General features: G+C 43.3%; 2 protein-coding genes and 2 long non-coding RNA genes across 4 annotated transcripts; 3 read left to right on the top strand and 1 right to left on the bottom strand.

Moving 5' to 3' along the window:
- Nucleotides 1-30,501: 30,501 nt before the first annotated feature.
- Nucleotides 30,502-33,503, top strand: LOC138769872 (uncharacterized). The gene is made up of 2 exons (XR_011359339.1): nucleotides 30,502-30,626; nucleotides 32,824-33,503. It is a non-coding gene; the product is annotated as an uncharacterized lncRNA (long non-coding RNA).
- Nucleotides 33,504-59,000: 25,497 nt separating this feature from the next.
- Nucleotides 59,001-69,872, bottom strand: LOC138769950 (phospholipase A2 inhibitor gamma subunit B-like). Its single transcript, XM_069948722.1, has 4 exons — nucleotides 69,806-69,872; nucleotides 67,500-67,643; nucleotides 66,936-67,061; nucleotides 59,001-59,631 (listed from the first exon to the last, which is right to left on the bottom strand). Exons 1-4 carry the CDS (start codon nucleotides 69,828-69,830, stop codon nucleotides 59,429-59,431), a joined length of 498 nt encoding a protein of 165 aa, XP_069804823.1. The 5' UTR covers nucleotides 69,831-69,872; the 3' UTR covers nucleotides 59,001-59,428.
- An 11,189-nt stretch (nucleotides 69,873-81,061) lies between these two features.
- LOC138769695 (uncharacterized) lies at nucleotides 81,062-87,080 on the top strand. The gene is made up of 3 exons (XR_011359296.1): nucleotides 81,062-81,186; nucleotides 85,382-85,504; nucleotides 86,978-87,080. It is a non-coding gene; the product is annotated as an uncharacterized lncRNA (long non-coding RNA).
- Nucleotides 87,081-92,331: 5,251 nt separating this feature from the next.
- Nucleotides 92,332-104,088, top strand: LOC138768766 (phospholipase A2 inhibitor and Ly6/PLAUR domain-containing protein-like). The gene is made up of 8 exons (XM_069946722.1): nucleotides 92,332-92,401; nucleotides 93,116-93,241; nucleotides 95,361-95,516; nucleotides 96,930-97,037; nucleotides 99,366-99,512; nucleotides 101,694-101,837; nucleotides 103,577-103,687; nucleotides 104,069-104,088. Exons 2-8 carry the CDS (start codon nucleotides 93,136-93,138, stop codon nucleotides 104,086-104,088), a joined length of 792 nt encoding a protein of 263 aa, XP_069802823.1. The 5' UTR covers nucleotides 92,332-92,401; nucleotides 93,116-93,135.
- Nucleotides 104,089-144,179: the final 40,091 nt, after the last annotated feature.

Below are 144,179 nucleotides of genomic sequence, written 5' to 3' on the forward strand. Positions count from 1 at the left end.
TTGGAAGCCTCACTTGCTTCCTCACTCGCTTTTAATGGTTCTGTGTCCTCACATTCATGCTGTGCCTGGTTTAATTTTTTGGGAGGCTCACTGGCTACCGCTTCTACCTTGGTCACACTTTCCTCATCGCCATGCTGTGTCAGGCTAAATTTTCGGGTGGTTCATATGCTACCTCTGTTTAAATGGTTCTGAGTTCTCATCGCAATGCTGTGTCAGGCTAAATTTTAGGGTGGTTCATATGCTACCTCTGTTTTAATGTTTCCCTGTGATCTCACCGCAATGCTGTGTCAGGCTGAATTTTTGGGTGGTTCATATGCCTACCTCTGTTTTAACCAGGTTGTTGACAAGAATTAGGCATAATCGTGCCATTAGGCAGCCTAAGAGGCATCCATACATGCTGCCTCTGCTGTTTCCTGTCCATTTTCGTTGAGTTTCCATCATTTTCTGAGGTTGACAGGTTTTCACACGACCTTCCCTCTACCGAACTTGGGTCCCCTGCAATAATGCTCGAGTTTCCCGTTGACTTCAATGGGGTTCGTTACTCGAAATAAGCACTCGAGTATCGGGAGATATTTGTCTCGAGTAACGAGCACCCGAGCATTTTAGTACTCGCTCATCACTAATAAATATGTTACCAAATGCGCTCTATGTCTGGTAACATGCGCACTGAATAGGTCCCAATACCAAACCATAACCTAAGTGTAAGGTCATGCGCACACCTCATGACACAACACCACATGGCACAACACCTCCTTAGATGCGCTTCTATCTCGAAATTAAGACCTAACTTCAATGTCATGCGCAAACGTATCCTGCTAAATGCGCTAAATCCGAAAACATGCTCACGGAGCAAGTCCGGGCCCTCAATCAGATTCTAAGTGCAATGACATGCAATTCCCAAGTCATGCACACTGACATTTAGAGAACATACATTCTAAGTCTGCTGTCATGCGCATTATCCGAATGGAAGTAGAAAAACACTCTAAGGGGGACATTTATCAAACTAATTGCGCCTGTTTTTAGTCTAATACATATAGTTTGCGCTCAAAATAAATCTAATATGAATTTACGAAGTTTTTAGACTTTTTGAATTAGATTTTTTTGTTGTTAATTAGATCGAAAGTGCGCCAGAATTCTTTTTTAGCTAAATTTATAAACTGCGCAATTTTTTTAAAAAAGTCATATATAATGGCGCATCGCTAGGTCTGCTCCGAACCAGGTGAATTTATTAGACTAATTAAAAGACCATTATTTTTAAGACACATTTACTATGCTATTAGACAATTTACATAAATTTGACTAAACACATTAGATTGGAAATTATGCCAAAACATCTTTGACAAAATCATGTTTTTAGATTTGTTAGTAAATATCCCCCTAAGTCTCTAAGGAAGTGACGTCTAAGTATCAGTCAGCAACCTCCGGAACTGATAAACCAATTAGAAAAACAAACGTGACGTAGACAAAATTCTTTTTCTTTTCCCCTCCTTCTTATCCTCGTTTTAGTTACGTGACTTCCTTAAAAGGAGCCAAATTAACCCCTCCATACTTTTAAATCACAAATGCACACTTCTTTGATTTTTGTTTGAGCACGATTCAAATTTTAATTGTGTGTAGTAAAAATTAAACTGTCTTGAAATTTTTTTTTGCAGAAATCAATAGTCCAGGCGATTTTAAGAATCTTTGTAATTGGTTTATTAGCCAAAAAACTAATTTTTATCATGAAAAAGCAGTTTGAAGCTCTCCCCCTGTATTCATTGTTCTCCTATACAGAGCGGAAAAAGAGACACCAAAACAGGACAACAAAGAGTTAGTTAAAAGCTACATTACCCTCTCTCCTCTGATGTCATCACTGACCTATCTGGCCTCTAAATAGCACTCTGAATAGCTCCCCTGCTGAGTAATCCATTGTTCTCTGCTGCCGACATTTCTCCTGTCTCTTTTCCCCCCTCTCCTCTTCATAGAACAGACAGGATGATTGAGATTTTCTGATTCTGAGCAGTGGATGACAGAAAGGAGAGGAGGGGAGGGCTGGGAAAAGGCTTTTTAAATGCAGATAATGGCATATTTGCCTAATAAACCCAATTACAAAGTTTCTTAAAATCGCTTGGACTATTGATTACTGCAAAAAAAAAAAAAAAAAATCACAACTCTAAGTTTTAGCCTCCAGGGCATCAATATGCATTCAAGGGGATTTTTCCCCACCAGTTCAACACACTCCAATACATGGCACAACATAGGAAAGGTATCGGAAGGCTGCAAAAAGGAAAACCTTTAAAACTATTGTAGTACGCAAGGTACATCGACGACCTCCTTCTAATATGGCATTGCCCCCAGAAACATAGTTTGGATTTTGTTAACTATTTAAATTCCAACAATTTGAATTTAAGTTTTCAGGTCAGAAAGTATTTCTTTTTTGGATTTATCATTGTCTTTCTGTGATGGGAGGGTTTCTTCCTCCCTCTACAGAAAACCAAGTGCCAGAAATGGCATTTTACATGCTTGAAGTAATCATCCGTAACACACTTAGAAACCTACCTATCGGTGAGTTTATCTGGGCCTAAAGCGGCTGTTCAGACCTTGCCTCTTATGAACATTGCTAACAGCGAGATTACATAACAGAGGCTATTTCTTCAACCACATAGAGCCCCCGTACTATTGCTGATAACAAAAGTTGTGATTTCTATCTTACCGATCGCACTATATCCAGAGGCATACAAACAGATAATTCATCATATCGGTTATCCCCTTTAACTTTTTCCACTCCAAAAGGTTCTCAATTCAACAAAATTCAGGATATCATTAAGAAGTATATTCCTATATTGTACCAGGATAATATCTGTGAGCAAATTCTGGCGGGTGGAGTCAGGTGTGGTGCCCGAAACGGAGCTACCCTTTGCAACATCCTTTCTCACAGTGTCTTGAGGGATACAGGGAAACAAAAGTCTGACACCTGGTTACATGTGAAGGATTTTTACAAATGTGCCCAATCACATTGTTTAGTTTGCAAATATGTACCTCCCAAAAAGTCTACTTTTTGCTCACCAAAAGGCAACACATATCATATAAAATCTTTTTTGAATTGCAATACCACACGTCATTTATGTGGCTGAGTGTCAGATTTGTTTCTTACAGTATGTAAGATCGACCAAATGCAAGTTAAAAACTAGAATTTCTGAGCACCTTGCCAATGTTAGTTAGGTATCCACTCGTTCACAGGAATGCTATGTCCGTTTTTTCCCGTCATTCAAGGGAATTTGTCCTGTCTTAATATATATATATGCTATAGAAAAAGTAATTTGTCCACCTAAAGGAGGGGATCATGTTCAGTTATTAAGACAAAGGGAGGCTTTTTGGATCTTGCATTTGGGAACTCGGTTCCCGGAAGGTTTAAATTACAGAAGTGATTTGTTATTTATTAAAAAAATGTACAAACAATTTATATTATTATGATTTATATGTAATGCTATGCCTTTAGGACTGTTCCATGCTCAGGTGTAATTTGAGAAATTTGTCTCCACCTGTGATGGAGGTGGTACCTAAATTTATTGGATGTCTTACTTGTCTTTGATATATAAGGAATCATTCTGAATGTTAATTCTGCCATGATTAAGGGAGTATATCCTGAAACGCGTCGGCATGTTTTTTAACCTTTGTTATGTGTTTTATGGACAAGAAATACATTTTTGGACTTTACATTTGGGGCTGTGGATTCTCCTCTTCATTTGTTTTAAATCCCAACTTACAAAAAGATTTGTCGCACCTCTCGCAATTCCTGCATACTGGTTCTCTAGATTTCACAGCTCTGCACTAAAATATCGCTCTAAACGTAACCATTTTTCAGTGGATGGTATGATGCATACAACAGCTTTAGAGTACAACCACAATATTCAAAGTCAGCAAGCCAGAGTAAAAAAAAAAAAAAGGACAAAAAAAACCCAAAAACATTTCTATGTCCTGGAGAAACACTTGATTTGTTTAAGAGAACTTTAAAAGTCTACCTGTATGTTATATAGATATCGTATTTTACAAAAAAAATATTGTTTTACATGCATGTTATACAGTATACAAATTAATGAAAGATTGTAAAAGAATTCAACTGGTAAGTTTATTATGCTAGTTTTCCAATAGGAGTATAGGAATCGATGTATGGGAAAACTCAGAAAACTCCTTATTTCTCACATCTATATCACATCTAATAGCACAGCGATGTCCGAAAGGGAATCAAAAATTACCTATTGCCACAAGCTAAAATTCATAAAATAATGCTTGGGAGACTGATCGTATTCAATCCAATATGGTCTTACATTAACGAGAAAGTAGAATGGGAAAGTTTACTCACATATCTTCCGTTATTGGGTAGTCAGCCAATGGTGCATAGGAAACAATATCTATTCACCAAACCTCTGTATAAAAAGGAACCTAAGGACAGGATAGGTGAGTCTCTTCTGGGGGCCACACTGATGCCCTGGTGCTGGTGCCCAGAGCCTTGACTCTTTTGCTGTAGGATTTTTCAGAAGAACCCACATTGGGCACCAGACTCCTTTTTTGGCAAACTAAGTGTCATGAATGTGCCTGTGCCAAACTCCGTGCGCCCCTTGGCTCGTGCTGCGCACCTGAGATGGCGCTGATATTCAGTGTTTTTGTATGTTTGTGCAGTGTCCTGAACCTTGTCTGAACACTGCTCTATTTCCTTCTGTGTTTGTTCAGCCACACCCGCTTTGACTGAGATACTCCTGGCCATTCCGGAGTTAACTCTGATAGACTGTTCTCTCTGCCAGTCAGGTTGCTCTTGCCCCAGGTGTTCTGAGGAGATCAGGGGTCTGGTCCAATCAGCTCCTGCACTGGACCTCTGGTCTCCTATATAGTGTCTGCCAGCCTGCCTCTCACTGCCGGATATTGAGCTTGTCTCTGCCTGGTTGTTTCTCTTGCTCTGTTTATTCTGACCCCTTTGCCTGTGTTTCTGACCATTCCTGCTAGCTGCCTGCCCCTGACCATATTGCCTGTTTATTGACCTTGCTTTTGGATTGTGATTCTGTACCGTGTTGCTCGATTGTTGTGACCCGGACTGTGGACTATTCTTTATTGTGTCTTGTCTTTGTGTCCCACCTAGGCAGTGCAGGGACCGCCGCCCAGTTGCTCGCCGCCATCTTAGGGCGGATTGTGGCAAATAGGTAGAGGTCAGTGGGCGGGGCTAAGCTTAGGGCTCAATGTCTTGTATTGTCCTGCTGTCCGGTTCCTGACACTAAGCTGAAGGAAATGTGGACCATAACAGCTAAGTAACAATTTACAGACAGAGCAGTTATTAGAAAGTGACTAGGGTAAGGATAAGAGGATGACGAGTTTTTTTAGTAATAGGATTGGGGACTTTTACAATAAATTTTAAGAGTTTTCACCAGTCTATGTTTCTGGTGTAAAACCACAGGAAGCCAACCATGGTTATCACCGTGAGGCACACTCTAGCGTAGATTTTATATGGTAACCTCAATTGTGGGGACTTAACGTTCTTCTCACAAGAGGGTGATGTTTATCTTCTGTCTGCATTTATTTGACCAGGGCCAGTGCTTTACTGAGTAGCTGTTGACTGTTAAAGGGGTTGTCCGGCGATAAAAAATTATTCACAGAATAACACACATTACAAAGTTATACAACTTTGTAATGTATGTTATGTCTGTGAATGGCCCCCTTCCCCGTGTCCCACCACCTCCACCCGTGTACCCGGAAGTGTGGTTCGCTATACTCACTTGTCACGTGCCGACCACGGTCTCCGATCCTCAGCAGTGACTTCTTCTTCGGGCGGGCGGCGGATCTTCCCGACTGCCGGCTGCCCTCTGCAGCGTCATCCGAAGCTCAGCCGCGATTGGCTGAGCATAACTGTGCTCAGCCAATCGCAGCTGAGCAGCTAATGACGTGGCCGCGTCATCAGCCGCGATTGGCTGAGCACAGTTATGCTCAGCCAATCGCGGCTGAGCTTCGGATGACGCTGCAGAGGGCGGCCGGCACTCGGGAAGATCCGCCGCCCGTCCGAAGAAGACGTCACTGCTGAGGATCGGAGACCGTGGTCGGCACGTGACAAGTGAGTATAGCGCACCACACTTCCGGGTACACGGGTCCGGGGGTGGTGGGACACGGGGAAGGGGGCCATTCACAGACATAACATACATTACAAAGTTGTATAACTTTGTAATGTGTGTTATTCTGTGAATAATTTTTTATCGCCGGACAACCCCTTTAAATACTTATTACATATTGGAAAATTTTCAAAAAGAAAAAAAAAATGTTGGGGAATCATCCGTTAATGGGTATTTTTTTTGTTTAACAGTTACTCAAATGTGGTAAAAAGGGTTATTTGGCCACGGATGTGAAGGGCTCTTTTTTCCTCCCATCACTTTAATTGAGATCAAGAATTCTAACCTAAAACATGAGAGGGATGGGGGATAGGATGAAGAGACGGGCCATCTTCTATTTAATTGGTAAACATCTACCAGCAATTAACTGCCTACTTTAAACCCATCTATTCTCCGATACCATAAATAGACCTAAGTTAACATGGACATTCAATGAATTTCATGCGTATTTCTCAGGGTACTCGGCAGGAGTATCAGTTCTTGTACATAATAAGATTTAATTCTAACTAATTGAAAAACTGATGATCGACCAGAGAAAGGTTTGTCTTTCTGTTCTGTAACATAGATGGTAATGACATGGTTCTTGCATTTGTTTATATCTCACCAACCTTCTTCCTGGAAGTACTGCTCAAATATATTGAATTTATAAAGGATAAATAGGGGTCACAACCAGTGGCGTAGCTATAGCGATCGCAGCAGTCGCAACCTGCCCCAGCAGCTATGTGGCTCCGGCCAGGCCCCCCTTGCCACTTCACTGTGTTCCCTACTTTATTAGTGCAGCCGTTTGCATTCATGGGTCACAAAGACCCTCGGAAGGCAGGCTGCTTCTAAAGGGTAAGTGCCTAGTGCGGGCAATATTACTAAAGTAGAGAGCACAGATGGGCATAATAAAGGGTGCACAGATGGGCATTACTACTATAGGGGGAGCACAGATGAGCATTATTTCTATAGGGAGGGTGTTCAAGAGCATTATTAGTATTGGGAGAGCACAGAAGGGCATTCATACTGAAAGGAGGCATTATTAGAACACTGGTATAGAGTATTTTCACTCTATGTTTGTTCTGTGGAAACTAACAGCACCGATATGCAGATATGCATATTAAGGGGGAAACACAGATGGGCATTATCACTATAGGGTGTCACAGATGGGCATTAATACTATGGGGGGAAATCAAATAAGCATTATTACAATAGGGGGCACATATAATAATTATAACTAGAGGGGGCCATGGATGAGCATTAATATAGAGGGCAAAGATGGGCATTATCATTATTAGAGGTGCACAGATGGGCATTATCATTATTAGAGGTGCACAGATGGAAATTATTACAATTGGAGGTGCAAAGATGGACATTACTATAGGGGAGATCCTTAACCCTTTAAGGACATGGCCCATTTTCGTTTTTAAGTTTTCGGTTTTTCCTCCTTGTGTTTAAAAGGTCATAGCACTTGCATTTTTCCACCTAGAAACCCACATGACCCCTTATTTTTTGCGTCACTAATTGTACTTTGCAATTACAGGCTGAATTTTTGCATAAAGTGCACTGCGAAACCAGAAAAAAATTCAAAGTGTGGTGAAATTGAAAAAAAAAACGCATTTCTTTTATTTGGGGGAAATGTGTTTTTACGCCATTCGCCCTGGGGTAAAACTGACTTGTTATGCATGTTCCTCAAGTCGTTACGATTAAAACGATATATAACATGTATAACTTATATTGTATCTGATGGCCTGTAAAAAATTCAAACCGTTATTAACCAATATACGTTCCTTAAAATCGCTCCATTCCCAGGCTTATAGCACTTTTATCCTTTGGTCTATGGGGCTGTGCGAGGTGTAATTTTTTGCGCCATGATGTGATCTTTCTATCAGTACCTTGATTGCCCATATACGTCTTTTTTATCGCTTTTTATTACATTTTTTCTGGATTTGATGCGACCAAAAATGCGCAATTTTGCACTTTGGGATTTTTTTGCGCTGACGCCGTTTACCGTACGAGATCAGGAATGTGATTAATTAATAGTTCGGGCGATTACGCACGCGGCGATACCAAACATGTTTATTTATTTATTTGTTTACTTTTATTTAAAACCTGGGAAAAGGGGGGTGATTCAGACTTTTATTAGGGGAGGGGGCTTTTTACTATTAACAACACTTTATTATTTTTTTTTACACATATACTAGAAGCCCCCCTGGGGGACTTCTAGTATATACACTGTGATCTCTCATTGAGATCTCTGCAGCATAGATATGCTGCAGAGATCTATGAGATCGGCACTCGTTTGCTTTCGGCTGCTGCAGCCGAAAACGAACGAGTGCCGAGCCGAGGACGGCGCCATCTTGGACGCGTCCCCGGCCGGCATCAGTAACGGAGATCGCTCCTCCGGGACAAGGCCCCGGAGGAGCGATCTCCCCCACTAGACACCAGGGAAACGTTGCCTCCGGTAATCGGAGGCAGCTGTCAACTTTGACAGCTGCCTCCGATTAGCTAATTAGCGGGCACGGCGATCAGACCGTGCCCGCTAATAGCAGCGGTCCCGGGCTACTCGCGGCACCCGGGATCGCGGCACTTCAAAGCGGGTCCGCCGCGCGGCCCCGCTTTGAAGTGCAAGTGCGGACATATGACGTACCGGTACGTCATATGTCCTTAAGAGGTTAATAGTATTGGGGGAGGTCACAGATGGGCATTATAATAGGGGGCATAGATAGACATTATTACTACAGTGGTGAACACAGATGGGAATTATTACTATAGGGGAGCACATATTGGCATTATTACTATAATGGGGAGCACAGATGGGCATTATTACTATAGGGGGCACAGATGGACATTTTTACTATAGGGGGCATAGATGGGCATTATTACTTCAGTGGGGAGCACAGATGGGCATTATTACTATAGGGGAGCACATATGGGCATTATTACTATAGCGGGCACAGATGGGCATTTTTACTATTCACGGGTCCCCCGACGCCCTTCAGCGATGGCTCCAGATCCCACGATCACTGACAGCCCATTAAGCCAATCACTGGGTGCAGTGGGACAGCGCACTGAAGCTGGCACCGGAGGGCATGGCTGTTTAATTGTTTTTTAATATAGCTGCAGCATAGCATCTTAGGATTTACAAGACTATGGACTCATTTTCATGAAATGAAAATCCACTGCGATAATGGAATGCCTGAGACTTTAATGGCAATCAGTATCGCAGCGGATTTCACTGAGAAACTTGCAGCATGAAAACACCCTAAAAACATTTCTTAACAATCATCTTTTTTATTGGGAACAAATGGTACAGAAAAATGTTTATTTGCACAGGGAACCTTCTACATACAAGGAGAACTGAAACAACAAATTCACTGATTGCTCTAAAAGGTTTTCAAATATATCATAATTTATTAATTCAAAATTTATTCTTTAGATGCTTCTAATTATTGATTTTATGCTAAATTCTATTTCAGGTACCCCATCTTGTTTAGCTATAATGTCAAGCTGCTTAATGAACCAGTGTTCATATAAAATTGGCTGCGAAGGTCAAAATAAAGATATAAAAATTACATTATTTTCCAAAAGACTGTGCTAGAATTATCTTGTGGCTGAAAAGCACCGGTCAATCATTTAACAATATAGAGTCCATGATACCAAATGTTGAGAAGCAGTAAGGGAACAAATCATGAACATGAATCCTGCTATATTACTGATGCTAGAGCATGGACCTTCAAAGCGTACGTAATTCCTTCGATTTTTCCATTAGTTTCTGAAGTTGAGTTAAAGACAGAGATAGGTCACGAAAAAGGTCTTTTCTACCATGCACTATAGTATCGCTTCTACCATTTCTATTAAAAGCATTGAAGAAACATTACCGTCTTCATTTTCTTCCGAAAAAGTGTTGTGCACGGTGGGTACACAAGCTGAATTAACCAACAAAACACAGTAATCACTGAACTCAAGGAGAACAGTGAAAAATAGCTCCAATGAAGTACGCAAGAGTTTCCACTGATGCCCCCAAAAATGTAAATATGCAAACCAAGAGTCCATGGGAGTCTCGATTGCGAGTCTCAAAACACGGGATAGCCAGACATCTACACAAGCTGAATTGACCTTATTATGGGGTCTGTTAAAAAAATAATTACCAAATAAACAAGGAATCATGTATATCTGTGTAGTAACTTAGTCCAGAATCCCCGCTCTCTGACCCCTAAATTGCCTGTTCTGATCAGCTGTTCTCTCCTCAGTTCCTGTCTGAGCTCCCAGCGTCCTCTTCCTTGTTTCAGTTACTCTGTCACGCCTACTGTATACTCCCTTCTCCTTCTTGTCCAGCCCACTCAGTTAAGCGTTCCTCTTTGTCCCTCCCACCCCCTGAATGTTACCACCACCTTGTGTCACACCTCATTTTTTTTTGCTTAGCCTGTATCCCAGCCTCCTGCATCTTCTGTAGCACCACTGATACAGGGTGCACACCTTACGGGACCTGCTGCTGACCTCTGGAAACTTTTTCTATATAATATTTAGTTGGTATATAAGTTTACTCAAGACATGTTATGTGAGTGCTGTAGGTTATTTGTGTACTGTATATATATTTACATGCTTATTTTACCAGGATCCTGCTGCACTGCTGCCCCCACAAAGCTCCTGTCTCACACACTGACCTCTGGGACAGGGCGGGCTGCACACTGTACTGCAGGCTTATTGGTCTTGTGTTAAAAGAGTAAGGGACCAGCAAGAAGGGAAGACGCCCTGGGAGCATACCAAGTAAGTGTCCTGGTAGTTCCTCTGCAAGGCTGTGGTGCAATGTCTGAGCAGTGTAAGCACACATTTAAACTTTGTGCAGGCCCCGATAAACGAACCCGGATCCCTGTACACATTGCCACCGGCATCCCCACCCTTAACGCCCTGCCACCGCACCCCGCGCGATTATCAAGGAGTCCTTCACTTTAGATTAAGGTCGGCATCACTCACAGTGACAGGCAGGGAGGCGTGAGCCTTACATAGGCTGGCATTAGAGGCTGAGAGGCATGACAAGAGGACGAGAGGGAGTGGCTGGCCGGTAGAGGGAACGCTTCAGAATGCCTAGGATCGTGACATGTCAGCTCCACGTCACAACCCAAGATGGCGCCCAGGTAAGGCACCTTGTTGTGACGTCACCAGAAAAAACACAAATAGCCCACTTCCGGTGGCAAGAGTAATCCGAAAAAGTTTTTAAAAAATTCAAATCATTCTTTGAGTGATGAAAGCTATATTCCTAATATTAGCAGTGTCAAAGACGGCTGAATGTTCTGGTGTTTTTTGCCCGATTCTCAAACCCTACCGAGTGCCATGGTAGATGGGCAGACATATAAAGAGATTGTATCCCGACAAAAATTGAAAGCTGTCTTTATCATTTAATTTCAAATTTCAAATGTCTGGACAACATCAACTGCAGATTTCTGGTGAATTCCTTCAAGGGTCAGTGTTATTATGCAGGGTATAAATTTCATATTTTAATACCAACCCAAGATACAAAAATTACAAGGTAGCAAACTTGCATCATCTATATTGTTTAGTGGTCAAACTTTTATTATAATCAATTCATGAGTTCATGAACATCCCAGGTTTGATACCGGTATATGCGAAAAAACATAATATCGATACCAAAGTTTATTTCTCTTTTAGCTTGGCCGTCTCAAAAAAATCATGTCAAACAGCAACTGAAGGACAAAGCACAGTGTGTGTCTGGGGATTGTTCGTGCCACACTGCACACAGCACAAACTATTACATGTATACCATAATGGATAATATAATATCCGAAAAAAATTATCAACTCCATAATAGAGTACAAAAAGTACAAAACTGTCATCAGTGGCAAGGGAAAAATATACCTTCTATCTAGTTATCAACCAATTGTTTGAAAATGGATCTAACATTTACATTTTTGCTTCAAACAGACATGTTTCCATCAGGAAATTAATACGTATTGACTACCCCCAGATCCATCATCAATTCAACATCTGGCATTATGCTAAATCCCTGAAAAACAAAATGTCAAGTTCATCTTGAAGTTCGATGTTCCTTTAGAATCAGGGATGCCGCTCTGACTGCTAATGCTGGTTTATCTCATGAGAAAATCAAAAAGATAGGCTGATAGAAGTCTGATAGATACAAGATCTATGTGCGTTCTCATTTGTTTTTAATTTCCTTTTTAGGTCAACCCGCCCTGGTCGTATGGCTGATAAGGAATTCCTTCATTTACAGGGGCTTTAGAAAGGGTTAAGGGGTTTAAAGTGGCACCAACTGTTGGACCTGATAGAAGAGTACAGCCAGTTGTTGGCCTCCCTGGATGTGCTGATTATCCATGCTGGTAGGTATGAAGTAGGCAAACATAGAACAGACAAGTTATTTCATAATATTATATTGACTTATGCTGTCTTGTTAAACCTTTTCCCAGTGTTAATTTTGTTTCTTTGAGATGTAAGTTCATCTGCTTACGGCTACACATACCTGGCTGTAATTAGACGGAGGTTAAACAAATGGATGGCTAAGTTTATTCATGCATTGGGAGAGGCGTCTTATAGACATGACAGTGTCCACCTCTCTGATATTGGGATTGACATTTTTAACATGGGGCTTCAGACACTGATTGAGTCAGCCACAGTCGCTTTGGGAGCATGCTCTGCAATTGCTAGCATTTGTGGGATGTCACAATGAGTTACCTAAAACCCTGTGGCCTTATGTTTCAAAAATAGTCTTGTCTTTTTCTCATGTTATTTGTATTGGCTTGAGGTGGTAGGGAGGGTTTAATTCCTGCCTACACTCCCTTATGTGGCCTTATGTTTAATGTTATTTGTATTGGCTTGAGGTGGTAGGGAGGGTTTAATTCCTGACTACACTCCCATGTGGTTTTTGGTGCTTTACAACATAACTAATGAACATAAACGGCATCATGGCCATCTGTACTCTGCATGCAGACTTGTTGACCTAAATGAATCGGATCGACAGATTATTTTGGTTGAACAAAGTGACACCAGCCTATATGAATACTTAGAAAATAGTTAAGAGTAATCTGATACCAAAAGACCTACTGCATTTAGCCTATAAAATTGAGAATTTTCATAGTCTGGGATTAAAACACAGAACAAAGCACATTCATTTCCGTATGAATACAATTTTAGCTAGGACAAAGTTTGTTGCCTTAACCCACAAATCATAATGTGAGTAGGGAACAAGAAAGCTGTGCAGGTACAATGTGCAAACCTGGTATCCTTAATGGCAAAAAGAACGGGTAATTCGTAAAGGTTCAAAAAGAAGGACCATGAGAAATATTTATGAACCAATGCATATTGATTACTTGGAGGATATAGGCTGTAATGTACTGAAGCTACAGCATTGGATGGAGAGCCAGGCGAGTGGAGGTTCTCCATCTGATAGACACACCTCTGTGAAGATGCCAGATCACAAAGTATGCATTGCTTGTGTGATTGGCAATGGGAAACTGGCAACATGGATGACCAACAAACAACCAGTGAAAATGCCCCTCTGTGTACCCCCGGTGATAAGGCCTGTGTGTCCCTATAGTAATAATGCCCATCTGTGCTCCCCCTATAGTAATAATGCCCATCTGAGCTCCCCCTATAGTAATAATGCCCATCTATGCTCCCCCTATAGTAATAATGGCTGTCTGTGCTCCCTATAGTAATAATGGCCATCTGTGCTCCCCCATATTAATGCCCAATTGTGCACACCCCTATAGTAATAATGCTCATCAGTGCACCCCTGTAGTGATAATGCCCATCTTTGCGCCCCTTATATAATAGTGCCCATCTGTGCTCCCTGCCTATCTGTACCCCACCTAGTAAAGCTAATCTGTACCCTCTATAGTAATAATGCCTATCATTGCACCCCAAGTGACAATGCCCATCTGTGTGCACCTCAAGTGATAATGCCCATCTGTGTGCCCCCTATGGTAAGGAAGCCCATCAGTGCCCTCCTATAATAATAATGCCCATCAGTTTGCACCTATGGTAATAATGCCCACGTGAGCCCCCTTATGTAATACTGCCCATGTGTGCTCAATAGTGATAATGCCCATCTGTGCACCCCTTATGTAATAATGCTCCTCTGTGCTCCCCAATAGTGATAATGCCTATTAATTCACCCCCAATATGATATTGCCTATGTGTGATACCCCCCTTTGGTTATGTTGCATATGACAGAAAATACACATATTAGATAAGTGACCACACAAACAACACACAAAGGGATGAACAAACGGTTTTATTTCTTACCTTTTTGACTGCAAGTTCAGATTTTCCCTTCATGGGAAGTATCACCCACATTTAAAGATACTTATGAAGTAGGTTTGGGACAATGTTCTCAGATTATTGTGAACATGATACCAGTTTTATTGAGTGAAAATAAAAATAAACTGAAGGCCTTAGAACTGCAGTTGGTGACATCTGACAAAGAGAGAATGGTGAAGCCAGTTCCAGATAAGCTTAAGCAGACAAGTGACCAATGTGATAAGGAGACTATGGATGGGAAGAAGTGAAAATTCAAAATAGATCGTCAGAAAAAAAACAGATTGTATATAAATGTAAACAGGGGACTCAGAGACCTGTATATAGGAGGGTACCCTCTAGAAGCGATCAGGATAATAGTTGATTATACTAGTACAAGTAATTTTTTTAACCAGCTACACCGATGCAGAAAAAGAAGGGGAGGCCTTAAAAAAATCCCAAGAATATAGTCCTAAAAGATTAGGCCATGTCCTAGCGGACCTCTTAAAATTACTTTAAAGAAAATGATATGGATCGACAACAAGATTATATGAATGAACAACAATCGATTTCCGAGCAGGATAAAGTTAAAAACATACCCCCCTTTTACTTTATTTGCCATGGGGCAGATTTTATTCAATATGGTCAAAAAGAGAATTGAAACTTTACTCTCAAACTTTATGTCAAGAGTAGAATGTGGGCCATGAGGAACTACAAGCATTGGGAAATCTTTAATGGAATGATGTCTTCTTAATCAAGGAGGCAGATTAAGACTGAAATGTCATAATGTGACCATATGATTTATCATGAGAGTTTTGCCCTTATGTTTGGCAAGACTGGAGTTAGGGATGTTGGTTTAACCCCTTAACGACATCGGGCGTAAATTTACGCCCTGATGCCGGTAAGGGAGTTCAGAGCGGGGCCGCGGGGCCGCGCGGCGACCCCGCTCTGAACCGTGGCGGTCCCGGGTGCCGCGTGTAGCCCGGGACCGTAGGTATTAGCGGGCACGGTCCGATCGCCGTGCCCGCTAATACAGTAATCAGATGCAGCTGTCAAACATGACAGCTGCATCCGATTACCGGATTCAGCCGTTCCCTGGTGTCTAGTGGAGGAGATCGCTCCTCCGGGATGTTATCCCGGAGGAGCGATCTCCGTTTCTGAAGCCGGCCGGGGACCGCTCCAAGATGGCGCCGTCCCCGACTCGGCACTCGTTTACTTCCGGCTGCAGCAGCCGAAAGGAAACGAGTGCCTATCTCATGGATCTCTGCAGCATATCTATGCTGCAGAGATCCATGAGAGATCAAAGCACTTATACTAGAAGTCCCCCAGGGGGAATAACCCTAACCCCAGGGGGGCTTCTAGAATAAGTGTTAAAGTAAAAAAAAAAAGTGTTGTTAATAGTAAAAAGCCCCCTCCCCTAATAAAAGTCTGAATCACCCCCCTTTTCCCAGGTTATAAATAAAAGTAAATAAATAAATAAACAAACAAACATGTTTGCTATCGCCGCGTGCGTAATCGCCCAAACTATTAATTAATCACATTCCTGATCTCGCACGGTAAACGGCGTCAGCGCAAAAAAATCCCAAAGTGCAAAATTGCGCATTTTTGGTCGCATCAAATCCAGAAAAATTGTAATAAAAAGCGATCAAAAAGTCGTATATGCGCAATCAAGGTACCGATAGAAAGATCACATCATGGCGCAAAAAATGACACCTCACACAGCCCCATAGACCAAAGGATAAAAGCGCTATAACCCTGGGAATGGAGCGATTTTAAGTGACGTATATTTGTTGACAATGGTTTAAATTTTTTACAGGCCATCAGATACAATATAATTTATACATGTTACATATCGTTTTAATCGTAACGACTTGAGGAACATATATAACAAGTCAGTTTCACCCCAGGGCGAATGGCGTAAAAACACATTTCCCCCAAATAAACAAAATACTTTTTTTTTTCAATTTCACCACACTTTGAATTTTTTTCTGGTTTCGCAGTGTACTTTATGCAAAAATTCAGCCTGTCATTGCAAAGTACAATTAGTGACGCAAAAAATAAGGGCTCATGTGGGTTTCTAGGTGGAAAAATGCAAGTGCTATGGCCTTTTAAGCACAAGGAGGAAAAAACTAAAACGCAAAAATCGAAATTGGCTCTGTCCTTAAAGCGTTAAGCTCTATGTTCAGCCTAATTTAGCTGTTCAATAACTTTTTATTGTAAGGCAATAGAAAGCTATACTGCTGGATCATCGAACACTTTTATTCATTGGGCTAATGAGGGAGCTGCTTGCCGGGTGTACACAGATAACTTACTTTTAGACCTTTTTGAGGTACAAGTGGTTTGGGATCCACGGTTTGCGTTGGAGTTGTACCCTATGTTGCAGAAACTAGCTGTATCGTTGCCCCCTCGATATCAGTGAAGTAAAAATCTTAGACCCTATCTGGAAAATAAAATGCGTGTTTTTTCCAAAATAATTCTCAGGCTGGAGTGGAACGTGAGTCAGGTCCTGCATCTTGAAAGGATACGAAAAGCGGGTGAATCGGAGCCTTGACAGATTTACGGAGATGTGGGCGATTTTCATTATGTCTCTGAACTGGAGAGTTTTTTACAAGGTCTACACAGGGGCGATCTTAGCCACTGTAGATCTCAATATGTTTAATAACAATTTACAGGAGACATTGGAGCAAGCGGCTACAGTGTTGTGGGAGAGATCTGGGCTCAAGAGCCTAGGCCTTGTTGGAGTAAACGCCCAGCCTTCTGGGCAGATTGTGTCTCTGCAGTTAATTAAATTCTGCTTTTGTTAGTTTTAATATATATACTGTGTGTATATATATATATATATATATATATATATATATATATATGGGGTTACAGAGTCCCGATGAACATGCTGCTAGGGCCCGTATACCCGTGCTATGACGCACTTCAGTAGACACTACAGAACATTGGGACCGTGAGACATTGAGATTGTAGCAGAGCTTCATAGCCTATGGGTTCATAACTTTTTAAAGAGCCCCAAATGCTATTAATTGCAGCACTTAGGGAGTTAAGTGGCCAGCATTGACTGTGAGTACCTATACTCTATGAAGCCTATGTTCATCTTAAATCCTAATTTAATTCCTTTTAACTCTTATACTGTTAGCCTTTGGCAACCTACTGGATAAATCTTTAAGTACAGTTAGATACTATCAACACTTTCCCTTAGTTACACCCTAACGTATTGAACCAAAACGTTAACAAGTTACGGATCATGTTGAAAGTGGCTACATCTATCTAGCTACTTTCTATGTTGTGCATATTATAACATCTTATTACACATTGTAGCACATGGACCCTGCAGAACTGTATTTTTAAATATATATATATATATATATATATATATATATATATAAAACATAAAAGCATTTCGAGGACCAAGACCATATTCTATTCTTAATTCTACAAAACCAACAAGAAAAAAAAAGCATTAAAAAGTATCTGTTCATTATCATTTCTATTTCACTGTACTCCATGCAATTTAATTAAAAGGACCTTGGTAGAAAAAAAAGGCTGCAATTGTTTTTTTCCCTTACGTCCCATTGGCATCACAACATATGGGGTAAATTCGCCCCTGCGAGCCCCTGGGACGAAGGAATATTTAATGAAAAAATAACAATTAAATTTTAATCCCCTCCTCCATGAGGTATAAATAGGCTCCACCTCCCCCTAGACCTCAGTCTTTTTTTACTTCGTTGCTGTTAGCCCTAGGGGACTTTGTCCCTCCTCCGTTTTTATGCTTTGTTAACCTGTTGCATTCAGGTTTTCTCTCCAGGTAATGATTGCTGGGATGCCGCTGGAGCCGGTGTCCAGGTAGTATCCTAATATCCTGATATTTGCTTCTGCAGGTCTTAGCTTTTAAGTTTTTCTTACCTAGTGCGTCTTGGAACGCACTCTGCGTGTCACCCGAGCCGCTGGCTTTTCTTCCAGTCGCGTTCGACTGTGGAACGCATCGGAGCTGCGTGCGTCTCAGCACTGCGGCATCAGCGTCATGTCACTTCCGGGGGCCGGCAGCGGCGCCCGCTCTCTGCATGCCGTATTAGCTGTGTGTTCAAGGCATCAGGTAAGCTGTTGCTACCTCTAGGTCTGGCTGTCTTCCTCTGGAAGGATTTTCTGTGGCTCATTTGGATCTAATAGAAAACATCTGAGTGCAAAGTGCTGTGATCTCTCTTCTATATACTTAAAAGTAAGAGTTGCTGCCACACAGTGTCTCTTTCCGATATCACTCTAGCCAGGCTAGTGGTTTATATGTATTGTAATACATTGATTATTTGCAGATGTCTGAAATGGAGACCAGTCCTGCTGCTGGCAAAAGACCTTCTAAGGAAGCACTTCATGTGCCGAGTGTGAGACTCCACTACCTGACGGCTATGGATACCGTAGGAGGATCATTTTTTCCAGATAAGATTCATCCTTTCTTTCATAAAAATATTTATGAATGCCTAAAAATATTTATAATGCCTAAGTACGCTGTCCTTCATGCAGACCTAAACCTATGAGGAGCCTGATGTTCAGGATGTAGTTGTATGGGTCAAGGACTATGTGCAAAAGACTTTAGCGGCTAATGAGAATCGCCGCCCGTGTCCTAAGTTAAAGACCAAATGGAGTATTTCTCTCTCTACTCCCAGCCTGTGAGTATATTACTTTATGGCTGTAGGATTATGGTCATTTTCAGTTTTACTGTGATTGATGAAGTTAAGTCATCATCTTCTTCTGAAACCTCTTCTACTTCTGAAGATGAGAAAGAATTATTCAGGGGGTATTTCACAGCTGATAGAATTCGCAAGCTCTGCTAAGCTGTGCAAGCTGAAATACACCCTGAGGAAATAGAAGAGGATAGGATTGGTCCTCCTCAAAAAAGCCTAGGGTTTTTTCTGTGGGTAAGACTTCATTGTCTATGTTACAGGCGGAATGGAAGGAACCGGAAAAGGCTCCGGGTTTGAGCAAGAGGTTTAAGACCTTATATGTTCTCAAGGAAGAACAATGTAAGGACTAAATTGAGCCTCCAAAGGTGGACCCGGCCATAGCCAAACTGTCAAAATGTACTGTGCTGCCTGCGGAGGACGGATCCAATCTTAAGGATCCGATGGACAGAAGGGTGGAGGTAGCCCTCAAGAGATCATATACGGCAGCGGCAGCCCAAGGGGCAGTCTCCATTTCTTCTTTGAGGTTTCTAGAAGCCTAAGAAGATGGCTGGCCAAGGTCCAGGAAAATTTGGAAGGTGGAGCGAGCAGGGACAAGGTCCTTCGCTCCTTAAAAAAAGGTCATTATGGCCATTGACTTCCTCTGCGATGATCATCTCAGGGAACCAGGTTAGCGTAAAAAAACTAGTACGCTCTCGACCGCTGCCGAAGGGCGCTATGGTTAAAACCCTGGGTTGGAGATGCTAACTCCAAAATTCAGCTCTGTAATATGGAGTTCCAGCCAGGTAGGCTGTTTGGCTCTGAGCTGGATAAATTAATGGAAGAATTGTCTGACAAGGAGGGGAAGTCCCTACCATTGTCCTATAAGAGCGGTGATTCCTTTCGCAGAGCAAAATCTCCTCAGCGAGGCAAAGGGAGATACCAGTACAGAGGTTGAGGAAGAAACTATTCCAGAAGAGGTTCCGGGAAGCAGCAGAATAAGGACACCAACTAGAAACCAGACTTCTGACGCAGAAGCTGTCCAGTGGGAACACGTCTGAGTTTGTTTCTCCCTGCCTGGGAAGAATTAAGAAAAGATCACTGGGTGTTAAATATTATTCAAAATGGTTATGTCCTTCATTTATCATCTCTTCCTCCTCCAAGATTTCTTCTGTCAAGAAATCTTAAGCCAGAAAGACACTTAGTCCTAGAGACAGAAATTCTTTACCTCCTTTCCATTGAGGCTCTAGAGGATGTTCCTCTATCAGAGATCGGTCAGGGAGTTTACTCCCCAGTGTTACTAGTGCTGAAGCCATCCGGAAATTGGAGGCTTATTATAGATTTGCGATATCTCAACAGGTGCATCATAAAGAAGACGTTCCACATGGAGAACATAAGATCGGTAAAATCTATCCTCCAGGAGGGAGATTTTATGGTCACCATAGATCTACCGGATGCATATCTTCATGTACCGATTCTGAAGGCTCACAGGAGAGCCTTCGCCATCCAAATCCAGGGGAAGGTAAGACACTTACAATTCAAAGTCCTTCCATCCGGAATACCTCCGCACCCTTTGTTTTCACAAAGTTAGTGTCACCATGATGGTTCGCTTCCGTCTACAGGGGATAAAGTTATCCCTTACCTGGACGATTGGTTGATTATGACTCAGACTCAGGATCTTCTGAGAGTTCAGTTGAACTATGTCCAGGACATACTTCAACAATTAGGTTGGCTCATCAACATAGAGAAATCAGACTTAATTCCTAATTCCTCCTCGTCAGGTATCCATAAAAACATAAATGCGCTTTCTAGGGCTCCTTGCCTCAGCTGCAGACGCGGTGCCATGGGCGTTATGGCACATGAGATTTCTTCAGAGAGAAGCACTAACAGTATGGAACCGAGGACTGAAGGACTTGGATGCGATGCATGTTCTATCGACTCAAACAAGACATTCTGTAATGTAGTGGAGACAAGTCAAACATGGAGTTTTATTTTCAGAACCACACTGGATAACCATCACGACAGATGCTTCAGGAACAGGTTGGGGAGCTCATCTGACAGTCATCACGACTGCAGGATCTTGGAGTCAACAGGAATCCGCTCTGCCCTCCAACGTGAGGGAGCTCAGATTTACCTAGCTCTTCTTCATTTTTCTCCTCCTATTTTACAGAGAGCAGTCAGAATCCGGATGAACGACAGGACCTGTGTGGCGTACCTAAACAGGGAGGTACCAGATCCCCTTCTCTCCTCAGGGAAGTAGAGAAGATTTTTCTGTTGGGCAGAAACCAGAATAACCAGACTCTGCGGTTCATATCAGGGGTGTCGACAATATATTGGCGGATTGACTGAGTTGAGGCCTGACATTACCGGGGGAATGGTCTCTCTCAAGGAGAGTGTTCATTCAGTTAACCCAGAGGTGGGGGCTTCCTCAGAGAGACCTCATGGCATCAGCAAGCAATGCCAAACTGAGGAATTTCTGTTCCCTTTACAGGGCAGACAATCCCACGGTAGTGGACTCAATGACAATACCATGGACATACCAGCTGGCGTATATCTTTCCTCCCATAGCCATGATTCCCAGAGTTTGACGAAGATCAGTCTAGATCAGTCGTCAGTAATAATAATAACTCCCTTCTGGCCGAAGAGGTCATGGTTCACCCTGCCCATGAATATGAGCAGAGGGGAATTTTGGAGATTACCTCTGCATCCGGATCTAATATTCCAGGGTCAACATCTGTGCAGGAATCTTTCCAGCCTCAGCTTGACAGCTTGGAGACTGAGAGGACCGTATTAGACTCTAGTTTTTCTGAGAAGGTATAGTATACCCTTTCTTACGCTCGTAGTAGCACTACAAATAAATCTTATGCACGTATTTGGAGATTTTCAAGATTGGTGTGCGAGCAGGAGTATTGATGGACTTAAACCTTCTACTCCACAGTCATTGGAGTTTTTACAGGAAGGCTTCTATAAAGGATTAAAACCTAGTTCCATCAAGGTGCAGATAGCAGCCCTCTCTGCACACCTAAACTCACGTTTCTTTCAGATCTTGGAGGTAAAGAATTTTGTTAAGGCTAGACTATGCCTAACCTGGTAAAGCAGGTAGACCCATGGGACTTATCCTTTGTGTTGAGACGCCTGTGTCTTCCTCCCTTTAAGCCTTGGGAGGAAGTAGACTTCAAGTTAACATTGAAAGTTTCTCTTTAACTAGCCATTACCTCTGCTAAGAGAGTTGGAGAACTTCAAGCCCTTGGCTCCGCACCTCCATACGTGATTTTTTTCCCAAGACAAGGTTATCCTTGGGTTCCTTCCAGGATTCCTGCCTATGGTGGCTTCATTTGCCAACATCAACCAGCCAATAGTATTGCCTGTATTTTTTCCTACTGGATCATCTAAAGAAGACTTGGATCTTTCTTTATTGGACGTATCCAGAGCTATCAAGATCTATCTACATAGAGTAGGTGATTTTCGTAAAGACGAGAATTTCTTTATCCCTTTCGCAGGAAAGAACAAGGGGAGAAAGGCTTCAAAACCTTCAATATTCAGATGGATCTGTGACTCCATTGCCTTATGTTACTCCTCTGCTGATCTGGATCCACCAGAATTTACCAGGGCTCACTCTACTAGAGCTGTGGCCTCCACTTGGGCAGAGCGTGCCGCTGTGCCACTTGAGGACATATGCCAGGCAGCTACCTGGTCGTCTTTGACTACCTTTGTGAGATATTTCAGGCTGGATACTTCTTTCTTGTCAAGAACAACCTTTGCAAGATCTGTTCTTAATGTGGACGTAATAAATAACCCGCCCATTGGGGATAATGCTTGCTAATTCCCCATATGTTGTGATGCCAATGGGACGTAAGGGAAGCTAAAATTATTATGTTAATTTGTTTTCCCTAAGACCCATTGGCATCACAAGACTCCCTCCCTGTGTTTTATGTTTCTTTATAATTAGACTGAGGTCTAGGGGGAGGTGGAGCCTATTTATACCTCATGGAGGAGGGGATTAAAATTTAATTGTTATTTTTTCATTAAATATTCCTTCGTCCCAGGGGCTCGCAGGGGCGAATTTACCCCATATGTTGTGATGCCAATGGGTCTTAGGGAAAACAAATTAACATAATAATTTTAGCTTTTTGGCCACTGAAAGTAAACACTGATAACATCAGGCATCACTCATATGTGGAGTATTAATAGCGTCAGGAACAGGGTTGGGGATTACATGTCTCTATTTGTATTATATCCCAAGGGCTGTTGAAAGCATGTTGTGATATGAGATATATTGATAACCTCTTCTTTCTGCGGAGTGAGAATACACTAGAAATAATATCTACTTCTTGTAAGATAGTCGATTCCAACCTCTGACAGTGGTCATTATAAAAAGTGGCAGGTGAATATTCCATATAGACCATAAAAACACATTAGGAAGGACTATACAAAGAATTGTAGAGGATCCCCAAATCCAGGTGCAAAAAACTTGTTGCATTATTCCCGAGAAGACTCAAGGCTGTGCTAGCTCAAAAGGGAGGGAGGGGGCTTCTACTCAATACTGAGCAAAAGGTCTGAATACTTATGACTGTGTGATATTTCCATTTTTCTTGTTTAATAAATTTGCAAAAATATCTACATTTGTTTTTTTTCTGTCGAGATGGGGTGCAGAGTATACATTAATGAGCAAAAAAAAAGATTTTTTTTTTAACTTACCAAATGGCTGCAATGAAACAAAGAGTAAAAAGTTTAAAGGGGTCTGAATACTTTCCCTACCCACTGTAGATTAGCAGAGCACCACCAATTCAAAAGCATTAAGGGTTTTTATTATGTTGATTCTTTAAGGATTGCAAAAGCTAGAAAAACAACATACCATAGCTGAGACACAAGTATTATGATCCAATGACATGTATTTCAGATATGTCCCAAGATACAAAAACACATGTTATCAGGAAAATGCAGCAAAGTCCATATCTTTAGTTCAAATGGAAGAATTCACTGACGTTGCCAAATCGGCACAACTGGTACGTTATGTTGGTTATTTTAGTGAAGATATGCTTCATGTGGACATAAATTACTTTTTTGAAAAAATGTCACGAGTCACGGCAAAACAAAAGGGTCCGTTTCAAGTTGTTCATGACTTTTTAAAAAATTGACAGCTGAACTGGAACAAATGTCTGGGGCTCTGTACAGATACAGCGGCATCAATGACAGGGAAAAGATCTTGACTGGTGAAAAGAATCAAGGAAGAAGCACCAAATCATCTTGAGGCATTGGCAACTAAGGCTAAACTCATACGTCAGTATTTTTCATCCGTTTTCCCGGACCAGGAAATATGGAATCCATTACAACCCATCTTTTTCAATGGTGCTATTTATACATCCAGTTTTGTTGCGGATCCACAATCCGTGACAAAAAAAAACCCCAGACATGTAATACGGTCCGTAATGACGGAACCATTTAAAATTGTGATACCAGGCAGCAGGCCAGTACCTGCCGCCTAGCATAGCCCCATGCACCACACAGTGTTTTGGATGTTCTGGGTGAAAAAAATGTCTTTATTTTTACAAAACTTCAGATAATCTGGAATCTAAACCAGATAGAATGCAGGAGGGAGATTTTGACTCCAATGTTTCTAGTCTGCCACAAACACCGAAACCAGAGACCAGCAGAGAGGACACACCAGATGTGACTCCATTACGCCATAAAAGACAAAAAGTGACACCAAGCCCAGATATGGGAGACAAGATAGAAGGATAAGCTGAAAAAGGGGTTTTAATATCTTGTGTTTGCAAAGTTGAGGAAATACACTAATTTTTACATTCAACCAAGAGATATTGGATGTCCTGCAAAGACATCAGTGGCTCCAGAGGAATTGTTTTCCCGAACATTCCTGAACGCCATGCAAAATATTCCTCCAGCATAAATTGTTAAATGCCAAAACATGTCTGCTGAATGTGGTGGATGCATTTATTATTACACAGCCAGACACTAATCCATTGGTTCGGTTTATAGACCAGTTCCGCTTAGGTGAGATTTCCATTACAAGGAAGCCAACACATCCCTACCCATCATTGGCCACCACTTATCAACCACCAGCTCACAACATCTACCAAACACCACCCATTCCATACACCCCCCCCCCCACACACACACACACACACACACACAAACATCCACCATCAGCCACCAACAACTTACTATCACCCCTCCCACCTACTAACATCCCCATCCAAACCTCCACCTCCACCCCTCCAAACACCCAACACCATTCTAAGGAAAAAAATGCTGCAAAGACTTTTGAGCTTCACGAAGAAGAGGATTTTATGATGGAAGAAAAGACTGATAAATTCTGTCACTACAAAACCTTTCATAAGTTTCACCCATACACCACATGGGATGCCTAAGGAATGTCAAGGTGCCCCCTATAGTGTATGAGAAGGGACCTCATGGACAAATGCAGACCCCAGGTTAGAGTGAGGTGTATGTGGTTTATTTTGGTATGTTCCATCCCCAGATTGGTACTAATCGTTCTCAAAGCTTCCTTTCCAAGTGCTGTCTCCGGGCAGTTTGGTAGGCCTCACTGATTGGCTGTCGGGCCTTCAGCGGGAATTTTTAATAGCTATTTAAAACAGAGCGGAACGGGTTCTTACACAAATCTTCGTGGCAAGCCAAAACTCCGATCTGCAGGCTCAAGCTGAGGAGTGAAGAAGTCCCCCCCCCCCCCCCCGCCCCCCATCCTGCTCCTATTGTAGAATGTTTAGTCTTGTTGCAGTGTTTTGTTTGGTGGATGATCACCCAGCTAAGTTTATTCTGATATTGATGATTATGGTTTTAAAATGTATTATATATTTATGAATTATTGATGTTACCATAAGTAAAACACTATTTTTAGCAAACTGTTGTTGTATTTTAGCTATCACTGTTAATTGACCCGCAATGTCCATGGGAAAAAGCATTCACTATGATTAATAGCCATCTTCACTGTAGCTCCCATGTACAGGCTGCATTGAAGACAACATTGAGATAGTTCAATATATCAGTGCAATTAGCAAAAATATTCCCAGATGCCTCTGACCGGTGTTGGAGGCAATGTGGTGACAGGGGCTCATGAATCCATATCCTATGGTTGTGACCATTATTCAGTCTTATTGGTGGACCTTCACAACTGATAAATGAAGTTCTACCGTGCCAAATAAACTAGGCACCACAATTGGTTCTCCTGTTTATAAGGTTTGAGCACATTCCACTGGCGTGCTGAACTATTCATCTTGGGAGAGTTAGTATCAACAACGTGTATTAACTTCATTAAGGAAATCCGCAATTTCTGAAACGCGTTGGAGTTTGGTAATGGGTGGCCTCCATACCACTTGTGATGTCACAAAGAACTTTGGATGAAAGAAAGTGGTGCACGTTGCCAGCCGGAGCGTGCCCACACGCCCACAATGGAGGTCACAGGTGGCATAACCGTTTTACAGGCAACAGAATATTCTAGATCAGTCCACTCCTCCCTCCCTTCTAGCTTCCCATAATATTTTCATTTTTGTATTATTGGCCTGTTGCCCCCTCCCTGCAGCCACTGTTTTTAACCCCCTCACAGTAATTTTTTATAAATCTTGATCCCCTTTAGTGCTCCCTAAGTTGGGATCTAAAAAACTAACCCACTTAACCTCTCCCCAAAAAATAAATAAATACATTTCCATATATAATAAGGTTATACTTATGTGCACTCACAATTCTATTGTTTATTATTAGTTTATGGGTCTTTTAAAGTGTTCAGTACATCCTTCCAATATCCCACCAAAATCAACCCATAGTCCATATTAAAACTGTTTATTTAATCCATGATTAAAAATTGATTGTCTTATAAATACACCTAAGAAACAATACATATTAAGGGTAATTGCACATTACGGAACACGCGCACGCGGATTCCACCAGTTGTCCCGACATGCTCCCGCTTCACTCTCGACCCGTCCGATAGACTCCATTCTATGGTCAGGCGGAGTTCGCCACCCGATCAAAGAATTGACATGTCAATTCTTTGGGTGGACGGTGACTACCTAGGAACATAGATAACATGTCATCATAGGGTAAACAGTGTGAACACAAATAAAAAAAAAAATGCATTTTATTTTCAATTTCACCGTGCATAATTTCTTTCTGGTTTCGCAGCATATTGTATGCAAAAATTAGGTCTGCCATTGCAAAGTACAATTAATGGCAAGAAAAAAAGCTCATATGGGTCTGTAGGTGAAAAAGGCAAGCACTATGGCCTATTAAACACAAGAAGGAAAAAACTAAAGCCCAAAAGCAAATATTGGCTCGGTCTCTAACGGGATAAACAAGCAAAAAATTCTCTACAATCCCACCTAGTGTTAATTTTTACCAACCTCTTGAGGTGTAAAAAAGCTAAGGAAATGTTTTACGCCAGTTTTACTCTAATTTCGCCACCAAAAGGCGACCTCAAAGTATTCAGATGAATAGGGAAGTTTAAAAATGAGGAATCACGTCTGGGGCAGAGGGGTATTACACAGACTTCTCAATGTTATGTAATTACAGTAAAACTACCATAGTGAGAAAAAAAATGGGGTGCCTACTCTCCTATGTGCCCTCCAAAAAGTGCTGAGCTGAAATTATTAAAAAATTTTCATTTAACGAAGTTTTCATAATTTCCACTAAATATCTGTGGAGCCAGAGACTTACAACTCTCTAAGATATATCCCGAAGGGGTGCAGTTTTCAAAAAATGTTTTTTTAGGTCAATGTCTCATATTCTGGCACCAAAACATTTCAAACTCATTATGGTGTCCAAAAATAACCTAACAAAAATAGAACCCAGCAGAGCAGTAGGGCCACATGTTGGATGCCTTTAAAATTGCAGAATAAATATACTACTATAGTGTAAAAATAGTTAAAATGCTGTTTAAAATGTACAGTAATTGTCAAGTTTTCTGCTAAAAAGTAAGAAAAATAACATTGCATTGCCCTATTCTATTATAACTGTTCTACTTCTCCATCATTTTATCTGTGACAACATTCAAGTGAACTTGTTGGACTAGTTGTAAGTTTTAACCCCTTAGCGATTAAGGGCCAAGCCATAAAGTGTCGTTTTTTTTTTTTTCCAGAAATCAATAGTCCAGGCGATTTTAAGAAACTTTGTAATTGGGTTTATTAGGCAAATATGCCATTATCTGCATTCAAAAAGACTTTTTTGGATCTGCAGCTCCATCCTGTATCTACAAACTGCTGCTGTGTTATCAGGGTTATGCAGTTACTATACATTATACTCCGCATGCTGATTGCTATACTGTACAGTAACTTAGAATATCATATATTCAGCTTCCTAAATGTTTGTTTCATGTTTTACATGTTATTCTGAATAAAAATGGTAAAATTTGCTTTGGTTTAAGAGTGGATTTGGATTAGAAGCAAAGTTCTGGAACAAATCATTCTCGTAATCAAAGGCACCGCTGTATATTCCAGTCTCCATCAGTACAGAGCGCTGTATATAGGTAGATGAATCTGGATAAAGATAGAAATATGCGCACAGCTCTACACTTGACTATATATATAATATTCCTGTCAGTCTCTTCCATCACTACGAAGAGCCATGTGTATAGACAGATATTGCTATATTCACACAGCTCTCTCTCTCTTTCTATATATATAAATGTCAGTAATCACTGTGCTCCTTAGTCTCATGTCTTCTTCTGTATACTGTCTATATCTCAGCTCCCTGGCCTCTCTTCTTATGTATACTGTCTATAGCTGAGCTCCCTGGCCTCTCTTCTTCTGTATACTGTCTATATCTCAGCTCCCTGGCCTCTCCTTCTGTATACTGTCTCTATCTCAGCTCCCTGGCCTCTTCTTCTGTATACTGTCTATATCTCAGCTCCCTGGCCTCTCTTCTTCTGTATACTGTCTATATCTCAGCTCCCTGGCCTCTCTTCTTCTGTATATGGTCTCTATCTCAGCTCCCTGGCCTCTCCTTCTGTATACTGTCTATACCTCAGCTCCCTGGCCTCTCTTCTTCTGTATACTGTCTATATCTCAGCTCCCTGGCCTCTCTTCTTCTGTATACTGTCTATATCTCAGCTCCCTGGCCTCTCTTCTTCTGTATACTGTCTATATCTCAGCTCCCTGGCCTCGCTTCTTCTGTATACTGTCTATATCTCAGCTCCCTGGCCTCGCTTCTTCTGTATACTGTCTATATCTCAGCTCCCTAGCCTCTCTTCTCTTTACTGTCTATATCTCAGCTCCCTGGCCTCCCTTCTTCTGTATACTGTCTATATCTCAGCTCCCTGGCCTCTCTTCTTCTGTATACTGTCTATATCTCAGCTCCCTGGCCTCTCTTCTTCTGTATACTGTCTATATCTCAGCTCCCTGGCCTCTCTTCTTCTGTATACTGTCTATATTTTAGCTCCCTAGCCTCTCTTCTTCTGTATACTGTCTATAGCTCAGCTCCCTGGCCTCGCTTCTTCTGTATACTGTCTATATCTCAGCTCCCTGGCCTCTCTTCTTCTGTATACTATCTATATCTCAGCTCCCTGGCCTCTCTTCTTATGTATACTGTCTATATCTCAGCTCCCTGGCCTCTCTTCTTCTGTATACTGTCTATATCTCAGCTCCCTGGCCTCTCTTCTTCTGTATACTGTCTATATCTCAGCTCCCTGGCCTCTCTTCTTCTGTATACTGTCTATATCTCAGCTCCCTGGCCTCTCTTCTTATGTATACTGTCTATATCTCAGCTCCCTGGCCTCTCTTCTTCTGTATACTGTCTATATCTCAGCTCCCTGGCCTCTCTTCTTCTGTATACTGTCTATATCTCAGCTCCCTGGCCTCTCTTCTTCTGTATACTGTCTATATCTCAGCTCCCTGGCCTCTCTTCTTCTGTATACTGTCTATATCTCAGCTCCCTGGCCTCTCTTCTTCTGTATACTGTCTATATCTCAGCTCCCTGGCCTCTCTTCTTATGTATACTGTCTATAGCTGAGCTCCCTAGCCTCTCTTCTTATGTATACTGTCTATAGCTGAGCTCCCTAGCCTCTCTTCTTATGTATACTGTCTATATCTCAGCTCCCTGGCCTCTCTTCTTCTGTATACTGTCTCTATCTCAGCTCCCTGGCCTCTATTCTTCTAGTAGCTGCTTCTCTCTATGCTAAACATTCCCTCCTGTCTGTATTCTCTTCTAAACTATTAATAATCTTCATTCATGGCGACTTTTCCTGTCACTTTCTATGGAGCTCTCTCATACTCGTCCTTCCCTGGCTGTTGTGGCAATAAAATGGCCGGTGAGCCCGCCCCCTCCTCCTTCCCACAATGCACTCTGCCCTCATGCAGGAGGAGCACTGGGAGGGAACACAAGATGGCTGCTGTGGGCAGGTACCATGAGGGTGTACTGGGCGGGGTGGTGTGGGAGCAGTGGGCGGGGTCTGGAGGCAACGCTGTAATGTCATGTGACAGTCTCAGGTCATGTGACAGGGCAGTGTGACTGGTACTTGCTATTTCTTGCTATTGCTATTACTTGCCATTGTGACCAGCCTCTGTGGGCGGAGCTATGCTCAGCCTGCCATGCTTTCTGTGAGGTGTAATATGATCAACAGGAGGTAAGTATACTTTGGGTGTGATGTTATGCAAAGATCTTCAGGGTTATGCAATGATCTGCGGAACATGGTCTGTGGCTGTACTGCTATGCAATGCTCTGCAGGAACAGGGTCTGTGAATGTACTGCTATGCAAAGCTCTGCAGGGACTGGGTCTGTGGCTGTTCTGTTATACAATAGTCTGCAGGGACAGGGTCTGTGACTGTACTGCTATGCGATGATCTGCAAGGACAGGGTCTGTGGCCCTTCTGTTGTACAATAGTCTGCAGGGATAGGGTCTGTGACTGTACTGCTATGCAATGCTCTGCAGGGACAGGGTCTGTGACTGTACTGTTGTGCAATGCTCTGCAGAGACAGGGTCTGAATGTACTGCAATGCTCTGCAGGGACAGGGTCTGTGGCTGTTCTGTTATACAATAGTCTATTATGCAATAGTACAGTGCTTGGCTACCTCCAGTTGTCTTACGGACTAGTAGTATACAACAGTACAGTGCTTGGCTACCTCCAGTAGTCTCACAGACTAGTAGTATACAACAGTACAGTGCTTGGCTACCTCCAGTAGTCTCACAGACTAGTAGTATACAACAGTACAGTGCTTGGCTACCTCCAGTAGTCTCACAGACTAGTAGTATACAACAGTACAGTGCTTGGCTACCTCCAGTTGTCTTACGGACTAGTAGTATACAACAGTACAGTGCTTGGCTACCTCCAGTTGTCTTACGGACTAGTAGTATACAACAGTACAGTGCTTGGCTACCTCCAGTAGTCTCACGGACTAGTAGTATACAACAGTACAGTGCTTGGCTACCTCCAGTAGTCTCACAGACTAGTAGTATACAACAGTACAGTGCTTGGCTACCTCCAGTAGTCTCACGGACTAGTAGTATACAACAGTACAGTGCTTGGCTACCTCCAGTAGTCTCACGGACTAGTAGTATACAACAGTACAGTGCTTGGCTACCTCCAGTAGTCTCACAGACTAGTAGTATACAACAGTACAGTGCTTGGCTACCTCCAGTAGTCTCACAGACTAGTAGTATACAACAGTACAGTGCTTGGCTACCTCCAGTAGTCTCACAGACTAGTAGTATACAACAGTACAGTGCTTGGCTACCTCCAGTAGTCTCACAGACTAGTAGTATACAACAGTACAGTGCTTGGCTACCTCCAGTAGTCTCACAGACTAGTAGTATACAACAGTACAGTGCTTGGCTACCTCCAGTTGTCTTACGGACTAGTAGTATACAACAGTCCAGTGCTTGGCTACCTCCAGTTGTCTTACGGACTAGTAGTATACAACAGTACAGTGCTTGGCTACCTCCAGTAGTCTCACGGACTAGTAGTATACAACAGTACAGTGCTTGGCTACCTCCAGTTGTCTCACGGACTAGTAGTATACAACAGTACAGTGCTTGGCTACCTCCAGTTGTCTCACAGACTAGTAGTATACAACAGTCCAGTGCTTGGCTACCTCCAGTTGTCTTACGGACTAGTAGTATACAACAGTCCAGTGCTTGGCTACCTCCAGTTGTCTTACGGACTAGTAGTATACAACAGTACAGTGCTTGGCTACCTCCAGTTGTCTTACAGACTAGTAGTATACAACAGTACAGTGCTTGACTACCTCCAGCTATCTTCCGCAACTCCATAGAGAATGAATACAGCAGCATGCTCCTTTAGCCACTCCATTAAACTGTGAGAGTCAAATCCCTATTCAAGAAATCACAGGCGGTCCCAGCAGTCAGAGCCCACATGATCAGATATCTAAAGTTGGGTGCTGGGGAAGGGGGCTGCTTTACAGCAAACCCGCTGTTTAGGCCATTGCATAATCAATGGGCAGAAGTCTCTCCAGTGGTGACAAACTCACTGCCACCCCAGCGGTTGCAAAACTCCCATTTTTCTCATGCCTGGACAGCCAAAACTGTAGCTGCCCAGGCATGATGGGAATTGTGGTTTTACAACAGTTGGAGGGCCGCTGCTTGTTCCCCCTGCTCTATGGTGTTCATTGTGTAGTGGAGACACTGGGTTACTGCAGCACGTCTCTCATTCCCTCCAGCTGCATTGCCCTGATGCCACCACTACACAATGAGCGGCTCAGAGGATGCTGACTGATACAGGGTTTCCTGGGCAGAAGCAGAAAGGATGGCAAATATGTGTGGTTTTTATTTAGTTTTCATTTTTGTTTACTATTGTTTTTTACAGGGAGATCAGCCAGGACTACTTTGGATCAAGACCCAACTATAAAGGAACAAACAAACAAAATGTTTCTATTAAAAGGTTTAGTAGTGAAAGGAGTGTAATGGTGTGCACTACTAAGCTGGGGCTTAATGTGGGACTGGCTAGGAGAGGTCTTGTGTTATTAGGCTGGAAAGGGCCAATGGAATGGCTCATCCCAATCTGGTAATGCCAGGCTGCTGCTGTTTGGTTTTGTATTTGGCTTGTTATAAAAAAAATAGGGGGTCCCTCTGCCATACTGTTATTGCCCAGTCCCATATGTTTGGGCTCTGGGCTTGACAGTACCCGAAAGTAAATGTAGTGCTAGGTGCATTGTTTTTTTTTTGTACATGAACCTATTGGTGCCGATGCCGTGGTGCATTCCTGCGCACGGCACCAGTCTATATAGTCCAGAGCACCATCCCAACATAAAGCAGTGGGGGCAGGCCTGCTGGCCCTCAGTGTGATGCTCTCCCCTCTGTAAAGCGGCTCCATTGCTTCTAGTGGAGCTGTATCACAGAGTTGAGGGTGTTTTGTCACGCTAGGGGCCACTGGGCATCAGGTTAGATGTTTCTAACATGCTGATCCATGATGGGTGATTTGTTAAGGATATCATTGTCAATTTGATTTTTCATTGTAATAAATCATAATAACCATATTATAGATTATTCCGGTGTCATTTTTTTTTATTATTCTTGTTAAATATTGTTACATTATTACATAATATTTTACACCTAATTCCCTCTATACTCTGGTTATACTCCATACACATTGCTGAAACTGAGTAGGAAGACAAGAGTATAATGTATGAATGTAACATGCATGTGTTTATATATGCGTATGGTGTGTGTGTGTATGTATTGTATATGTACAGTATACAAGTGGTGTATGTGTGTGTACGTCAAGTATACATTGGATGATCATTTGTTTGCCATGTTTCAAATGTATTAATGCAGTGGGTGTGTGAGTAGCATGAATATAATGTGTCCATTATGTGAGCAGCACATGTGGTATGTAGTAAGTATGTTAGTGTCACATACAGTATATAATAGGTAGGTTAGTGTCATGCAGTATGTAGTGGGTATGTTATGCCTGGGCTGAATTTCAGTCTCAGTCTGGCCTTGAGAAGGGCTGTCACACACTACTGACTATAAAATAACATATTTTCTCCTTATCATAATGCACAGACAATATATAATTATGGAGCATTGTAAAATAGTTTTACAGGAATTATAGATATAGATAAAATCAAGACTAAAACATTGTTGTGGATGAAGTTCCTCGTTCCTGTGCATGTGATGTTCACTTCTACATTCTCGTTGGCACTCCCTGCAAAGCTCCATCCATAGGTGCAAGCATCACTGGTCCCACATCCAATTATAACCTCTGTTTGTTTGATTTGCCCTGGAAAAAAATACACAATGTTACACACAAGAAGCAGCTAGAAAAAAAGTGTCACACTCTGGAGGACTCAACGTGTCCATTTCAATATGAATTGTGTAATGCCTATTTTTACCTCTGGGGGTGCTGCAGTGAAATCCTACGCTTGCTGATGGTTACAGCTCTCATTAGTTTAATGCTAGGGACTCTTAAAAAAAACCTAGACAAACAGCTTACCGATTTTCAAAGTTTGTGTGTACGTGACGCAGCGATCCATAATTCCTGTACAGGACATAGTTCCGTGACTATTACAGTCTGAGGATTGTGCAGAATAGCAGGATTTGCAGGTCATACCGTTCTCCACCCCAGGCTCCCAGGATACTGATAAGAAAAGTAGAGATGATACAACACCGTAAGAGATGGATATGATAAGGTGAACAACACAAAAAGAGTGGAAAGATTAAAAAAAAAAAAAAATCAAAGCAACATAACCTCAAAAACTACAGACTAGAGATGAGCGAACCTGGAGCATGCTTGAGTCGATCCGAACCCGAACTTTCGGCATTTGATTAGCGGTGGCTGCTGAAGTTGGAGCCCTAAGGCTATGTGGAAAACATGGATATAGTCGTTGGCTGTATCCATGTTTTCCAGACAACCTTAGAGGTTTATCTAAGTCCAGCAGCCCCCGCTAATCAAATGCCGAACGTTCGGGTTTGGATCGACCAGAACCCAGTTCGCTCATCTCTACTACAGACCAATATTTACATACAATACTGTAAGAGCGTGCGAGTTACTAGACAAATGCAAATACTAAAATATACAAAAAAATAATATAGATATTTTAACCTCTTAAGGACATAGGACGTATGCGTACGTCATATGTCCTCACTTGCACTTCAAAGTGGGGCCGCCGCCGCTTTGAAGTGCCGCGATCCCGGGTGGCGCGAGTAGCCCGGGACCGCTGCTATTAGCGGGCACGGTCTGATCGCCGTGCCCGCTAATTAGCTAATCGGAGGCAGCTGTCAAAGTTGACAGCTGCCTCCGATTACCGGAGGCAACGTTTCCCTGGTGTCTAGTGGGGGAGATCGCTCCTCCGGGACCTTGTCCCGGAGGAGCGATCTCCGTTACTGATGCCGGCCGGGGACGCATCCAAGATGGCGCCGTCCTCGGCTCGGCACTCGTTCGTTTTCGGCTGCAGCAGCCGAAAGCAAACGAGTGCCGATCTCATGGATCTCTGCAGCATATCTATGCTGCAGAGATCTCAATGAGAGATCAAAGTATATATACTAGAAGTCCCCCAGGGGGGCTTCTAGTATATGTGTAAAAAAAAAAAAAAAAAAAGTGTTGTTAATAGTAAAAAGCCCCCTCCCCTAATAAAAGTCTGAATCACCCCCCTTTTCCCAGGTTTTAAATAAAAGTAAACAAATAAATAAATAAATAAACATGTTTGCTATCGCCGCGTGCGTAATCGCCCGAACTATTAATTAATCACATTCCTGATCTCGTACGGTAAACGGCGTCAGCGCAAAAAAATCCCAAAGTGCAAAATTGCGCATTTTTGGTCGCATCAAATCCAGAAAAATGTAATATAAAGCGATCAAAAAGTCGTATATGCGCAATCAAGGTACCGATAGAAAGATCACATCATGGCGCAAAAAATGACACCTCGCACAGCCCCATAGACCAAAGGATAAAAGCGCTATAAGCCTGGGAATGGAGCGATTTTAAGGAACGTATATTGGTTAACAACGGTTTGAATTTTTTACAGGCCATCCGATACAATATAAGTTATACATGTTATATATCGTTTTAATCGTAACGACTTGAGGAACATGCATAACAAGTCAGTTTTACCCCAGGGCGAATGGCGTAAAAACACATTTCCCCCAAATAAAAGAAATGCGTTTTTTTTTTTCAATTTCACCACACTTTGAATTTTTTTCTTGTTTCGCAGTGTACTTTATGCAAAAATTCAGCCTGTAATTGCAAAGTACAATTAGTGACGCAAAAAAGGGGTCATGTGGGTTTCTAGGTGGAAAAATGCAAGTGCTATGACCTTTTAAACACAAGGAGGAAAAACCGAAAACGTAAAAACGAAAATGGGCCATGTCCTTAAAGGGTTAAAGGGGTATTCCCCCCCCCCAAGAGCCAAAAAAATAAAATGCTCCCGAAACCTAGCTGCTCTTACTCGCCAAGTCCCCCTGAGAATTTTGAGCCGTCTCCCGTCTTTCTAGCTGCTTCCATTCCATAATTACAAGTTTTTTTAAAAGCCAAACTATATCCAACATGGCGCCGACCAGAAAACTACATCTCCCATCATGCAATGCTTATAACTGATTTGTCCATGATGTAGCAGAGCTGATATCCACAAGATATAGCGTAGTTGAGTGAGTTGCATAGCGGAGTTGAGTGAGTGGCATAGCAGAGTTGAGTGAGTTGCTTAGCGGAGCTGAATGAGTGACATAGCAGAGTTGTAATAGTGAAATAGCAGAGTTGTTATAGTGACATAGCAGTGGCGTATATCTTCATATAATAACCTTTACTCTACTGACAAGAAGAATGGCAGATGTCTGTCCCACATTCTGTCATGATGCATCTTATGCAAAAAGTGTTGTGTGGACCGCTGCCGGCCACTGTGAGCTGAGTGATGGGCGGCGAGTCGAGCAGCGGGGTTGCTGCAGGAGGGGTGCTGGCAGCGCTTGAGATGCGGGGGCGGGGCTTGTGCGGGCACCAGGTGAGATGGGGGGGTGCAGGCACTGGGTGAGGTTCGGGGGCGGCTGCAAGCACCGGGTGAGATGTGCCGCGGGAGGGGGTGTGGGCACCGGGTGAGATGTGCCGCGGGAGGGGCACCGGGTGAGATGCGAAGATGGGGGGGTGCGGAGATTGCAGCCGGCCACCGGGTGACAGTTTAGTAAGCTGAGTGAAGGGGCTGGCACAGGTGAGCCGCAAGTCGCGTGGGGGTGCCACGGTTGAGTTGTGGTGGGCGGCGGGTGAGATGCGGGGCTAGTGCAGAACTACAACTCTCAGCATGCATGCATGGAGAGAAGGCTGAGCATGCTGAGAGCTCTAGTTCTGCAAGGGGTTGCTGCACTTACTACAGCCGGGTGAGACCCAGGAGGGCTGAGCTCCGGGCGGGGGTGGGGGTGGGGATTGGCGATGGAGGGTGGCCATGGCCTGTTCTGAGGGGAGGGGGGGGGCGGGAGATCGCATGGGGTAGGGGGCTCTGGGTGAGCTGCAGGGGGATACAGGGTGCATGGCGGGTGAGCTCCGGGCAAGGAGGTGCACACAGTGGGGGGCTGCTGTCAGAGAGGGAGACAGTGGACAGCAGCAGCTGTCACTGTCTCTGTGTCTTCCCTCTCTTCAGTGGACTGGGTTAGAAGCGATTACTCAGCCTATTAAAAAGAAGGAGGAAACGTGATGCCGACTCCGAGGGTGGGGGCCAGGAGCAGGGAGCGTGGCGGGTTGGACTGAGAGCTGATGATTCTATGCATTTGTTGGGGGTGAGTGCATCTAGATAACAGCAAAACTGTGCAGAATCCATAATAACTTCATATTGGAAAGATGGAAAGCTACGGGTGAGTAACGTATTAATGCAAAAATAATTTTTGGGGGAATACCCCTTTAATGACTGCCCTTACACCTTTTTAGGGCAGCCCAGTGGCCGTTACATGTAATGTGGGTTCAGGAGCTGAACCTGCACTATATGCAGTTGGTGTCAGCTGTATGTTGCAGCCGACAACTGTCTGCAATTACTGTGAACTGACTTCAAGAATTGAATCCAGTGCATGCCACCATTAATACTGACCACAGCATGCAAAGAGAGCTCTGACAGGTACCGTACCTGTCAGGGGGCTGAACGGCACCCCCGCAGCAAAGAATAGGAGTACCAATCGGTTGGAATACTTACCTTCCATGGCAGCCTCAGTCTCTCTGCTAGTTAAGTCTGCCTTAGGGTGCCTTTACACCGAGAGATTTATCCGACAGATTTTTGAAGCCAAAGCCAGGAACAGACTATGAACAGAAAACTGGTCATAAAGGAAAGACTGAGATTCCTCCTCTTTTCAAACCATTCCTGGTTTTAGCTTCAGAAATCTGTCAGATAAATCTCTCTGTGTAAAGACACCCTAAGGGTATGTTCATACTGAGCAAATTTGGCGGAGCTCTCCGCCGTGGAATCCTGCCGTGCTCAGTGCCTTTGAGCGGAGAGCCGCGACAGCGGAGGAGCACACGCTCTCTTATAGACGGGCAATGACACACTGAGCACGGCAGGATTCCTTGGTGGAATTCCGCCTGATTTGCTTAGTGTGAACCTTAGGCAACCTTAAAGGGGTTATCCAGCGCTACAAAAACACGCCCACTTTTCCCCCTACTGTTGTCTCCAGTTCAGGTGTGGTTTGCAATTAAGCTCCATTTACTTCAATGGAACTGAGTTTCAAAACCCCACCCAAACTGGAGACAACAGTAGGGGGAAAGTGGCCATGTTTTTGTAGCACTGGATAACCCCTTTAATCAGCTGAACACCAATGGGACTGATGAATGCTATGTAGAAGCTTAGCATTTATCAGTATATACAATCTAATGTTTGCCTATTATAGTTCAATCCAACAGCATCCATAGAGTGTATTCCTAGGATGCTTTACAGAGACTCATGTAGTATTGAAACGTTGCATTTATTGTTCTGGATTACATCAATAAACCTTTTAATACGCTCTATGGATACTGCTGAATCTTCCACTTTCCACGTAAGGGTATGTTCACACTGAGAAAATGGCGGAACTCTCCACCACGGAATCCCGCCTGCCTCTGTGTGCCATAGCCGTCCTCTGTGCGCCATAGCCGTCCTCTTTGCAAAGAATTGACATGTCCCCACAGTAAGGTGACCTTAATGGGACAGACCCTACCCTACAGATATGCCCTTCCTGGGGCAACAATAAGACAACAAATTCTGGACATGTAGGATTGTGTATTATAATGAATCTTGTGCATCAGAAGAACATGCCTTCCCGCATGTAATGTCCCCTTATGTGTGTTCACTAAGCTTTAAACACAGTTCACATGTGTGAACAGAAAGAGTCCTATTACACTGAGCGTTTTTTTAACGACTAACGATAAACGTTCGCAAATGAGATTATCGTTAACCTGAAATCGTTCACCGTATTACACAGAACGATTAGTTACGATCGTTACTATGATCGTTTATTCCTTCTGATCCCAGAAAAACAATGAACAATGTGCAATTACACTGAGCGATTAGTGAAAAAACGCGGAACTTGAACGAACGTGGAATTACAGCGAACGATTAACAATAATTTTAGGTTCAAATCTAAATAAACGATCAATGACATACGAACGATTTTTCGATCGCTGCCTGCAATTACACAGAACGATTATTGTTTAAATTCGAACGATTTAACGATTTTTCGCACGATAATCGTCCCGTGTAATAGGGCCCAAACATTGCTGTTTGTCTGCAGATACAAAAAGTAACCACTGATTTTGGCATTTTCACTGCTGGGAGTGCTGCGTCTTTTTTGTCTACCTATCCAATTCACACCTTACATACATAGCAGAGCAGTCAATATGATGAAAGGATTATACTGTACCGTCACTAGTGGGTGGACTACAATATTGTGTTTGACAGCAAGTTGTATTAAAAATAATTGTTTTTTGGGGGTGACTTATAGCAACAAATAAACCACATTGCCTGGACTTCCCACATCTTTGCAGATGTTCTTTTTGAACTCCACCTAAGGGGGAGAAAAAACAAATACATAACAAATTTGGTTAGTTTTGCTATAACACAATCCATTAAAATTTTCCATAGATCCTCAGGGGCGGGGCTTCATTTCTGCATGTATTTTGATTGGTGTGATATTAATTTCTACATTAACCCTTTAAGGACAGAGCCAGTTTTCATTTTTGTGCTTTCGATTTTTCCTCCTTGTGTTTAAAAGGCCATAGCGTTTGCATATTTTCCCCTACAGACCCACATGAGCCCTTATTTTTTGCGACAGACTTCATTTTTCCATAAAATATGCTGCAAAACCAGAAAAAAAATTATATGTGCAGTGAAATTGGAAAAGAAAAGGTGCAATTCTTTTTATTTTGAGGGGTTTCATGTTTACGCCATTCGCCCTATGGTAAAACTGACATGTTATCTATATTTCTTAAGTCTGTACAATTACAAGAATGTGTAACTTTTATAACTTTTTATTTTATTTGATGGCTTTTAAAAAATTAAAACCTTTAAAAAAAAAAAACTAAATGTGTTTAAAATTTCTCTGCTGCCATCCTTATAACGCTTTTATCCTTTGGTCTATGGCGCTGTGTGAGGTGTCATTTCTTGCACCATGGTCTGTTCTTTCTTTTGGTACCTTGTTTGCTTATATGCAACTTTTTTGATCACTTTTCATTACATTTTTCTGGATTTGATGTAAATAAAAATGCAAAATTTAGTACTTTGGTGGGTTTTTGCGCTTACGCCATTTTTATGTGCGAGATCAGGAATGGTATACTTTAATAGTTTGGGCGATTGCATGGGGCAATACCAGATGTGTTTATTTTTTATTTATTTATTTTTTTAATGGGAAAAGGGGGGTGATTCATACTTTTATAAGGGGAGGGGATTTTTAATAATATATATATTTTTTTTAACAAATACAGTAATTAGAAGCCTCCTTTGAGATCAATGCTGTGTATATAATAGAGCACTGATCCATCAGATCGGTGCTCTATTACTCTGGTCTGCAGCAGACAAGATACACTGATTGCCAAGCCGGGTCGGTTAATACCCATGGTCTCTGGCTGAACAACCAGGGACTGCGGGCTGCACGCCAGGAGCCCTCTCAGTTTACCCTTAATTGTCGCAGGACGAGTATACTCGATAAGAGGTTAAAGAGCATAGTAAAGATATAGTTTAAGGCTTTGTTCACACAACGTATGTTTGGTATAAATCACACCCGTTGTTGCAATTTGCAACAACAGCCGTGATTTATGCAAAACATACAATGTATTTCAATGAATGGAATCCCGGCCGGAGCGTATACACATAGCATACGCTCCAGCAGGGATTCCATCCGGCCGCAAGAAAAACTGACATGTCATTGAATAGCGGCCGCACAGACAAGTCAGTTCACACAATAGATTGCCCGCATCCGAATTCACCAGAAATGAAGATCATCCGGCCGGGATGATCTTCGGTAAGGGTCCATTTACACAGAAAGATTATCTGCCAAAGATTTGAAGCCAAAGCCAGGAATGGATTTGAAAAGAGGAGAAATCTCAGGCTTTCCTTTATGACCTGATCTTTGTTTATAGTCTGTTTCTGGCTTTGGCTTCAAATCTTTTTTTGGCTTTGGCAGATAATCTGTCTGTGTAAATGGACCCTCAGTATCTTGCCACTCATTCTCCAGACTATTTACCAGCATCGGCCACCACTGTGTGCTCTGACAAGCAGACGTCTTCATCCAGCAAACACAAGTCACCAAAATGTTTGCTTTGGATTTTTCCATGTTGGAAATTGCATTTCTGAAAAAAACCTGAAAATCAAAATTAAATTCAATAATTAAATATAATATTGTAGCAGTAAAATATAAACTAAAAAATATCAAATAAACTATACATATTTAAATATACTACCTCTATAGTATTATTATTTAAGAGTTACTCCGGAGAAAAAAATCTTTTTAATTTAACTGGTGTCAGAGAGTTATAATGATTTGTAAATTACTTCTATTTGAAAAACACAAAAAAAAACTTGTCTTCCAGTACTTATCAGCTGCTGTATGTCCTGCATGAAGTGGTGTATTCTTTCCAGTCTGCTCTCTGCTGCCACCTCTGTCCCTGTCAGGAACTGTCCAGAGCAGCAGCAAATCCCCTTAAAAAAAACTCTATTGCTCTGGACACTTCCTGACAAGGACAGAGGTGGCAGTAGAGAGCAGGCGCTAAGTATTGAGATTTTTTTAATAAACATTTTTACAAGAACCGTCACTATTTACATCACACACACAAAAGTACACTATGGGCCAGTTTTCATGAAAAATAGTACTCTTTTTTATTAACATGATAAATCAAGGAACGTGATGATATTAAAATTAAGATAAAAAAAAAACGACTTTAGAAATGTTGAAAATTGACCACAAAGCAAAAACAATTATGATCGTTTAACGATTTTGAAGCAACAATTTAGGTTTTTATAACGATCAGCATTTAGACGAATAAATCGTTACAAAATTCTTTAAAAAAATTGTTATTGCGATCGTTTTAAGATCGCTTAAGCCTATCTCACACATAGCGTAAATCAGTGAAAGACTGTTTACGCGAAGCGATCTGCGAATTTTTAGCAAACGACCAAGGACGAAATGTTGAAAGATCAAAATGAACGATTTGATGCTCGTCACTTGATCGTTGGTTGCGTTTACACGAGCCGATTATCGCTCAAATGTGATCGTTATCGCGAAAAAAGTCGATCGATAATTGTTCCGTGTAAACGCAGCATTAGATGGCCCAATCACTATAGGAAACTAACACTGATCTGCTAAATCAGCCCTTGTTTACTGAGCCTATTATATGACTCAATTATCGTACAGCAAGGGCTGTGTGTGTGTATATATATATATATATATATATATATATATATGTATGTATGTATGTATGTAACAGGACCCGTCTTTTTCACTTGAGATATTTCTTTTCATGAGGTCAGGATGAGTACAATCTAAAGTAAAAGAAAAAAAAAAAAGTTACTCACTTGGGATCACTTGGGATGAGTTTTTTGGAATCGCTTCAGAAATGGTCATAGGAGCACGCTTAACGTGAGTTAATAAGGTTTCAATCAAGGAACAGGCTTTGCTTGCACAACCAGTAAAGTAATAGTAGTCTAAATCTGCTAGAAGACAGAAATCCTATTTAAGAAAGAATAGTATATGTGTATATGGTCTATTTCAAAATACCCATTTATTGGATTATAACCTTAAAGCAACCACCCACCAAACGGCCAACCCACCCACCAAAACGCTAGTATCATCCGTTTGATAAGACTAAATCCTTACGGGATGTGTCTTTTAAAATGTGCTCGGTGCCTTGGTTAGAACAAAAAAATGATCTTTTCATCTGCAGCACTGTGTCATACTGGTGTGGCCTAGAGTGTCTCTGCCCAAGGTTTGCGACGCCTCTCCTTTTTTCCTCCCCACCTCCTCGTCATTAGGAACACCCCCATGCAGGTTTTCTATCCATTGCGCATCTAAACAGAGCACATGTTTAGATGAGCAATGAATAGGAATCCTGCCTGGGGATGTTTCTAATGATGAGAAGGGTGGGGAGGAAGAAAGGAGAGGCGTCACAGACCTGGGGCACAGACATTCTAGGCCACACCAATAGGACACTGCTCTGCAGATTAAAATAAGTTACTTTTTCGCTCTAACAAAGGCACCAAGACACAACCAGTAAGGATTTACTCTTATCAAATGGATGGTTTTAGCGGTTTGGTGTGATGGGTTGGTAGATACAGAGTCGCTTTAAGGCTGGAAACACACAGCAGTTTTTTTTTGTTTGTTTGTTTTTTTGGAAAACTGTCACTGTAGTTCTTGTGCCAACACCAGAAGTGGATCCAACAGGAAAGAGAGGTACAAGTCCTCCCCCTTATATATGCCATACCATTTGAATCAACTTATAGCTTTGGCACAAAAACTGCAGTGGGGTAGCTACAGAGGTTGCAGACGGGGGGGGGGGCAGCAGGCTGTTCCTGTCTCCTTATCTGTAACTCTTTATTTATTACAGCAGATCGGGTTTAACCCTTCTACTGCTCTTCTGCTGCTAATGTAACAGAAGTATCTGGAGGAAAACAGTCAAAGGGTTAAACCTGACCTGCTGTAATAAAAGAAGATATGGAGACAGGAGCAGCCAGAGAAAAGAGGGAAGTGTGTATTACACACATGTGAGAGCAGCACTATCCGTTAAGTGTACTATCCGTTAAGTGTACCTGTCATTATATAAAAAAAAAAAAAAAACTTTGACATGTCTCTATGATGTGTCTATGACATGTCAAATGTTTTTTTTTTAATGACAGGTATATGGGGGCACAGCAGGGGGCATTACTAGAATATTGATGGGCACAGCAGGAGGCATTATTACTATATGGAGGGCACAGCAGGAGACATTATTACTATATGTGGGGGCACAGCAGTGGACATTATTACTATATGGGGGCACAGCAGGGGACATAATTACTATATGTGGCTTAGAAGGGGACATTACTATATGGAAGGGCACAGCAGGGGGCATTATTACTATATGGGGACACAGCAGGGGGCTTTATCACTATATGGGGAGCACAGCAGGAGACTTTATTACTATATGAGGGCACTGCAGGGGGCATTATTACTATATGGGGCACAGCAGAAGGTACATTATTACTATATGGAGGGCACAGATAAACTGTTGTGTTTCCAGCCTATTGCATGTATTGGGGAGTGAATCATGGTTTCATTAGTCATAGTGTATTGCTCACTAGTGAATGCACTAGTTTTATTACAAAGTAAATATAGACCTAAAGAAAGAGAAATGGCTGCACCTCACACCGATGGTTTACACTAATGCCTCTAGGCTATATTTAAAAACCAACCCCAGAATGTTGGTTTATAATTTGAATAAACCAGTAGAGTAGGGACTCATGCGCAAGCGGTACAATATGGTTTGATCAAGTTATATACCAACATTCTGGTTTTTAAATATGGCCGAGAGGAATTAGGGTCTGCCATAGGCGTGAGGTGCAGCCACTCCTCTTTCTCTAGGTCTGTATTATTACAAAGTAATTTGGGGAATTATATAACAATTAATTCCTTGAAAGTTAAAGTGTCTCTGTAAAAAAAAAAACGACAGTGACTCTTTAAGGTATAATGTATAAGCAGTACACTGCAGCTTTAATAGTCTGACTTGGAAATGAAATTTTATTTTTTAAATTTCTTTTTAGTAACTTCCCACCATTGCCGCCATTTAGTTGCACTGCATTGCTGTCTAGTTACTTTCAACGATGAATTCATCATATGTAAAACATTGGGTTTCATGCTCCAGGCACTCTATGTTGTATTCCGCAGTATTAGCTATCCCACGAATAGAGAGGCTGGCGGGGCACACAAGTCCATTTTTCTTTTCTGTTACTGGCAAATCTAAAAGACAATAATGCAGAATAACCAGCATTGTAAAGGGTGTGAATACTTTTGCAGTACATTTTCTTATTGTGCAGAATGCAGAAAATAAAAAGACCTGAGTAGTTTTGATCAACTACTTTTTAAGATTTATTTTTCATCCCAATATTCTGTGGGACACATAGCCGGGACCCTGCTGTAACAGTCGAGCAGTCCGGCTGTTTAACACTTTACATGCCGTTGTCTATAGAGACCACTCCATGTAAAGAAAGAATAGGAAGGTGTTCTGAAGGGCTGCAGCAGCAGAATCCCAGCTCTAGAAGATGGACGGGATCCTACTATGACTGCCTGTACAGATGGGAGTATGCTCCAGACAGTTAACCCTTCACTATCCTGTCACCATCCTCAATAATGGTGCCTGTTGGTAGGCCTGGTTAGTTATACTTACCTCCTGGGCTCTACGTCCCGTCACTGGCACCAGACCTGATAGACTGTACCCATCAGCCAATCACTGGCTGCAGTAGTGCAGTCTATCAGGTCTGATACCATTGCAGAGATGTGGAACCCAGGAGGTAAATATAACTATCTAGTCAACCCCTGTCACCATTGGCACACAGCAATATAAGTTGCTGTGTGTCAGTAGTTGCCACGGCAGCTGGGAACCCTGTGGTGTAGCCACCATGATGGCAAACCATGCAGCCTCACCGCCTGGGCCCCACCAAACCGTGGTCTGCCATCATGGCACGCCACTCTTAGAGCCTCAACCCGACACCCCCCCTGATTTATAATTATCAACGCTGCTTCCTATTACCCTTCATAAACCAATTTAGTTAAAAAAAAAAAAAAAAAGTCCTTACATGTCGGTAGAGGTGGAGTACATGAGCTGGTATTGCAGCAGGTTGTAGCATATGTGAATGTGGTGACAACACTTGTCATGGTGCCTTGTAGACCACACTGGCTGAGTCTCCCACAATCTCTTAGCAGGGCACTGGCTATGGGAGAAATTCCTGGGAAAAAATAATTTTGTTATTTCTTAAGAAACTTTTTTGATTGTTCTGGGGCTCCTGGTGAGAGGGATCACAACACCAAACTACTTCCTCTGCTTGCCATGACACTGCTAGTTGTCTACCTGCAGTCACCACTAGGGGGGCTGCCTAATGAGATACAAAATTGCTGCACCCTTGTGTAGCAGTATGAACGAGGGCTTGTTACCTCGAGCAATCTCATAGTAGTAAAGTAAAACACTTGAGAAAGAGGATTATTCCTCGAAACGTCGCTATCATAGGCGTTCACAGCCGCTACGCTGTTCACCTTGCTGAGATGACTGCAGCTCGATATTGAGCCAAACGGACTTCAGCCAAAGATAACATTGTCAGATGCTGGTTAAAGTGCTTAAAGGGGTATTTCACTAAAAAAAAAAATTACCCACATTTCTATTCCTTTCCCCAACATATACATTACTCACATAGGGATGGTTAATCTGTTCTGCTGTTTTCAGCCACTTTTGTGCTTTCAGCTGCTGCCGAGGAAGTTCTGTAGTTTCTATTTTTTCTATTACTGGTGACCCCCTCTTATCTGGGTAGTCTCTGTCCTGTCTTTTAAACCTCAGTGAGGCAGATGTATTTCCTCATATCGTCTCATGGATAGTGAATAAGGGCAGGTTGAGACTACGGAATTCGCGCGGATAAAATCTGGCCGATTCCGTTGCTCATACGCGCTCCTGACCGCGCGCCTCTCAGGCCGTGCTATAGACACCATTCTATGCACGGGCGGATTCCGTAATACGCCGACAGAACTAAAACTTCAATTCTTTCGGCGGATAGCGGAATCGGATGGCCCATAGAGTGGTGTCTATGGAGCCGACGGAAAGGTGAATTTCGTAGTCTGAAGTAGTTTTAGACCTCACAGGCAAACACAATATGTAACAGGAAGTGAAGAAAACATGGATAGTAGGGAACAGCTCCACAGCAGCAACAAAAAAAGATCATATAGCAGCGAAACTTGGCAGGGATATTTAGATAAGCCTTAGACACAACACCAGAAATGTATTTATTTATTTTTTGATGATAGTTAGAGATGAGCAAACCTGGAGCATGCTCGAGTCGATCCGACCCCGAACTTTCGGCATTTGAATAGCGGTGGCTGCTGAAGTTGGATAAAGCCCTAAGGCTATGTGGAAATCATGGATATAGTCATTGGCTGTATCCATGTTTTCCAGACAACCTTAGAGCTTTATCCAAGTTCAGCAGCCCCAGCTAATCAAATACCGAACGTTCGGGTTCGGATTGATTCGAACCCGAACCCGGTTCGCTCATCTCTAATGATAGTTGAACAACCCCTTTAATACAGTGAAATCCTAGGTGTATCATATTGAGCTCATTAACCAGCAGTTGACAGTGTTATCTTTGGCTGGTCTCCCTGAGATCAGTGATCTGTTTCCTGTATAGGCATATACAGGCTTAGTGGTGGACACTTGGGGGTAGGACATGGTCACATGCTCCTCCATGTCGGCCATCTTATGGACAGACTCACCACAGAGAAGGGTACCCCAGCCTGGAGATAGGGGGCCTGATATTAGCTCTATGAGGTACACAGGTAGCTGCTGTTAGTAAATGCTGAGTACTCTCACTAATACTGTTCACTGAACAATTTTACTATAAAGTGGCCCCTTTATTGGTTAGCTTCCCTTAGGCTTCACACAGAATAATGGTCTAGTACATCAATGGGGAGTGGAGCCCATTCTGAGTCTTACATTTGGACCCTATGATTTCTGTCTACACTTGTGGTCTTGTATACCAGCTTCATCTCCCACCTCTCACTCCTCCCCTCTAATACTGCTGGCAGGAAAATGGAAACTACAGGGTCTCTTGAAGGTGAAGACAATCCTACCTGAGACCTTTATGGCAAAGTTAATGCACACGTCAGTGTTGACTACACACAGCTCAGGTCTTGTGTGACACATCTTTAACTCTGGATTAGTGCAGACAACACAAGACAGAGCATAGACTGGAAAGACAAGAGAAGATTTATTATAACACACACTAAACACAGTGTCATGTACTGCAGAGCTGTGTACAGTATCTTTAGTGCTGACCCTGGTTACGGCTTTTATCATACCTCCCAACTGTCCCGGATCCGGCGGGACAGTCCCGGTTTTGGGGTGACGTCCCGCCGCCCCGGGATGGCCCCCATGTGTCCCGCTGTCTCCCCAACAGCCGCACCTGCCCCGTCCACCCCCCCCCCCCCCCCCGGCACCAGCAGGGTACTGACTGGGGGCCTTTCACTGTGAGCACTCCTAATAAGCGCTCACAGTGACACCTACTGGCCGCCCGGGACACTGAAAGGCCGCGGAGGAAATGCACAGACGTCTGGTGCAGGCTTCCTGTTCCAGCCCAGCGAACCCCGTACTTTCCTGCTTGACCCAGATGTGATGTCATGTCCGGAGCCAAGAAGGAGAGAAGAGTGCAGGCGCCTCAAGGCTGAAACAGGAATCCTGCACCAGACGTCTGTACTTGCAAACAGCAGCTTCACGAGGAGATTACTGGGGAGTGAGGTGAGTATCCTTCTGAGGGTTTTTTATTTTACACATAGAAAGTACTACACCAAGGGGGAGGGGAGCATATACAATGTTGGGGCTACATGGGGGGTGGCAACAAAGGAGGGCTATACTATGTGGGGGATAAAAGGGGGGGCTATACTATATGGGGGATAAAAAGGGGGGCTATACTATGTGGGGGGTAAAAAGAGGGGTTATACTACGTGGGGGATAAAAAGGGGGGCTATTCTATGTGGGAGATAAAAAGGGGGGCTATACCATGTGCGGGATCCAAAGGGGGGCTATACTATGTGGGGGATAAAAGGGGGGCTATAATATGTGGGGAATAAAAAGGGGGCTATACTATGCGGGGGATAAAATGGGGGCTATACAATGTGACAGATAAAAGGGGTGCTATAATGTGGGGGAGATTTATCTATCTGCTATCTATCTATCTATCTATCTATCTATCTATCAATCTTCTATCTATCTATCTATCTATCTATCTATCTATCTCCTATCTATCTATCTATCTATCTATCTATCAATCTTCTATCTATCTATCTATCTATCTATCTATAGGGTACCTTCACACATACCGGATTCGCAGAGGAATTTATGCTGCAAGTTTGCTGCGGGGGGTTAAAGGGGCCGGGTTACATATTTACAGAGGAATGAAAATTCATACATAGATTCGCAGCAGATTTCGCTGCAAACACACAGCGTGAAATCCGCTGCGAATCCGGTATGTGTGAAGGTACCCTTAATCTTTATCTATCGCTTTTCTATCTATTTATATATCCTCCCACCTTATACATATACCTGTAGGCTGTATACATACTTTAGACCTAGTTATGTTTCCCACTCACCTGTATGCAGTTTGATGCTATAGATGAAGTACAGGAGGCAGATGTATGTCCTCATATTGTCTCATGGATTGTGAATTAGAGACTAAGCGGAGCCGTCTACTTCATATATAGCGCAGGAGACACAGTCTCTTATCCCAATGGGAGCGCACACCAGATGTCTGTCAGAAAGCAACACTCGAATAAAGAGACTCTGTCAGTAGGTGTATGCTGCCTATCTAAGGGTGCCTTTACACAGAGAGATTTATCTGACAGATTTTTGAAGCCAAAGCCAGGGACAGACTATAAACAGAAAACAAAAGGGAAAGATTGAGATTTCTCCTCTTTTCAAATCCATTCCTGGTTTTGGCTTCACAAATCTGTCAGATAAATCTCTCTGTGTAAAGACACCCTAAGGGAAACATAAACTAGAGACAGAGAAGCTGAGCAGAATGATGTACTGTATCACCTATATTGTTCTGTGCAGCTGATTGGGAGATATCAACCTTAATAGCACCGAACACTAATGGTGCGTTTACACAGACAGATTTATCTGACAGATCTTTGAAGCCAAAACCAGGAACAGACTATAAACAGGGATCAGGTCATAAAGGAAAGACTGGGATCTATCCTCTTTTCAAATCCATTCCTGGCTTTGGCTTCCAAAATCTGTCAGATAAATCTTTCTGTGTAAACACACCCTTAGAGCCCTATTACACAGAGTGATAACCTGTTCGATATCAGTGTAATCAAGACAACAATCAGCTGAAGACCCGATCATTGGCTGATCGCTGTCTTTCAACATGTTAGAAAATCTTCCTCCGCTAGTCGCGCATCACTATATGTTATAGCGATGCGTGGCCAATTATAGCGTAAAGAAAATAATAAAGATTATACTTACCTGGCCACGGTCCCCGTGTCCTCGTGCCTGTTTCCTGCTCACTGCAGCCACCACTGTGGCTTTTGAAGTCGTCTGTGAAGTGACAGGCGGCTCAGCTAATCAGTGGCCTCGGACAGTGATTGTCTGACTGGCCTGTCACTTCAGCAACGGCTGCAGTGAGCAGGAAACGCTCGGAACAGGCAGGAGGATACCGAGGAACTTGGAAAGGTAAGTATAATGTTTATTATTGTACACTTATACACTTTCTTTAGTAATGGCCGCATGGACATCTCAACCTTGTCCGGGCAACCCTTGCTATACGATCATCGGGATGTGTAATAAGCTAGTAGATCGGCACTCAGTTAGGGCCCTTGCACACTGAGTAAAAGAATATATGAGCAGAGTCAGTGCAGCGGCTTCTGCTTGTCATTCTGCCCGTCCTGTTGCTTCAATGGGATTTCTCTTGTGCATCTGTTCTCCATTCAAAGAATGAACAGAGGTGAAATCCCATTGAAGCAAGAGGACAGGCAGAATGACAAGTGGAAAATGGACTCTGCTCATAAATTCCGCCTCTTTTACTCAGGGTGCAAGAGCCCTTACTCAGTGCCTTGAGCCATGTAATATGGCCCTTATGCACTCCATTATCTGTGTGCTCAATAGTCCTTGATATTCATGAGCAACAGCCTCTACCCACCGGCCGCTGACTGGCAGTTGTCTGTATAATGTGTATAGGCAGTCAGCTGTCAATCAGCAGCCAGAGCCTGTAAAATACATGTTAGGTGAGGGAGACACATAGGGGGAGATTTATCACACATGGTGTAAAGTGAAACTGGCTCAGTTGCCCCTAGCAACCAATCAGATTCCACCTTTCATTCCTCACAGACTCTTTGTAAAATGAAAGGTGAAATCTGTTTGGTTGCTAGGGGCAACTGAGCCAGTTTCACTTTACACCATGTTTGATAAATCTCCCCCATAGAACCTTAGTTGGAAAAATGTTTTTATTCTCCAAAGTGTTAAAGAAGCACTCACAAGCTTCAGAAGTGCTGAGGGCTATAATGCCTCGTCACTCCCCCTGCCATCCCTATCCCTGCTTTTTTGACACTTAAAGAGGACCTGTCACCCCCGTGCCGGGGTGACAGGCTCTGGACCCCCGTTAGAGCCCCCTATACTCACCTGATCCTGCCAGGTCCCGCTTCCTGAGCCGGTCGGGTGACTGAGATATCAGCGCCCGAAGCCCGGCGCGCGCTGACAGGAGACTCAGATGCTCATAGAGAATGAATGGGGAGTCTGATGCTCCGTCATTCTCTATGGGCATCGTACTCTCCTGTGAGCGCGTGCGCCGGGCTTCGGGCGCTGATATCTCAGTTACCCGACCGGCTCAGGAAGCGGGACCCGGCGGGATCAGGTGAGTATAGGGGGCTCTAACGGGGGGTCGGGAGCCTGTCACCCCGGCACGGGGGGTGACAGGTTTCCTTTAACTGGAAGCTAAGCCCTGACTATCAATCAAGCAAGCAGGGTCGGGGCTGGGAGGGGAGCAAGGAGGTGTTACAATCCTTAATACTTCAGTGGCTTGAAGACTCTTTTTTGGCTCTTTGCACTGGAGAATAAAGGCATTTTGTATGTTATGGATGCACAGACAGACAGAAGATGCAATGTTTCTCGTTGACCTGACATCTTCCTAACAGTGTCAGCAGTTTGGAACCCGAGTTGCAGCTGAATGATTCATTTTAAAGTATTAAAAAAAAATTAAACAGGCATAGAAAACTTCTGCATCCCATGCATAAGAAAAGCAGCTCTGAAGCACAAACTGCTGCTTTAACAGGTAAATTACTGTACAAATGATGAGAACAGGAGCATTCATGAGCACTAGGGTTGATTATGTGACCAGAGATGCATTTTCCCACATATACAGCTGAACGATTACCAAAATATCCATGCTATTTAATCTCCTTATAATTGCCCTTAATGAGTCCCAGGTGAGGTTATTGAGTCCGACCTGAAATAAACAATGCATCTTCCAATGCCAGTCCGTCGTACTGGTGCCCATAATTGCAGGGTGGCATTAACAACTGATGCAATAGCAGAAGGTGAGAAGCTGTTTTGTATTACTTTGAATTTAGAAACCTCTGTGGGACCTTAAAGAGACTGTCAGCAGGTGTAGACTGTCCTATCTAAGGGTTACATGAACTAGTGACAGAGAAGCTGAACAGAATGGTGTATCACATTATTCCGTGCAGTTGATTTGGAGATATCCTCCTGAATAACATGAACAATAAGTAGTCCTCTCCATTATGTGAAAGAGCTCAGTAGTCCTGGATATTTATGAGCACCAGCAAACTCTACCCACCATCTGCTGATTGGCAGTTATATAGCCATGCTGTGTATAGACAGTCAGCTGTCAATCATCCGCTTGAGGGTGGGGGGAGAACGGCTGAGAACGACTGAACAGAATGGTGTAAGTAATACACCGATCTATACCACATTTTTGTTACTAGTTTATGCTCATTTAAGGCAGCATAAATCTAGTGAAGCAACCTGTAATGTAACATTCTTTTAGCAATTTTGGGGAATAGTCATTTGTGAGTTTAACCTGGTACCTGGTACGTCATGTTGGCGCGAGGGGAGTTTAGAGAGGGGTCCCGCTTGGACCCCGCTCTGAACAGCACCGCTCCCGACTGCTATCTACAGCCGGAGAGCATTTCTATTAGCCGGCTCGGGTCCCGTTGCCGCGCCAGCTAATTAAGCATTTTAATGCAGCTGTCAAACCTGACAGCTGCATTGAAATCCTTTGTACCTGTAGTCCCTGGTGTCTAGTGGGTCAGATCTCCCCCCCTGCGATGCGATCGTGGGGGGGAGAGGGGATCCGTTTTTTTTTTTTGGCCGGGACGGGCCTCAGCAATACATTGCTCTGGCCTGCGGCAGGCCAAAGCAATGTATTACCAATCTAATGGATCATTGCTGTGTATATACACAGCATTGATGTCTATGAGAGATCAGTGCAGTGTATATAGAAGTTCCCCCAGTGGCCCAGTAGATACCAATGGTATACAGGCTCTGCTCACCATGTAAGTGATAACAGTGCAGCTACATCCAGTGACTCACAGGGGGCGTCTTCTCTTCACTCACTTTTCCTTTTCTCTACATTTGGCACGGCTATCATGAAGACTAGACTTCATCCACCCATAACTCCCCATCTGTATTGCTACACATAGTGCCCTCACATAGTAGAAAGGCCCCGATCTGTGCTGTCATATAGTAGTTAGGTCCCTTTGTCTACATGTAGTAGTTAGGCCAATGCTTGCACCCTAGGAAGTTATTGGTTGTGACACATGCGCATTGGTACTTCACATTTAGCATTCTGTGTACGGGTGTACGCCATGTTGAATGGACTTGCTGTCTCTTGGTATGTTTGTATTTTTGTACTTAACATACACCTGTCACATAATTATGTTGCATGTTGTTTTTTTACACTGTTTTGAGGTTCATCACTATGATCAGTGGATGTATTTAACATGAATTGGATTTATATGATGGCCATAATATGATGATCTGCACATAATGATTGCTTTACTGTATTTGCACTATTTGTATATCTAATTAATACACATGGTTCGATGATTGCTGTGTTACACAATGACCTGTATTTAAAGGAGAAGTACGGTAAAACTTTTTATTGAAGTATTGTATTGCCCCTCAAAAGTTATACAAAAACCAATATACATTTATTACGGGAAATGCTTATGAAGTGCTTTTTTTCCCTGCACTTACTACTGCATCAAGGCTTCACAAGGCACTGGAGGGCCACTGAGCATCCCCCTGCCATCATCCTCTCCAGCAGCCACAACCCGCGCAGCTCTGGGAGTTGGGGCGTGACATCACCATTTTATCCAGGAAGTAACATCACCATGTTATCCAGGAAGTGACATCACCATGTTATCCAGGAAGTGACATCACCATGTTATCCAGGACGTGACATCATTATGTTATCCAGGAAGTGAAGCCTTGATGCAGTAGTAAGTTCAGGGAAAAAGGCACTTTATAAGCATTTTCCGTAATAAGTGTATTGGTGATTTGTATAACTTTTGGGGGGCAATACAATACTTTAATAACGATTTTCGCCGGAGTTCTCCTTTAGGAGAGAACTTTGACAGTTTGAAACCACGCTCAAGAAAGAATAAGGTATAGCCTAATGTTGTTGCGCGTTGCGTGTTTTTTTCTTCATGATCAAAACTGCTGTCTCCATTGCTATTTTTGATGAGATTGTCTGGACGGGGTCCACTCCAGTTAGACGTGCACTCCTCTAACTTCAATATACTACTGCTGTTTATACTTACCGTTGGAGCAAATCTACCTACTGTTAAAGAGTCACTGTCGTATTTTTTTGTTGTTGCAGAAATCAATAGTCCAGGCGATTTTAAGAAACTTTGTAATTGGGTTTATTAGCCAAATCTGCCATTATCTGCATGTAAAAAGCCTTTTCCCAGCCCCCCCCCCCCCCCTCCTTCCTCTTTTCCATCCACTGCAAAAAATCTGAAAATTGTGACTTGTTGCATGAGTCGTACCCTGTCTGCTCTAGGGAGAGGGGAGGGGGGAGGAGGAAGGAGGGAGTTAGCCGGCAGCAGAAAGCAGATAACAGAGGATTACAGGCACGGAGCTGGGTGACAGCTGTAATCCGAGCTCAGACAGGTCAGTGGTGACTGTCCCAGGAGATAATGGGTGAGGGATTTGTAGATTAACTCTCTGTTGTCCTGTTTTGGTCTTTTCTTTAGCTCTCTCCATAGGAGAACAATGAAGACAGATGGGAGAGCTTCAAACTGCTTTTTCATGATAAAAATGCATTTTTTGGCTAATAAACCTAATTACAAAGTTTCTTAAAATCGCCTGGACTATTGATTTTTGCAAAAAAAAAATTCACGACAGTGACACTTTAAGCGATAAAGCTGTATTCACCTTGTGTTACGAGGGACTATGTTTGTATTGGTTTCTGTCCAAGTACTGCTCAGTAAAGCTCAAGTTGTTTCAAGAAACTTTGTGTCAGATGCCATTTGCCTGTACATTGTAAAATGGGAACAACAACTTTGAAGGCAGTGTGTGGGAACATGAGGGTTGCTAGCTTCATCACTCTGCCATGTAAAACTCAAGATTCTGCACCCAGCTAGCCCAGCACTACAATATCAGTTGCAGCCAACATCAATGACAGATCCCTGTTCTTGCAACCGAGAGAGCAGAAAGGTTCAGCTTAGATTTAGGCCTAGTGGTTAGAATGAAAACTGCAAGATTTCACAATAATGTTTTATTATAGACAGTAAAATTCTTTAAAAAAATATGTGTATCATAAAAACTTGATTTAAACTATTTTCTAATGGCACATTCCCTTTAACTGTTTACAGTTTTAATGCATATATATATATATACAGTGAGTCCAAGAAGTATTTGATCCCTTGCTAATTTTCTTTGTTTGCCCACTAATAAAGACACTATCCTTCAGCACTTTTAATGGTAGATATATTCTAACATGGAGAGACAGAATATCAAGAAAAAAATCCAGAATATAATTTTAAAGAATATATTTTAATTAATTTGTATTTCAATGAGGAAAATAAGTATCTGATCCCTCTTGCCAAACACACTCAATACTTAGTGGCAAAGCCTTTGTTTGCAAGCACAGCGGTGAGACGTTTGTTGTAGTTAACCACAAGTTTAGTGCACACACCAGGGGGAATTTTGGCCCACTCTTCTTTGCAGATTCTCTCTAAATCATGAAGGTTGGTGGGCTGTCGCTTGGCAACTCTGACCTTCAGCTCCCTCCATAGATTTTCCATCGGATTGAGGTCTGGCGACTGGCTGGGCCACTCCATGACCTTAATGTGATTTTTCTTGAGCCAATCCTTTGTTGCCTTTGCTGTATGTTTAGGGTCGTTATCATGTTGGAAGACCCAACCACGGCCCATTTTCAGAACCCTGGCAGAGGGGATGAGGTTGTCCCTCAGGATTGTGCGGTACATGGCTCCATCCATCTTCCCAGTGATGCGGTGAAGTAGCCCTGTACCCTTGGCAGAGAAACGCCCCCAAAACATTATGCTTCCACCTCCATGCTTGACGGTGGGCACAGTGTTCTTGGGGTCATAGGCAGCATATTTCTTCCTCCACACATGGCTGGTGGAGTTGAGGCCAAAAAGTTCAATTTTGGTCTCATCTGACCACAAAACCTTCTCCCAATAACTTGGTTCATCTTTCAAATGATCATTGGCATACTTGAGGCGCGCCTCCACATGTGCTCTCTTCAGCTGGGGTACCTTTCGGGCACTGCAGGATGTGAATCCATTGTTGCGCAAAGTGTTGCCAATTGTTTCCTTGCAAACTGTGGTCCCAGCTGCCTTCAGGTCATTTGCTAACTCCTGCCGAGTGGTTGCAGGACGATTTCTGACTGTTCTCAGCATCATTGCCACCCCACCAGGCGAAATCTTCTTTGGAGCACCGGGCCGAGGTCTGTTGATTGTCATGTTATACTCTTTAAACTTTCTGATAATTGCACCAATAGTTGTTACTTTCACATCCAACACCTTACTAATTATTTTGTAGCCCATTCCAGCTTTGTGAAGGTCAACAATTCTGACTCTGAGGTCCTGTGACAGCTCTTTGGTTTTACCCATGTTGGAGACTTGAAATCTGTGTGATCTGTCTGATTCTGTGGACAGTTGTTTTTCACACAAGTGATTAGTGAGAACAGGTGGCTTCAGGTCAGGTAACAAGTTGATTGGGAGTGTCTAACTGGTCTGTAAAAGCCAGAACTGCTAATGAATACTAAGGGATCAAATACTTATTTCACTCCATGAAATACAAATCAATTAATATATATTCCTTAGATTTATTTTCTGGATTTTCTTTTTAATATTCTGTCTCTCCATGTAAGAATACATCTACCATTAAAAGTATAGAGTGATCATGTCTTTATTAGTGGGCAAACAAAGAAAATCAGCAAGGGATCAAATACTTCTTGGACTCACTGTATATATATATATATGACCACCTACAGACAAAAACTTGTTTAGTATACAGTATTAGGCTGGGTTCACACTATGTATGACACCAGCCGTTCTGTGGCCCGGCCGTATCACAGAACAACCGGTGTCAGTGAAGTTTATAAACTTCAATTCTACTTAATTGGGATGCGGGCACCGCCGTAGCCGCACTCTCCATTGTGTGACCTGTCAGACCATAGGCATATATAGGCCCAGTGTTGCACATTTGGGGGTCGTGCATAGTCACATGCTCCTCCATGTTGGCCATCTTATGGACAGAATTACCACAGAAAAGGGCATCACAGCCTGGGGGAGGGTTTTAGCTCTATGAGATAGACAGGGTGCTGCTGTCAGTATATACAGTGAGTACACTTACTAATACTGTACACTAAAGCCAACCGCTTTAAACTGGTTTGAGAAATAAAAAATCAGCTATTTTCTTAAAACAGAATCAACAGATAAGCAAGGCACTGTTTAAAAGATGCCGACACTCCCAGAAAAAGAGATTTTACTCTGATTACCCTGAATACACACCTTTTTAGAGTTCCCTATCCCAGGGATATGTGGTCTTATTAATTTGTCTAATGATTAGTTAACGGTCAGATGGGCGTGAACTTTTTTGCAATAATGAGATTGACTATCAGGCCATTGGTGTGATAATACATTTAGGGAACCTTGAATGTTTTACATTAAAGGGACAGCTATGCCTTATACCCCCCCTTCCCCCGACTATATAATCACACCCATCACCTGATATTCTCTCCCATTATTACAGGTAAGGTCATACCTCTCTGACTATTAACCTAATTGTCAGACAAATTATAAATGCACAAATCTTGGGAGGACGTATCAAGAAACTGTAAAATAGGATATATATAGGGCACCTTAAAGTGACACTGTGCAGTTTTTATACCTTATTTTATATCATACATTATAGTGCTTGTTCAAGTAAAAAGTGCTCTTTTATCATCTGCAGATTGTGCTGAGTGGGTGAGGCTTAACGGCAACAGCACCACTTAGCCCCGCCCACAGCACCACCGTTGGTCCCGCCCTGACTTCATCTGCACATAGGCCCCACCCCCTCGACGCCCATTGGTATGGGCTGACCTGGGGGGTGGGGCCTAGACCTTTAGGCCAGCCTGTTCCAATGTTCGTGAGGGAGCGGGGCCTATGTGCCCATGACGTCATGGAGGAGCAAGGCCAAGAGTGGCGCTGTGGGTGGGGCTAAGTTCCGCTGTTTGCATGAAGCCCGCCCAGTTAGCACAATCTGCAGTTGATAAAAGATCACTTTTTACTTGAACAAGCACCATGAGGTATAATATAAAATAAGGTATGAAAACTGCTAAATTTACCTTTTACACCTGAGTAGAGAAGTCAGAATACAAAAAAGGGGTGACAGTGTCACTTTAAGCTATTTAGTGATGGCCACATCTAATTTTGGGGGTTGGCTACAGGTCCCCTTTAAATGGATTATCCAGGAGTACAAAAACAGTTGCTTTCTTCCAGAAACAGCGCCACCCTTATGCCCCGTCTGTGTGTGGTACTGCAACTATCCTTGAAGTTCTCTGTTTGACATATTTTCTATTACTACCCAACAATACAGACTATTTGATAACTGACTTCAGTTATTGTTTATTTAAAGGAATTTTCCTACACATATAAGCTAACAATCTCCCTTATCTGACTATACATTGGTAATAAATGTTCATTCATCTTCTGTTGTGAAGATTTGTCCTGTCACTCATATGGGGGTGGGCTTGATAATTGTTATTGGGCTACATTTTATTTTACATATAAACATTTATAATTCTGTCAGATGCATATACAGAAAATAGTCCTAACAGTAATAAGAGGCCCTGAGAATACAGACCAGGACTGATAGTAGTGCTTGTAGCCGAGGATGTTGCACTTCTACATGAGCCCATGGTCATATTTGCAAGAAATTTACAGTAATTGTCATTAGCGCAGCCGGTCATAGAACTTATCACTCCTGTGAGGAAAGAAAAATATAATGCTTTGTTAAATGACATTATTATTATAAGCATTGTCATTAGTAATAATACTGACAAAGAATGAATAACGAGATGGGGAAAAAAAAACAAAAAAAAAAACAATGGCAACAAAGACAAGGGTCAATGAATGAAAAAGAAAAAAGGAAGAAATAAAGATGATTATGGCAAGGTGAAAAGGAACAGAAAAGGGGAGGGGAGGAGAAGACAGCAAGGAAAAAAAAAAGAAGAGAAAGGGGAAAAGTTGAGAAAGAAAAGAGCGGTCACATGAGGCGTGACAGGGCCTGGCAGGGCCGCCGATAGGGCAGTACAACTGGTACTGCCGTATGGGGCCCGGACCCTAAGAGACATGGGGGGGCGGCCCGCACGGCCCCCCTTGCCACCTGTTTTTGAGCATCCCGAGAAGCTGCGGTCGCGCAGCTTCTCGGGATGCACTGATCGCTTTGATGTTCCGCCCGCACATTGAGCGGGCGGAACATTAAAGCGATCAGAATACAGGAGCAGGACCTGTCAGCGTCCTCCTCCTGTATTCTCTCCCATAGGCTGCCGGCACTTCATACCAGCAGCCTATGGGAGGCCGGGCCGTGACCTCTCCGGCAGGCGTGATGATGTGACGTCATCACGCCTGCCGGAAGTCCCGTCCCTGCGGCTCGCAAGATGGAGCCCGAAGAGGAGGAAGAGCTGCTGCCTGCACAGCGCGGATTAGGTGAGTAGGATGTTTTTTTTTTTAGGGGCACCTCTGGGGGCATTATTAGTGTATGGGGGCACCTCTGGGGGAATTATTAGTATATGGGGGCACCTCTGGGGGCATTATTAGTGTATGGGGGCACCTCTGGGGGCATTATTAGTGTATGGGGGCATTATTAGTGTATTGGGCACCTCTAGGGGCATTATTAGTATATGGGGGCACCTCTGGGGGCATTATTAGTATATGGGGGCACCTCTGGGGGCATTATTAGTGTATGGGGGCACCTCTGGGGGCATTATTAGTGTATGGGGGCCACCTCTGGGGGCATTATTATCTCATGGGGGCACCGCTGGGGGCATTATTAGTGTATGGGGGCACCTCTGGGGGCATTATTAGTGTATGGGGGCACCTCTGGGGGCATTATTAGTATATGGGGGCACCTCTGGGGGCATTATTAGTGTATGGGGGCACCTCTGGGGGCATTATTAGTGTATGGGGGCACCTCTGGGGGCATTATTAGTATATGGGGGCACCTCTGGGGGCATTATTAGTATATGGGGGCACCTCTGGGGGCATTATTAGTATATGGGGGCACCTCTGGGGGCATTATTAGTATATGGGGGCACCTCTGGGGGCATTATTAGTGTATGGGGGCCACCTCTGGGGGCATTATTAGTTCATGGGGGGCACCTCTGGGAGCATTATTAGTGTATGGGGGCACCTCTGGGGGCATTATTATTATATGGGGGCACCTCTGGGGGCATTATTAGTATATGGGGGCACCTCTGGGGACATTATTAGTATGTGGGGGCACCTCTGGGGGCATTATTAGTGTATGGGGGCACCTCTGGGGGCATTATTAGTATATGGGGGCACCTCTGGGGGCATTATTAGCTAATGGGGGCACCTCTGGGGGCATTATTAACTCATGGGGGCATCTCTGGGGGCATTATTAGTGTATCGGGGTACCTCTAGGGGCATTATTAGTTCATGGGGGCCACCTCTGTGGGCATTATTAGTTCATGGGGGCACCTCTGGGAGCATTATAAGCTCATGGGGGTACCTCTGGGGGCATTATTAGTTCATGGGGGCCACCTCTAGGGGCATTATTAGCTCATGGGGGCACAGCAGGGAATCCTACATACAGGGGGCACAGCAGGGGATCCTACATACAGGGGGCACAGCAGGGGATCCTACATACAGGGGGCATCCCACACAGCGCAGTTACTATGGGAGCCTACAGGAGGGAGAAAGGGAAGGAAGTTGCTAGAAATGTGCAGAGCCTAAATTGTTTGTCTCGCAGGTTCTGAAAAGATGAAACATATCTGGAAGGAATCATCATGGAGGTCTGGGCCGGATGGAGAGGAAAAGGGAAAGTGACGCATCAGATCAAAGAAGACGTCACCTGTGAGTCCCTGTATGACACTTTTCTTATTTTGTAGAACATCATTTAGTAGGGGCGCCCCGAGGTGACAGCTACTACATTATCTGTACTCAGAGATATCACTGTGTTATCTGTGGTGTTACATAGGACTGCAGGTGACTACTACATTATCTGTACTCAGAGATATCACTGTGTTATCTGTGCTGTTACATAGGACTGCAGGTGACTACTACATTGTCTGTACTCAGAGGGATATCACTGTGTTATCTGTGCTGTTACATAGGACTGCAGGCGAAATCTACTACATTATCTGTACTCAGAGATACCACAGTGTTATGTGGTGTTACATAGGACTGCAGGTGATATCAGGTGATTTCTCCAGGTTGCAGAAGTTCAAACTTCATCGTGCCCTGGTGTGCTGGTGTCTGTATGTGTGTATACATGTGTGCTGGTGTCTGTATACATGTGTGATGGTGTCTGTATGTGTGTATACATGTGTGCTGGTGTCTGTATACATGTGTGCTGGTGTCTGTATACATGTGTGATGGTGTCTGTATGTGTGTATACATGTGTGCTGGTCAGGGCCGTTTCTACCGGCGGGCGGGCCGGGCGACCGCACGGGGCGCCGACAGTTAGGGGGCGCTGGTGGCACCTTCCCAGACCTCACCTAGCTGCCGGCCCTCCCGCCGGCCACATTATCTGCCTCCCCCGCAGCTCCTGCCTCCGCGCCCGCCGGCCACATTATCTGCCTCCCCGGCCCGACCGCAGCTCCTGCCTCCCCCGCCCGACCGCAGCTCCTGCCTCCCCCGCCCGACCGCAGCTCCTGCCTCTCCGCACGCCGGCCACATGATCTGCGCAGATTGCCAGACTGCAGCTCCTCCCCGGCCCATCACCTGACCACCGCAGCAGGCCGCCGCCCCCGAACACATCTTCTCTATCCTCAAGCAGGCGAATGACGTCATATCACGGCGCCTGCTGGAGGATAGAGAAGATGTGTTCGGGGGCGGTGGCCTGCTGTCAGGTGATGAGCCGGGGATCAGCTGCAGTCCGACAATCTGCGCAGATCATGCGGCCGGCGCGCGGAGAGGCAGGAGCTGCGGTCGGGCGGGGGAGGCAGGAGCTGCGGTCGGGCCGGGGAGGCAGATAATGTGGCCAGCGGGCGTGGAGGCAGGAGCTGCGGTTGTGCGGGGGAGGCAGCTGTTGCGGCCGCTGGGCGCGGAGGCAGATAATGGGCGGGAGGGCTGGCGGCCGGTGGGGGCGTGTGCAGCTAGGTGAGGTCTGGGAAGGTGCCACCAGCGCGGGCGGGGAAGCAGGAGCAGCTCCTCGCAGGCCAGAAGAGAAGATCTGATGAGAGAGAGGGACCTGCTGTATGCAAGAAGGTGAGTATAATGTTTTTTTTTTTTTGTGTTGTGATCGGCAATGAAGGGTATCACTAAGGAGCAGAACATGGGGAGGGGGGAGATTATTACTTCATGGCAGAACATGGGAGGGGGATTATTATTATTATATGCCAGAACATGGGAGGGGGATTATTATTATATGGCAGAACATGGGAGGGGGATTATTATTATATGGCAGAACATGGGAGGGGGATTATTTATTATATGGCAGAACATGGGAGGGGGGGATTATTACTATGGGGCAGAACATGGGAGGGGGAATTAATACTATGGGGCAGAACATGGGGGGGTATTACTATAGGACAGAACATTGTAGGGGGATTATTACTATGGGGCAGAACATGGAAGGTGGGATTATTACTATGGGGCAGAACATGGGGGGGATTTTTACTATTGGGCAAAGCACAGGGGGGTTATTACTATGGGTAGAGCACAGGCGGGATTATTACTATGGGGACAGAGCACAGGGGGGATTATTACTATGAGAACAGCACAGGGGGGGATTATTACTATGGGGCAGACCACAGGGAAGATTATTTCTATAGAGACAGCACAGGGGGTATTATTAGTATAGGGACAGCACGGGAGGGGGCTATTACTATGGGGCAGAGCCCAGATGTCATAAAAAGGGGAAGTTGTTGTAAAAGTGCGGAGCCTAAGATGTTTGTCTGGCAGGTTCAGAAGAGATGAATTGTTGCTGCAAGAAATCATCATGGAGGCCTGGGCCAGATGGAGAGGAAAAGGAAAATGACGCCTCAGATCAAAGAAGACGTCACCTGTGAGTCACTGACTTGTGTTTTTGTTTCAGTTCAATGGTTAAATAACACTGCTCAATGCCATAATACACACACTGCTTCTTCATAGCAACAACGCCCTCCCCCCCTCCCCGACATCACTTGAGAGGGGATGGGGGGGGGGGCGCTTTTAGCAAGATTCGCCCTGTAGTCAAAACTACCTAGAAACGGCCCTGGTGCTGGTGTCTGTATACATGTGTACTGGTGTCTGTATACATGTGTGCTGGTGTCTGTTTGTGTGTATACATGTGTGCTGGTGTCTGTATACATGTGTGCTGGTGTCTGTGTGTGAGATCAATTCTAGAGAACTGGCTCATATACCCCATTTTCCCACTGGCTTAAAATGTAACCTCTGTTATACAGTTATAAAATTGTAGAACCTAAATGTGAACAAGGTGCAATTCAAATAGACACTTACTTGTATAGCTGTCTCTTGTGCTCTGTATGCAGTGCATTATATTCACCCTTGCAACGTACAATTTATAGCGTGTCTACAAGCCCAGCGGGGCTCATTATGATGGAGACTAAAACTTATACAAGAGTGGGGTAGGGGTTCCCCTGTATTCAGAATGCTGTTGAGTGCTAGGCAATGCCCCGTCTGGGATTATTGAATTTCGAGGGTCTATGCAGAGCAGGATAAAGACACCTCTGCTGCACAAACAGTATCTCCTAGAAAGCATTCTCACCGCCATGTATTCGCTATCACTGTCTTGGGTGAGCTAAACTAGTCTGCCTGGGAGGGGGGGTGTGATTTGTATATGCTCACTAACATGGAACAGCCTCATTATTTTAGCCTTATCAACATATTCTATGTTAGTGAGCATACCGGGGGGGGGGGGGGTGGATATTGGTGAACATATACAAATCAAACAGCCCCCCAGACCCTCGAAATTCAATAACCCCAAACGGGGCATTGCCTAGCACTCAACAGCATTCTGAATACAGGGGAACCCCTACCCCATGCAGGAATACTTGTATAAGTTTTAGTCTCCATCATAATGAGCCCCGCTGGGCTTGTAGACACGCTATAAATTGTACGTTGCAAGGGTGAATATAATGCACTGCATACAGAGCACAAGAGGCAGCTATACAAGTAAGTTTCTGTATGGTGACATTTAAATTGCACCTTGTTCACATTTAGTTTCTACAATTTTATAACTGTATAACAGAGGTTACATTTTAAGCCACTGGGAAAAATGGGGTATATGAGCCAGTTCTCTAGAATTGATCGGAACCAAATTATACCTCCCAGCAAGGCGTGGGTCGAACACACAATTTTTTTTTTTATTAATGTGGGGGGCCCAGACACTTTGGTTGTATGGGGCCCTGAAATTCCTGATGGCGGCCCTGGGGCCTGGCCGGGAAGAAGGGGGCTTCTAGACTGTAGATTTCTTTGAAATGTGAAAAAATATTTCCAGGTACACTTTGGCTTTGAAAATAAGGGGTTTGGCTTATTGTGTGTGTGGTTAGGTGGGAGTAATCGGTTGTTTGTGTGGTTTTGTCTAAGACTTTTACTATATTGTCCTCATTGTAAGGACCTTACAGTTTGCACAGTGCAAGGGCAGGAGATGTGGACCATGTTAATGGATCTGAATAAGGCAGACCACAGAATCAGGTCCACAATATATTATAGACACCAATATTAGGCCTTCTGCATAACACAGACCTCAGGATCAGGCCTCATACATAATATAGACCCCAGAATTAGGCCCCCAGCATAACAGAGACAAGAGTATAAGGCCCCCCGGCATAAGACAGGCCTCAGAATCAGGCCTCCTGTATAATACAAACGGCTGCCGGGAGAGCTTCGGGAGAATGACAGAGGCTTCTGGTACTTCCGGAGCCTCTGTCAGCTCTTCAGGGATCCCCAACGCAAGCAGAGTATGTCACACTGCCTGCGCCGGTAACGGGCCAGGAGACGTGCTGCTACCGGGAACGGGTCATATGTGAATTAACTGTATTTTTTTTTTATAGTGGTCGCCCCATTTTTGAGCTCCCCCACCATATCTGGCGACCATACCCAGCGTATAAGATGACTTAAATTTTTTGAGGTTAAAAAGTCATCTTATACGCCGAAAAATACGGTATTTTTGTTTGTATAATGGAACACTTTTATTGCAAAGGGGCTGTAATATATAAAATGTTTATTTATTTACTTTTATTTCTTTGACGTTTTTGTTGCACTTTTTAAGTCCTCCTATGGGCCTTTTATGAGTAATCATTACATTGTGTATACTAGTCAATGCTACACCATTGCATTGCATTGGTCGGTGACAACCGGCGCTCTGATACTAGAGTTCGCCTGAGGCAGACTCAAGTAACAGATTGACGATCAGACAGCTTAGAGGTAAGGTAAGGGACCTCCAGCTGTCAGGGAGGGGACATCTCTGCTTAATGTCTGTCCATAGAACAAGTGAGAAAGAGGAGAAAAGGGTGAACATGGAGAGTGGGAAAAAGGAAAAGAGGGTGGTAAGAAGAAGAAGCGTGAAGTGTAAGGAAACAAGTGAAAAAGGAAAATGTAAGGCAAGGTCCTCGCACATACATTTAGAGCAGGTTCAGACTACGGTATTTGCGCTGATAAAATCCGGCAGATTCTGTTGCACATACGCGCTCACATGCTGGCTTCATAGACACTATTCTATGGGCCGGACGATTCCGCTATCCGCCGAAAGACGTGTCAATTCTTTCGGCGGAATGCAGAAACCGCCTGTGCATAGAATGATGTCTATGGCACGGATGGAGAGGCGCGCGGCTGTGAGCGTGTAGAGCAACGGAATGTGCCAGATTTTATCCGTAGTCTGAACCCACCCTAACGGAGGAAACAGGTTGCTAGAAATAAGATCGCAGCATAGAAGACATTTTATTAATAACAATTTACAAATATTGTCCACTTTAGAATTTTGCTTTCAAACACCTCAAAGCAGTCACATGAGGATGTAAGAAGTCACTCACACAGCAGATAACGTACTGAACATTTTATTGCATGGATTTGCATGATTTGTAGGATTTTTAATAGTACCTGCGGGTGAGGCTCCTGTTATATTGAAGCATTTGGTCTGATCTCCGTTACATGGAAGCATATGTTCAGAGTAATTGGTGGAAGTGAAAACAAAAGGACATTGGAATCCATTTGCAGCTTTGTCCGCTAAAGAGAACATATAAAGGGTTAATATGCGTAATCAAGAGGTCATTGTAGCCTAATAACACAATGGGGGAGATTTATCAAACATGGTGTAAAGTGAAACTGGCTCAGTTGCCCCTAGCAACCAATCAGATTCCACCTTTCATTCCTCACAGACTCTTTGGAAAATGAAAGGTGGAATCTGATTGGTTGCTAGGGGCAACTGAGCCAGTTTCACTTTACACCATGTTTGATAAATCTCCCCCAATGACTTTGTGTGATGAGGACACCCCAGAAATCCTGAGAATAAAAAGGTCTGGAGCGCTGATTCAGCACCAAGCGTCCAATGTCATTCAGAGCATTTGTTACCAAATTCTAACTACCAACATTACTGAAGGGGAAGTAACCTAAAAGGATAGGAGATATAGGAACGAATATATAGAATTAATCCAATATACATACGGACAGTCACTGGTAAGGTGCAGTTATCTGTGTTGCAGCAGCTGGTTGATGCATCTGATCTGTCAGCTCCGGTCATAAAAGCGTAAGAAGTGGTACAGAATTGCGATGATCCACATCCTTTGGCAATTCCTGCTGTATTGCTAACTATAATAAATAGATAAAATGAAATTAATAGTTAATAATATAATAATAATAATAATAATAATAATAATAATAATAATAAAAAGTAACTAAAACTGTCAAAAAACTACCCCCCCCATATTCCCCCATACTGTATACTTCTCTCCCCTCTCTGTAGTTGTTCCCCCATACTGTATCTATCCCCCCTCTGCAGGTAGCCCCTTCCTACTGTATGCCTTCCTCCCCCCTCTGTAGTTGTTCCCGCATACTGTATATATTTCCCCTTTGCAGGTAGCCCCCCCCCTATACTGTATACCTCCCCCCAGTGGCGTAGCTACCATAAAGGCAGGGTAGGCAGTTGCTATGGGGCCCCTGCAGGAGGGGGGCCCAGGGGAAAAGGTAAGAGCGTGTGTCCTTCTGCTTAACCTTTTATGTACTGCAGTGTGTAAGTGACCCAACGTTTAGTTACATGCTGCAACACAAAAAAAGGGTTAACAAGCAGAGCTCTCTGCTTCACTGACATATAACCTCTGACCTCTGTTCCCCAGCTGTGCAATCAAGTAGGAAAGGAATATGTGCGTGCAGAGGTCGGGGGTTATCAATAAACACAAGCAGTGCTTTATGTTGTGCGTAGGGGAGGGGGGCCCCTTAACAATTTTTGCTATGGGGCCCTGTGAATCCTAGGGGTAGTGCGGCGCTAAAAAATTATTCACAGAATAACACACATTACAAAGTTATACAACTTTACAAGGCTGCGTTAACACTACGTATATTTCAGTCAGTATATGTATATTTCAGTCAGTATATTTCAGTCAGTATTGCAACCAAAACCAGGAGTGGATTAAAAACACAGAAAGGATCTGTTCACACAATGTTGAAATTGAGTGGATGGCCGCCATATAACAGTAAATAACGGCCATTATTTCAATATAACAGCCGTTGTTTTAAAATAACAGCAAATATTTGCCATTAAATGGCGGCCATCCACTCAATTTCAACATTGTGTGAACAGATCCTTTCTGTGTTTTTAATCCACTCCTGGTTTTGGTTGCAATATGAGGACCACAATACTGACTGAAATATATGTAGTGTGAACGCATCCTCGTAATGTATGTTATGTCTGTGAATCGCCCCCTTCCCGTCAGGGCTGTATTAACAGTTGCTGCTGCCCTAGGCACTAAACCTGAAGATGCCCCATCTACACGCACCTATTGGCGACACCAGACCTGACCAAAACCACCAAACCCCCCCCCCACCCCCCTGGAAAAGACACCAGATTTACTGGCAAGTCTGAACGGGAGGAGGGAAACTAAAAAAATAAAAACAAAAAAAATTGTTTTTTTCTGTCCCCCTGCTCCCTGGTGCTGCCCCCCTGCAAGGTGCTGCCCTAGGCACCGGACCACGGGTGCCTAGTGGTAAATACGGCCCTGCTTCCCGTGTCTCACCACCCCCGCACGTGTACCCGGAAGTGTGTGGTGCATTATACATTACCTGATCCGTGTCGAGGGCCGTCCGCCATTTTGTGCTAACTGTCATCGAAGGACGAATCCCTGCCGCCGCCCCCCCCCCCTCTGCCGCGTCACAACTGTGCTCAGCCGCGATTGGCTGAGCACAGTTATGCTCAGCCAATCGCGGCTGAGCAGCTGATGACGCGGCAGAGGGGGGGCGGCGGCAGCGATTCGGCTGTCCGTCCGAAGATGACGTTTGGCACAAGATGGCGGACATGCGCGACACGGACATGCACCAACACTTCCGGGTACACGTGCGGGCGTGGTGGGACACGGGAAGGGGGCGATTCACAGACATAACATACATTACAAAGTTGTATAACTTTGTAATGTGTGTTATTCTGTGAATAATTTCTTAGCGCCGCACTACCCCTTTCATGTAGTGAGCCGGGTATGCAAATCCCTGCTTTAACTAAGAGACATTTCCTCATATATGACATTCCACTATGGCACAGTCCCTTATGTATAATGTTCCACTATGGGGCATTTCCTTATGTATGACATTCCATTATGTCACATTCTCTCATGTATAATGTTCCACTATGGGGCGTTTCCTTGTGTATACGTTTTCACTATGGGACATCCCCTCTATTCACCATGACTCTATCATGCTATACTGATGTAGGACACAGGGTAACATGATATTAGGTTGGGGTCTTTCATTCCTGGTAAACCTACTGGAATTTTTAGTGACTTGTAACATGCAGACATCCTGATTTGCTGCACATATTTCCCATGATTCTTTGCAGGAAAGGCTGGTAGCATTATTACATTTGATGCAGCTGAGACAATGACCTGTGGGAGACAGAACATTATTGAGATTAGTCAGTGTGTTTTTAAAAGCAACTAAAAGTAATGTCACTTCCTTGGAATAATCATATACTGTATTGTTCTATGTTCACACACAGTATTTTTGCTCAGTATTTTGCAACCAAAACCAGAAGTGTGTGCCTGCATCCCAATTCACCACAGTAGCATACAATGGAAAGTGTGGCCGGAGCTGCTCTTTCCATTGTATGAACTGACAGTTCATTGAATATCGGCCACACAAACCTGACAGTGTTTTTGTGCGGAGGCTTGGAATCCCGTCCAGAGAGTATACTATGTGTATGCACTTTGGACAGGATTTCATTCATTGAATGGAACATATCTGTTGAATTAATCACAGCCGTTGTTGCAACAACGGCCGTGATTAATTCCAATAATTCATTGTGTGAACATAGCTGTTTCAGAGGTCCTGGCATCCTCATGAATGTGCCAAGAGATTCAAAATACCACTCGTCCTTCTCAGCACAGATGCCGAGAAGGCTTTTGATAGGGTGGCCTGGGACTTCCATACAGAAACACTGCTGAGGTTTGGTTCCCCCCTAATTCATCACAGCTATCATGTCCTCATACACAGAACCATCAGCCAGAATACGGGTTAAGGACACCCTGTCAGAACCGTTTATTATTCGGAAGGGAACTGGGCAAGGTTGCCCTCTATCCCCCACCATTTTTATTCTAACAATGGAGCTCCGGAACCTTGCTCCCTTCACGTGACCTGATACAACAATTATATACTTAGGTACCCTAATACCCTGTGACCTGCACGTGCCCCATGCAGAAGTAACGTATATATACGTTCCTGACTTCAGGGGCTTTTGATGTGTGCGGGACCGCTGCAGTGAGAGCGGCCCTGCACACATCAGTGTGTCTGGGACGGAAGACAATGACAGGCAGCTGCGATCTATAGCGATTGCAGCGTTTAAGGTAGTCAGTGACAGGAAGGACAATCACCTGTCACTGACTGCTCCACTTACCTCTGTCCTGTCGGATCGGTGTTTTGTGTATTAAGTCTGCTTTCAGGCAGGCTCTATGCACAGAATGCCAATAACACTGATCTATTCTATGCTATGGCATAGCATAGATCAATATATGCAGTCTAGTGACTACATGTTTTACAGTGAATAAAAGTGTAAAAAAAAAGTGTAATAAAAAAGGTTTTTAAAAGTATTTAAAAAACCCTTATAACCCCCAAATAAAAGTTTAATATACCTCCTTGCCCATTACAAAAATAATATGTAAAATAAATAAATATTATCGTATCGTAACGTGCGGAATTGGCCAATCTATTAAAATATAACATTGTTCCCGCACAGTAAATAGTATAAACAAAAATAAAATAAAATAAAATTATATTATCATATATATTATAAAAATTTTTTTTATAAAAAGCAATTTTTTTTTTACATCAATATGATATTAATGATATTATTATAAACTAGAGACCATGGTGTAAAAATGACACCCCAACCAGCCCTGTAGGTGGAAAAATAAAAGCGCTATGGCTCTTAGAAGACGGGAAGGAACATTGCATTCATTTGGCCCGAACATCCGTGCATCAATAACCTCGGTTATGTAGGGGTTTGGAAAAAAAAAATATAAAAAAATTATCCAAAATAATTTGAAATATTTTCAAAAGTAAGAAAAAATACAAAAATAAATTGTTTTAAATAAATGTATGAATAATTAAAAGGTAAAGCTTACCCTGGTGAATGAGGACCATTAATAGACAGACAAGTAATGGAAGAGTGCTCATCTTTGAAGCTGATGCAGGACAGTGCTGTGTTCTTCTTGCTGATGGGACGACTAGAATGTGATTTGTACAGTAGATGGGTGGTGGGTAGTCTGTTATATATGGATGTTTGTCCTTACATCAGGCAGGTAATACTGCCTTCAGGCAGGTAGATTTTGAGCTTATTCTATTTCCTTCTTGTTCTCAGACCGGTATGGTTGGTTTATTTAGAGAACGTTTCATGCAGGGAAAAAAAAACCATCTATTGGATCACAGAAGTTTTAGTGAAGCAACTGTTGGAGTTGGCACTTACTCCTGCATTAAGGGTTTACTTCCTGGATAACATGGTGATGTCACTTCCTGGATAACATCAGGGCCGTCTTACCCATTGGGCATGGTAGGCGGCTGCCCGGGGGCCCTTACGTCCTAGGGGGCCCCTGCCCGCTGTGACATACCCGTATTTTTCGTTTTATAAGACGCAGTTTTTTTCCTCCCAAAGTGGGAGGAAAAATTAAGTGCGTCCTATAAAGCGAAGACGGCTCCCAAGCAGTGCTGAGCACCGCAAGGAAGCCATCCCGCCCGCCCCTGTTGCCGCTCACTATGCATATGCATAGGGAGCGGCCCTGAGCGACCCCCTCCGCCCACCCAGCCCACCCCTTCTATCGCCGCTCAGCTGAGCCGATCAGAAGCCCAGGAAAGTGCAATGAGCAGCACTTTCCTGGGCTTCTGATCGGCTCAGCTAAGCGGCGATAGGCGGGGCGGGCGGGGTGGGCGGTCCCGGAGCTCACCTGTCCGCCGGCCCCAGCAGCTGATGCTTCCCGGCAGCGCGCTCCCGTCATCCTCCGGGCACAGGCAGTGGGGTACAGAGACGCTGCCTGTGTCCCGGATGTGTCGTGCAGCCTCCATCATTCATGATAGAGGCTGCAGGACACTTCCGGCACAGGCAGTCTCTCTGTACCCCACTGCCTGTGCCCGGAGGATGACGGGAGTGCGCGCTGCCGGGAGACATCAGCTGCTGGGGCCGGCGGACGGGTGAGGAACTGGTTTGTTGTTTTTCTGTTCGGCAGGGGGGATTGGCTACTATGGGGGGCACTGGCTACTATGGGGGCACTGGCTACTATGTGGGGGCACTGGCTACTATGGGGGGCACTGGCTACTATGGGGGGCACTGGCTACTATGGGGGGATTGGCTACTATGGGGGGCACTGGAAGTGACATCACCATGTTATCCAGGAAGTGACATCACCATTTTATCCAGGAAGTGACATCACCATTTTATCCAGGAAGTGACATCACCATGTTATCCAGGAAGTGACATCACCATGTTATCCAGGAAATGAAGCCTTGATGCATTAGTAGGTGCAGGGAACAGTGGCATAGCTACCATAGAGGCAGGGGGCCCTAAGAAGAAGGTAAGAGCCGCCCTGTGTCCTTCTTAACCCCTTATGTACTGCAGTGTGTAAGGGTACTATTACACGAAGTGATTTTTTGACCATCAACGATTAACGAACTCAAACGACCGCTATGGCAAACAGCCAATATAAGTGTATATTGGTGATTTATATAACTTGGGGGGGGGGGGGCAATACAATACTTTAATATAGAAATTTTCACTGGACTTTTCCTTTAAAGGGGTCCTCCGGCCCACCCGTACTTATCAGATATGGCTGGAGAGGGGGTGGTTATGGATGCTGAAGGTCACTTACCTCCCCGGTTCAAGTGCCGGATCCCGGATAGCGGTGCCCCGTCCCTCCGTCCCGTGGCCGCTTCCTGGTCTGAGCTGCCGCACAAGACGTGACGTCTCCAGGCAGCTCAGCCATTCAGTGGCCGAGGCGAGACTCCGTTACGGCAGGGCCGGAGTACCCCTTTAAGTACTCTCTTATAACTTTTAATGATATACCAAGCTTTATAGCACAGTACAGTCTATGGAAGATGTGTAAATGGTATTAGCGGACTTAGGCATCCACTTAGTAAATCAGGTTCATAATCAGAGAGAAATCTGTGTGTAATTTTACACCATGGACTTCCCACAATGTCAATCAGCTGATTCACCTTCTATGACCCATAGGGTGAGATTTATCAAACTGGTACAAATGAGAATTGACTCAGTTGCCCCTAGCAACCAATCAGATTCCATTTTTCATTCCTCAGAGATTCTTTGAAAAATGAAAGGTGGAATCTGATTGGTTGCTAGGGGCAACTAAGACAATTCTACTTTACATCAGTTTGATAATTCTCCCCCATAGTGTTTTTTATTTTGTCATCTACAAAGCCATATAATGGCCTACTTTTCATTGACACTCCTTAGCAGCTTAGAATATACTAACCTGCCAATATAGGCCAAAGGAGTGAATACAGGGTATAACAGGGACTGAACAAAGGGTAGATCGGGGCAGGGGTCGCCCTTTTTAGGGCGAGTGCCCCGACAGTTCCCTGTGCGAGAAGGGGTAGTGACCAACACGCACACACAACAAGGGCGTAGTAGGGTTAAAATTAACTCCTGATTGGTCACAACCTGTTACTGGCACTGTCTACTGAGGAGATACCAGCGAGACTACGGGACGACAGACTGGTGAGAAACAACCGGTTTTTTTTCCATACATCCCGGCTGGGACTGTGTAGCTTGAGCTGAATTGTGGACTGGTGTAAATACGGATTGTACTGTACTTGTTTTCTGTTATGTGGGGTTCTTTTGTGTTCTTAGGAAATCGAATAAAATTAGAGTTTTAAAGGTGTGCACCCCTAATATATTGATTTAGTTTTGGTGTAGAAAAGGCCTCCGACAAGGTCTTTTACCCATACGCCATCCTTTGGTTCTTCTGAACTCAAGATCATGACATTTGCCGGTGAAGTTCTTTTTAGCACTATCCTCCCCTAGACATTCCTTTTCTCTGACGTCTAGGCCTACGGTACTTACTTGCGCTGCACTTCGGCCTATTTTCAGCCTTAGTGACCAAGAATTTTTCTTAGTTTTTTCATTGTCCCCTTCAAGGAGCCATAACTTTTTTTTTTTTGTTGTTGACATAACCATATGAGGGCTTGTTTTTTGCTTCACCACTTTGACTTTTTAATGACAAAAGTTTGCGATCCATGTACCTTATTATCTTTTATTAACCCTTTTTGGGTGGATAATACACATTAAGGCTATGTTCACACTAAGTCAAACTACAGCCGTAGTCCTCGCCGCAGAACTACAGCCGTAGTTTTGAGTGGCGGAACATAACCTTACTTTCAATGGGATCCCGGCCGGAGCGTACACATATCGTACACGCTCCGGCCGGGATCCCATGCGGTGCCGGAAAAAACTGACAGGTCAGTTTTCTGCGGCCGCAATTCAGTGAATTCCGACCGCAGAAAGACCTGTCAGTTCACACAGTGAAGCGAGTGGCTCCGCTCAGAGCTCTACAATATATTTACTATGCTATCACTGCATGCTGAATAATGGAGATTTAGGCTATGTTTACACAACGTATGAGACCGGCCGTTCCGTGACCCCGGCCGGATTACGGAACTGCCGGTCTCTGGCCGGATCATCTCTTACCGGCCGGGTGATCTTTCCGGCCGGTAAGAGATGATCCGGCCAGAGACCGGCAGTTCCGTAATCCGGCCGGGGTCACGGAACGGCCGGTCTCATACGTTGTGTGAACATAGCCTAAATCTCCATTATTCAGCATGCAGTGATAGCATAGTAAATATATTCCCAGGGAGGGTCACTATAATTAGAGTGATACCAAAATTGTATAGTTTTCTCTTATAGAGTTTTACTACTTTAGCACAATAGAAACAACAAAATAAATCTATATTAAAAAACTTGCCACAATCGTCGCGCGAAAGTCCGGCCGCCCGCAGCCCGGCCCCCCGCTCATCCGCAGCCCGGCCCCCCGCTCATCCGCAGCCCCCTGCGCCGGCTCGATCGCCACCCCCGCCGCTGCTCCGATCGCCCCCCCCGGGCGGCGCAGGGGGCTGCGGTTGACCGTGGGGTCGGGCTGCGGATGAGCGGGGGGCTGGGCTGCGGGGGCGCGATCGCAAAACGATCGCAAAATTTTTTTGCGTACGATATATCGTACCGTCTAAACGCTCGTTATGAAAAAAAAATCGTTACTCCGACATCGTTAATCGTACGATCGGGCCAATTATTGTTTCGTAAACCCAGCATAAGGGTGATCAACGCACCTGAAACACGTTGAAGTGTTCTCAGTGGTTCTGATCTTGGCCACCACTTAGGTATTTTATCAAAATAAAGCACTCGTACATATTCTCAGCAGTTCAGGACTGCTGGAGTGTGCTTGCTGATTTGACTCCTGTCAGTGAGACAAGACTCATCCCTGAGAAAGGGTTTAGGTGCCCAGTAACATAGTACAGACCATGCTCCTCACTCAGTCTTCCTTGCTATGTCTCCATGGACTTTGTATGTATTATACTGTCTGTTGATCAGGAGACCAGAAGGCAGTGCGTCACTGTTTGGATTTCAAACTTGATGGATTGAGGGAGCATCGGAAGATACTGTCACACAGGAAGAAGAGTCCTGAGAGTCCTACTGAGACTGCAAAATGTACTTGTAAAGTCTAATGGACATTGTGGTAAAGAATATGCTACATATAAGCATGTCTGACAAGTTGGTATGGAATCCAGCAGCTATGTGTAAGCAGGAATGCAGTATCGGCCATAAGGCCCACTGAGTTTATAGTCTCAGGAGGCAGATTTGCATATTCCATGTAGTAACCGTAAATAATATCCCGCGTTTCCTGCTACACACCCCGGACTTCATTGATACCAGCAAATGCCAGCAGACACTGTTATATATAATGACTTCTCTTTTAAACAGAACACAGGGTGCGATGGTGGTGTGACCGTGAATAAGATCGCCTCAAGCACTTAAAACACATGATGATGCAAATGTCAGGTTATTTTGATCTGCAAAAGCAATAGACTGAAGAATTTTATACAAAATGTGTGGACCTGAATATTTTGTCACCGCCAAGTTCCCACTAAACTTGCTCCCCATAAGATTCTTGCTTCACCCAGTACTAGGAACTTTCTATAGAAATAAGGTTAAAAAATAATTCAGCAAATGTTATTTTTTTTAAAGCGACTCTGTACTCACAATCTGACCCCCCCCCCAAACCGCTTGTACCTTGGGATAGCTGCTTTTAATCCAAGATCTGTCCGGGGGTCCGTTCGGTAGGTGATGCAGTTTGACAATAACAGGACAGATCTTGGATTAAAAGCAGCTATCCCAAGGTACAAGTGGTTTGGGGGGGACAGATTGTGGGTACAGAGTCACTTTAACTTTATATAAAACAACTAAAAATGCTAAGGCCTCTTCAACACGACGTTTGAGTTCATATTTACAGTCAGGAAATACTTTCAGGAGGCTTCAGGAAAGCATCAGTATTTCCTGACCATAAATAAAAAAACATACTCACCTACAGTGCCCTCCTCTGACTTTTTCCTCTCCCTTCCTGCAATGCTAGCAAGGGGTTCGGGGTAGAGAGCGGCCTCCTGTAGCCAGGTGCATAATGCTGCCTCCGGGCTAGAAGAGTTATTGACAGAGCCAATGCCCCCTGATTAAAGTGACTCTGTACCCATAATCTGACCCCCCCAAACCCCTTGTACCTTCGGATAGCTGCTTTTAATCCAAGATCTGTCCAGGGGTCCGTTCGGCAGGTGATGCAGTTATTTAAACTTGCAGCCCGTGCCAAACTGGAGTATCTGTGCCCTAACTTTGCACCACCCCTCCGTCCCTCCTCCCCACCCTCTTCATCATTAGGAATGCCACTGGAACATTTTCTCCATGCTGAACATTGCACAGCTGCTTAACGATCCAGTCCATATGCCGGGCTGACACAGGTGGGGAATAGGAGGCAATCTGCCTGGAGCATTCCTAATGATGAAGAGGGTGGGGAGGAGGGACGGAGGGGTGGTGCAAAGTTAGGGCACAGATACTCCCCTAGGGCACAGGGCTGCAAGTTTAACAGTTGTTTTTTAGGACAATAACTGCATCACCTGCCGAACGTACCCCAGGACAGATCTTGGATAAAAAGTAGCTATCTGAAGGTACAAGTGGTTTGGGGGGGTCAAATTGTGGGTACAGAGTCGCTTTAAGGCCAGGTTCACACTACGTATAACACTGACCGTTCTGTGTAAATCGGCAACAACGGTCGTGATTATTACGAAACTTACGTAGTGTGAACATAGCCTACAGAGGTATTCCTGGAAAAATCAATTCCAGGATAGGTGAAAAGTAGGAGATTGCGGGGGGTCCAACCTCTGTACCTCCCACCAATCTTCATATCGGGAGTCAGAAAACAGTAAGTGCCATGTTTTCCATGATAACTAAAAAGAATAAAATAATCAATTTAAATTGCAACCTTGGTTTATATCAAAACTACTGTTGATTTCAATTTTGAAAGTTATATCGACAGGCAGGGCTGTGGAGTCGGAGTCGTGGAGTCGGAACTAGTTTTGGCTGGAGTCGGAGTCGGAAAAAATGTACTGACTCCGACTTCAGCTTTTACATTTTTTTTATTTTTTTTTACAACAATTTTAAATTGAGTTTTGATATGAATTTTATAAGTTTGCTTATCAATATATATTATGAGCAATAATTAGATAAGGGGGGTTTGAGGAAAAGTTGTCGGTCACTATTTGGCAGTTTGTTTCTGAGCTGGAAGAGTCCATTGTGTGGGGGGAGATCTGTGCTGTTCTCTTCCTGGATGCTGGATGATTGTATTTCAGCAGTAGTGTAATATGAAGATATCCTGTGTAATATAGAGGAGGAGAAGACATAAGTAGTGTAGCAGTAACCTCTGTCCTCAATGTGGTGTTTTTCTTCTGTGTTCTATGGCTGCAGCTGTGTGTGTGTGTGTGTGTGTGTGTGTGTGTGTGTGTGTGTGTGTGTGTGTGTGTGCTATGGCTGCCGCAGACTGTGTGTGTGTGTGTGTGCGCGCGCGCTATGGCTGCAGCAGGCTGTGTGTGTTCTATGGCATGCCCCCACACCCAAAATGACACCTCTATATCACTATGTGTGACTTCTCTATATCCCTATGTGTGACCCCTCTCTATATCACTATGTGTGACCCCTCTCTATATCACTATGTGTGACCCCTCTCTATATCACTATGTGTGACCCCTCTCTATATCACTATGTGTGACTTCTCTATATCACTATGTGTGACCCCCTCTATATCACTATGTGTGACCCCTCTCTATATCACTATGTGTGACCCCTCTCTATATCACTATGTGTGACTTCTCTATATCACTATGTGTGACCCCCTCTATATCACTATGTGTGACCCCTCTCTATATCACTATGTGTGACCCCTCTCTATATCACTATGTGTGATCCCTCTCTATATCACTATGTGTGACCCCTCTCTATATCACTATGTGTGACTTCTCTATATCACTATGTGTGACCCCCTCTATATCACTATGTGTGACCCCTCTCTATATCACTATGTGTGACTTCTCTATATCACTATGTGTGACCCCCTCTATATCACTATGTGTGACCCCTCTCTATATCACTATGTGTGACCCCTCTCTATATCACTATGTGTGACCCCTCTCTATATCACTATGTGTGACCCCTCTCTATATCACTATGTGTGACCCCCTCTATATCACTATGTGTGACCCCTCTCTATATCACTATGTGTGACCCCTCTCTATATCACTATGTGTGACCCCTCTCTATATCACTATGTGTGACTTCTCTATATCACTATGTGTGACCCCCTCTATATCACTATGTGTGACCCCTCTCTATATCACTATGTGTGACTTCTCTATATCACTATGTGTGACCCCCTCTATATCACTATGTGTGACCCCTCTCTATATCACTATGTGTGACCCCTCTCTATATCACTATGTGTGACTTCTCTATATCACTATGTGTGACCCCCTCTATATCACTATGTGTGACCCCACTCTATATCACTATGTGTGACCCCTCTATATCACTATGGCTGATCTCTATATTACAGGGATCTGGCATTGTTAGCAGTGTTTCTGTGTGTATGGTGAATATTTAGTTAGAAACATAGAAGATTGTCAGCAGGAAAAGATCACCTGCTCCATCTAGTCTAGTTGTGAGTTGTTCAGGACATGGAGGCTGGAGACTGGCTGCATCCACTGCACACACAGGAGAAGCTGCTTTATATACAGTATTCCTTTATTCACTCAGAAGTCGCCTCAGGATCATGTAGGACATTAGGGAGAAGCTGCTGAGCCAGTGTGATAAATAACTCCCCTGACTGGCCATTTATGAAGGAGCAGGAGGCGGAATCGGAGTTGGGAGTCGGAGTCGGTCCTGATAAAATTCAGAAGTCGGAGTCGGAGCTGCGGCTTACCGACTCCACAGCCCTGCCAACTTTAATGACTGCCAATATGCCTTTTCACAGCAGTGATTAAGTGTCCCTAAGGGGATCACACTGACAGCCGGCCCCTGCTGTTTCTACCAGGGCTATAGAAACCTCCATTCCAGTTAAATTAACCCTTTATATGTTGCAGTCATGATGCAGTACTTACCCATCAGCTTCCAAATGAAGCGACTGCTGGTGCCAATGGATTTCCATGGCAGCAGGGGGGGCTTTATGAAAGCTCCCAGGCCTACCATAGATGCCTGCATACCCAGCCATGTCTACATTATACTGACAGTTTGAATACACTGCACAAGAGGACTAGAGTAGTGATCTAATGATCCCTGCAGAAGACCCCTTGTTGGACAAAAAAAAAAAGTAAAAATAAAAAATACATAAAATAATTTGTAATAACCACTCCCCTCCTTTAAATAAACAGTACATTTTTCCTTTCATCTACGTAAGGTAAGGACCTGAACAATAACATTATTGTATTTATAGCCCTGCAGTTCCCGACACTACCAGTGGTGGCAGCAGAGGGCCTTGTCTCTCCTTACTGCTGCGAGGCATCGGAAGTATGTTTGCAAATAAAAACTATATAAAAATTATAAGTTGTATTACAGAGTAATAAAACCAATGTGTAAGCAAAAAAAAGAAGTTAGTGTCAGTCTCCGGAATACCCCTTTAAGGCCCAGATTATATACTGGAACTGTTTAGAGAAAATCCCCATATAAAACTAGTTCCTCACATGGACAGAGGTGGCAGCAGAGAGCACCATGTCAGACTGAAAAGAATCCACCACTTCCTGCAGGACATACAGCAGCTGATAAGTACTGTAAGATTTATTTATTTTTTTGTAACTTTCTGACACCAGTTGATTTTAAAGCTTTTTTTCCGGAGTACCCCGCTTCTTCCCCCTTTTATTAAGAATTCACTTATTTTCAATGGCAAGTGTTGCTTGACACCTGTCTGTCTTTCTCCGCCACCTGTGTCCTGCTGAAGGCTCCCCGGGGATCGCTGCCTGCTGTCTGTTATTGTGAAGAACATAGTGAGAAGGTGACACCTTATATCAGAACCATCCACCATGAGACTCCTACTGCTCCTCTGTGTTCCGGCCATACTGATATCTACAGGTAAATGGTTTATCATCATCAGGACTAGAGACGAGTACTAATATTCTATTATGGTACAGTATATTTAGGTATGGCAGATGCAGCAGAGCTGGGTTCACCCTCCGCACACCTCATAGATTACATACGTTTGCAGGATTTACCACTTCCGAGACAAATCCAGCTCTGCTACATTTGTTCTCCATTCATATGTAGCAGCGTTGGTGTTACTATACTAGTTTATTTTACCATTCAATGCTTTGTTTGGTAATCCAGTGAAGCCATAACAGCATTATAGGAGTTGTGGTATATTATATTACTGGTATATTATACTGGTGGGGAACCTTCTGTCCCTTTAGAGCTTCAGTCTGCCCCCCACCCCCACCATCATACACCATCATACAGATACTACTTGATAGACAGGTTCCCCAGCACCAGTGTCCACACAGCATACATAAAGATTTGCACCTTTTCAATGTTTTAAATGAATATACTATGAAATTTGTAGCCCCCCCCCCTACTTTTTTAAGTTATGATAACCGCTTACTAACGTAAAGGCTATGTTCACACACAGTAAATTAAAAGCAAAATACAGCAGTAAAAATAGATTTAAAAATAATTAGTATACAGTGGCGCCTTGGATTACGAGCATAATTCATGCTTGTAATCCAAATCCACTCTTAAACCAAAGCAAATTTTCCCATAAGAAATCATAGAAATGCAGACAATTGGTTCCACACCCCAAAAATAATGATTTTTAAAAATTCTGAATAACATTTAAAACAGATGAAACAAACAATGAGAAACAGCTGAATATGTGATATTATAAGTTACTGTACAGTATAGCAATCAGCATGTGGAGTATAATGTATAGTAAGTGCATAAGAATGAAAATACAGCTGCAAGTTGTATATACAGGATGGAACTGCAGATCCCCACAATGCAGTAGCGTAGTACAACAGGCTAGAATAGAGAAGCAGGGCTGCTGTCAGAGTTCTGTGTGGTTCACCATGGACCAGGAATTGAGAATCAGGGAGCTGTGCAGGAGGACAGTGACACAAAACTTTTCTTTACAGCAGTATGAATGGCAGAGTGTGAGTGCAGGCAGATTATAGCAGCAGTGTGTATAGCTGAGTGTGAGTGCAAGCAGATTATAGCAGCAGTGTGTATAGCTGAGTGTGAGTGCAGGCAGATTGCAGCAGTGTGTATAGGTGAGTGTGAGTGCAGGCACATTACAGCAGCAGTGTGTATAGCTGAGTTTAAGTGCAGGCACATTATAGCAGGAAAGGAGAGGATGGGAAACACAAGGGCCTGACAGACTGCAAGGAGCATGAAGGAATGAGCAGGGCAGAGGTGGGCACAGTATAGCAGCACTCTCTGTTGGGGAGAGAGGGGTTACAGCTATGAAGAGATTACCTCCACAGTCCTGTCCCCTGATGCAAGCCCCAGCCTGAAGTGGATCTGATATGATTTGGAAGGTGAGGGAGACTTCCTGGGTCAGAGTACAGTGCTGTAGACCCTGCTGTGCAGACCATGCCCCTCCCCCACTCGCCCTCCCACCCAGTACAGGGAGCTCCAAAGGTGCGTTTACACAAAACGATAATTGGCCCGATCGTATGATTAACGATGTCGGAGTAACGATTTTCTTTTCATAACGATCAGCATTTAGATGGTACCATATATTGTACGGAAGATTCGTTTTGAGATTGCTAAAGCCTATCTCACACATTGGTTAAATCGGCGAACGACTGTTTACATGGTACGATTTGCGAATTTTTTGCGAACGACTATTTGAGAACATGTTGTAAGATCAAAACGAACGATTTCTCGTTCGTCGTTTGATCGTTCGCTGCGTTTACACGTACGATTATCGTTCGAATTCGATCGCGCAAATTCGCACGATAATCGTTACGTGTAAACGCACCTTTACACCAAAGCAATGCTCTTAATCCATGTTACAATTTTTAAAATCTGTGAGCTCTTCCTGCAAAACGCTCTTAAACCAAGTAGCTCTTAAACCAAGGTACCACTGTATGTGTTACATTAAAGACTATGGACGTGTCAAGGTGCGTTTACACGTAACGATTATCGTGCGAATTTGTGTGGTAACAATCGAATTCGAACGATAATCGTATGTGTAAATCGAGAAATCGTTCATTTTGATCTTTCAACATGTTATCAAATCGTCGTTCGCAAATAAATCGTTACTCTGACATCGTTAATCGTACGATCGGGCCAACCCCGAAAACCCCAAATTTCTTCTAAAATGTGTGCACCGTTGGCTGTTCTTAGAAATACTTTATTTCAGCAAATTATAAGATTAATAATACAGCTGCGTTTTATACCTATTATACTGTCGTGTTTTGCTTCAATTTTATTTTGAGTACAAAAAAAAAAACTGCTAAAAAAAGAGTCTTTCTACAGATTTGATTATACCTCTAAGCAGTCAAATACACGTCTAATTTTTGTAATGCAAAAAGGTAGGAACATATCTTAAAGGGGTACTCTGAAGACTCAAGAAAATATTCTTTGGGGTTTTTTGGCTACTACATTGCTTAAATAAAGTTCTATTACTTTTTGTAAAAAAAGTGTAGCTTTTAATGTACAGATATACTTCCATTAAGGGGCAACGCAGCACCCTCTGCTGCCACCAACGTTTGTGTCGGGAACTGCAGGGCTGTCTAAGGGTCCTATTCCACAGAGCAATAATCGGCCGCATCGGCCTGATTCGGACGATTATCGCTCTGTGGAATAGAGACACCGATCAGCCGATGATCGTGTCATTGGCTAATCGTTTATTAAGGTTAAAACCTAAAATCATTGGGCACCGACCGCGCATCACTGTGTGGAATAGCTTTGATGCAGCCTGTCTGAGCTGACAGACCACTCAGCCAATCACTGGCCAGGACCGCCGCGGCCAGTGATTGGCTGAGGGGTCTGTCAGCTCAGACAGGCCGTATCAAAGCTGCTGCTGCGCGCAGCGCGGAAGGAAGAAGGAACACCGGAGCAGCCCTGCAACATGTTTAGGTAAAGTATGGTGTTTAAACAAGGGCTGCAAGGACATTAGTAACGATGTCCCTGCAGACCTCGCTAAACGATTATTGGGCCGTGTAATAGACCCAGTAAACAAGCGCCAATCTAGCATATTTGCGCCCATTTACAATATTGATCAGGCCCCAATCGGCCCGTGGAATAGGACCCTAAGCCCTTGTGTAATGTATATTCTTATTGCTTCTAGCAGAGTAAGCAATGAGAGCAATCACCGCTCACTGTGCAGAGGCCGCCGGACAACATGATCATGCTGGGTAGCCTTCCTTCCACCTATCTATTGTGTATAATAATCTATATTACATGGGGAGCAACAGGACATTGCTCTGTATATAGCGCTGTCCAGCAGAGCAAGGGATCAGGAACCGCAAGGCTTAGATAGCCCTGCAGTTCCCGACACAACTGTTGGTGGCAGTAGAGGGGACTGTCCGCTGCTACTAAACATAAGTAGATTACGTTAGAAACTATACATTAAAAAAAAGTCATATAACAAAGTAATATAACTTTATTAAAGCAATATATTTAGTCTTGGGAGTACCCCTATATCTCTGCCATATGGTGGTTTTACACAGACTGATGTATCGTTCGAATTTGCACTATAACTGTCGAATTCGAACAATAATCGTACGTGTAAACGCAGCGAACAATCAAGTGACGAGCGAGAAACCGTTCATTTTGATCTTTCAACATGTTCTCAAATCGTCGTTGATCGTTCACAAAAAATTCGCTGATCGTTCCGTGTAAACATTCTTTCAACGATTTCACCTATGTGTGAGATAGGCTTAAGCGATCGCAAAACGATCGCATAACGATTTATACGATGTATCGTTCCGTCTAAACGCTAAACGTTATAAAAAAAACAATGTTCATTCAAAATCGTTAATCGTGCGATTGGGCGAATTATCGCTCCGTGTAAAAGTACCATTACAAGTGTCTAATAAGACTAACATTTAGTTCATTGGGGCAAATTTGCTTATGTACTGTAACATATCTCTAAGCTTTGTTAATTAAGTAGATTGTTTAGCAGTCCTATGTAAAAACATAGATTGTGAACTCACTATGAGGTAGGACAAGTGACAAAACCAGCTCTGCGTCACCTGTGTATTGATCAACTAAATGTCCACATAGACTTCTACAGTCCATTGGATGTAATTAATTCTACTCCATCTAGGTTCCTGCCTTCATTGTGAAACCTGCCATGCATCTGGTGACACCGCAAAGGATTGTTATGGAGGAAGCAAGCTGTGCAAAAGAGAGGAATTGTGTCTCATTTTGCACATCCAGACATATGATTGTAAGTGTGTGACACATCTATCATTTCTGGGCTGGAGAAGTCCAACCCCGTGGCATAGCTCCATAGTGGCAGGGAAGGCAGTTGCTTTGGGGCCCATGCTGGAGGGGGGCCTGAGGGAGAAGGTAAGAGTGTGTGTCCTTCTGCTTAACCCCTTATGCACTGCAGTGTGTTAGTGACCCAATGCTTACTTACATGCTGCAACACAAAAAAAGGGTTAACAAGAAAAAGACTGAGATCTCTCCTTCACTGCACTGATAACCTCTGACCTCTGTTCTCCAGCTGAACAATGGAGTAGGAAAGGAAAATGTGCAGAGCTCCATGCAGGGGTCAGAGGTTATCAGTGAATGAGCAGTAAAGCGAATATCTCTTTGTCTTCTGAGCTTTGGGTCACTTACACATTGCTGTATATAAGGGGTGAAGCCGAACGTAGTCTGCTCCTGCACCTATGTATTTATCCATAAGGGCTCCTAATGGGCCCTTACAGGTAAAAAACAGTGGACTGTCATAGCAAGCAGCCCCATTGGCTCTATGCTCTGCTAGTCACTCTTGCGGCTGCAGCCAGGATTATGCAATAGATTTTATTTTTTGGCCACATCACAGAGCATATACTATATATATATATATATATATATATATATATATATATATATATATATATATACGCAGTGCTTTGTGTTGTGCGTAGGGGATGGGGGCCCCTTAAAATTTTTTGCTATGGGGCCCTATGAATCATAGCTACACCCCTGGTCCGACCAAAATGAAAATCCAGGACTTGCAGGGTAGTGCAGAAACATAATGAAGAAGCTATACTCACCTGTCCCTGTGTCCTCCCAGCACCATGCCAGAGGCTCGCTGGCTGCTACCATACTCCAAGTTTTCTCTGGTTCTGGCATCTTTAAGACCTAGCAGGGGCCCGCTCATCCAGTCAGTGACTGCAGCGGTGTCCCTTTCCAGTTATCATTCCTGAGGCGGGTCATGAAGGCGCAAGAGACCGGTGGAGTTCTGAGTGGTGATGAAGTCCTGCAGGGCACAGGGATGGGTAAGTATAGCTTCTTTGTTTCTTTGTCTTCCCGCTCTTCTCCTTTAAGAATTTCCTGCTGCCTCTAATGGTAAACTGGACCAAATCCACCTTCTCAGTCATTCTCTTCAAAACAAATAGGGGGAGATTTATTAAAGGGTGTAAAATTTAGACTGGTGCAAGCTGCCCACAGCAACCAATCACAGCTCAGCTTTTCTTTCACCAGAGCTGGAAGCTGAGTTGTGATTGGTTGCTGTGGGCAGCTTGCACCAGTCTAAATTTTACACCCTTTGATAAATCTCCCCCATAGTTTTTAATGAACATACAGTAACTGGTATTGCTGTATCTGTAAAAGACTCTGACCTATTCTCTAGGCTGTAGGATATCCAATATATGCAATATACTAAGGCTGATATATTAGGAGAACATATTCACACTTTCTTTCTATTTCTTAGCTGAGAAACAGAGTGCAACCTGGGAGGTCAGGAGGCAATGCTGGAATTCTCATGCTTGCAAGCAAAGTGGTCAAGCATCATCACCAGTGCACAGAATACAATTTAAAACCGATTGTTGTTCTACAGACAATTGTAGAGTACCCCTACCGGAACGTGAGTATGATGTGTGACTCTTCACGTCAGAGATAACCTTGGCTGGGTCTACTGAATACTATTATATGATAGGGGTACTCCAAAGAATTCTCTTTTTAAATCAACTGGTGTCAGAAATTTATACAGATTTGTAAATTACACATAAAAAAAACCCCTCAAGTCTTCCAGTACTTATCAGCTGCTGAATGTCCTGCAGGAAGTGGTGTTTTCTTGTCAGTTTGACACAGTGCTCTCTGCTGCATCCACTGTCTATGTAAGGAACTTTCCAGAGTAGGAGCAAATCCCCACAGAAAACGTTTCCTGCTCTGGACAGTTCCTGACATGGCCAGAGGTGGCAGCAGAGAGCACTTTATTAGACTGGAAAGAATCCATCACTTTTGCAGGACATACAGAAGCTGATTAGTACTGGAAGACTTGATGTTTTGTAAAAGTAGGAATTTACAAATCTGTATAACTTTCTGACACCAGCTGATTTGAAAACTTCTTTTTCCAGAGTGCCCCTTTAAGGAACTGTTTTGTTTAGTGTTCTTTGAAGTGGGGTGGGTGGCTCCTGATTTATCTGGTTGCTTTACAACTAGACCGGAGTTGAAAACACTAGTTCCACTGGACAATCTTATAATATCTTATACCATATTGTAAGAATCTCTTATACCATATTGTAAGAATCTCATATTGTAAGAATCTCTTTATTGTAAATCCCACGATCAGTCTATATCAACAAAAACAAATAGGCTATATCTTAAAATATTCCTTCATTATATCATTATAAAAATGCAGGTAACATGAAAACCTTCCATAGTGTTATTGCAGTAACCTGGGGTTGCTAGGTGCTGGGTGTAACGATTAGGCACTTGTCATGGTGGCCAGGAGTCGTATGCCCACCCCTAGTTATACTGACACACAACTTGGAAGGTAGAACAATTGTATGTGTGAGGAAAGTCGAAAAATTTACTGTAAACGTAAGCGCAATACACAAAAATAGCAGTAGTTTGGCAATAAAGTGGAATATATCAAAAATAGGTATAGTCCTTCTCTTGTAAAGAAAAATGCTTGAGCTGGGTACTTGAGGTATATAGGTATATTGATAGGTTCTGTATACTTTAGCTGGGTTTAGTAGGTTAGGTGAAGGTTTGGCTAGGTCTTGATTTGTAGAACAGGCTATTTAGTAGCAGAACTCTGTCGAGGTCACAGGCTTGTAGGAAATCTTGATAGAAGATACTCGTACTCAAGGTTTACGAGACAGATTACAAAGTGCCAGTCCGGGTAGCACGAGTCCCAGGCTTGCACAATCGGACGTAGCTAGCCACTCAAGGTTCCCAAGTTGGCCGAGTAAAGATCAATGGAGTACTTCGGCTTTGGCTGCTCTTTGCTCCACTGCAGACAAACCTTCTGTTTCTGGAACATCCTGACTTGAAATTATAGTCACCCCAGACGTAGGCAAGGTGTCCCTCAATGGCAGTTCACCCCACCTTTAGGCTTTAGTACTGTATAGTACTGTAATACACCAACTAGCTAGAACTCTTCTCCCAGCACCTCTAGATTAGAAGACTGGATCTGACATAGAGCCCCTGAAAGAGGACCTGGCCTCGAATCCAGGCCCCGGAACAAACTTCTGCAGGAACAACTTTCTTTGTACACTCTTTCTCTGATAATAAACTAGATCTGACTCCCACCTAAGGACCTCCAGGGAAAGGGGTGGACGGGACTTCTCTCCCATTAGTGGGGAAGTTTCTGGAACTAACTATGGGATAGGTTGTGGTGGTGTGTGGTACTCTGGATTGGTGGAACAGTGATCAGAAACAAGTGCATAGTTGCCGTAATACCTACAGCTGTTCACGATACAAAGAAACAGTGAGACACCTAGTGGCATAAAAGTAAAATGCAAACCTTCAGTCAGGAGCATAGGAATACATAAAAATACCTGACGACAGGTTGTTCTAGGATGTAGTGACACACCTGCTCTGGGACACTACATTATAGTATTCCAAGTAATAATACCAACAGGGCATGAGTATATATTTAATACAACTACAAGCAGCCATGCACACTTGTTATAACCAGTGCTCAAAACATAAGGTTACTACCAGGGGCCAGGCCTCCCTACTCACAGGAAAAAGTAAGCCTCTCCCCTAACCCAGGACCAATATTGAGCTGCGAGCCAGTTCTCATAAAATCACTCACCCCTATCACGCTGTGTCAGTGCTTCTCCCCGACGCACATTTTGTGTAATATCCACTTCCTCAGGGGGGCGTGTAAATACTGTCACCATTGACAGCTGTGGATTACGGAGCGTGTGAATAAGGCCTAAGCCATCAGACTGGGGCCCTCACTGTCATCTAAACAGTCTCACTGTGCAAAAGATTGCAATACCAACAGGGTATGAGGTGAAGTATGCTGTTTAGTTTTGGAACCCAATTCATAGAATGGATGCTCTAGAACTGGAAAATTAAAAAGGAGGGCAACTAAACTGATAAGGGGAATGGAGCATCTTGGTTATAAGGAAAGATTAAAAGAATTAAATTTGTTTAGTCTCGAGAAGAGACATTTAGGGGAGATATGATTAACTTATTTAAATATATAAATGGCCCCTACAAGAAATATCCAATGAGGATAATGAGACTTTTTCAATCTTGGGACATGGCCGGTCTTTAAATGTATCTCCTGCAAAAGCGAAATTTGTACCTTCTGCCTGTGCATACAGTTAGTCACTTGTGACCTCTTCTCCAGAATGTTGAAGCATCTCACGTTTAGCAAAGCCACTTTGATGGAGGCCGCCGATATCTGAACGGGCTGAGGAAGCTATCCAAACAGACAAAAGGAGGTATTAGATTCCAATAATAAGAGACAGCAGTAATGTGCCCCTGTAACAAGAAAGAGGAAAGGGACAAAACAAGACAAAAGGGCGGGAAAGGAAATCAAACAGCACAAAAAAGAAGAGGAAAAGGAAGAAGAAAATGTGTTCAACCTATTTGGGGACAAACTGACTAAGAAGGTATTAGAGCTAGGTGCAGCCGGTCCCCACTATCACAAAATATAAACTCTCTTAGGGCATTCCTCGCCGATAGAGGAGAAGAAATATAAAATAAAAAAATTAATCCCCCCATTTGAAAACATAAAAAACATAATGAAGAGCAGAACCCAGCCCCTCGCCAATCTATACTCATAGTAACTTCACTACTCATATTGTACCCGATAACAGCCCCCCTAAAGAACTTTAATATACAGTGGCGCCTTGGATTACGAGCATAATTCGTTCCGGGACCGCGCTTGTAATCCAAATCCACTCTTAAACCAAAGCAAATTTTCCCATAAGAAATCATAGAAATGCAGACAATTGATCCCCCTCCCCCCCCCCCCCCCAAAAAAAAAAAAAAAGATTTATTATTCTAAATAACATAAAAGTAATAAAACAAACATTCAGAAACAGCAGAATGTGTGATATTATAAGTTACTGTACAGTAATGGAGAGGATGGGAAACACAAGGGCGACCAGAGACTGCAGGGAGCATGAAGCAATGAGCAGGACAGATGTGGGCACATACATGCAGTGCTCTCTGTCCGGGGAGAGAGGGGTTACAGCTATGGAGAGATTACCTCCACAGTCCTGTCCCCTGATGTAAGCCCCAGCCTGAAGTGGATCTGCTATGATTTGGAAGGTGAGGGAGACTTCCTAGGTCAGAGTACAGGGCTGTAGACCCCGCTATGCAGACCATGCCCCTCCCCCCTCCCACCCAGTACAGGGAGCTCTTACCCCAAAGCAATGCTCTTAAACCAAGTCACAATTAAAAAACAAACAAACTGTGAGCTCTTAAACCAAGTTGCCAAGTTGCTCTTAAACCAAGGTACCACTGTACCTAGAAACTATTCTACATGACACAGAGATCCTAACTCATCCCCACAAAAGAAGGCAGGGAGACATGAGACAGAAAATCATTTGGCATCATATAAGAAGCAAGAGATCTCAAGCAAGAAAACATAAGACAATCTCCCTGATGAATGTTCAATCTCCGTCATCTGAAGTCGGTCTTATGCGACGAGGCGGCTGCCTTGTTGGGAGTATGGATGTGGGTAGTCAGTCTGGCAAAGACATCTATGGCAAGGCCAGTTCCTTTAAGAATAAAGGTAAGTCCTCTAGAGCTGATAGAGATGGCCGAGCACCGCCAAAGTCCACGCAATCCAAATGCCTTGCAGCTCTCATAATTTCATCTTTGATAATGGTAATGATGAAGTCTGCAGATCACATCATGCGGTTTATTCACATCTATAGGCATGGGACCCAATGTTCTATCTCTAAATCCTCATTTATGGGACGTTTCAGCAGGGAAGAAAAAACGCCTTGAAGCATAGGTATTAGGTCTACTGCTTTAGTGGCTTTTGGAAGCCCCTGTATGTGAATATTATTGTGCCTATTCTGGTTTTCGGAATCTTTTTGCAGGCGATATAGGCGATCTTGAACCGTTAAGGTAGCTTGGATATCGTCAACAGTAGTAGATTATAAGTGTTCGTAGAATTAACCAGACATCTTGGCTTCCACAGCCTTCACTTCTGCTTTCAGCGTACCCAGTTGCTTATTATATGTGCTTTCCAGTCTCTCCACTAATTTTTTCATGTCAAACTTTGTAGGAAGAAACTTAACATGTTTCCTCCAGTCCCACTGTTCCTGCCCATCATTGTAAGTCGCTGAGGGTAGTGGTTGTTTGGGAGCAAGATGGCAGCACCTCCTCTGTTGGAGCAAACGTGGGGGCCAGCGGAGATGGTGAGGAGCCCTCCATGTTGTGGGGATGGAAATGTTCCTTGTCGCTGGGCAGGTGGGCTGACACCCGGCTTGGGTCACCCTCAAGATGTAGCAGAGGGGAAGTGGAAGCTGGTACTGCAGTACCTCCACAGTACCAGCCACAGGAGTGGCGCCGACACCGGGGATTAGGCTGGCACTTGTCCGGGTTGTGGAGCGAAGCCCCTCGCTGAGGCAAGGCAAGTCAGGCAGGTCACTGGTTAGAAAAGTCAGGCCGGCCACAGCAGGTACAATGGGGGCCGTCACTTGAGGTGCCGCTGTACTGGTGCGCTGTGCGTCACACAAGGCCCGAGGCTGCTCTGGTGCGCGGTCGGCTAGGCCTCTGACGGGGTCTGGAGCGAGTAACCGGTCTAAACTGCCGCTGGGGGTTGAGGGAGTTGGTGTGCGGGTGCCGATCTAGCTGTTACGTCAGCCACCGACAATATCTGGCAAGCAGGGAGGGAGTATATCGGCGAGGAACGCTGTGCTTTAGGAAGCCTGTAGGCGGAGCTCAGGAACTAACATGCGCTCTCCTCCACTACCGCCACGCCCCTACGTGTCTATTTTTACTGGTTCCATCACATCAACCTTAAAGGAATTATCCAGCGTTAGAAAAACATGGCCACTTTCTTCCAGAGACAGCACCACTCTTGTCTCCAGCTCAGGTGTGGTTTGTAATTAGGCTCCATTTACTTCAATGGAACAGAGTTATAAAACCTGCACCCAACCTGGAGATAAGAGTGGTGCTGTCTGTGAAATAAAGTGGGCATGCTTTTTTAATGCTGGATAACCCCTTTAAGTATGGACAAGACAATCCATTCATATGATTGGGCACTGTTTAAAGGAAGGATTTATCTATACTTGCCCACTACAGAGGCTCCATAGAGAATGAATGGAGTGGTAGGTCGTGTGCGGACCTATGGCTCCATTCAAAAGAAAGGAGTCGGGGCTCCGTCCTAGAGATACCTGGCGGACCAAGAGGTCGCTCCTCCCCCCCCTCGCAGTGACCATTCGAACGCGGGTTATCAGATTAAAATGATTGTCTAAAAGTGGAGAAGCCCTTTAAGCAGCTGGGAAGTAAACAGGATAAGTCTTCTATTCTGGATGCAAAAACTACATCACAAAACCTAACCATAAATAAGAGGCTAAGGGACTCTGCTACTAGCTGATGGTGACTGTCACCAATAACACCTCCTCTTCACCTATTATTTCAGTGCCAGCAGACAATACTACAATGAACGGACTGCTCTGTCCTGCCTGTTTTTCCATATTGGAGAAATGTTTTCCCACATCTGTGATGAAATGCACCGGAAGAGAGACAGCATGTATCCAGCTGAATGGTAAACTATATTAATTGTCAGCATTTCGCTTAACCCTTTAAGGACATGGCCCATTTTCGTTTTTACGTTTTCGGTTTTTCCTCCTTGTGTTTAAAAGGCCATAGCACTTGCATTTTTCCACCTAGAAACCCACATGACCCCTTATTTTTTGCGTCACTAATTGTACTTTGCAATTACAGGCTGAATTTTTGCATAAAGTACACTGCGAAACCAGAAAAAAATTCGAAGTGTGGTGAAATTGAAAAAAAAAACGCATTTCTTTTATTTGGGGGAAATGTGTTTTTACGCCATTCACCCTGGGGTAAAACTGACTTGTTATGCATGTTCCTCAAGTCGTTACGATTAAAACGATATATAACATGTATAACTTATATTGTATCTGATGGCCTGTAAAAAATTCAAACCGTTGTTAACCAATATACGTTCCTTAAAATCGCTCCATTCCCAGGCTTATAGCGCTTTTATCCTTTGGTCTATGGGGCTGTGCGAGGTGTCATTTTTTGCGCCATGATTTGATCTTTCTATCGGTACCTTGATTGCCCATATACGTCTTTTTGATCGCTTTTTATTACATTTTTTCTGGATTTGATGCGACCAAAAATGCGCAATTTTGCACTTTGGTATTTTTTTGCGCTGACGCCGTTTACCGTACGAGATCAGGAATGTGATTAATAATAGTTCGGGCGATTACGCACGCGGCGATAGCAAACATGTTTATTTATTTATTTATTTGTTTACTTTTATTTAAAACCTGGGAAAAGGGGGGTGATTCAGACTTTTATTAGGGGAGGGGGCTTTTTACTATAAACAACACTTTTTTTTTTTTTTTACACATATACTAGAAGCCCCCCTGGGGGACTTCTAGTATATACACTTGGATCTCTCATTGAGATCTCTGCAGCATAGATATGCTGCAGAGATCCATGAGATCGGCACTCGTTTGCTTTCGGCTGCTGCAGCCGAAAACGAACGAGTGCCGAGCCGAGGACGGCGCCATCTTGGACGCGTCCCCGGCCGGCATCAGTAACGGAGATCGCTCCTCCGGGACAAGGTCCCGGAGGAGCGATCTCCCCCACTAGACACCAGGGAAACGTTGCCTCCGGTAATCGGAGGCAGCTGTCAACTTTGACAGCTGCCTCCGATTAGCTAATTAGCGGGCACGGCGATCAGACCGTGCCCGCTAATAGCAGCGGTCCCGGGCTACACGCGGCACCCGGGATCGCGGCACTTCAAAGCGGGGCCGCCGCGCGGCCCCGCTTTGAAGTGCAAGTGAGGACATAGGACGTACCGGTACGTCCTATGTCCTTAAGAGGTTAAAGGGGTTGGCCACTTTATAGTAAAATAGGTCAGTACAAAGTATTAGTAAATGTACTCACTGTATATACTGACAGCAGCTCCCTGTGTACCTCATGGAGCTAACATCAGACTCCCCTCCTCCAGGCTGGGCTGCCCTGCTCTGTGGTGTTTTGGTCCATAAGATTGCTGACATGGAGAAGCATGTGACCAGGCCCCGCCCCCCAGTGTCCACCACTGAGCCTGTATATGTCTATGGAGGACACAGGGGACAGGGCATGGTCACATGCTCCTCCATGTCGGCAATTTTATGGACTGAAACAAAACAGAGCAGGGCAGCCCAGCCTGGTGAAGGGGAGGCTGATTTTAGCTCCATGAGGTACACAGGGAGCTGCTGTCAGTATATACAGAGAGTACACTTACTAATACTTTGTACTGACCTATTTTACTATAAAGTGGCCAACCCCTTTAATTAAAGGGGTATGTTCCGATATATCGCTAGGATATGCCACAATATGATAACAGGGGTAGAGCTCATATACGTCACATTTTTTTTTCTGGAATATGATGGTCTGATTGATCACTTTTAACTTCAGCACCAAAAACTGAGATACGGCAAGGGGATCAACAGGCGTCTGTTGCCATCTTGTAGTGTGGTTTGCGTAGCTGCAGCGCCACCTATCTGTGACTCTCCGAACACTTTTTTAAAAATTATTTAATATATGGCGACTGTATCATCTGAAGCGCCATTTGTTTGTTTGTTTCTCTCATTTAAAGTCGACGTTTAATTTTGCTAATCCTGTAGTTTTCTTTTTTTTCCAAGCAGCTGTGATATCTAAGGTGGCATTATCTGGCTGCGCCTCTGTTACCTACTGTCGTGTGCACCCTCTCATTGGTGAATCGTTTTGGAATAATGACAATATGCTAAGACCTGTAACGCTATCTTGTGAAAATGCAAACAAGACAAGTTCACTGCCAGTCGGTGAGTTTATTTTGTTGTAGGTATAGTGTGTTATAGTGTGTCATAACCTTAAAGTGACACTGTCACCCCCTTTTTGCATTTTGACTGCTCTCCACAGGTGTAAAGGGTAAATGTTACAGCTTTCATTACTTATTTTATATTATACCTCATGGTGCTTGTTCTGGTAAAAAGTATTTTTTATCACCTGTGACCTTTGTGCCACATCGCTCCGCCCCTAGTGCCACTTAGCCCCACCCCCATCAGTGACGTCATCGCCTCAGCGGCCATTGGTGTGGGACAATCTAGGGGGTGGGGCCTAGAGCTTTAGGCTGGCCCTTCCAATGGCTGCTGAGGGGGTGGGACCTATGCGATGATGACGTCACTGATGGGGACGGGGCTAAGTGGTGCTAGGGGCGGAGCGACGTGGCACAAAGGCTGTGAGACCCCGCCCACATATACCAATCCACAGGTGATAAAAACTACTTTTTACAAGAACAAGCACCATGAGGTGTGGTATAAAATAAGTAATAAAAGCTGTAACATTTACCCTTTACAACTGTGGAGAGCAGTCAAAATGTAAAAAGGGGGTGACAGTGTCACTTTAAAGCGAATCTCTACCCACTGGTTCAAAAATAGAAGTTAGACCAAAACGGGCAGAAAAATCCAATTACTTACCTAAACATAGGCGCAAGGTCCTTGATAAATTTCTCCCATTGTGTAAAGATGGCAAATGGCAATTGATAGGTACAAGGAGAAGCAAAAGAAATTGCATGCTTAGCACTTAATTTCTATGTTATGACAAGTATAGATATATAGATTTTATTCGGTGGGCCAAATATAATTGCTCCGCCGGCCAGAGTTTGACACCCCAGTATAGAATAATGGTCATACGAATAAAGAACATTCTCATTATTTATGACCTGCTTTGGCATTGTTTTATTTTCAAAGTTACGGTCATATTTTGGTATCATTTTACTGTTTGTGAACAAAGCCTCAATGTATAGGAGCAGGGACTTCTGCACCTGAAAGGCGTCCCTGCTCCTGTACAAACACTTTCAAATCTGATGCAGAATCCAAATGAAATCTGAAGGTCGATTCAAACCAAGGGGTACCTAAACAAATTTCAGAAGGATCGATTACCTCTAGTTTCAACTGCTTAACTTTTTTAGTTCAATAGGAATAAAATGAGATACAAAAAAAAAGTCATCCTGCGTGGGATTGAGGTCACATAATTTTATTTATTATTATTATTATTATTAATAATAATAATAATAACAACTTATTTTTAATGCAATGACACCATCTACAATTAGAGGAACACTCGAAATGCATACAATTTGTGACGATTAGTTTAGGGGCAGAGATTATGATATACAGATTTTACGCTTGATGTTTTTTTTTCTTTTGCACCCAGTTATTTTCCTTACTTTACAGCAAACTACTTGTCCTGCAAAGAGTGTTACGGGGTAAATTGTGACCGGATTGTTAATTGTTCCCCAGAAAAAGATGCATGTTTGACTATAATCTTACGTACCACACAAGGTGAGTATATACATGTATACATGTAGAATCTGTATGTGCAGTTATTGGCGCCATGTACGAAAAATATTGTGAACTCTTAGAAATGATCTGAAGTAGAACCTGTGGTGACCTAGGGGAGTGCAGTGGTATAGTATGCAAGTTAAGCACACAGAGACAGGGATAGTTGCAGATCATATAACTTTACTTGAACAGTTCTTAAAGACACAGTACAGCCAATACACAAATTGCTGTTCACAAGGTGCGTTAGCTTGGGAGTTGGTCAGTTAGCGTTTTCCTTTAAAGATACTTGAATTTGCTGCTATAGCAGGTAGACTGAGTTGCAGCAGAGCACATTAGCACAAAGCAAACTTCTCTAACCGCTGTCTCTAACCCTTTAGACCCGTAACAAAGACATAAATAGTGCCGCCCTGATGGCTTACTTTGAACAGGTCAGCAGGTCAGCGCTCGTTTTCTCCTCGTTCCCTGCTCGCTGCCTGTACAATTACACGCACAGACAGTGAGTAGGAAGAGCGCCCAGAGGCTGCGGGAGGGGCTGCCTGGATGATCCGTAGATCATCTAGGCGGCCCACTAAAGTCAGCTTCTATTACATGGAATAACATACAGTAGACCATCTCTGACATGATCGGGTCGTTTCAACATGTTGAAACACCATGATCAGCCAACATTGTGGTTGTGGTCCTTTAACATGCACTATTACAAGAAACGATTATCTGCCGGGGCGACCTGTAATCTGCCAAGTATGGTCGATAATCGCTTGTTGTAGTCTATTAACCCCTTAGCGACCCATGACGTACCTGGTACGTCATGGTGCCGCGGGGGGAGTTCAGAGAGGGGACTGCTCCCGGCTGTGATCTGCAGCCGGGGAGCGCCTCTATTAGCCGGCGCGGGCTGTCAAACCTGACAGCTGCACTGAAGTGCTTTACACTTCGTATCCCTGGTGTCTAGTGGGACGGATCTTCCCCCCGCGATCGCGGGGGGTTGGGGGGGGGGGTTGAGATCCGTTCTTCTGCCCGTCTCGGGCCTCAGCGTCGCAATGGCACTGATCCCAGCTCGGCAATAGATTGTTGTGGCCTGCAGCAGGCCAAAGCAATCTGTCACCAATCAAATGGATCTTTGCTGTGTATATACAGAGCATTGATCTCTATGAAAGATCAGTGCTGTGTACATACAAGTCACCAATAAAAAAGTTTTTTTTATTAATAAAAAATCTTCTCCCCTAATAAAAGTCCAAATCACCCCCCTTTTCCCATTTTATAAATATAAATTAATAAATAAACAAAAATATTTTATATCGCCCTGCGCGTAATTGCCCGAACTATTACATTATCACATTCCTGATCTCGCACGGTAAACGGCGTCAGCGCAAAAAAAATTCTAAAGTGCAAAATTGTGCATTTTTGGTCGCATCAAATCCAGAAAAAATGTAATAAAAAGCGATCAAAAAGTCGTATATGCGCAATCAAGGTACCGATAGAAAGAACACATCATGGCGCAAAAAATGACACCTCACACAGCCCCATAGACCAAAGGATAAAAGCGCTATAAGCCTCGGAATGGAGCGATTTTAAGGGACATATATTTGTTAACAATGGTTTGAATTTTTTAAAAGCCATCAGATAAAATAAAAGTTATACATGTTATATATCGTTGTAATCGGAATGACTTGCGCAACATGCACAACAAGTCAGTTTTACCATAGGGAAAACGGCGTAAATGCAAAACTCCTCGAAATCAAAACAAATTCCTTTTTTTTTTCAATGTGACAGCGCAAATGATTTTTTTCCGGTTTCGCAGCATATTTTATGAAAAAATAATGCCTGTCATTACAAAGTACAATTGGTTTCGCAAAAAATAAGCGCACATATAAGTCTCTAGATGAAAAAATGCAAGCGCTATGGACTTTTAAACATAAAGTGGAAAAAGCAAAAGCGCAAAAACGAAAATTGGCTTTGACCTTAAGAGGTTAAAGGACCCAGTTGCTGGTTATATCATTTTGTGCTGCTTCAGCTCCTGTTCAGACCAGGCTGATAACTATGATTTTACCTGCTGTACAAAAGATCAAAAGATGGATGGTTATCGGGTGAATGAGTGGTCCTAACATTAGCGATAATCGGCCCCATGTAAATGGGACTTAAATCTCAGATACAGCAACACAAATAGTAGGATTGTTTACCCCAATCTCCATTTAACATGGCCAGTGGTCAGAGGATCAGCTCATTACTCCCTATCATGTCCATAGAGGATACCTTTTTTAATTGGGGATACAATTTTAAGGACCAGGAAGGTAGATGAGCACCACTAATGTATTGTTTTTTATTCTATATCAGGAACCAAGAACCATACAGGAATTATGAAGAGATGTGGATTTTCTTCAGAGTGTAACAGTGTGGGGTCCATAACCACTGGTGAGAAGGACATGACCAAAAATGTCACCTGCTGCTATAGTAATAATTGTATTCCTCCAATACCAACCTGTAAGTATATCTATAATGTATCTATTATAATTGTATGGCTTTATAAAGACTAGATAGATAGATAGATAGATAGATAGATAGATAGATAGGAGATAGATAGATAGATAGATAGATAGGAGATAGATAGATAGATAGATAGATAGATAGATAGATAGATAGGAGATAGATAGATAGATAGGAGATAGATAGATAGATAGATAGATAGATAGATAGATAGATAGATAGATAGGAGATAGATAGATAGATAGATAGATAGGAGATAGATAGATAGATAGATAGATAGATAGATAGATAGATAGATAGATAGGAGATAGTAGGTAGATAGATAGATAGATAGGAGATAGATAGATAGATAGATAGATAGATAGGAGATAGATAGATAGATAGTTCTTTGGGTGGATGGCAGACTGAGCTTGACAAATCTCATGGAATCAATGGGACAGGCAGAATTTCTGCAGCACAAACTCAGCTTTAAATTCCTCACAGATTCTGTAGTGTGAACATACCCTTAAAGAGCAGAAGAAAAGGAAATCTCTGCTTCACTGTTCCTGCACTAATGACCCCTGACCTCCACACAGAGCCCAGCACATTTTTTCTACTTGTGGGCAGCTGGCAGACAAAGAACGTAGGTCAGGGGTCACCCATGCAGAAGCAGTGAAACAAAGATCTCATTGTCTTCTGCTTTTTTACCCTTTTATGTGTTGCAGAATGTATGTAAAGTTTGTGTCACGTACACACTGCAGTACATAAGGGGTTAAGCAGAAACTGGTGCTCAGGCCCTGTAGCAGTTGTGTGGTCTGCCTCCATGGTAGCCAGGCCACTGCCCATCACGTCAAGCGCTTTCCTCCATTTTCTCATCTTTCCTTTGGGCCCTGTAGTGCATCCAAAATACTATAATGGCATAGCTGTGTGAAAGATTGTGATTTTCACTTGGCATCGTCTGTTGCTCATTTATGTTTGGAAATCACCACTGGGGTTAAAATGTTCCCAAAACTCCATGACAGAGGGGTGTTGTTTCTAAAATGGGGGTTTCGCTGTACCATGTAGCCAAAAACACCTGTAAGGTCTATACCTAATATTCTTCTTCATTTTTTTAAATTAATTTAAAGGGGTTGTCCAGGCTTTGAAAAACATGGCTGATTTCTTCCTCAGTTTGGGTGTGGGGTTTTGCAGCTCCGTTCAAGTGAGGAGAATGGAGCCGAATTGTAATACCATACACAACCTAAGGACAGGGCGGTGCTGTTTTTGAACTAAAGTGGCTATGCTCTTTCTATTTCTGGATAACACCTTTAATTTTATTAGCAATATGGGGTGTTTTTTAGATCCACTTTAGGGCTATGTTCACACTACGTAAGAGACCGTCCGTTCTGTGACCCCGGCCGGGTCACGGAACAGCTGGTCTCTGGCCGGATCATCTTTTCGGCCGCAGAGCTCTGATGCGGGCGCATCAGCGTGTGCCCGCATCAAAGCTTCCCATAGCACACAGTGAAGCAAGCGGCCGGAGCCGCTCGCTTCATTGTGTGAACTGACAGGGCTTCCTACAGGCGCAATTCATTGAATTGCGGCCTCAGAAAACTGACATGTCAGTTATTTGAGGGGCTGCACGGGATCCTGTCCGGAGTGTATACGATGTGTATACGCTCCAGCCGGGATCCCATAAAGAAACAGGCATTGTTCTACCGCGCCAAAAGTACGGCCGTTGTTGCCGTACTTTTACATAGTGTGAACATAGCCTAGAACTGAATTGGTCTCTAAAAAAATCATTACGGCTGGTGCAACCTTTCATAGAATTATCTTCATAATGTATGGACCAAAATTAACCCCTAAATTAAAGTACAATGTGTCTAAGAAACAGTCAGAACAATCCAAACAATGGGTTCACTTATTCTTTTTAAGTTTTTTTTTTTTTTAGTAAGTGAACCCAGAAGATCAGTATCTTTGCAAATAACTCCAGGCTGATGATGTGTATAGCAGGTTCATGGGACAAAAATATCAACTTCTGAGACAACCTGAGATATGAAACAGTTGTTGTCAGAGGATTCAGGCGTTATTTAGTGACTACAATCATACCCACCATCTTGCGTTCATTGCCTAACAAGATGCCCTATATTTTTGTTATTGAAGCAATATGTGATAATGATTTATCTTGTAGTGACTCTTTATATGTAATATTTTTTCCAGTGCCTTTAGAAAATAATACAGTGAATGGAATCTTATGCCAATCGTGTTATTATAAAACATATGGTATCTGTACGGGCCTGGACTACATAGCTTGTACTGGAAAGGCGACACAGTGTATTTCTTACTCATCCGAACAGAAAGACGGTAATTATTGGCTGGCTTGTAACTATATGGGGTGTAGTAGTCGCACCTCGCACTTGATGGGACCCACGAATCCCTCGATTTCATATAAACGGTGTGCAAGAGGTGCTGTGCTATCAGCAGGTTATACTAAACTAACCTGCTGATAGGCCCCTAATGCACACAGGGCCCCGAGGAGGAAGGTATGTCTCTTACCTTCCTCCTTGGCACCGTTCCTGTGCATTTAGTAGTTGAATCCATGGCCCGGAGAAATGTAGGGAGCACTGCCCCACCCCAATCGCACCGATCTGGCCCGCCCACTGCATTGATCAGCATTTGAAGGAGTGATTTGGGGGCGGAGCAGTGCTCCTAACGGTGCCCAGGGCAGTGGATTCAACCACTAACTGCAGGGGAACATTAGATTTGTCTAACCTGCTGATAGGTCCCCTTTAAGATTTATCCTTGGGACTCAGGAGATAGACGTTTTTAAGCATTCTGCAGTGATCATGATCTCTTACTTTGCTTTAAAATCCATCTTCAGACCAGCAGAAATACAGACAGATAGCATCACTGAGAGAGAAGGTTATAGCTTTTGTCTATAGAATTTCGGAGAGGGGTGGGGATGTGCAAGGGGAGCAGCTATAGAGAACTAGAGATGCTACTGCTACTAGTCTATGTCCCCTCAGTGCTGGAGTCACACTTCACTGCTCAGCACTGCTCTATAATGTTCTCCATAGTACTGTAACTTCTGAGTGTGTTTGATAAATAAGTGAGGCATCAACACAGTCAGTCCCACCCAATCTGGAGCTGAGCTCAGCAAAATCTGACAGCTAGAGTTGGGCCTAATGCACACGTCCGTTGTTCTGTCCGCAATTGCCATTGCAACATAAAGCCAATGTTATTCAATGGCCCCGTTCACACGTCCGTACGTGTATACGGGGCCGCGATCCGTGCCGCAAAAAATCTGGGCATGTAATGCGGACCGTTTTTGGAGATCGCTAGGGTAATGAAGTGGGAATGTGGTGCTCTGTAAAGCACGGAGCACAAAGGATGCACATTCGTAGTGTGGGCCCCGGTCGCGGACTGCACTATGGGTGTGTGAATGAGGCTTTGGTGTTTGCATAGGTAAAACTGTTGTTCATTGAAGGATATAAGTCAAGTTATACTAGTCATCTTTCTGTACAGTTATCTGAAACAACTGTTAGGCCCTATTAAACCAACAGATTATCTGATAGATTTTTGCAGCCAAAGCCAGGAACAGACTATAAACTGGGAACATGTCATAAAGGAAAGACTGAGACTTTTCCTCTTTTCAAATCCATTCCTGGCTTTGGCTGCAGAAATCTTTCAGATATCTGTTGGTGTAATAGGGGCCCTTACTCTTGACAAGGCAAGGCAGAGTAATAGCAGTGATGGTTACCTCACTTGGAGGAAAGGTGATTCCACAATTAGTAAAGGCGGCCGTACTTTACATTGTAGTGAATGGTTAATTGATTTGCCGGCACACCCAACGGTGCCAGAAAGTCAACTGTAAAAAAATAATGTTCCTGCAGCCGATACAGTAGTATCGGCTGCAGGAATGTCCCTAATGTCGCTCAACGTCCTGCAGTATAACACCATCTGTTGCTATGCAACAGACGGTATTATACGCTGTGTGAACATAGCCTTATAAAATATCAATGTCTGTCTAATGGAGTGCACACATATAGTACATTAGATAATTTTTGTGTTATTATTTTTCTTTCTTTTTTTTTTATCCCCAGAATATTTTACAAGCAGAGAAGTCTTCCAGGGATGTGGCCACCCCACACTGTGCAGAAGTGGAAATAGAACTGTGGTTGATGAATATGTAACCTTAAAGGAGACTGTCATATGTGAGGGGATTGCATCAAAAAACAGCTTGCATCATCCTAACATTCTATGTATTTTCTTAATTTTTATGCTTTATACTTTTATAAATTGTAAACAATTTTAGTCATTTTTAGCTTTTATATCTATCTGCTGCCCCTTTTATTTAACCTGTGCTCTGAATTCATGTTAGGTACAGGCTTGATGCACTGAGTTCTGCTGTGTAGCCGTAGGGGTTACAGAGGTAGCAATTACAATGTACCCTAGTACTGGGTCCCCATAGACCCCCCCAGGCCTATGAAAGGTATGGGCCTATTTACAGGTTCTCTATTGGGTTGCAGGACAAAAGGTAAAAGGGTCCTCAATTTTCCATTCCCATAACTTAAACCCCCCCCTTCCCTACCTAGCTCCAACATTGCCAGCCTAATGGATATGGTGAAGCCATTCAGGGACAGGCAGAGATCAAATACAGTGTTACCGTGGTACTCAAACTTAAAGGACAACTCCGGTGAAAAGCTTTTTACCAGTAATTGAAACAAATTACAAAGTTATATAACTTTGTAATATGCTTCAATCAGCTATCTGCCCCCCTTCCCTATCTTTTCTTCCCGCAACCCCTCACCAGGAAGTGAAGTAAAATCATTCTTACCTAATGACTGTTGACCCCAGGCTGTTCTGTGGCAGCCATTTTGTGACAAAGACATCATCAAGAGGGAAACTTGTCTAGGCCAGCCTCTTTGTCAGATGACCCTGGTTGCCCAGCTCTGATTGGCTGAGCAAGCTGTAAGCCATCTTACAGTTCTAGAGAGTCAGTTAGACATCACAGGAGACAAAGTGCATCATGGGAAAGGCCAAACCAGGAATTGAAGAAAAAATGAAGACACCAACTGGAACTTCAGTTCAGTTTTTTTTTTTTTTATCAGCGCCGGAGTTGTCCTTTAATTGGTTCAGGAAGGCAGTTTGAGAACCGAGCAGTCTGAGAATCATGCAGTGTCTTCACATAGAAAATAATGTAAATGTGTATAATAGGTTCCAGCAGCCACCAATAATTACCTATAATACTCATATATTACATTGAAATGTGCCCAGTGTAATCACTACAGTACAGAACAGAAATATTGTACAGGACATTACAGAGCAGCATTATATACTGTACAGGACATTATACACAAGACACATTCAACAAAACCAGCAATTATAGTATACTAGTCACTTTTATTTGCACCTTGTGAACAAGGACTGTATTTTACTGAATTGTACTTCATAAAACTGCTAATAAAGTTTAGGGTTATTAAAAAAAAACAAAAAAAACCCCCAAACACCTGTGTGATTAATGTCCACTGGCAACACACTGCATGGTAGGATAACTAATATTGGTCGCAGTGTTTGTGGTCCTGAGGAAAGCATGCGTACCTCATGCCGCAGTGGGGTACCGCAACGTCCAGCAAGCCTGCACTACACCACTCTGCCAGCTCAACATAGATGTACCCTCTTATGCGACATGGCCCCTACTTTATAAGGGGGGGGGGGGTCGAGACTGTGGTACAGGACTTCCACGTCCGTGTTCCGTGTGAAACACAGGAATAAGGCCTTTTGCTTTGTCACAAGCCGGAGGAGGCAGTGTGATGCTTTATGTAATGTTCTGCTGGAAAATTTGTGGACCTGGCACTTTTAATTTCCCATTAAAATCAGTGGACTGTCTGTGTAATGTATGGGAACTAGGGATGGTCCGAACCTGCCGAGGATCGGGTTCGTACGAACCCGGACTCTCGGCATTGATTCCCGCTGTCTTAAACCTCCATGGAGAGGGTGGATAAAGCGGGAAGACCGCCTGGAAAACTGGGATACAGCCTATGGCTGTGGCTGTATCCCAGTTTTCCAGGCGGTCCTCCCACTGTATCCACCCTCTGCACAGAGGATTAAGACAGCGGGAATCATTGCCGAGAGTCCGGGTTCGTACAAACCCGAACATCAGCAGGTTCGGACCATCCCTAATGGGAACAAAGAGTCCTGCAGAATAAGAGATGTTCTTTCTAGATCCTCTGAACACCCAGGCCCCATCTCTCTATTAACTAAGGGGTGTGTAGATAGGTAAGCTATGTTACATCAAAGGCTGCTCCATCTGTTCCCGTTGCATCAGTAGTCACATGGTCGTAGCGTACAGTATGTGTCTCTGCTTGTTAATGCCACCCTGCAATTATAGATACCAGTAAGACGTACTGACACATGACTGGCACAGGATGATGCACTGGAATATACATTGTTTATTATAGATCAGACTCAATAACATCACCTGGGACATCGAGCCTCATGGCAAACACCTCACTTACATTATAGGTAGATTAAACAGGAAGGATAAGTTGGTAATCATTGAACTGTATAAGAGGAAAATGCGTCTCTGGTCACATTATCAACCCTAGTGCTTATGAATGCTCCTGTTCTCCTCCATTGTAGAGTAAATTACCTGTTAAAGCAGCAGTTTGTGCTTCAGAGCTGCTCTTTTTAGGCTATGTTCACACTACGTATCAGACCGGCCGTTCCGTGACCCCGGCCAGGTCACGGAAAGGCTGGTCTGTGCCCGGATCATCGCGGCCGGTACTTAAGTATCAGCGCGCACCCGCATCAGAGCTTCCCATGGCACACAGTGAAGCAAACGGAGCCGCTCGCTTCACTGTGTGAACTGACAGGGCTTTCTGCGGCCGAAATTCACTGAATTCCGGCCGCAGAAAACTGACATGTCAGTTATTTGCGGCCACGTATGGGATTCCGGCCGGAGCGTGTACAACGTGTATACACTCCGGCCGGGATCCCATACCAGATAAGGTTTTGTTGCGCTCCGCAAAAAGTACGGCCGTTGTTGCCGATGGCAACAACGGCCGTACTTTTACGTAGTGTGAACATAGCCTTACTATGCATGGAATGCGGAAGCGTTTTGTGTCTCTTGTATTTATTTATTTTTAAATAAATTAAAATGAATCATTCAGCTGCAACTCGGATTCCAAACTGCTGACAATGTTAGGTAGATGTCAGGTTTGCTATCGTTGCGTCCATAATCGCCTGAACTATTAATTAATCACATTCCTGATCTCGCATGGTAAACGATGTAAGCGTGAAAAAATCACAAATTGCAAAACTTGCGCATTTTTTTTTGCTCATCAAATCCAGAAAAATTGTAATAAAAAGCGATCAAAAAGTCGTATATGCGCAATCAAGGTACTGAGAGAAAGTAAACATCATGGCACAAAAAATGACACCTCACACAGCCCCATAGACCAAAGGATAAAAGCGCTATAAGCCTGGGAATGGAGCGATTTTAAGGAACATATTTCTGTTAACAATGTTTTGAATTTTTTACAGGCCATCAGATAAAAGAAAAGTTATACATGTTATATATCATTGTAATCATAACGACTTGACAGACAGATATAACAAGTCAGTTTTACCCCAGGGCGAATGGCGTAAAAACAAATACCTCCCAAATAAACAAAATGCATTTTTTTTTCAATTTCACCACACAATTTTTTTCTGGTTTCACAGTGTACTTTATGAAAAAATTTAGCCTGTCATTGCAAAGTACAATTAGTGACGCAAAAAATAAGGGCTCATGTGGGTTTCTAGGTAAAAATACAAGTGCTATGGCCTTTTAAGCACAAGGAGGAAAAAACAAAAACGCAAAAAATGAAATTGGCCCGGTCCTTAAGGGGTTAAAAGAAATATAATATATACATATATTTAAAAGTTTTTTTATTTTTATTTTTAAATAAAACGTATTATTATTAATTTTATTCATGTGAGGAAGTTTCTTGAGAGCCTACCATTTCTTATTCTGTTATTTTTTGGTCCATAAGTGCAACACAGGTAGTGCACTCGTGACCTACTTAATTACTTTCCATATAGAACACGGTTGAGCACACGCATTCTTTTCATACAATTTTGTTTTGCAACAGCTGGAGGGCCGCAGTTTGACACTTATGCTCTATAGTCACTGAAAAAAATCCACTATATTAAAGGGAACCTGTCACCCCCCCATGCCGGGGTGACAGGCTCCCGACCCCCCGCTACAGCCCCCTATACTCACCTGATCCCGATGGGTCCCGCCGGGTCACGGAGATCTCAGCCGCTGCAGCCCGACGCGCGCGCTGAGAGATGAGTCTAACGCTCATAGAGAATGACGGAGCGCTGGACTCTCCTGTCATTCTCTATGAGCGTTGGACTCATCTCTCAGCGCGCGCGCCGGGCTGCAGCAGCTGAGATCTCTGTGACCCGACTGGATCCAGAAACGGGATCAGGTGAGTATAGGGGGCTGTAGCGGGGGGTCAGGAGCCTGTCACCCCGGCACGGGGGGGTGACAGGTTCCCTTTAATTAAATATTACTATATATAATACCAGCATATACAGGACAAATAATACCATGACTACTACCCTCACCATACAGTGACTGGACAATACCACTATACTAGCCCTGAATGAAGATGAAAACAGAAAAAAATGCCTGCTTAGGGTACAAACACACACGGCATATACGCTGCGTATTTACTGCTGCGATACGCAGCAGATTAGATCTAAATAACTGAACAAAGTATCAAATCTGCTGCGTATTTGCTGTGTGTGTTTGTAGCGTAAGGTTACAAACCCACTTGCCGGATCTGCAGCGAGTCTCCATGCTGCGTTTTTGCAGCGAGACTCGCTGCAGATCCCGGCCCTATACTTTTAATGGCAGACAAACACGCAGCAGGGATGTACATCCCTGCTGCGAGTTTGTCTGCAGCCAACCCCATTAACCCCCCGACCGCCGGAGCTGATACTTCACCTGATCCCGGCTCCGGCGGTTCCCGATGTCTTCAGCAAGCCGGAGCGGGGACCAGGTGAAGTATATGCTCCAGCCAGCCGCCCGCAGCCCCGGCCGCCCGATCGCCCCCCCCCCCCCCCCCGCAGCCCCGGCCGCCCGATCGCACGCCCCCCCCGCAGCACCGATCGCACGCCCCCCCGATCGAGCGGTTGGGGCTGCGGGGGGGGGGGGGGGCGTGTGTGCGATCGGGGCTGCGGGGGGGCGTGTGATCGGGCGGCCGGGGCTGCGGGGGGGGCGATCGGGCGGCCGGGGCTGCGGGGGGGGCGTGTGTGCGATCGGGCGGCCGGGGCGGCGGGGGGGGGGGGGACGATCGGGCGGCCGGGGCTGCGGGGGGGGGGACGATCGGGCGGCCGGGGCTGCGGGCGGCTGGCTGGAGCATATACTTCACCTGGTCCCCGCTCCGGCTTGCTGAAGACATCGGGAACCGCCGGAGCAGGGATCAGGTGAAGTATCAGCTCCGGCGGCCGGGGGGTTAATGGGGTGGGCTGCAGACAAACTCGCAGCAGGGATGTACATCCCTGCTGCGTGTTTGTCTGCCATTAAAAGTATAGGGCCGGGATCTGCAGCGAGTCTCGCTGCAAAAACGCAGCATGGAGACTCGCTGCAGACCCGCCAAGTGGGTTTGTACCCTAAGGGTACAAACACACACACGGTATACGCAGCAGATACGCAGCAGATCTGATGCTGTGTTCAGTTATTTAGATCTAATCTGCTGCGTATTTGCTGCTTATCGCAGCAGTAAATACGCTGCGTATATGGTGTGTGTGTTTGTACCCTTACCCTGAGACGTTGCGCTGCTAGCACAGGCTTACACTCCCAACAGGTGCAAGAAACTTGCATAAATGAACAGAAAGTTCAGCTTGCAGGAAATGATGAATTCAATTAAATTTATTCATATCCTTTCTACAGTAGACACACCGTGATACTACCCCCAGAAAAACGCCAAGGCGTTTCAGATGCCGTAAGCATACCTCCCAAGTGTCCCTCTTTTGGAGGGACAGTCCTTACTTTTGACCCACGTCTCTCTGTCGCTCTTTGTCCCTTACATGTCCCTCTTTTTGACCTAGGAATTAGACTGGCATTAATAAACTAATAGACCTAAACATGCATATTATTCCATCATGTGGCGCAAGTTGGACATGTGACATTATGGTCCCAGTCACACCTGCAGTTCATATGGCCCCATACACACACCTGTAGGTGTTACGGATCTGTTTTGGGGCCATGATCCGTGCCACAAAACAATGATTAAGCCATTGTGCGTCCGTGTCACCTATATGACAGTGGGTCTCTGCAAATGCGGACAGTTACTAAAACACATCCGTAATCCTGTCCGCAGTTGCGGGTCCGTAATTACAGATAGGGTTACTAATGTGTGAATGGGACCTAAGGATGCATTCATATATACATGATCTGCTGCAGATATCAGTGTAACTAAATGCATCAACCTGCAGCTGATCCTGTATGTGTGATTGCATCCTTGAAATACAAAGTTTAGAAACGTCTGTAAAAATTTTCCTAGAGTGACCACAAGTGTCCCTCTTTGGCTATATAAAAAGTTGGGAGGTATGAGTAAGCACCCTTAGTCATGGCTAAGCAGGGGCGGTCTTGGCATTTCTGGGGCCCCAAGCGAAGTTATGTCTGGGGCCCCCCCTCGACACGAGTTCCAAAACAATTGACCGCTGTGTGTTGCCCCCAGTAGTATATACCCCTTGTGCGCTACCGCCAGTAATATATACTCCTTGTGTGCTGCCCCCAATAGTATATACCCCTTGTGTCCTGCCCCCAGTAGTATATACCCCTTGTTTGCTTTCCCCAGTAGTATATAGACCCCTGTGTGTTCCCCCAGTTATATATAGCCCCCTATGTGCTCCCCCAGAAGTATATAGACCTCCTGTGTGCTGCCCCAGTTGTATATAGACCCCCTGTGTGCTGCCCCCAATTGTGTATATACCCCCTGTGTGCTCCCCCACTAGTATATAGGTCCCCTGTGTGCTCCCTCAGGGGTATTTAGCCCCCCTGTGTGCTCCCCCACTTGGATATAGACCTCCTGTGTGCTCTCCCACTTGGATATAGACCCCTGTGTGCTCCTCCAGTAGTATATAAACCCCCTGTGTGGTTCCCCCAGTAGTATAGACCCCCTGTGTGCCCCACCAGTATTATATAGACCCCTTGTGTGCTGCCCCAGTTGTATACAGACCCCTGTGTGCTCCCCCAGTTATATATAGACCACCTGTGTGCCTCACAAGTAGTATATAGACCCCCTGTATGTTCCCCCAGTAGTATATAGACCCCCTGTGTGCTCCCCCAGTAGTATATAGCCCCCCTGTGTGCTCCCCCACTTGGATATAGACCTCCGGTGTGCTCTCCAAGTTGTATATACACCCCATTCTGCTGCCCCAAGTAGTATATAGACCCCCTGTGGGTTGCCCCCAGTAGTATATAGACCCCTCTGTGAAGCCCCAGTAGTCTATAGCCCCCTGTGTGCTCCCCCTGTTATATAGCCCCCCTGTGTCCTCCCCCCATTTATATAGACCCCCGATGTGCGCTCCCCCTGTTAAACAGACTCCTGTGTGCTCCCCCTCCCATATAGTATATAACACAATAAAACAAACACTTATACTCACCTGGGTCCGGGCGTCTCCTCTTCTCTTCACTCTTGTGGCCGCAGGAAGGGTTTTCTTTGCGATCACAAGAGATCGCACGCCCCTTGTGCTGGCACCAATGCTCCAGTGATGTCACTGGAGCGCCGGAACCCCAAGGACAAAACTGCCACTTGTGACCGCAGGGAAAACCCTTCCTGCGGCCACAAGAGCGACTGACAGGAAGGGAGCCAATGTCTCCCGCCCTGTCAGTGCTGCTGCATGTAACTATGAGCGCTCATTACGAGTGCTCATAGTTACAGTTCAGATGGCAGCAGCGAAAGGGGCAGCGGCCCTGTCCAGGGGTCTTGAGCTCAAGAGCGGGGCGTGGGGGCCCCCTGGATGTTGGGGGCCCCAAGCGATCGCTTGGGATGCTTGGTGCCAAAGACCGCCACTGTGGCTAAGCACACATGCGCGAAATGGGTTGATCTTGCTACACAGCATGGTTTGCACCGCTGATTTTGACAATATGATTCAATAAAGCTTATTTGTTTTAACCTATCTTGGAGTGCCGGAACCAAACAATTTTCAACCCTAGTTTGATGCATTAGTGGTAATAGGGTAGCTGGAGTTAGGCCCCCTTCACACATCTGGAAAATCTGCCCGGATTTCCAGACCCATAGACTTACATTAGACACGGACACCATTTCGGATTTTCCCGGAAGGGTGTCAGTTCCGGAAAATAGGTCAGGATTTTTTAGATCCTGTCCTATTTTTGTCCGGAATTCCGGTCCGGGCGCCCCCATAGAAGACTATGGGAGCGCTGGAACTGCGGACTCTTTCCTGATGCACATCAGGAAAGTCTCCGTTCCGGATTGGCCAGCCGCCCGACTCCCCCAAGCCCACCTCCGGGACCTCACTGCTGCCTTGCCCGACCCCCGTTCCCGATCCTCGAGTGCTGCCTGGCCCGGTACAAATAGGGGACACAGGGGCACGGTACATTAGGGGGAGATGGTGGCACGATATGCTAGGGGGAGACGGTGGCATGGTATATGAAGGGGAAACGGTGGATTGGTACACAAGGGGGAGATGGTGGCAGGGTACACTAGAGGCAATGTGGGTACTTGAGATGTATGTTGGCATACTAGACAATATTGAAAACACTTTTTTTTTTTCCTCATCAGGAAATCCTGAAGGTTTTTCCTGATGGTTTCCTGAAGGTAAAAACGGATTACTGTCAGGAAATCCTGATACTTTCCTGATGACATTTGGGGCCTCCTGATCAGGATTTCCTGACAGTAAAAACTGACACGGACGTGTGAAGGGGGCCTTAGACTGCAGCTAGCTTCACCAATACCATTAGCATAAGACATCTATATTTGTTTCCTTTATAATGGACGGAGCGAACCGGCCGAGGTTCGGGTTCGTATGAACCTGAACACTCGGCTTCTGATTCCCGCTGTCTGCAGACTCCGTGGAGAGGGTGGATACAGCCGGAGGACCGCTTGGAAAACTGGGATACTGCCATAGCCATAAGCTGTATCCCAGTTTTCTAGGCGGTCCTCAGGTTGTATCCACCCTCTCCACGGAGCGGGCAGACAGCGGGAATCAGAAGCCGAGAGTTCAGGTTCATACGAACCCGAACCTCAGCCGGTTCGCTCATCCCTTGTCCCCAGAATACAGAGGGAGCTCTATTGTATGTATGAGTGTGCATATGATGCCTATGTACTGATACACAACAGCACCATCTAGTGGACAGAATCACAGTGTGCACAAATATATCAATTTATTATCTCTTATATTAACAGAATAGCAATAAAAAGCTAAGTGTTATTGGGAAGAAGCAGAGGTTTATCTGTGGGTCCATGGCCCTGTGTGGGTTAAATGTATTTTTGCTACAGAGAACTGACACAGTAACCTGTCACATGACACTAGCTTGTCACGTGACCTGATCACATGGCTACAGAGACTAGCCTGTCACATGACCTGATCACGGACAATTCCATCGTTCTGACACGCCCCTTATTGACTCCAGACCCCGCCCACTGCTCTCACACCACCCCGCCCAGTACACCCTCATGGTACCTGCCCACAGCAGCCATCTTGTGTTCCCTCCCAGTGCTCCTCCTGCATGAGGGCAGAGTGCATTGTGGGAAGGAGGAGGAGGCGGGCGCATCACCCATTTCAATATTGCTGTAGAAAGGAGAAGGATGTGTGTGAGGGAGCTCCACAGAAAGTGAGAGGCCAGGGAGCTGAGATATAGACAGTATACAGAAGAAGAGAGGCCAGGGAGCTGAGATATAGACAGTATACAGAAGGAGAGAGGCCAGGGAGCTGAGATATAGACAGTATACAGAAGAAGAGAGGCCAGGGAGCTGAGATATAGACAGTATACAGAAGGAGAGAGGCCAGGGAGCTGAGATATAGACAGTATACAGAAGAAGAGGCCAGGGAGCTGAGATAGAGACAGTATACAGAAGAGAGGCTAGGGAGCTGAGATATAGACAGTATACAGAAGAAGAGAGGCCAGGGAGCTGAGATATAGACAGTATACAGAAGAAGAGGCCAGGGAGCTGAGATAGAGACAGTATACAGAAGAGAGGCTAGGGAGCTGAGATATAGACAGTATACAGAAGAAGAGAGGCCAGGGAGCTGAGATAGAGACAGTATACAGAAGAGAGGCTAGGGAGCTGAGATATAGACAGTATACAGAAGAAGAGAGGCCAGGGAGCTGAGATATAGACAGTATACAGAAGAAGAGAGGCCAGGGAGCTGAGCTATAGACAGTATACAGAAGAAGAGAGGCCAGGGAGCTGAGATATAGACAGTATACAGAAGGAGAGGCCAGGGAGCTGAGATATAGACAGTATACAGAAGAAGAGAGGCCAGGGAGCTGAGCTATAGACAGTATACAGAAGAAGAGAGGCTAGGGAGCTGAGCTATAGACAGTATACAGAAGAAGAGAGGCCAGGGAGCTGAGAGAGAGACAGTATACAGAAGAAGAGAGGCCAGGGAGCTGAGATATAGACAGTATACAGAAGAAGAGAGGCCAGGGAGCTGAGATATAGACAGTATACAGAAGAAGAGAGGCCAGGGAGCTGAGATATAGACAGTATACAGAAGAAGAGAGGCCAGGGAGCTGAGATAGAGACAGTATACAGAAGAAGAGAGACCAGGGAGCTGAGATATAGACAGTATACAGAAGAAGAGAGGCCAGGGAGCTGAGATATAGACAGTATACAGAAAAAGAGAGGCCAGGGAGCTGAGATAGATACAGTATATAGAAGAAGAGAGGCCAGGGAGCTGAGATATAGACAGTATACAGAAGAAGAGAGGCCAGGGAGCTGAGGTATAGACAGTATACAGAGACTGAGGAAGACATGAGGAGAGCGTGGAGCACAAGGATGACAGACATGACTATATTATATATAGCTCTCTATTCCTGCCAGCTTCTCCCTTCACTACAGTATATATATATATATATATATATATATATATATATATATATACATACACACATATACAAAGAGCTTGCTGCTGAACACAAACTCAAAGTGCAGAGATGTAGGATGGTAATCAATTTATACAAAAGTGTAAAAAACTCATCACATAGTAAGGTATCAGTCAGGACATACACATCCAACATGCTTATAGTGAATATGTGACTCCATATTCATTAATATTATACAGTGCAGCTTGGGATGGAATACATTGCACTCACCAGTAATGTTACATGAACCCTGCAGTGTTGCAAATGTCGAATTTAGGCGTAAAAACAGCCCTCATATGGTTATGTTGGGAAATAAAATTAGTAAAGAAGGACAAGAAAAAGTAAAAATAAAAAATGCTTGGTGTAGTGTACATTAATGAATTTCAGGGGGGTCGCGGTGTACATTATAATGAATTTTAAAGGTCATGGTGTACATTATGAATTTCGGGTGGTACGGTGTACATTATAATGAATTTCAGGGGGGCACGTTGTACATTATAATGAATTTTAAAGGTCATGGTGTACATTATGAATTTCGGGTGGTACGGTGTACATTATAATGGATTTCAAGGGTCGCGGTGTACATTATAATGAATTTCAGGGGGGTCGTGTACATTATAATGGATTTCAGGGGGGCGCAGTGTACATTATAATAAATTTCAGGGGGGCGCAGTGTACATTATAATAAATTTCAGGGGGGTCGCGGTGTACATTATAATGAATTTCAGGGGGGCACGTTGTACATTATAATAAATTTTAAAGGTCATGGTGTACATTATGAATTTCGGGTGGTACGGTGTACATTATAATGGATTTCAGGGGTCGCGGTGTACATTATAATAAATTTCAGGGGGGTCGTGGTGTACATTATAATGAATTTCAGGGGGGTCGTGTACATTATAATAAATTTCTGGGGGGCACAGTGTACATTATAATGAATTTCGGGCACGGTAAAAATTATAATAAATTTCAGGGGGCACGGGGTACATTATAATGAATTTCAAGGGAAACGGTGTACATTATAATGAGTTTCAAGGGGCACAGTGTACATTATAATGAATTTTAGGGGTCATAGTGTACATTATGAATTTTGGGTGGTACGGTGTACATTATAATGAATTTCCGGGGGGCACACTGTACATTATAATGAATTTCCGGGGGGCACGCTGTACATTATAATGAATTTCCGGGGGGCGCGGTGTACATTGTAATGAATTTCAGGGGGCACGTTGTACATTATAATTAATTTCAGGGGGCACGTTGTACATTATAATGAATTTAAGGGGGCACGTTGTACATTATAATGAATTTAAGGGGGCACGTTGTACATTATAATAAATTTCAGGGGGCACGGTGTACATTATAATAAATTTCAGGGGGCACAGGGTACATTATAATGAATTTCGGGAGCACTTCATTATAATGAATTTCGGGAGCACACTGTACATTATAATGAATTTCAGGGGCACGCTGTACATTATAATGAATTTCAGGGGCACGCTGTACATTATAATTTATTTCAGGGGGGCATGGTGTATATTATCAATTACAGGGCGGTCATGATGTATATTGTTTTATAATGAATTTTAGTAGGCACGTTGTACATTATAATGAATTTTAGGGAGCAAGTTGTACATTATATTAAATTTCATGGGGCACAGTGTACATTATAATGAATTTCAGGGGCAAGTTGTACATTATATTAAATTTCATGGGGCAAGGTGTAAGTTATAATGAATTTCAGGGGGCATGGTTTCACAAGGTGCATAGGGAAGGCTGTCTTGGCACACAGCAGGGCTCCAAAGAAAGGGAGCACCATTTTGCATTTTCCGTGCAGATGTTGCTGGATCAGTCTCTGGGTGCCATATGCATTTGTAGTGCCAGCAGAGTGGACCCCCACCACAAGTGACCCCATTTTGGAAACTACAACCTGCAAAGATTTTTTCAGGGGTATAGTGGGTATTTTGACCCCAAAAGTGTTTGAGGAGAGTATACACCATTAGGAAATGGTGAATTAGAAAATGAAAAATTACATTACAATATGTCAAAATATGTTATTTTGGTTTAAAGTTTCTCATTTGCATGATGAACAAAGGAGAAAACACAACAAAATGTGTAACACTATTTCTCCTGACTCCATCAGGGAACATGATAAACCTATAAGGGGTAGAATTCCGTCTGTGCATGGATGGCGTTCTGCGGACTGGACCTTCCAGCTCCCAACATCATTTCTAATTATGATGTCCTAAACAGTTTAAAAGTTTGCGCAAGTGTGCTGACTAGACACACAGTAGGACTCAGAAGGGAAAGAGTGCAATGTTGAATTTGCAGGGATAGTTTTCTCAAATCATGTCACATTAGATGAGTTCTGTGGTATGAATTGAATATAAGCCCCCCAAAGTAATCCCTATTTGTAAACTGCACCCCTCAAAAAATTTATTTAGGGGTATAGTGAGTATTTACACCCCACAGGTGTTTGAGGAGAATATTCACCATTGTGTGGTTCACCGGAAGTGTAGTGCAGTATACTTACTCAATTGCTGTCGACCCCGGCCACCATCTTGGGTCGACAACATTATCTTCAGGAGGCCGGCCGGACCGCTCCAGCCATCCCTCATGCCAGCCCCCCCTCTGCCTCGTCATCAGCTGCTCAGCCGCGATTGGCTGAGCATAACTGTGCTCAGCCAATCGCGGCTGAGCAGCTGATGACTATGCCTTGCTAAAAATTTTAAATAACTGATGTTCCACAGCTGTGCCATGACAATGTTACTGCCTTCTGTTCAGATATAAAAAAAGAGGAAAAACATACAATGTTCCGGAGTGACGGGCACGACAAAAAAAAAATTGTTGAAAATGACCGGCTAAGTGACCGGCTGTAAATCTCTTTAGCTATGTCATTTGTTTTATGAAGGACAAACATGCCAAGTGATGCGGTAAACCTAGCAAGTTCCTGCCGCTAAGTAGAAACTGCTAAGTTCGCCAAACAACCAGTCGCTTCAAGTATAAATAGGAGCAGTGTCCAAAACCATTGTAAGAACAGTAAAGGACCACTATCCCAAAAATAATTTTCATATTTCTAAGTCTAGTCTAGTCTGTATGATGTCCAGTTAAAATCTGAACAAAATTGTAACATGGCCCATGGTGTATTGATAAATAACAGCTCGATTACTGTCGATCCTCCAAATATCATGCCCTTATGATGGTACAGCAGTAGGAATGTAACAAGACATAGCCATGTGAAAAAAAGAATTCAATTCAGGGGCGGCATGGCCACTTTTGTTGGATTTATCTACTTCCAAATGCTGGGGCCGCATTTATTCTTTATTACAAGAACACTTGGGGGGTTTTCTTATTCTGAATAGACAGATGTTATCTTCTGCACAGTTATTTGACATATAAGTGAGTGAATGATCAAGCAAAAAATTGGAATAAATGAAATTGATTTCCTAAAAGAATGCCCCCATCTGCCAGCATCTGGTCAGTTGCAAATGAGAGTGACTGTCCCTTCGCCAATCGCCTAGACACCAGCTGCTGTGGGAGACCAGTCCTGTTCTTACGAACAGTCCTACAGGCACCTGTGTTGGCTGCGTGGAGGGCATTATAAAGGGGGAGACTGGTATAATAATTGTATAGACATGATACCCCTTTTGTAGGAAGGGCTCCACAAGCTGCCAGACAATCTTTCCATTAATTCCAATTCCCTCTGGGCAGCTGGGGGGGGGGGGGGGGGGGGGGGGTTGAGGTGGTGGTCCCTGCCCTCATATATAAAAAAGCCACAGGTGTAGCTCGTAGAGCTCTTGCAAATTTTATAGAGCTTTACACCATACCGGGCTCTTTTGGACGGTATATACTGTCAGAAGGATAGACGCCCCTTAAAACTCATAAGGAACTCGTCTACAAACAAATTTAGAGATTGGGTATAAAGGTTTAAAAAAGAATCCTGAAGAAGGGAAAGAAAGGGTCTCAATTTGCATAGCCTATCATAGGCTGGTGCATAAAGCGCATTATGGCCTCATAGCGCGTACAAGTCGCAGTTGTTGGATTTGTCTAGTACCAAATGCTGGGGCCGCATTTGATTTTTAGTACAAGAACACTGAAAGGCGTCTGCAGAAGGGGGTGCCTCAAACATCAGGTGCTCAACAACTTTCTCCTGATATTGAAGAAAGCTGAGTGTTCCTTGTCTTTTATAGAGCACGTAGCTGTTGTATGTAGCCACCTGGATGAGGTAGATAGCTACCTTCTTGTACCAGGCCTTATGTGTTTGATTGACCAAATAGGGCTGTAGGACTTGGTCTGGTAAGTCCACACCATGTGCACATTGTAATCCATCACACATAACGGTTTGAGTTTCTATGTGGTGGATCCCCTCTCTGTGACTGCCACTGTGGTGCTCGTATGCACAGTAGCCAGCAAGATCACCTCCTTCTTGTCACTCCATTTAACTGCCAGCAGCTGGTCCGTTGCAAATGAGAGTGACTGTCCCTTCGCCTGTATTGGCTTTATAGAAGCATTATAAAGGGGGACACTAGTATAATAATTGTCTGCGTAGACATGATACCCCTTTTGTAAGAAGGGCTTCACAAGCTGCCAGGCAATCTTTCCATTAAAGGGGTTATCCAGCGCTACAAAAACATGGCCACTTTCCCCCTACTGTTGTCTCCAGTTTGTTTGGGGTTTTGAAACTCAGTTCCATTGAAGTAAATGGAGCTTAATTGCAAACCACACCTGAACTGGAGACAACAGTAGGGGGAAAAGTTGCCATGTTTTTGTAGCGCTGGATAACCCCTTTAATTCCAATTCCCTCTGGGCAGCCAGGGGGATTGAGGTGGCGGTCCTTGCCCTCATATATAAAAAATCCACAGGTGTAGCCCGTAGAGCTCTCTCAAATTTTATAGCGCATTCCTAATGATGAAGAGGGACAGAGGGGGTGGTGCAAAGTTAGGGCACAGATATGCCCGTAGGGCACGGAGCTGCAATTTTAAAAGTAAATTTTTATGACAATAGCTGCATCACCTGCCGAACGGACCGCAGGACAGATCTTACATTAAAAGCAGCTATCTGAAGGTACAAGTGGTTTTGGGGGGGTCAGATTGTGGGCACAGAGACGCTTTAAAACTCATAGGGGACTCGTCTATAGACAAGTTTAGAGAGGGGGTATAAAGGTTTAAAAAAAATCCTGAAGAAGGGGTCTCAATTTGCATAGCATATCATATGCTGGGTCACTTCTGAGGGGAATTAGGGAATTATCTGTAAAGTGCATAAAGCGCATTTATGGCCTCATAGCGTGTACGAGTCATAGCCGCTGCAAATACAGGGGGTGGTGTTGGTCACATTGGTTGCCCAATAGGACTGTACAGTACAGTACCCACATTTAGAGTAATTCCCAAGAATTTTTTTTTTTTTATTCGGGCACAGTGATGGGAACCCATGTCTGGGCATAGCTCGAGCTGGGGTTTTGTAAGATTACTTGTCTAGCGTAAAGGTTGGTCTGCTGGACAATTAATTCCAGGACCTGATCCCCTATGAATAGATGAAAGAAATCATAAGGTGTAAAATTTGAGACATCCAAATTGATGCCAGGGGTCGCCACAAATTAAGGTATTTGGGGGTAAAATAATTCCACCTGATCCCACAGTGAGCGAGGGACTGCATGGCTAGGCCCTGCTCCTGATGGATCATGTCTAGCAGCTGAGCCCACCTGCATGGGATTGGGGAGTCCAGAGACGGAAGACGTCTCACTCTCAGACGAAAACTTTGCCTCTTAGGCAGTCTTTGTTTCACTGTCTGAGCTGCTAGAGCACATAAGATTATATGCCATATTTATTTGGGGTGATTACAGGTAATCTGAGGGTGATTACAGGTAATATGGGGGTGTTATGGGGTGTATTTAGCAAATAGTAACCATAAAAGTATATCAGTTAGTAGAAAACAAGATCATGGGTGATCTGGCTGTAAACCGCAACTAGTAACCAAAAATTTATATCAGTTATTAGAAAAACAGATCATAAGTGATATGGCAGTAAACCGCACCTAGTAATCGCAATTAGAATTGTGAAATAACTAGAAAAAAATAAATAAAATGGGGGCACTTGGGGACTTGGAGGAGCATGGGGGGCACCTGGGGACCCTTAGGGGAGCATGGGGGCAATCGGAGGCCACATCATACTTTGGGGAATGGTTGGGGGCACTTTTTATCTCCCTTCTGCAAAGATTTATGCTGAAAAGAGATAAAAAGTGCTTTCTGCAGGCTAACACAGCAATCACCAGTATACAGTGTATACTGGTGATCGCTGTTCAATGCAGGGGTTACCGATGTGTGCCCCATGGTCTCCGGTACCTCTGGTACAGGAGAGCATGGTCACTGAGTGTCCTGATTACCCACACTGTATACAGACAGCTTTCCTGTCTGTATACAGTGTTCAGCAGCATGCGACGGCCATCTTGGATCTGTGCCGCAGCTGCTAGGAGGGGGTTAACCTCCGCCGGGATCGCTGTGTGTCGGTCCCTGGACACTATTTTTTTTCTCCTCCCGCCATAGATTCACAGCGGAGGAGATAAAAAACATTTTTTTGCACTATAGCCGCACCGACAATCGTGGTTACCGGCGTTCCCCGTTATAACGTGTATAACGGAGATCTCCAGTACTGGGACCAAAAATAATGGTCCCCACACTGTGCCCCAACCCCTCTGCTACCAGAGGTAGCTGAGAGGAGGGGGCTGCGACCTTTGTCGGCGCGGCTGTTCTATTCAGACCACCAGAATAGAGCCCCTTAGTGACCGCTGTAAAAAGCCGTATCGGCATTTAAGGGGTTAAGTAGAAGTCAAAATTTTTCTTTTTTTTTTCAGTTTAACATTTATCTTTTTTTAAAGAAACCTAGGAGAAAAAATACCCCAAGATGTGTAACACAAGTTCTTCAGAGTACAAGAGTGCACGTTAGGAAGGAGAGCCATTTCCAATTTTCAATGCAGAATGTGCTGAAATAGTTGAGATGAGTTTTGTGGGATCAGTTAAGTTAAAGTTCCCCTATAAGTGACCCCATTTTAGAAACGACAGCCCCTGTAATATGAAGGTGTATATAGAGATTATACGGTGTTCTGGAATTATTGAAAAGATGGTGTAAGGAATATTTTTGATTCATGTGAAGAAAATGCACTATGTACGGAAAAGATTATTATTATTATTTTTTTTTACATAGTACATGAAAGTAAGGAAATGCATGCATGATCTGCTGAATACACATATGGCAGGGCCTAAAAGAAAAGGAGCACTTAGTGGTTTTAGGACATTGAGTGCAGTGTCTGAGCCGCGCACAATGATGTCAGGAGGTAGGAAAAAATATCCAATTATCCAGATACTGATTGTACAGCGTCTCTTTCATCAATCCCGAAATAAGGAAAGAATAAGCAAAGTGACGTTGGCACACCATAATAGGTCCCTGCCTAGCAAGATAGGCAACCAATTACCAACTAATCCCAGTTAGATTTAGTATGTGGGCTAATACTGGGGCATAAGGGGGGGGGGGGGCTAAAATAATACCAAGGTAGTAGAATGTAGTTTTCAATCAAAATAATTAAAAAAATGGGTTTTTACAGAGGTGTGGTACATTTTAAAGCAATCCATAATGCACAACCCTTGATTGCCAGGGCATGTTTCACAGCAGTGTTAGGTATCATTTTGGATACCATACTTGAAATACAACCAGCATCTCTTTTGGGGCCTCAGATTTTTCCCTGTGGAGAAGATTTCAGCACCATTTTATCCAGGAAGTGACATCACCATGTTATCCAGGAAGTGACATCACCATGTTATCCAGGAAGTGACATCACCATGTTATCCTGGAAGTGACATCACCATGTTATCCAGGAAGTGACATCACCATGTTATCCAGGTAGTGAAGCCTTGATGCAGTAGTAAACACAGGGAAAAAAGCACTTTATACACATTTCCCGTAATAAGTGTATATTGGTAATCTGTATAACTTTTAGGGGGCAATACAATACTTTAATAAAAATTTTCGCCGAACTTCTCCTTTAAGTTAATTTGTGAGATTTATTAAACTGGTGTAATGTAGAACCATATTCCAATCAGATTCCACTTTTCTTTCCTCACAGATTCTTTGGAAAATGAAAGGTGGAATCTGATTGGTTGCTAGGGGCAACTGAGCCAGTTTTACTTTACACCAGTTTGATAAATCTCCCCTAATATGTTTACTATGATAGTGAAACTTTTAAAAATTAGTTCAAGTAATAAAAACTTGGTGCTGTGAGTTGTATTTTTTTTTATAATAATTATATATAATTTTATAATAATATTATAATATTTAAATTAATTATTTGCAACCATATTCTTGAAAGTTTGTGCAAAGCTTAATTCCCAATAAGCTTTGCCTTTATAGGAGTGTCAATTCCAACAGCTATGGGTGCATCCCTATGTTCGTAATCATGACAGTAAAGGATTCTTCTGTAGTCTTTATTGCGATTTGCGATAGTAAGAACAGTCTTTAAGTTTCATAATGTATGTATGTATGTATAGCCACCAAATGTGTAGAAATTTGGATTCTTATTATTTTTATTTTGAAATCTCATTACAGCTACCCTTGCAAGTTTGACAGCAAATTGAACAATTTGACGACTTGGTCCAACTTCTGAGGATGACGTTGACATACCAGAATACAAGTATGTGAAGGTCCATCTGCCCAGAGGAACGAATACTCATCAGCTTGCGGTAAGTATACATTTTTGAAGTGCGTTATTCCAAATACCTTTGCTATATATAAATTTTTTTATTTTTTTTTTACTGTAGATTTTTAGCCACAGGAGAAAGTTAAGCATCCCTGTACCTCCTGTTCCGGGTTGGTAAATTTACCATCTGTGGTATAGTGAAGTGCACATGCAGCGCAATCTGGCAGAGATTGTAACCTAAGGTGATGGCGTGCCAATGCAAAGAACTTTGGCTACAGGTCGCGGCAAGCTTTCAAACTGTAGCCAATTACCTCAACTGTTGGTGTGGTTGATGGCAAACGTGTCAGGGTGTAGCAGCCACTGCAGTCAGGATTCTACAGATTCTACAATTAAAAAAAAACATTTTTCTGTGGTCCTGATGGCGGTGGCCGATGCTAACTGCATGTTTGTTGCCATTGATGTTGGTGTCTATATCACTTCAGGTGATTCTCGGGTGCTGCAAGCATCTCAAATTGTACTGCAAATTCTCCGAGAGGGCCTCACGCTTCCAGCCACTCGACCTTCCGGGCTCCACACATCCAATACCCTATTGGATGAGGCTTTTCCAGTAATGCCAAACCTGCTGCGCCCATACCCACGGAGAGTATACCCAGGCGAGAATTTTTAATTTCTGGCTAGGGCACATAGAGTTGTGGATTGTACCTTTGGGATTATGTGTAGTCAGTGGCGGGTCTTGAACATTGTAATCCAATTGGATACCCCTACGGTTGATCTGGTTATCAAGGCTTGCTGTGTTGTCCATGACTATAGTCGACATAACATCTCTGATGTAAAAGTGGTGAACCAGCAAGCTCCAGTTGATGCAGGCATCAACTGGCATGGGGGTTATTTATCCAAACAGGGTGTACAGGTTAGTGATCTGTATGCTGACTTCATATCTCCTAAAGTTGCTGTGCCCTGGTAATACTCCTGTGTTGGTGGTGAGTAGCCAGGGCAGAGATGGTATCCCACTAAAGAAGCTCCCACTAAAGCTATGCAAAGCAACGGGCAAGTCTGATATCAGCCAAAAATTTAGAAGTGTTTGATTGATTTTGTTTGTACTAACATAATAATAAAAGACCCCAGGTTGCCCCCCAAATTTAAAAATTAGGGATAAAATAGTGTGGGACCTAATCCACCCCCTACTGGGCCAGGGATACCATCTGTATATTGACAATTTCTATAACAGTATTCCCCGCCTACCAACCCTTTCCACCAAATCTAGTCTTGGGCCTCACAAGAACCCTGCTGGGGCAGATGTTTAGGAAAGGGGAGAGCAGGCCCATGTGTTCTTGAAATTGAAGGACAAGAGGATCTATCCACCAACTATGACTCCAGCTGCAGGATGTAGCTTCAGCACCCCAATGACTAAGCCTGTCTGCATTCTGGACTACAACTGCTTCATGGGTAGGGTGGACTTGTCCTATCAAGTCATCAAACCTTACAACGCCATGCGTAAGACCAAAACATGGTATAAAAAGCTGGTAATCCACCTCACCCAGATTACACTTTACAGTGCTTTTGTTCTGTCCAGACACACAGGCAGTTGTGATACCGTTCTCCAATTCTAAGAGACGGTGATCAAGAATATCATCAATGGGGATCTAGGGGAGGATGTTGCATCTAGAAGCAACGTCTGTAGGATTGCCCCTGGCCAGCACTTCCCCTCAATAATTCCACCCACTGAGCACATAAGAAAGCCCCAAAAAAGATGTTCAGAAGGGGTTCCTTATACCAGTGTTATACATGTTCCTCTAAACCAGGCCTCTGTATGCATGAATACACAATATATTACTAATATTAATACACACCATATTAACCCCTGATGAACCGTGAATACTTACAGGGAAACGCATTGGTTTATTTTTGTTTATTGTGTTTTTTCTTTCTTTGGAGATTGTTCCTTACAGGTACAAACCATTGTTTATAGACCTAATAACCCAGTGTATTTTATTGGTAAGGTCTCCAGCCCATTAATATTGATAGCACTGTATTGTGTATGTGAAGGACTTATTGGCAAAACTTAGTTGAGCACCCGTAATTAGTGGGTACATATACATGTTTGTAGTGGTTTTTTTAAAAACTTTTTATGCTCGTATAGTAAAAGTTATGTTTTAATATTTAAAATAGTTTTAATAGTTGCTTTTAAATAATTACTTGCTGTCAGTTATTTCTATTTTATTTTGCTTTCAATTGTAATTAACTAAATAATAAACATGCATTGTCTTTGATTTCTGAATAAGAAAGCAACTAATCTGTTCCCACCCTTACTAAGTGCTTTACCGTATGTCATGAGGAGCGGGGAGACTTTCTGTATTCTATCATAGCAGCAGCCCCAGGATTTCCTCTACCCCCTTAATCTTGATATTTCCATATGTATGTTGCTATTATAACTGTTTGTTATTTTATATTAATGTATATTTTTTTTCTTTTTTAAAAAATTTCCTGTGAACAATGAAAGATCCTTGTGGACACCAGATCCGAGACATCGTCACATCTAATTGTAAGTGCTAAAATGATTAAAATGTGTATTTGTATAATTTGAATAAAATTTAGTTTTTTAATAGTCTTCTGTCTTTTTTTTTTTTACATTCAATTCAGAGCACTTTGTATATTGATGACCTCTATATTATATACTGTCACATATCAAGATAAACAGTGTATTATGGTGTTATATATATCACAGGCCGTTGTTTATTGACAGTGGCCATTTGCATTGGTTTGTTTTGAACACCGGCCTTGGTGTATGCACTCTGTATACACTACAGCTGGTGTCATGTGTGGCCGAACAGAAAACGCACATGTTTATTTTGTGCAGCCGGGGTGGGGCTATCTGTGACCCGACCCAGGAAACAGGGAGGTAAGTGACTGGCGGCCGATGTTTTAGGACATGTGAACATGGCTTCAAATCTGCAACATCAAATTTGCTGTAGATCTTCTATATGTTAATGCATTACATTACATATATTACATTGTGTTGATACCTTATTTTCCGGCATATAAGACGACTTTTTAACCCCGAAAAATCTTCTCAGAATTCGGGGGTCGTCTTATACGCCGGGTATGGTCGCATCATATGGTGGGGGGGGGGGGGGGGGGCTCAAAAATGGTCGCATCCCCACTGTATGGGGCGACCATTTAAAAAAAAAAAAAAAAACAGTCAACTCACCTGGGCCCCGTTCCCGGAGTCCGCACGTCTTCTCCGCTCCTCGGTGCAGTCAGTGTACGTCACACCGGCTGCCCCGGGGATGCCCGAAGCTATCCCGAGCAGCAAGCGTCTAATCGGAGACGCTCGGCTGCTCGGGAGAGCTTAGGAAGAATGACAGAGGCTTCGGGAGGCTCTGGAAGTACCTGAAGCCTCTCCTAATTCTGCTGCTCGGGAGAGATTCGGGCATCCCCGGCGCAGCTAGTGTGACGTACACTGAATGCGCTGGGGAGCGGAGAAGACGCGCGGACACCGGGAATGGGGCCCAGGTGAGTAAACTCGTTTGTTTTTTTTATTAACTTAGCTGCAGTTAACCTCTGCCTGACCGCAGCAGGGCTGTGGTCAGCCAGGGGTTAACATTTTCCGGCGTATAAAGCGAACCCCCGACAATCTGATTAAAACTCAGGGGTCGTCTTATACGCTGTAAAATACGGTAGTTCAAATGAAAGTGTATGGCACTCCTTTCTCACATGTGATATTTAATTAATTGTGAGAATTGAGCTGTAATATTTTAATATCTACATATTTGCTGTTGCAGTTTCGGTGGGTCTCCGGCTAGATTGGATAGTGGATAATAGATTGAGTTTTTGAGTGTAGTCTCATTTGTGCCCATTGTTTTTTGGTCAACTTACAAAATTGTACAATTTTCTACTTTAATGTGACTATTAACTTCCTAAACATTATATCACTCTCTCTTATTTCTAGATCGCACGACCTGAGGCCAAATTAGCAGCAAAATATTCTGGCAGCATTGATGAGGAATGCATTGGTAGCAATCCTCAAGGGATTAGAAGTGTGGATATAGAAGAGGATGTCGAAGGGAGGATAGGGAAAATGCATATATTTTTGTAAAACCACAGGCATTGTACAATTGCCGTGATTATTATGAAAATATATGTTACATTGCTGTCTATGGGATCCCGGCAGGAGCCTATACACATAGTATACGCATCGGCCGGGATCCCTAGCGGTGCAGCAAACAAGTGACGTTATTTTTCTGTGGCCACTATTCCGTGAATAGCGGCTACAGGAAAGCCATGTCAGTGCACACTGTGGAGCGAGCGGCTCCGGCTGGTCTCATACGCTGTAGGAACCATAGCCTAAAAGCTAGCCTAATACTTTGAACTAAAATTATATTTTCTTTCAATAGGCACATCCGTAAAGCATGCTACAAAAGTTTTACTTCCTGGATCCATGGTTATCTAGGCCATAGAAACAGGAGGCCAATACCCTCCTGTGCGGTAGGCAAAATTCGGGAAAAATATCCTGACCCGGAAGGAATGTACCAAGGCTTCATGTTCTCCTCGGAGGGGCCAGCAGAGTGGATGGCTCTGATTAAATAAATATTTTTTTTTTATTAATGAAAAAAATGAGAACTTGATGTATATTAATATTTATTTATTGCGGCCTCCAACCTCCTCTTACATCCACCCCAGTCCTCTTGGTTTAAGAGCATTGCTTTGGTTTAAGAGCTCCATGTACTGTGTGGGAGCGGGAGTGGGGGAGGGGCATGGTCTGCATAGCAGGGTCTACAGCACTGTACTGTGACACAGAAAGTCTCCCTCACTTTCCAAATCATAGAAGATCCACTTCAGGCTGGGGCTTGCATCAGGGGACAGGACTGTGGAGGTAATCTCTCCATAGCTGTAACCATTTTCTCCCCGGACGGAGAGAGCTGAATTTATGTGCCCACATCTGACCTGCTCATTGCTTCATGCTCCCTGCAGTCTCAGCCAGCCCTTGTGTTTCCTATCCTCTCCATTATGGGGATATGCAGTTCCTTCCTGTATCTACAAACTGCTGCTGTTTCTTCAGGTTGATACACTTACTATACATTATACATCACACGCTGATTGCTATACTGTAAATCAATTTATAATCTAACATATTCAGCTGTTTCTACATTTTTGGTTCATTTGTTTTACATGTTATTCAGAATAAAAACCATTATATTTGGGATGTGGAACAAATTGTCTGCATTTCAGTGATTTCTTATGGGAATTTGCTTTAGTTTAAGAGTGGATTTGGATTTCAAGCGCAGTCCCAGAACGAGTTATGCTCGTAATCCAAGGCACCACTGTATAAGATTTTTTTAGTGTGCGTGTATATATATATATATATATATATATATGATGTTTGTGTGTGTGCATATATATATATATATATATATATATATATATATATATATATATTTTTTTATTATACCAAAAAAAACAATTATAATTTTGTGGTATGTTAACAACTCAAAATCACTCTTGCATCTGCGCAGGCCCTGATGTAGTCCTGTCCTCAGACAAGTTCTTTTCTTGATATGTCTTTTCTTCGGTGGACCTTTTACCATGTGAAATCATTGGCTTCTGATGTAGGTAACATCCTGTACACAATGGGGGACATTTATTAAGTCCGGCGTTTTTTAAACCGGACTTATAAATGTCCCTTCATCTCCGGCGCTACGGGGATTTATGTAGAGGCGGACTGCCTCTACTTAAATCCCGTGCGCTCTGGTGCGCACCGCCGAAAACCTACGCCAGCTGAAGACTAGAGTAGGTTTTCGGCGTATCTTTTGGCGGACTCTGAGTCCGCACCCTCCGTTCCGCCCCTTCACACCCCCTCCCCGCCCCCCCGGCGTACTCGGCGGAAAGTGCCGATTTGCGAATATTTTTTGCTAATCGGCCATTTGTGAATAAAAAAATATGCAAATCGGCACTTTCCGCCGAAAATCATCCGTACGCCAGATGATACATGTCGCCCAATGAGTTTAGACCTCAACACTCCCCAGTGTAGTCCTGCCATGTTTGTGTAGTCTCCCCACAAAATGCTTCATGTGATTTTCAACGTTGCAGAACTACTCTATGAACTAAGCATACATTTTAAATATATATATATATATATATATATATATATATATATATATATATATATATATAGCAATGCCATAAATATTGTAAAAAACAAGGGCTGCAAGGTAATCTCAAACAATGATTCACCTAACAGCCTTGTCCACTCACTTATTACACATTGCAATAGGCTAAGCTTACACTACATATTTCTTAGGTAAATAACCAACGCTGATTGCAATGGAATGAGCGACTGTTATTTACTGCGGGGGCAGCATTGCATTGAAGTCAATGCAATGCCGCTCACTGTATTATCACAACGTTATCCTAACGTCCGTTATTTAAAACGTGCGTTAAAATAATGTTCAAGATTATTAATTCCAGATGATGTTAATGGAGCATCGTCTGAAAACAAAAGCCCTTGACACAATGTAAGTTGTGGTCGGGTCCACACATTGCATTAAAGTGAATGGCTAATTGATTAGCGGGCATACCCAAAGGTGTTTGCAAATAAAGAGAACTTTATTATAGCCGGTACAGAGGTATTTGCTACAGGAACGTCCTAAAAGCAGTGTTTGTTGCAAAGGTAAAAGTTGATGGAACATAGACCTAATAAGCACAGCCACCACTTACCAGTAATAAATGTTTTATCATTTCCGTTTGATAATTTCAATATACATTTCAGATCTTTTCTTCTCTTGTGTTGTAATGTTTTTCTGATAAAGGAGAAAAAATATGTTAAAATTTTTTCCTGATTTATATATTTTTTTAAAGCTTTTCATTTTTTTTACTATTTTAAAGAATTCTTCTAGATTTTATTTAGCTTCAATCGTCACTACCAAAAATAATACAAAATTTTATTACTATACATGTATGCTAAGGCTGTTTTGTCAGGTACCCTTTGTTATGTTTCTTCGTACGCCAATCGTCTAAAAGTGTCCACTTATTTTATTAGCAAATATTACATTTTTGCAAAAATATGTACATTAAATTATTATCTTTTGTTTAGTATCACTGTCTGATGATGCCCTCTACGTCACAATGAATGACCAACCTGCAATTAAAAAATTATTTCTATCTATCTATCTATATATAGTAATTTTATTTTTTTCAATAAACTCTTCTTTTTTTTTTATTTCAACGCCTACTGTATGCCCCCTCTTTGTGTCCACCTGACTTTTCAAAAAAAAAAAATTTACAAATAAGTAAATATAAGTAATGTAATTAAATATATATATATATATATATATATATATATATATATATATATATATATTTTTTTTTTAATAAATAAAAGTTTTTCTATAAGAAATAACCTTATTACTCCTCTTTGTCTTCTGAACCAAATCGGGAGTAGTGGCTTTAGAGATTTTCTTCCTTGCTTGGTTTTTCAATGGCTGCAATGTTGGGTGGAGGATCAGGGACTCGGGATCGCCATTGAGATGTTATTTTGCCATTTGCAAGTTTTAAGACATTGATGAACATGTCTTCCAAATGCTCATATGACATAGATTCATAGACGTGGAGGACAATCCATCTCTTTTGCGATTTTGGAAAGGCTATTTTTGTCTGTTTTGTGCCGATTGGTGCAGAGTTTTTCTTTGGTTTGGTGACAGTTTTTTGGTGACGATCAACATTGTTATTATGTGCCAGAATAGCAAGTTTTGTTCTGGCTTCCATAGCATCCATTCCAAAATGAATCCATTTTAATTTATATTTCAAGACGTTACTATGGAAAACTTCAATGGCCCCAGTGTGACTGTTCCTGACCAGATGTTTGAAGTCTTGTGTAATTTGGGCTCCGTGCACTATTTCCTGTATTTCATTGAGTGCAGGTGTCCCCGGGTTCAACCAGAGATTTTTTGGTTCTTGTTCTTCAAAAATAGGGCTGTGTTGACATTTGAAATAGCAGGTGCCTTCTTGCCAGGAATTCTTATTTGCGATATGGTAGATGCTGCCATCGTTCGCGGAGTTGATCTTCGTTTCTTCCACATGTCTTCACCGACCACCAGAAATGGTTAAGAATTTTAGAAATCCTTTGATTTTTGTGGCTTACAGCTAGAAGTTTCTTGTCGATTGACTTAGCATAATGCCAAACATCATATTGATGATGCATGATGTTTGTGTATTTCTCTCTCATAAGTTTACGAATACTGACATGTCTGTAGCCAGTATCTCAATATCGATGCCACTTGACAGTACTCTGTCCATGCAAGTTTCAAAGCCAAACTTCTCCATTGCCCCAGATGATGAAACTTGAGTACATTGTACTACCTCAAAATCCACAATCTTTTCTGAAAGTGAATCCATGAGAGTGTATACACAATATTTGGCATTATGTCCTGGGTTGTCACACTGGCCATCGCCAATCAAGCAAGCTACTTCGTTAGTAAACATTTGTCTGACAGTCTTTTTTTCTTGTTTCCAAACAAGGTCCACAACCGGGAAACAGAATTTTTTCTGACATCTATAGTAGGTAGACTCAGATATAGAGGGAACAACTAAAATGTTTGGAAATTCATAAGTTTTTTGAAAATTTCCTCCACTAAACAGTATAGAGGCTGCAATCAAAATATTTCCAACTGGAAAGTTTTTAAGTCTTGGTTGACTTTCATATATCTTGAATGAATGTCCATTTCCACATTTTCCTTTAATTGATAAATATGATCCTTGGACATATTTTGAGATGTGGGTAACATTTTCTAGACAATCTTCAGACGTCTGACAGCGAACTTTGTATAATAAAGAATCTAAGCAAGATTCAAATACAAGGAATTTACGATCTTTAGCAATTCTTTCTGTGATATAGAATTTAGGTGATGGTCCACTTCTGTCCTCAGCGTCAGTGTTCTCTGGCTTATAGTCAGTGTCGTTAGGATCACTTTGTCCAGATAATGTCTGCGATAAATTTTGTTGGGTTGAATGTGTGGAAGATTGAGACTGGGTGACATCCATAGGAATTTCAGCAGATAGAATATTTCTATCTGCTTCCGCATTTTCAAATTCAAAGTTTAAATATGGGTCAGTTCTGTGCTATGTGAAGGTGTGGGCACATTCACATAAGTGTCGTCTTTTTCAATAGTTGTTCTAGGTGACTCTAGACGTTGTAATTCAATCTTGAATGTATCCTCAGTCTGTGTTTCCATGTCTTTTTTTTGCACAGTACATTTGCAACAATTGCAAGTGGGTGACTGGATTGGTTTGACTCTTTTTTGTTTGATCAGTGGGTCTCGAAATATTGCGCTACCGGACGACGTACTTGGAAATATCGTTAAGTTGTTTACCACTTTCAGAGACAATGTAGCAATCTTCTAAAAAATGGTCAGAACAAATTCTAAAAGTATCAGTCTTTTTACTTTTAAAAATAATGCGGGTTGTTGCATTGATGTCTTCGTAGTCTTGTCTACTTTGTAAAAGCCATCTTCTTATCTGTGCTTTATTGTTTGGAAAGACATGCATTATGTAACTTCTGCCACCTTTCTTCACTCCTTTGTTTCGACATCCAATCGCAATGCAAGACGGCATTTTTGTATCTAATTAATAAAATTAAATATTTTATATTATTTTTTGAAAATATACTTTGTGCGAAAAATATACTGCAGTAAAGGGAGGTGTTCAAATGTAGATCCATTGTTCTACATTAACAGTTAATTTACTATATCATATCTATCTATCCATCTATATATGTATATAAAACGTATTTTGCAGCGTATAATGCGATTAGGCGTATAGGACGACCCCTGACTTTTAATCAGATTGTCAGTGGTTCGCCTTATATGCTGGAAAATGTTTACCCCTGCCTGACCGCATCCCCAGGGGTTAACTGCAGCTAAATTAAAAATAAAAAAATATCGAACATGTATCAAATAAATATCAAAAATATCAAACTCACCTTGGCCCCGTTCCCGTTTTCCGGGAGAGGTTCGGCGATCTACGTCTCCGGGGCAGTGTACGTCACACTGCCTGAGCAGGGATCTGTACGGGAGGTGCCCAGACACTACTAACCGGGCCAAGGTGAGTTTTTTTTTTGTTAGTGGTCGCCCCATACGGTGGGGATGCGGCCATTTTTGAGCCCCCACAACATATGGGTCGACCATACGCGGCGCAACTTCTAAGAAGATTTTTCGGGGTAGAAAGTAGTATTATACAACGGAAAATAGTGTCGAAAAACATAACATGTAGAACAGATGAAACAATGAGAAAAAGCAATATAACCCTATTACACATACGGTCCACCTACTTTTGGACACCCGTGTGTGTGTGTGCGCGCGCGCGTGTGTGTGAAAAGAGCCGGCTCGAGACAGGAAATGAAAATAAGTACAGTGCAAAAACGCAGCAATAAAAATAATTAATTCCAACTACAAATATTTTTTTTTTTTTTTTTTGCCCATGATTGGTTTTCTTTAAAGAGGATGTACCATCAGGTACATCCTCTTGAAATTAACCCACCGATAGAACGGCACCATCACGGGGAAGCTGGTGCCGCCGTTTTTTTTTTCTTTTCGATCCGCTGCCCGGTTCCCGTGTATGGCGCCAGTCTATGCATGGGTATCGGGCCGGTGCTGATGGTACATCCTCTTTAAATAACAAAATAGAAAAAATACTTCGGGAGCGGCGAGGTACTTGTCCACAAACCCAAAAATGCATACAACATATAAAACAGATCCACTTACACTTGTATCCCCACCACTCACTGTTGTATAATAGCCAGCAATAGTTCAAAATGATTTCAGCCGGGATCGCTACGCCCTCAGGATACCTCCAACAGCTCCGGCACAGGTACTGTATATGGAAAAAAGCAACAAGCAAAGAAAAATGGGAAGCGATCTCTTTACAAACCTACTGTACTGTAAAGTAATGTTGCACAGTGTACGTACTCACTTCTCGGAGGGGAGATGGACCTACTCCCCCCCGTTGCCCGGAAAGCTTGTCTCTCCACTATGGTCTGTCTTCTGCTGGAAAACAGTTTCCTTACTCTGGTGGTCAGATCGAGACTTGCAGCTGCAAGGTGCGTGCACGCACGAAGCTCTGTGTGATCCGCCCTCGGTGCAAGGATGAAAGCCGTCCAGGTATCTCTTGGATTAACTACTTCACCTACCATATGATATACAAGGAAACAATGTGGTTTATTATGTCCAACACGGATCAGAACCTCAAGTTCCTATGTCAGGGACAATAGCATATGCACTTATACAACACCCTCCCTTACATTTGTTAAAACAACCCCTCCCTACTCTGACTTCACTTCCAGGATTTTTTTTTATTTTTTTTTTAAACAAAAAAAAAAAAGTTGTTTTAAAAACATTAGAAAAAAATGTTGTTTTTATCATAGGAATTTTTTTTTTGCATTAGACTCTTTCAATCATTTCATTTAGTCCATTATGTACTAGAGTGTTTAACCTAAATATCTCTCCCTTTTACACAGTTTTCTGAACCTCTGTAACTGGAAATGGATTTGCTCTTGTGGTTATACCTTTAATAAACTATCGGCAGCATTATGAAATTGCGCAAAATGGCGAGATACACTGTTTAATGAATTTATGCCTAATGTTAAATCTATGTGTATTGAATCTTTTGCGCAAGGTCTGGCTAGTTCTACCCACGTACTGGAGGCCACATGGGCACTCCAGGACGTAAATGACATACTCTGAACCCACAATCCAAGTGGTCTGTCTATAATTATATGTCTATAATTTCTTTTGAGATTGCACACATTATATTCTTTTTATTATTTTCTAAATAGGGGCAAGTTTTGCACCTTCTTTTATTGCATTTATAGATCCCATTGTTTTGCTTTTGTATTGGCTTATCCAAATGTTTTTCTGTTTTTAATTTAGGATACGAAGGAGCTCTTTGTTGTCCCACCGTTTGGGCTCTTCTGTATATCATGTTCTGACCTTCCCCTATACAGTTACTTAGAAAAGGATCTCTTTGTAATATAGTCCAATTTTTCTTCAAAATGTTTTTTATTTTATTATGGTTCGTAGAATTTCTGGTAAAAAAATTAATATAATTCTTTTTCTTTTCTTGTACTTTATCCTTTAACTCTTTCTTTTCTTCTTTTTTCTTTTATATTTAGCTTGTAATTGCTATGGTAAGAGAACTCCCTTATAGTGGCAAGCAAGGAAGGCAAGGATTTGTGTGGAGTTGTCAGAAAAAGTAATAGATCATCGGCAAAAGCCGAACATAGATGGGAATCGTTGCCTATCTGAATGCCCTTGATGTCTGGGTTGTCTCTAATAACAATAGAAAGATGCTCCATGCACAAAATATACAGCAGTGGGGATAATGGGCAGCCCTGTCTTGTGCCGTTTTTAATTGAAAAAGGATTGGATAGTGCGCCATTAATGGAGTGGAAATATATAGGGCCATAATTTTAGCTTTTAATATAGGGCCTAATCCTAATCCTCACGTTTTGGGACAAAGCCCACCTGATCAGAGTTGCCTAGAAGCTCCAGCCTGTTCGCTATCATCTTAGCGTAAATTTTTGCATCTAGGTTTAAAACTGTAATGGGGCGATAGCTTGAACATAAGTAGGGGAGATTGTGTCTCAAAAAAGTTTGTAGAATTTTGCATTATAGCTGTCTGGGCCTGGGCTTTCCCTAATGGGAGGTTGGCGATGGTATCTTTTATCTCCGTTATGGTAAAATCCATATCTAATTGTGACTTCTTTTCTGAGGAAATGGTGGGGAGAGCAGTCTATGTACTGAGCTAGGGTGGAAGGGCTGGGTGGAAGGGGGTTAGTTTGGTTAGGTGGGGGGAGTTGGTATAAGTCACTGTAATATGATCTGAAGGCCTCTGAAATATCTTTGGTAAGGTGGGAGATATTACCTTTAGTTGTTTTTATGGAGGGAATAAAATTGGAAGATCTTTTAATTTGTAGGGCTCTAGCAAGTAAGTGGCTTGGCTTATTACTCCATACGTAAAAGTTTTTACCGCATATCTGGACGGACCTTTTATAGTGTCTGAGTAGGATGTCTTTTATTTCCTGTCTGGTAGTAGTAATTTCTTGGAGTGTATCTTGCATTAGGGAGAGTTTGTGTGAGAGTTGGAGACTATGTAATTTAAAAAGTAGGTCTGTTAATCTTTTGGCTAGTTCCCTCTTAATATGTGCCCCATGGAAGATAAGAATTCCCCTAATTGTGGTTTTGAGGGCTCCCCACTTAATAGTTGGGCGGTTCTTATGAATTGGTTCAAAGAGGTCAAAGGACTCTCTTAGAGCTGAGAGGCATACAGTATCGTCTAGGAGAGATTCATTCAGCTTTCAAGTGAGAGATTGACTCTTTCGTGGGAGGAATGAAAAGGTGGAGGTTACTGGTGCATGATCCGAGAAGATTATAATGCCGATGTGTGAGTCTTTTAGTGAGTTGAGGGATGTATGGGATGTCAAGATATAATGGATACGACTGTAGGTTTTCCTTGGGTTTGAGAAAAACGTACAGTCATGGCCAAAAGTTTTGAGAATGACAGACATATTATATTTTCATACGATTTGCTGCCCTCTGGTTTTTATGTGTGTTTGTCAGATGTTTTTATCACATACAGAAATATAATTGCAATCATATTATGAGTAACAAATGCTTATATTGACAGTTAGAATGAGTTAATGCAGCAAGTCAATATTTGCAGTGTTGACCCTTCTTCTTCAGGACCTCTGCAATTCTCCCTGGCTGCTCTCAATCAACTTCTGGACCAAATCCTGACTGACAGCAGTCCATTCTTGCACAATCAATGCTTGCATTTTGTCAGAATTTGTTGGTTTTTGTTTGTCCACCAGTCTCTTGATGGTTGACCACAAGTTCTCAATTGGATTAAAATCTGAGGAGTTTCCAGGCCATGGACCCAAAATCTCTCTCTGTTTTGTTCCCTGAGCCATTTAGTTATCACCTTTGCTTTATGGCAGGGTGCTCCATGCTGGAAAAGGCATTGTTGATCGCCAAACTGCTCTTGGACGGTTGGGCGAAGTCGTTCTTGGAGGACATTCTGGTACCATTCTTTATTCATGGCTGTGTTTTTAGGCAAGACTGTGAGAGAGCCGATTCCCTTGGCTTCAGGATGCTTTACAGTTGGCATGAGACAAGACTGGTTGTAGCGCTCACCTCGTCTTCTCCGAATAAGCTATTTTCCAGATGTCCCAAACAATCGGAAAGGGGATTCATTAGAGAAAATGACTTTACCCCAGTCCTCAACAGTCCACTCCCTGTACCTTTTGCAGATTATCAGTCTGTCCCTGAGTTTTTTTCTGGAGAGAAGTGGCTTCTTTGCTGCCCTCCTTGAGACCAGGCCTTGCTCAAAGAGTCTCCGCCTCGCAGTGTGTGCAGATGCACTCACACCTGCCTGCTGCTATTCCTGAGCAAGCTCTGCACTGCTGGTAGCCTGATCCCGCAGCTGAAACACTTTTAAGAGATGGTCCTTGCTGGTCTTTCTTGGGTGCCCTGGAGCCTTTTTGACAACAATGGAACCTCTCTCCTTGGAAGTTCTTGATGATACGATAGATTGTTGACTGAGGTGCAATCTTTCTAGCTGCGATACTCTTTCCGGTTGGGCCATTTTTGTGCAGTGCAATGATGACTGCACGTGTTTCTTTAGAGATAACTAGTTAACAGAAAAGAAACAATGATGCCAAGCACCAGCCTCCTTTTAAAGTGTCCAGTGGTGTCATTCTTACTTAATCATGACAGATTGATCTCCAGCCCTGTCCTCATCAACACACACACCTGTATTAATGGAGCAATCACTGAAACGATGTTAGCTGGTCCTTTTAAGGCAGGGCTGCAATGATTTTGAAATGTGTTTTGGGGGATAAATTTCATTTTCTAGGTAAATATTGACTTTGCAAGTAATTGCTGTTAAGCTGATCACTCTTTATAACATTCTGGAGTATATGCAAATTGCCATTTTAAAAACTGAAGCAGTAGACTTTGTAAAAATTAATATTTGTATAAATCTCAAAACTTTTGGCCATGACTGTATAGTCCTTTGTAAAGGGGTTTAATGTCCTCCAAGTGTCAAATAGTTGTACGTCCCTCAGTGTTTTCTGGAGGGCTCTAATGCATTTGAAGGCGATATCTTAATTCTATAGGTCAGCCTGAATACAGCGATATGCAGGCTTATATAGTTTTTTTTAATGTTTTACTGTTTTTTTTTATTAAGAGTAGAAGCTTTTTGCAAATAGGTGTAATTACAATGGCCCTACTCTGACTCCTGTAACGATTTTATGTTATCTCCTACGGGGCTGTATGGGGTGTCATTTTTTGCATCATGATCTCTAGTTTTTATTAGTATCACATTTGTGTAGATCAGACGTATTGATCACTTTTTATGATTTTTTAATGTATAAAATGTAATAAAAAAAATCAATAATCCTGGCCTTTTTTTACCGCTATTTGTTCACGCCGTTCACCTTGCGGGAATATTATTTTATTTTAATAGATTGGACAATTACACACGCTATGACTTGTAATATGTTAATTAATTTTATTATTTTTAAGTGTTTTATTTTATTTTTATTAAATTGGAAGGGGTGAGGTGATTAAGACTTATTGGGGGAGGGGAATTGGGGCATTTTTAAAAACATTAATTTATCTTTTTATTTTTTACACTTTTTAAGTTCCCTCAGGGTACTATTACATACATAAATTAGAACAGTAACACTGATCACTGCTATGGCATAGCATAGCAACGATCAGTGTTATCGGCGATCTTCTGATTGAGCCTGCTTGTGTCAGACTCTATCAGAAGACTAAAGACCTGACTGCACAGAGGAAGGTAAGAGACCCCCGATAGTCAGGCAATGCGATCTGGACCCCCGCAGACACGCTGCAGGGGTCCCGATCGGTAAGTGACAGGAGCTGCTCCTGTGACTTACACTTGAACATTGGCATTTAAGGGGTTAATGGCGGGCGGCCATGCTATCACGGAAGCCCGCTATTGAGGGTGAGGGCCCAGCTGCTGATAGCAGCCGGTCCTCACCCGCTATGAAGCGAGCTCCTGAATTTAAACATGCCTGGGATAAACATATATCTATTGTAAGATAGCAGGAAAGTAATTACTAGAAGGGCCGACCAGATGTATCAGGGGGTTTTTTTTTGCTAACAATCTTGTATGTTTTTATGATTTCTTAAAAAGTGGCCCAAAAATGTAATGGGAGTCTCTCGTTATCTTACTGTATCTCTTATCCAAGAGAAGGGGGACAGTTTAATCTAATAAGCATATAGGGTGCCCTGACAATTTTAATGTCTAGGTACTGTACTTGCAGACAATGCAAATCCCCAGATCTTTTACATCTGCTAGATCAGTGCTTCTCATACTTTTTCAGTTCAGGCTTCACCAACCAAACCACGGTGTTGCTTAGGCCTTACCATTGCTGGATACTGATGCCAGAAGTGAAAAAGTTAAAAGATTTACGAAAAATGGCCCTTGAGTACTATGCAACATAAATACACAGTCAAAACTGTTCTATATTTCTTTATTTTAAATAAGTGACTTACAATTTGTAATCATACAGGACAGCTGAGCATTTTATGTTTAGTAATTTTGTAATAAGATCTAGAAAGCCTTGGCGATACCTAGAAAATTAAAATTAGAAATGCAAAAATACATAAATAGGAAAGCAAATCATGGATTTTTTTTTTTTTTTTTTTTTGCAAAGAGTGATGTTGCCTGAAAGAGAAGGGATAGAATTGCAGATGAAAAGTGCTGCGGAATCTGTTGGCGCTATATAAATAAAAATTATTATTATTATTATTAGATGGGGAGAGAAAGGGCAGGGATCAAAGCAAAGGGAAGCAAGTGGAATTAAGGAATCCGACCGGTGCTGAACTTACTTGTTTGGGCACTGATGATTGATCACTGAGAGGCACTTTTGAAATCTCTTCATTGCAAGAGGTGGTCAGATGGCTCTCTTCTCTCACTGTAAGTCTGCTGCAGGTGGAAGAGGTTCCTGTCAGGGAAAACTACATAATTTGGACAGTCCCTGGGCAAGAGGAAAAAGATCAGAAAGGAAAACACACTCAAGGGACCCTGGAGTACTGCCTCTCCAAAATAGACAAATTCTGAAAAAAAAAACCTTTTCAGTGTCCATCACCTGGCATGAACTGAATTTTTTTTTTTTTTTTCAAAAAAAGGTCCAAGTTCAAAACGTGTTCTTGCCAATCCATAGATCCGACATTAGAATGGAAATATTTTGCAAACTGGTCCCTCATGTGGTTTACAGCAACACTTGAACGACTAACAATGTTTTGAATTCCTGACAATGTGTTGTCTATTTCCTGAGGGTCTGATGGAAGGGGTTCTTTAGTTAGCACAAAGTTATGCAGCTCTACTGCCGCCTTCACCACTTCATCGACAACATCAGGTTGAAGCTGTGTGGGCCTGGTGAAGGCTCTCCATTTTGCTGTCAGGATACCAAAGGCACACTCTACAAAGCGTCTGGCTCTTGTGAATCTGTAGTTGTAGATCCTTTGGCGCAGGTTGAGGCCTTTGCTTGGAGTATGGCTTCAGAAGGTTCTCGCACATCTGGAAGGCCTCATCAGCAACAACAACAAAGGGCAATTGAGGTCCATCAGGCCCAGGTAGCGACCTTGGTGGAGGAAGTCCAAAATCTCCGGAGTAAAGCCTTTGACCCATAGCAGAGTTCTTGAAGACGCGGGAGTCATTTGTCTGCCCATACGACCCGATGTCTACAGCAACAAACTTATATTGTGCATCTGGCGATAGCCATTGGGATGACAGAAAAGTACTTCTTGTAATTGTAGAATTGGGAGCCGGTGTGCTGAGGCTTCTGGATCCGGATGTGCTTGCCATCCACTGCCCTCACACAGTTGGGAAACTATGCCACCTGCCAGAACTTCTCGGCAATGTTCATCCACTGCTCCATAGAAGGATGTGGAATAAAGTCCTCTCGAAGATAATCCCATAGGACCTTACAGGTGTCACAAACAATCCCGGAGATGGTGGATTTTCCAAGTCAAAACTGGAAATGAAGTGAGGAAAAACTTTCTCCAGTGGCAAGATACCTTGAGGGGGGAAAAAAATTAAAATGGTGTACATAAATACATAACTTCATACCAAAAAATCTGTCGCTCTCTATACGATACCTTATAGTGACCATGAGGCGCTCTTCTAGTGAAACACTATGATGAAATCGGGTGTCCTGGCATTGGATATTTGCTGCCACACGGTGGAGAAGATCTTCAAAGCTTGTGATGGACATCCTTATGTAATTAAAGAACTTCTGCGGGTCCCTCCTAAGTTCAAGGTAAAGAGTGGCATAAGCCCCACATATCATGCGACAAGAAGTGATTGGGTGCACCCCAAATCTTCGTCTCCGTCTCTTCCGTCCTTGCCGGCTGTGCTGCATCTGAAGCCTAATCACCTCCAAGCTGTAAAAAAGATTGACAGGCAGCATTGTTAAAAGCTAGTCTAACAATAAAAATGTGGAACAAGTTGTCTCTCCCTGCTTTCTCTCTCAGACTGGGACTCATTCCAATGTGAGACGGTAGGGATCAAGGACTGAACAGGGCAAAGGGCAGAAACAGGAATTTAAGAGTCTGACAGATGCTGAACTTCTTATGTTGGGCGCTGACAGCACTGGAGAGCTGGCGTTAAAAATGAGATCACATAGTAAATTAAGATTGGGCTCAAGGTTTAACACAGTGGAAGATAGTCTTCCATCTGCAGAGAATTCCTGTATTTTATCTTAATTGAAGTCAGAGCAAAGAAGCCACTTTCACATAGTTTTGTTAAAGAGAATGGCATCAACACTCTGATTTGAGGTTCATCTAAATGCGAACAAAGCTGTTTGCTTTGACTGCTTCAACGTCATATCTGATGATAATTCATCTAAGCTCTCTTAAGCTTCAAGTGACATAAATTATTCGTTTGATGTTGACCTTCTCCACAGTTTTCCCAGATTCCTCTAAGGGTGCCTTCACACACAGCGTATCCGTAGCGGATTTCTTGCTGCAAATTTGCAGCAAAATCTGCTGCCGGTACCTGCCCATGTATTGTCATCCCCCTGTGAGTATGTTTAACTCAGCGTTGTCAACCACCTCGGCCCGGAGCATACCTCACCTGCTCCAGGCTCCTGCTTGCTTTGGGGTCTCCCGGTGCTCAGCAAATCAGTGCTCTGCCCTGCCGCAAGTATTTCAGCCCATGCATGGGCAAGTATCCACAGCGGACTTTGCTGCAAATTTGCAGTGAGAAATCCGCTGCGGATAAGTTGTGTGTGAAGGCACCCTTAATAAAAGTTCTTCCTGGACCTTCCTGATACAAATGCCTCACGATGAATGAAGCAGTCAGTGCAAAGAAGACTTGGAGCTTTTTCCTTTATTCTTTCAACCAGTCGAGATCTTGGACTGGAACAGACCTCCTTTTGCCTGTCTAGGGACATCTTTACAAAAAAGTATGTCTTCATGAAGCCTATCTTCACTAAAATATCGGAACATAACATACCAGTAGTGCCGATTTGGCAATGTCAGTCGATTTATCCAATCAAAGTGAAAAATAAAGACTTTGCTGTACTTTCTTGATTATGTTTGTTTTTGTATCCTGGGACAAATCTGAAATACGAATGTATGTGTTGGACAGCTGAATTTTTTTTAAAGGTCTGCTGAAACACTTACATGGACCGTAAGACTACACATTTAACTGCAGATGTTAACACAAGTGTCTCAGCTATACTATGTTTTGCAATCCTTAAAGCTACAACATAAGAACCTCTTGATGCTTTTAAATTAATGGTGCTCTGCTAATTTATGGGATTTTCGGTCTGTGCAGAGCATTTAATTTGCAAATAGAAAGTCTTTGGTCGTTTCAAAATATAGTTGGTTTTCTCCTTAGTTTGCATGGTTGCATACTGTCATTGGCTAGAATTTTTTTGCATAACACACTGAGGTTTTGGATTATCGCTACTCCCTTTCAAAGAGGTTAAACCTAGTGAAATATAACTCTCATCATAACATCTATTACCAATCTGTTTCTTTTTAGATGTGATGTTGATGTTAATGCAGGTGCTGGTGTTTTTTTTTTTTTTTTTTTATAGATGAGTTTGTGATACTACAATAAGTTAAGGTAGTCCCAGTGGGTCTGTAGTGTGTAACCGTACCTGTATGATTAGAAAGAAAAAGGACAAAAGAAGGCACAGGCGCCTCGTGTGTTACCAGAGGCAAAAATGTAGTGGATAAAGGAGCGGTGATGTGCTCACCTTGTAGCCACTTGGGCTAGTAGCATATCACCCTAAACAGGGTATGAATCCTGGATGGGTCTTCCACTGTGGGGCTGAAATTTCAGGACTGCAAAAACTGGTAATAACCTCCAGGACGGGGTGCTCCCACAATAGGGGCCCATATGAGATACCATAAATATAGTGAAAGAAAAAAGGACGTATGTACAGGTACCAGCGCTGTCACGGAATAAAGCCACCTCTTCAAGTAGATGTATGGATAAAGGACGCTTGTCTATTTCTTGGGGTTAGAGTTAACCCCAAAAGTGCATTGGGGTTGCAGGGCCATTCTATGGCCTCCCTTCCCTGTGTGCGCTCGCTTTGCAGGGTTAGTGGTCGCTGACCGGCACAGTGTTGAGTTAGTGTAGGGGGGGGGGGGGAGGGGGAAATGAATGTAAATTGCAAACTTGGTTTATATCACATCTACTGATGATTTAGATTTAGAAAGTTGTAACGACAGGGACACTTTAAGTCAGAGTACTTCTCCAACATTTGAGTTTGTACTGCTTTTAGAATCCAATCTTTGATCCTGGTCCATGCTGTTAAATTGTAGGCTTGAAGCAAAAAGATTCTTCTAAAAAGAGAAATGTGAGGACATAAACAGACCAGT

The sequence above is a fragment of the Dendropsophus ebraccatus genome, chromosome 12 (genome assembly GCF_027789765.1).
Source record: "Dendropsophus ebraccatus isolate aDenEbr1 chromosome 12, aDenEbr1.pat, whole genome shotgun sequence".
NCBI classification, from domain to species: Eukaryota; Metazoa; Chordata; class Amphibia; order Anura; family Hylidae; genus Dendropsophus; species Dendropsophus ebraccatus.

Coding starts and splice junctions, on each gene's coding strand:
- LOC138768766 (XM_069946722.1), top strand. CDS start 93,136: ATGAACGGACTGCTCTGTCCTGCCTGTTTTTCCATATTGGAGAAATGT. Junction 95,517..96,929: donor GACAAGTTCACTGCCAGTCG/GTGAGTTTATTT, acceptor CTTACTTTACAG/CAAACTACTTGTCCTGCAAA. Junction 97,038..99,365: donor AATCTTACGTACCACACAAG/GTGAGTATATAC, acceptor ATTCTATATCAG/GAACCAAGAACCATACAGGA.
- LOC138769950 (XM_069948722.1), bottom strand. CDS start 69,830: ATGTTACAAGTCACTAAAAATTCCA. Junction 67,062..67,499: donor CACCTTACCAGTGACTGTCC/GTATGTATATTG, acceptor TGTTCTCTTTAG/CGGACAAAGCTGCAAATGGA. Junction 59,632..66,935: donor AACAGGAGCCTCACCCGCAG/GTACTATTAAAA, acceptor CTTTCCTCACAG/GAGTGATAAGTTCTATGACC.